We start from the raw sequence: 126,128 nt of genomic DNA on the forward strand, positions 1-126,128 counted from the left end.
TAATGCCAATGTGACAGTGCAAATACCTCTTTGGGGACATTGATATATTTTCTATTCATTCACCACTATTTAATAGAGGGGGAAATTATGGAGCTGTGTGGGGTTTTGCTGCAATTTTGTAGGTTGTGGTTGCATGATAACAGAAGGTAATCAGAAACCATTAGCTACTCGACTGGCTTAAGTCACAAATATGAAACCCTTGTGTGTCATTAAACTTTCATCATGTTCAGTCCTTAATCCATGATATCTCCCAGCCCTCTTCCCCTTCAGGACCCTTCCACTGAAAAATTTCCTCCTGCTGTGGGGCAATCACTTCATCACTGCGGCACATGAAAAGTAAAAGGCACTGCAGTCTGATCTAAGCTTTTTTCCCTTGGGAAGTTTTGAATATGTTTCCAGCTCCCCCTTCTTATGTGGTGCAGACCCTTCCCCAGTTCCCTGCCCTTCTCTGGACACACTCGAGCACCTCAGTGATAGTTTGCAGTGAGGGACCTGAAACTGAACCTGGGGTTTGAGGTGCCACAGCAGTGCTGGCTCCCTGTACATGCCACATGGTGGCACTCAGGATTAGGTGTTACGGGCACAGGGTGTTGTGCTGTGCTGATCTCACAGTAGATCTGGCTGTATTTTTCACTAGCAGAATCAAGATATGCATCTTGAGAAGAGGGATTTTATGGTTCATGTGCTGTGATTAAATAAGAGAGCCTAATATTGCATGGTAGTGTCCTGGGTTGACTATATGATGCTTTTATCCCCAATTGTCTCGTTTTGTTTATGCTGAATAATAAGTTTTGTATCTTTGAGAGTTGTTGCAGAGAGTGAAGGGGGAGAGAAGAAGCGCACAGCCTTTTTTTCAGACACTGCTCTCACTCCTCCACATTTCTGCTCCTGACTGTGTTGTCTGTGGATGGACAGACAGTGGGACAGAGCACTTTTTTGTTTTTAGTTAGTTTAGATAGCTGAGGCAAAGAAGTTCCTTGGACTGTGGGGTTTTTTCCCTTTTCTTTGGAGCTGTTCAAACCTGCTCTGGCCTGAACACCCAGGGGAGCACCGGCAGCTCCACCTGAGGCCCACCGGGCCGGGCCGGGCCTGTGACATTTCCAGCACTGAGGGACTGATCAGAGACTGAGTGAGCTGAGCTGCAACCCGGGGAGGGACTTTCTCAGTTTGTCTCTCTTTTGGAGCAGCAAGGGGTTTTATTGGTTAATATTCTTTAGGTTTTATAGTTTAATAAACAGGTTTTTTCCACTTTTCTCCAAGGAGGTATATTCTCCTGGAGCGGTTAGGGGGAGGGGCCGATTGCATTTGCTTTCCTACTGGAGCTCCTTTGGGGATTCTATCCCAAATTTGCTCTAAACCAGGACAGGTGGCAACATATCTGTGGGTTGTTAAACTTTCCCTGGTCTTTTGGCTTCTTCAATGTTGAGTTAGGTCAAGCCCACCTCTTTTCATGAAGTGAGCCTCCACCAAGGAAAGCCAGACAAGCTTGGATTTTAATCTTGAATCATCAATTATATTACTCAGTAATATAAAATTTCTCAAACCACCGAACTACTCAGACATTGTGACCAGGTGTTTAGCAAGGTTCACATAATCTGGTATGGAATCACTTTCTTCATTTTCTGCTTCAAGAGAAGCCCATCCAGAGTGAGAGCAGTGACTGAGGGGAGCCCTCATCATGGTCTGAAGCTTCTTTGTGAGGGGAAGTGAAGGACAGCACCAACTCTGGTGGCCAGTGACAGGGCTCAGGGGCATGGCCTGAGGTTGTGTCAGGGAAGTTTAGTTGGATTTCAGGGAAAAGTTCTTCCCCAGAGGTGCTGGCACTGCCCAGGCTCCCCAGGGAATGGGCACAGCCCCGAGGCTGCCAGAGCTCCAGGATCCTTTGGACAACAGTTCCAGGGATGCCCAGGGTGGGATTGTTGGGGTGTCTGTGCAGGGACAGGAGCTGCACTCATTGATCCTTGTGGATCCCTTCCAACTCAGGATATTCTATGATTCTATGAACTGCCAGGGGCTGCAGCAAAAATTAAATTATGCTCAGGAAACATCAGATGGAACAGCAGTCGAATTCAGGTTTTCATGAATGACAAATGAATTCAGGTCTGGGAGAGATTAAAAGACTTGGTCATGCTTTATCCCTCATTGTGTTATGTCCCAAACCTTAAAAAATGCTGGAAAATACTGTTCTAGATTAACAGATTTCTTGCACTCTAATACATCCAGACTCAGGTGTATATTAATAGAGCTTGTTTATAGAGCCTAAACTGCAATTTCGACATTCCAGTTTTTTCATTACAAAAGCAAACAACAAACCAAAAGCTTAAAAATCACAAATTTCACTCCCCGCAGAACTGCTGAGGTAGCATTTCTGTTATATGGGGACGACTGATGTGAAGTGGGATTAACAAGCATGAGTCAGAGAGCACATTCCTAACATTTATTCTAGAGCTTCTGGCAACCTTGCAGCATGGTTTCTTACAGAATTCAATTGGCATTTAAAGATGCTATCTGTCAAAGGAGACAGTTTTACTCAGACCCAAGTTCATCCATTATCTCAGGTTTCCAAAGCTGTATTGGGCCAGCAACAACAATCACACTTTCTTTCTCAGAGCTGGCCTCTCTCTTGGACCTTCGAAGACAACCTTGGTAGCACCTGGAGGAATAATCATTGGCCCTGCAGACCACCAGCTCACACTGCAAGTAAACCTCTGGGTTGCTCTGAATGAACTGGAAGGCATTGAATTTAAACCTGAGGGTGTGTCTGAAGGGTGAGTAATAGGTAGCGTAGGTGGGATCTTTGGCACACCTAAAAAGAAACAAAAAAAAAAAGAAACCCTCTCATGAATACACACTGCAGTCAGTCATTTACATGCAATAAAATACACATGAGAAGTGATTTTTAAGCATAGTGAAAACAGTTCAGAAAGCTGCAAGCTGGAAAACCAAAATGCCTTTTTTTTGCATAATTCAAGCACATTGCCTTTCCTCAGCCTGTCGTGTGTCTGATACCTGGTGTTTGTATGATTCTGTGAAGGTAAATTAACCTTACCTGAGGCATTTCACTATTACCTTCTAAAAATTAATATTTATAATAATTAATAATTAGTATATAATAAAATTTAATAATGTAATTTAATAATTAGTAATAAAGTAAAAAATAAAAATAAACTATTATAATTACAAAGAAATAATAATTATAATATCCATCATGAACTGGCCATAGCCATTTATTCTACTTTTTATTTTAAGCTGTGGCGTGTTTGTCATATTTTGGGTCAGTACATCTCCCTTTTCCCAGTAAACCCTGAATGCTCTTGTCCATTAATTAATTAAAAGCTGCCATTATAGTATGCTATATTCACACTATTCCATTAAATTAAAAAATAAAAATTAATAAAAAAAAATAAAAATTAATGCAGAAATTTGAAGGCAGTTTTATCTGTAATTGTAATTCATAAGAACTCACCCATTCTCGATTATAGGATAGGACTTTGTTGTAAGATTGTGGCGAGTGGGAGATGCCACACAAGTGTCCAGAAATAACTCCAGGGATGGATCAGAGATGTGCAGGGAAGCTTCCAGGAACAAATTCTGGTTGATGCCAACACGGTAGGGTGAGTCATACACTGGCCTTGAGAAGCTTGAGGAGTCATAAAATATGAGGCTGACATCGTATCTCTCATACTGAGTTTCGTTCACTTCAAAGTTGTCCTCCGCGATGTACATCGTTTTTGCCCACGTGTTCTGGAGCATCTTGCAGTTGACATGCAAGAGAAGATTTCTATTTCTTGTGATTAATGTACCAGAAGAGGACCCTCTAATAGTGTTGGAATAGCTGATTGTGTCATTGTTCCCCTGTTTGGCACATAAAATATAAAATTAACTCATGTATTCAGGTACCCTACTATACATTCTGAACTTTGCTGTATCCTTACAGCAATGTGCACTGTAAAAACATTATTTCCCAGAAAGTCTGATGTGGAAAAGTCTGAATCTAGTAGTTTCTGTTCTCAAGATAAGAATCTGTAATCTTCATGTGATATTCAGTGCCCACAATTTTGACCTAGAAAACTACTCACAATAAATGCAGACATAACAGAATTAAATACTACCTGTACAACATTAAGTACGTGAAGGTTCAGGTCTGGCATAATATTTACCTGAAATCTGGCTATGACATTATTAGTCACGTTTAGTGAAAGCTTTGAAACTTTTCTAGCTATCACACTCAGCCTGGGACCTTGAAAATGCCAAGTATTTGTATCCTTCCACAGCTTATTCCCTTGGAGATGGATAACGGGCTGTAAGGGAATGCTCTGTTAGCAGAGGCAGGAAATGCAAGGGCAAATATCCTTCAGGAGAGAGGGAGACAACCCACAATCACCAGGACACTTCCACTCCCTGCAGGTCTCAGGTAGCTTTCAATTTGTGCTGGTTTCCAAAGCAAATTCTCCTGTTTGAATTTTTATATCCTCCCATTTTTGCCCACTTTGTTGAAATGTTCAGTCCTACCTCTCTGACAGTGCCACAGCGAGTGTACGGAATGTCGAATGACACGGAATTTGATGTGATGTTGGGTGTGCAAAGGGGGTCGTTCAGGGTCAGGTTCCAAGCAGAGTAGCCGTGGGACTGAAGGAAGTATCTGCTCACAACCACGTGCATGTAGTCTGGCAAACACAGCAGGGCTAGTGGATGGCAAAGAAAATATGTCACAAGCTCAGTAAAGTGACCAAAAAAGGTTGTAAGCAGTGGATTAAATAAACACCACCTTTTGCAGAAGCAGCCGATTTGGCAGAAGGAGCTCAGAATCCAAACCATGGACTTGAACCTCCACAAAACCACTACAGATCTAACTTAAATTTTAAAAATCTAATTAAAAACACTAACAAGATTAACAACCAGCGAACTAGATAATGATTGAAAAGCATGTTTCTGCTTTAAAGATGAACTTACTGGTGCTGTCATCAGCAGGAGTGGAGTGATAGTTGGCCTGGAAGCCTCTGTACGTGTATTGGGAGTTGCTGTGGAAGCGGACGCTCAGCAGGTTGGAGGACGATGTGTAAGTGGGGTAATAACCAGAACAAATCTTCCCAAGGAGAGGAGAGCTGTGCAGGGGCCCATCATAGATTTCCACATAGTCAGAGAGGCATCTGCCACCTTCCATCCTGGCAAGCAAAGTAGCTATTTAGTTTTATGCTTCGTTTTTATGTTCTTTGGTTTTGTTTGCCTGTTGGTTTGGGTTTTAGACAGATTAGCTCTTTATAGCAGAAGAATACATTTGATTGATATGACTGTCAAACCTTTGGAACGGAAAATACAGCCTCCACTTTCTGTCTCAGTAAATGCCAGCCACGTTTTTGACTAAATAAGCAAAAATTAATACATTTTCCCTCTCCAGATATACTAAAAGCTTTGATAAAGATCCTGGAAATCAAGTAGGTTTTTGCTTAGTAAGTCCAAGTTGTCAGTCCCATATGTTCACCTTCCCAAATAATAAATTTCTACTTACTGAATATCTGTAAATGTAAGCGTGACACGGAAGTTGCTTTCTACTTGTATTTCCCACACGCAGTCAGCATTGTTTGGATAATTTCTGGGGTAAAATGGGCTCTGTAAGGTACCAGATGAAGAGGAGAGGAAGCTACCACAAGAATAATCTTCTGCAGAGAAAAATACAAGAAGAAAAATATATGTATGCACCTTGAGGGTTGTGTTTGGAATACATCTATGTGAAGTTTATGTCCAAATGTAGAGACAGTGACTTCTATCAGCTGCAGTGACCTCTCCATTAGATTTATATACATCTGAAAGCAGGTTAGGAGATACTAACCACACTGAATAGTTTTTATAATGCTATCTGCAGTGCCTGCACTAGCAGGACACAAATATTTCCCACAGCACTGGATAGTTTTGAGGCTGGAATTGTGGAAATCAGCTCTTCCTTGAAGGAGGATCCCCTATTACAATTGCTAATGACCAAAAGGAGGAGGAAAAAAAAATTTTGTTTCAAAAGAAAAAAGTGATAAATATCCAATTCATAAACTTACCCAAGTCCTCCAAACCTACCTGAGGTTGGTGATGCAGTAGAAGTATTGGGAGCTGTAGGGAGAGAGCAGCAGGTGATAAGAAATACAAAATACACTCAGCATTTTGCCTAAGAGAAACAGCCCTCTGGGGGTCAGACCTCCCCAGAAGAGCTCCAGAAGGGACACTGCAACACCAGACCCACAATCACTGCCTGGACACACGGTGGGTCCCTGTGTGGCTCCAAGCCCTCCCTCTCCACCCACCAGCCCAGGGTCTTGATCTCCTCTGTTAAAGGTCAGTAGGGTGGGATGGAGTGGACCCTCAGCATGTCTGGGACCCTCAGCATCTCTGGGACCCTCAGCATGTTTGTGGTGACACCAAACTGGAAGGAGGGGATGGTCAAGCAGATGGTGCTGCTGCCATTCAGAGGGAGCCTGGCACTGCAGACAGAGCAGCAGCCAGCCTCAGCTGCCAAAAGGAGTTCTCTGCACTGTGGCTGAACACATCAGCTGCCTTTATTTTGGAAAAACAAGAAGTAGCCTTTGGCCTCTACAGCAATGAATGTGCCAAAGCTGATCAATTCCTCTGCCTACAGCATAGAGCAGGAAAATTGATGATAGCTCAGTGGCAGCACTGGGGGAGTTGGAGAGAGTCCCATTCCTGCCCACCAGGCAAAGAAACAGTGTCGGGCAGCAGCTTCATGGCCATCCTCTCCTGAAAACCACTCTTGAGCCAGGATGCCTCTAAGTGTCCCCTCTAAGAGGGTCTCAATGCCCACAGGGTGCTGAGAGCCACCAGAAGCTCTTTGTGATTGAGCTTGAGCCCCTGCCCTGGCGAGGAGTAGAGGACAGCTCCAGTCTTACCCATGGTGGTAGTGAAGGCAAGAAATGAGGAGTAGTTGGCATGGAAGCCCCTCCTGGTGACGCTGCCGTCGCTGCGGAACAGGACGGTGAGCTGGTTCCCAGAGGAATTGAAGACACGGTGGTCGTTCCTGCAAACACGGCCCAGGAGTCTGCTCTGGGGGGAGCCTCCATCAAACACCTCGATGGCATCGTAGGAGCAGCTGCTGCCCTCCAGCCTGCAGGGAAAAAATGTGGCCTCAGCTCTCCTCACAGAGAGCAGCATGTAGGAAAGGCATCTTGTGCTGTTCTTGTGAGCCAGAGAAGGCCTCCTGAAGATCAGGAAAGCCCCGTGTCTTTCTTGAGGAAGACACCAAGGTTGTCACCTGTTGGAACCCAGGAAAATCCTCTGGCTGCCCTGGAGGACTCAATCCCCTGCCCAGGGGGCACAAGCCCAAGACCCCTGTGCCTTTGATTTAGCCCTTAGAAAAAACTATTACCAACTTTATATGAAGAATTACAAGCCACAAAAGTTTAAGTAGAATGATAGTGAATTCATCACAGGGTGAAAAATAGATTTTATGGGGTTTTTAGAATTGGGATTCAGGGGGCAAGATGGAGGAATCTGGGCATGTCCAGCCTTTCTCCTTCTCCTTCTTGGCCTCCATCTTCTGCTCTGATGTTGATACTTTTGGATTGGTTTAGAGTAGAAGCTAACTGTCTAACATAGGTGATAGGTATTGGAAAGTAATTGTAAATAGTGTACATGTAGTTATTAGTATAAAAAGATAACACCACCTGGGGGCAGGCAGAGTACCTCTCTGTCTGTCTTGCTGAGAGGACCTCATCTGGACAGGAGAAAAAATGTTATAGATAAGGAACAATAAACAACTTTGAGACCAAGAAATTAGGAGTTCTGACTCCTTCTTCCACTGCCAAGCTGGGAAAAGAGACTTTCTAACACGTCTTGGGGTCACTCTGACCAGCTAGAGACCCCGAGAGTCACCATGACAAGGTGATGAAAGGGAGAAAGTTAAAAGATACAGACTCTAGCTGGCACACAGAATGATGTGGCTCCTTGTTCACATATTGAGAACTTTGTTTCTTTCTTATGACCAACGGGCAGCGAATGTGTCTGTTAAGTAAATGTAAATATCTTGAAAAACTACAAAAGCAACATGTTGCTGTAATAAATCTCTCTTATACACGCTTCTGATGGAGTCTTGGTGCTTTGCGTCGTGTCATGCTCTATAGCAACAGCAGCAGGCACAAAATCCCCAAGGAGTTTTCCTAAGGAAAGGCAGTGAGAAACTCAGAGGAGAAGAGGAAACAATTCTTGTCTCTATTTGCTGCTCCTGTTTTTGTACATGTGGAATGTGTTATGGAGATTGTTTACGCAAAGTGATTTGGTTAATTGGACATGGGTGAAAGTTGTTTTGGGTGATTAGCCAGTCACTCAAAGCTGTGTCCTGGCTGTCTCAGACAGTCACGGGTTTTTCTTTAGTATTCTTTCATATAGTATCTCTTTAGTACAGTATTTTTAGTATCTCTTTAGTTATAAAATAGTATTAATGTAATATAATATAGTTTTAATAAAGCAATTTGTTCAGCATTCTGAATCATGGAGTCAGAGCACATTATCCCCTGGCCTGTCTCTACTATAAGAGGAAGATCTGTCTGAGTACAGCTGCAGGGCCCAGCAGCCCCATTGCCACCTCGCCCCAGCGCTCGGGCAGAGGCTGCCAAGGTCCCACAGTGGGGACAAAGCCACCCCAGAGCCTGGCTGGACTCACTCCACATCCGTAAACTGGAGCTGGATCCTGCGGGCCGTGTCCCACGGACGGATGATCCACACGCAGTAGGCGTTGTTGGGGTAGGAGTTGGGGTATCCTGGGCTCTCGAAGGTGCGAGACAATGCATACAGTATGCCACTACAGGGGACGTTCCCTGAGGAAAAGAGCAGAGCCCAGGCATGGGCAGAGAGATTTTATCCCGTTGCCAGAATCCATCAGAGAAGGGCATGGCCCCGCCAAGGAGGCTCTGCCACAGCCCCACAGAGACCCTCCCTGCCAGGCACCCCAAAACATCACCCCTGCATCCCCCTAGCCCAGCTCATACAGAAACCCAGGTCCATGGGGTTGGCTGTCCAGTGGGATGCCTGGGGAAGGAGAAAATCAGACCCCCCAACTCCTCTGGACCTCAATGTGGTCAGTGAGAGGGTAAGTTGAGCTGGAGGCACCCAGTGCTGCAGGGAGGAATCAGCAGGGTTCACTCACAGCATTTTTCCCAAGAGATGCAACCTGCTGGAAGTCAACCCAATGGTAAGCTAGGTGAAATAGGCTGTGGAAACAATCCCACATTGAGTTAGAACGTTTTGTCATAAAAACTTCCCAAGGCAGCATCTGAACCCCAAGAATTGGAAATCCTTAGTTCTTTAGCAATGGATTTTTGCTTTGCCTTCATAGCTAGTGCTTGGCGAAAAGGTGACCCTCCAAAGTACAATGTTACTCCCCATTATTTTGCATACAGAAACTTAAGTTTTTAGTGTAATTTTTCAAACAGTTAGGATGTGCTTTCTGAGGCTGACCAATATCCACGACAATTACCCAAGGGATATTGGTTCATTTGTAGAGACAGGGCTTGGCAAGGCATTCCATCACACCTCGAAGGTGGCCCTTGTAGCATTAAGATGCTCACTGTAATCGCATCCTCAGCTAAAGCAGTCATGAAAAAAAACCAAAGGAGAACAGGAGCTGTTCCTCATTATGAGGAGAACTGTCAGAGTGATTTCAAGCCTTAGAAAGCTGCAAGATGGGTTTCAGCAATTATATTTTTACCCCAACTGGCTTCAACACTGGCATTGAAACAATTAGATCTGGTTAGATGTTAGATGAGCAAACAAGCTAATGCCACATCCTCTGCAATTAGAGATATGTTAACCGATGTTGATAGTGTTAGACATGCTACCCTTCAAAATAGAGCAGCAATTGATTTTCTTTTACTGGCACAAGGGTATAGTTGTAAGGAATTTGAAAGATTGTGTTGTATGATCCTGTCAGATCATTCTGAATCCATTCACAAAAGCATACAAAACTGGAAAGATTTGACAGCCCAAATTAAAGAGGATAGTGGATCCTGGTTAGATGATCTGTTCCAAGAATAGAGCTTTACACCTTAGCTAAAGCAACTTTGCAAGACAGGTCTCTATATATTGGGTGTTTTGGTAATGATATTGACAGTAATCCCCTGCATACTTCAGTGGGTGTGACGAATGATGAACAAAACAGCTAGAGAAGTTTTTGTCCTACAAGAGAGAGAAGTAAGAAGTAAGAAGCACAGAGAATGTTCGAAATCTCACGGAAATGACAGATGAAAGAATAGAAATAGAAGAAAGATTTAAGACCCTAGAATCGACAAGAATTTTTTGAACGACTAGTAACTATTGTCAGACGTGATTCATATCTTTTTCACTGACTGAGCCTTCGCAGCATTAAGTTGCTGTGCTCTAACATAGCAATGCTTAGCGTCAGCAAGAACAGGCCTCAAGCAGATAGTAAGCAACAATACTATAGTAGAGCTCTGAAACGCAAGTAGCAAACAACACAGTTATGAAAGTTTCTTTTTAAGTCACCAGAGAGGGGGAATTGTGGGAATTCATGAAAATCAGAGGGTTTAGAAAAGTGGTAAAAAATACAGGCCTTATACAGCAGAGTTTTGAACAGAGCTAAGGCAGCAGAAATAAGATTTCTAAGCTGTAGCGCAGACATGAGAAATAGAACAGTAGGCCTATGTAATTTGGCTTTCTAAATTGCAAAAAGTATATTTAATTATATCTTTAGAAGGTTAAATATGAATGAAGCTCTGTGCTTTTGCTCTATGTGATTGGCTGAGACTGAGATTGAGACTGTCTTATAGTATGTTGTAACACTAAGTTTCTTTGGCTTTCTGCCAGATCAGAGAGCTGGCGCATCTTTCCTCTCCATTGTCACAACAATGAAATGAGATTGATGCTGGAAAAATAAAAGTTCAATACGCTAGTTCCAGTTGCCCCATCCTATTCGTGTCTGTATAGGAACTGCCGCTGCGCCAAATATGAGCATTTTAATCATACTAATTTCTTCCCAACAATAAATACTGTGACAAAAACATAAATCTATCACTATTACATAAAGTAACAATCTGATAAATTGTACTTACAAGTCGTGGGAGGGGTAGTTGTTGTGGGAGGTGTTGTTGTTACTACAGAAGACAAAGATAAGATAGCATATGTGAAGGTCAACTAAGCAAATTTAACATGAAACATCCTCAAACCCTGTTTCAGTCTCAAGCAATTTGCCGCCAATGAACTTTAAATCCAGGAGATTTCTGCCTATTTTAGTCAAGCTCAGCAGTGTTTTCTCCCATTAACCATCAACATTCTTTGTGAGGCCTCCAGAATCTGCAAGTGGCCCAGAGAATGCCTTGAGGTGGGACCAGTTTTCTCAGGTCCCCCAGTCCCCTGAGCTGGAAGAGAGGGACAGGGAGCAGAATGAATCCTCCATAATCCAGGGGGGAACCTATACACCACTTGGATATTCACAATCCTCTGGGGCTGGATGGGATCCACTCAAGGGCTCCCATCCTTCCTCAGCCTGGAGGAAAGAAGGCTCAGGGGGGACCCAATTGCTCCCCACAGCTACACTGGAAGGAGGTGGCAGCCAGCTGGGGTCAATCCTTTCTCCCCTATAACAGGACATAGCCTGAAGCCAGACTGGAGATAAGGAGAAATCTCCTCCTGGAAAGAACAGGCTGCCCAGGGCAGTGATGGAGTCACCATCCCTTGAGGGGATTTTAAAGGCATGTGAATGTGGCTGTACATGTAGACATGTAAATGTGTGGGGCTGCTGGGTTAATGGTTGAAATGATGATCTTAAAGGTGTTTTTCAGCTGGAACAATTCTTTGATTCTGTCTGCAGGTTTCACCTGATCTGATCAGGTGATGATGGCTCTGCTAGCAATGTGAGAATAGGCTGTGACAAACTGCCTCTTTCTGCAAACCAAGCAAACAAAACCTCCACAGAAATGTTGAGGACATAAAATATCTGGGGAGGTGGTCAGAACAAGGCCAATGACAAGGGAGGCTGCACATCTCATTATTTTCATTGGAACAGCCGCAGGTTGAAAGGGAGTCTCCAACAGCTCCCTGTCCCAGGTTCTGCTGACATTCCCACCACATCCAAGCTCCCTCTCATTCCCTTCCATCCCCAACACCACTGATTCCACCAACACCATGCTGCTGGTTTCACCAACTGGGACAAAGAAAGGTTTCCCTGCCAGGGCTGATGGAAAGCCTCCAGGTGGCACCAAGATGTAGTATATGGTAGAGGAATTTCATGCTTTTAATATATAAAATATTCTAAAATCCAAGCTATGTCTTTTGACAACCCCAGTTTGGAGCAGAGCCTTATTTTTATTCAATTAGTTCCCAGACAACATTAGGATACTATTGAATTGATCAACGCATAAATGGAACGTTCCTGAGGGATGATCACCGCCTTCCCTGGAATGCAGGAGTGATCTGCACCTCGAAGATTGCATCTACTACCCTGAATACCGGCGCCCCCCTGCTACCTGTGAATGCCGAATTCTCCTGAGTGCTCTGACCACATTTAGACACCTGGAACTGGACTTTGCTCTAACCCTGCACATGTACGGCCCCAGTTCTGCACGTGAAGGGACACAAAGGAGCATTCGTTTATCTGTGCCTCAGGCAGAATAAACTGTATAAAAGCTCATTGCACCAAGCAGCCGGTGTGAACCAAGGGGGAGACTCTGACATTTTTGGTGGTCAGATCCAGGTTCACCCACCGCCGATCCCAGGGTTGACGCTGCCCTTGGCTGGGGTGGTTGTTTTTTTATCCTGATTGAAACCCTGTTTCATAGACAATATGAAAAAGCATTGCTAAATTTTCTTATAAGTTTGGCTCCGGATTGGATCATTTATAACAAAGAGATCAGAGGTGTCCTGCAGGACAGGGCTCTGGCACACCCAGAAAGGTGACGGATCTCTTTCAAGCTGCTTTTGGATTGCGTGAATAATCTATCACTCTTATATAAAGTAACAATCTGATAAATTCTACTTACTAGTCGTGGACTCAGTAGTTGTTGTGGGAATTCCTGTAGTCACAAGAGATGAAAAAGAAAAGATTGCATATGTGAAGGTCAACAAGGCTGCAGTGCCAACAGCACCAGCGCTTGCCCAAGGTCATCCCCACTGCAGCACCATGAACACCAGTGCCAAACCTCTTCCACAGAAGAAGCGGCTGCTCAATCCCAAATGATCCCAAGCAATCCCATGTCTCCCTGAATGTTAGGGACATTAGCCAGGGTCTGTAAGTGCAGCCTACACAGAGCATCCCAGAGAAAGAAAACCCCATGGAAAACCCACATATGAACAGAAATCTCTGGTTACCTGTTGTTGGAGTCACTGTCATTCCTGAGTCTGGAAGAAGAAAATCAGAGGGTGTGAGGAACTAGAGCTGCTTGGCTTGCCCTACATGTATTTAATTTCATGGAAAGTTATGGAGGGACCCACAGGGAGGAAGGCCTGACTAAAAACCACCCCTCTCAGTTACTTGTGCGCCAGGGTAAGGGCAGGGACAGGTGAGAGGCAGGATCATAGAAAAGGCAAAGAAGGCTTTATTCAAAAGACCCATGTGTATTTCATAGAGTGGTACAAGAGGTTCTATTCTATTGGCTAACTAACAGAAACATCTTTCTCACTCACTGTCCTTGAGACGAACAGAAAAATAAAGTAGTAAAACAGCTCCTGCAAATTGTTTGTAGTCAACAGGTTATCACATCTTTCCAGCTCCCTAAAATTTCTCACAAGCTGATGTGAGAAACGCTTGCCGTTTCTCTCTCTCTGTCCCGTGGCATCCACCCCTGTCCTCACACCCTGCTCTGTGCAGGAGTGATGCCCAAACCCCACATTTCCCAGCTACAGTGTACAAACATGAGATTGATGCTCCCTCTGCATCAGGCACATGTATCCACAACCTGCTGCTGCCCTGGTGAGCATGGAGCAAGGGCTGGGCAATCTTCATCCCACCTCCATCCAGACTGATTTTCTTCAGGAAAATGGCACCAAAACACAGACACCCACCTGAGCAGATGACAGAAGCAGCTCCATGGTAACAGGCACCGTGCTGGTATTTGTAGGGGCAGTACCACAGGAGCTCCTCATTGCCCGTACAGTTCATCTCGGTGAACACATAGGAGTAGAAGCCGCTTGGAGGGAAGGGGTACATGAAGGCCTCAGGGAAGCCACAGCCCAGCTGCCTGCACACCACCTGGGCATCCTGCATGTCCCACAGGTAGCCACACACCTTCTCCCAGGCTCCAAAGTAGTAGATCTCCACATTGCCTGCACACCCGTTGGGGCCGCCGCTCAGCCTCAGGTCGATCTCTTGGAGAGACACAAACCCCTTGGTCAGCACAGTGGTGCTCTGGCTCCAGGGAATGACATCCCACAGCCTCCCTGGGCATGGCTGCATCCACCTGCAGCACAGCCCAGGGCTGGGACCCTGCTCAGCTCCCATGCTGTGGGATGGAGAGGTTGGGGCAGGCACATCGCATCCCTGTGCCCAGGGCAGGGACAAGAACCATGGCAGACAGACTCACCATCAACTATGATTGGAACTGTGGAGGAGAACAAGCAGAGAAAAAAGAAACACACAGAGAGCAAGAGAATTAGGACAAAATTCTTTGGGAGTTGTGAGCGTTTTCTATCCTTCCTCTAGTGAGTCAAGATCCCACTGAAGGGCACAAGTGACAGAAGACCTTTTTCATTCTATCAAGGAGGCTGGTTGCTGGAGAGCAAAGCCATCCCCAAATTCCTCCATCCCAGATAATTTACTTTTCATGTACATTCCCATCCCCACCCTAAAGAAAATGTGAGCTTCTTAATCATACTGATTTCTTCCCAACCATAAATACTGTGACAAAACCATAAATCTATAACTATGACATAAAGTAACAATCTGATAAATTGTACTTACAAGTCGTGGACTCAGTTGTTGTGGGAGGTCTTGTTGTCACTAGAGAAGAAAAAGATAAGATAGCATATGTGAAGGTCAACAAGGTTAATTGAACATGAATCTGCCTCAAACCCTGTTTTAGTCTTGAGCAATTTGCAGCCATCAAACTTGAGATGCAGGAGATTTCTGTCTATTTTAGTCAACCTCAGTAGTGTTTTCTCCATTAACCATCATCACTTTTGTGAGCCCACCAGAACCTGCAAGTGGCCCAGAGAGTGCTTTGAAGTGGGACCAGTTTTCTCAGGTCCCCCAGCTCGCTGAGCTGGAAGAGAGGGACAGGGAGCAGAATGAATCCCCCATAATCCAGGGGGAAACCTGAATACAAAAGCAGGTTCAACAAGAATCTCTTGGTTCTTGATGGCTCTGCTACCGATATGAGAATAGGCTGTGACAAACTGCCTCTTTCTCCAAATCAAGCAACCAAAACCTCAACATAAATGAAGAGGACATAAAATATCTGGGGAGGTGGTCAGAACAAGGCCAGTGACAAGGGAGGCTGCTCATCTCATTATTTTCATCAGGCACAGCTGCAGGTTGAAAGGGAGTCTCCAAAAGCTCCCTGTCCCAGGTTCTGCTGACATTCCCACCACCTCCAAGCTCCCTCTCATTCCCTTCCACCCCAACATCACTGATTCCACTAACACCATGCTGCTGGTTTCAGCAACTGGGACAAAGAAAGGTTTCCCTGCCAGGGCTGATGGAAAGCCTCCAGGTGGCCCCAAGAGATCAGAGGTGTCCCTCAGGACAGGGCTCTGGCACGCCCAGAAATATGATGGATCTCTGTCCCACTGCTTTTGGATTGGGTCACAAATCTATCACTATTATATAAAGTAACAGTCTGATAAATTCTACTTACTTGTCGTGGTCTCAGTAGTTGTTGTGGGACCTCCTGTTGTCACGAGACAAGAGAAAGATAAGATGGCATATGTGAAGGTCAAAAAGGCAAATTTGACAAGAAATTTCCTCAAAGTCTGTTTCATTCTCGAGCAATTTGCAGGCAACAAACTTGAGATGCAGGAGATTTCTGTCTATTTTAGTCAATCTCAGTAGTGTTTTCTCCCATTAGCCATCAACACACTTTGTGCGCCCACCAGAACCTGCAAGTGGCCCAGAGAGTGCCTTGAGGTGGGACCAGTTTTCTCAGGTCGCCGGCCCCCTGAGCTGGAAGAGAGGGACAGGGAGCAGAATGAATCCTCCATAATCCAGGGGGAAACCTGTAACCACTTGGATATTCACAAATCTATGGGGATCCACTCAAAGGAGCTGGGTTGGGTCAAAGCAGGTTTTCCCTGCCAGGGCTGATGGAAAGTTTCCAGGTGGCACCAAGAGATCAGAGGTGTCCTGCAGGACAGGGCTCTGGCACGCCCAGAAATGTGATGGATCACTGTCCCACTGCTTTTGGCTGGGGTCACAAATCTATCACTGTTATATAAAGTAATAATCTGATAAATTCTACTTACCAGTCATGGACTCAGTAGTTGTTATTTGACGTCTTATTGTCACTAACGAAAAAAAGATAAGATGGCATATGTTAAGTTCAACAAAGCAAATTTAACATGAAATTTCCTCAAACCCTGTTTCCGTCTTGAGTACTTTGCAGCCAACAAACTTGAGATCCAGGAGATTTATGTTGATTTTAGTCAATCTCCACAGTGTTTTCTCCCATTAAGAATCAACACTCTTTCTGAGCCCACCAGAACCTGCAAGTGGCCCAGAGGGTGCCTTGAAGTGGGACCAGGTTTCTCAGTCACCCAGTCCTTGAGCTGGAAGAGAGGGACAGGGAGCAGAATGAATCCCCCATAAACCAGGGTTAAACCTGTAACCACCTGGCTATTCACAGATCTGTGGGGCTGGATGGCTTTTAACACCTTAAAGAGGAAGGGGTGGAAATACAGCAGCTGTGGCAGCACTTTTTGATGTTTTTTGCATCCCTGCATAGAGGACACAGCAGCAGATGCTGAAAAAGTAATGTTTTGTCTCTGCCAGCACCCTGCTCATTCAGGGAGGTCTCACCTGGAAAGGGGGAAAGTGATTTTGGAATAGAAAAAGCCTATTTCACCCTGTTTGAAATATCCTCCCTCCCATCAGACCCACCAATATTTGTATTGGTCGCTAAAGGGGTGGAAGTGGCTGGGCTGATCATTGACTCTGCAACCAAATTAAATTACACTCCTAACAGGAATTAGTCTCTGGGAAATTAGACTAACAAAAATTACCATTATAATTTCCATTATAATCTAATCAAATACAAACCACATGGTTTGTAAACCTCACCCCCTTTAAAATAGACATGTATATATAGTCCAGAAAATACTTTTTAGTCTTTAAAGCCATTATCCCAATATAAATCATAGGAAAATGTTATAATTGGCTTTGCAGTATATTCATTTTAATTTCCTTTACTAGGTTCTTTACAAAAAATGATGGGAAAAAAATGGAATTCATTAAGCAGTTTTGATGACATTGATTTGCTCAGCTCATAGGTTTGCTCTGCTCATGGGTTTCAAGAGAGCTGAGCCATGCTGGTAAATCCTCTTTTACCATTAAATCCCAATGTTAGCCCAAGGTGAAATAAAGCTACAAAGGTGATTGGAAGTCTTTACCTGCATCCACCTGAGTGTGAAGAATTACCATCAGCACCCAGGGCAGCATCCTGGTGGCAGCCATCTCGTTGGAGCTGCTGGAGCAGGAGGACACCACAATTTATAGGCAGAATCCCCAGAGGGTGCAGCTCAGCAGCCCAGCCTCTCCTTTCTGTAGCTCAATATCACATTCCCCTCTGCTCTCACTTCCCTGGCTTCCATCGCCACATGTTTGATTTGTAAACCAATATTTACAGGTTCCTGGTTCCACAGCAGGACAACACCTGGCATCTGATGCAGGGAAAGCAGAGATCAAAAGCGGCCGCAGTAGCTGCTGTTTTTCCAGCCCATCCCTCCTTGGCTGTGTGTTCTCTTGCTGTCACTTATGTAACCTGTCCCTTTACTTGAGCTGTAACTGACCCAAAGCTGCTTTTTAGGCTGTTGCAAAATGTGCTTTTCTTTTTGTGACTGAACACAAAAAGTGGAAGGGTGGGACTACAGTGGGAAACAACCCTTTGCACCCTGTCCTGGAAGATGTCACCAAAAAATGCAGTAAAAGTGAGCGCAATCTTCTTTTTCTGTTCATCCCTCAGTGTGCTCTATCCTCACCAGGGCAGCAAGAGTCAGGATTGTTTAAGCTCTGCAAGTTCATCAAAAGTAATTTTTTGACTTTTGACACAAACCCAAGCCAAACTTCAGTGGTCATACACTGATCATTGTTAAACTGCACAAAACCTTCCCAGAGAGCAAGGGCTCTAAGTCTGGGGATGGGGGCAAATGTAGAAAACAAGTGATAATTCATCCCAAATTCTCTATTTCTGAAGCTCTTAAGAGCTTGGCAGAGCTCTTTACACAGTTGTCCCCCCAAGATTTACGAAAGATTTAAGGTAATAGAAAAGTAAGGGCACCCAATGGAACTTAAAATGGATTTTTACAAAGATAAAGTACCTCAGGTCATGACGAAGTTTCAGTGGATCCGAGTGCTTATCAAGGAACCCACATTTGCACAGCAAATTTGGCAATATTTGAACACTATTAAAACCTGAGAATCACAGAGCTACTTAGCCTGGAAGAGCCCCTGGTCCAAGACTCAATTCAAAGCAAGGTTATATTTAAAGTTCAATCAATCTTTAAAAAGTCTCAGGGTCTTTGTAGCTCAGAATTCTGCATTTTCTTTCCTAGAGAGAATGTGCAGAAACTTCTAGGAGATAAGAATTTGACATCCTGGTTGTTCCTGCTGTTAGTTTTGGATTTATTACTGATTGGCAAACAAATTACTTCTCAGAAACTCAGGAACAGGTTTCTTGTGCCTCCTGAACCATGCAATGCAACTGTCCTGGACAGGAAATGACCAAAGTCAACCTCACACAGCACAGGAGAGCCCAAGGAAGATCAAAAGGAGAAAGGAGGCACAAACTCCATGGTGAGGATGGGGGGAGAAATGAAAGGATTAGTTTGTTAGACATGCAAACAGTTTGTTGGCTCTCTAAACACAGGGATTCTTTTATTCTCATGGCTTGGCTAGGCAGGTGGAGGACGTGGTCTTTGGAGGGACTGGAGGAGGTTGTGGCTTGGTAAACACAGTGGGGCAGCTGCTGCAGACCTGGAGAGATAAAAGAAGAATACAACCAGAGTAAAACCATTCAAAAATCAATGAAAATTGTACTATTTGAACACAAAAAGAGACCATGTGAGACAACCCCACACTCAGGGTGACTGGTGCACACAGATCCCAGTGGCAATCACCACTGCATGGCCATCCCACCCCAGGAGTGGCATTCTCTATGTGAGCCATCACAGTTCCTCAGACAAAAAGGAATTGTGGTGAGTTGCCTTTGCTTGGCTGCAAGACACCCAGCCAGCCCCACTCTCATTCCTCCTGCTCAACAGGGCAGAAGAAAATAGGGTAAAGAAGTTCATGGGTTGAGATAAAGAACGGGGAAATCACTCATATATCACATGGAAAACAGATTCAGCTTATAGAAAAATAACTTGATTGCCAATTAAAATAGACTTGTATAGTGAGAAACACATATAACTTGAACAACACCTTCCCCACTCCCTCTTCTGCCAGGCTCAAGGTCATCTCTTCACTCCACTGCTGTTCTTTCCCCCTCTCTGAGTGGCACAGGGGGCTGTGGTCAGTCCCTGGCAGTTTGTCACTGCTGCTCTGCCCTCCTCGTCCTTTTCTCGTGCTCATTTGTAGGCACTTCCCCTGTGCTACAGTCCTGCAGCATAAACCAACAGCTCATCCTTCAGGATAATCCAGCATCAGCTCTCCATGGCCACAGCTCCTTCAGGAAATGTCCTTTTGATCCAGCGCAGGGGCCTCTGTGGATTGTGGGGATATCTCAGCTCTGGCACAAGGAGAACCTCCTCCATCTCCTCTAACTTTGGTGTTCACAGGGGCTGTTCCTCATGCTTTCCACCCCAAATCCTCATTTCCTGCATGGCATTTCATGCTTTCTTTGATACAGTTTAATAATTAAATACAACTCAGCCATGCCCTGAGGTGGGACAGTTGCAGAGCTGGCTGGAACACACCAAAGCACCAGAGCTGCTGGGTCAGTAGTCAAGACACCAGCTGGCACCTGTTGAACCACCCCCTCCATTTAATTTCATCTGCTTCATTTGCAGTGATCACTAAAAAAAATTCACAGAATTCACAGAATGTACAGAATTCACAGAATGACCAGATTGGAAGAAACCTTCGAGATCATTGAGTCCCACCCAGCCCCAACACCCCAACTCAACCCTGGCCCCCAGTGTCACATCCAGGCTTTGTTAAACACACCCAGGGATGGGGCTGCACCACCTCCCTGGGCAGCCATTCCAGAACTTTATCACCTTTCTGTGAGCAAAAGAGCCAGCAGCAAAATGGTGCTCTGCTACTGACCTGGTTTTTGCACCAAATGACCTTTCTTCCCACCAGCTGGGATGGCTGATGGAGTGGGGGATTTTCTTGACTCTTGGCTTACTTAACCAGAGCTGGAACTTGATGGGAATGTGTGGAAATATTAGTTTCAGTTTGGATCCATGTTTTCTTTAAAAGTCAACTATGCAATGAGATGCTTGTCCTTTGGATAGGAGAAAGGATGGAAATTGTTCACACTTTTAAATTAATTGTTATAAGCAGTCAGCTCCCACTAACTCCTTCAAATTCAATTGTTACCATAACTTCTATTCTAGCATCAGTGTTGCTTCTCCCCTACAATGGGGCATGGCAAGGGCCAGAAAGCAGGTACCAACCACTCATCCCAAGCTGAAACAGCCTCCCTGGCACACAGTTCCCTGCTCCCTGCCCACTCTCCCCATCTGTTAACTTGCCTTGCACCTCTGTGCAAAGCTTTGTTTGCACAAGTGACACCAAAGCAAATTGTGAGGCAGGAATGGTTTCATTGCATCAGGAAATCAAGATTTACGATTGAGCTATGTTTGCTTGGGATGGGGAAGATGAAATGATTTAATCTGGCACTGGACGCAGCCTTGCTGCCTGGCCGTGGGAACACCATTCCCCTCCTGATAGACCTCCTGTCATCCCTCATGATACTCAGGATCTCTTGTTGGGAAGGATGAAAGTTGGACAAGAAAGTCTCACAGATATGTGTGCTTAGCAGAAAGATTTTTAAATGTGGAATCTGACGAAGGAATAGAGATGGAAGCAAGTTTTGATATAGAAGAAAAGAATTGCAGAGCCAGTCTTACTGGATAACCAAGGAGGCAAAGGGTGTGTCAGTTAGAAGGGGTTTTATGGCTTAGAGCAAAGGATAAACCCACCCCAAACAAGAAGATGTTTTTACCAAGCAGAAAGATTTCACAGGAAAACAAGTCAGCAAAGTTGCAAGTAGAAAAAAAGGTCCCAGAATTTTCCACTGCAAGAAAACTTAATAACAACTTCTAGCTGAAACTGTAATGTACTAACTTTTAGTGATTGGAGAACAGTAACATGAATATGGTAATTATAGCAGTTATGGTAGGCTATAGATAAAAGTTGAGGTATAGATTGCTTCTACTGTGTTAAGATGCTCAGCAAAGAAAAGTCTATAATGCATTGTAACCAAAACCAAAGGGTCTGCAGGCCTGCCTGCAGCTGGAGCTGACAGCTGTGGGCACAGCTCTGTCACCCATGACCCTGGACTGCTGTAACCTCTTGGATGGAATAAACTGCATTTTGGAGAGCTGCCTGGAGTCCCACATCCCTCAATTCAGCTCTTACAATCTATGACATTCCAGAGCAATAACCATGCTCCAGCCAGGAGTAGAGTTGAAAAATAGGGAGAAAAAAAGCACAAATCCAGGCTGAATTCAGCAAAGAATTGCATTTGACCAAAATACTAAAGTGTCTAAAATTTCTGTTCTGGAACAGTCATAAAAAGATGTTTCAAGTAAAGTCATAGAAAATTGAACCCATCTATTATTTAAAGCTTGAAGAGCCTGAGACACAGTTCCTTTGAGCCAGTGAAATATTGCAGCTGAAACACTTATTAGGCAACCAGCTCTGCTATTTTTGAGTTGCTCTTCCATGTTTGGAAGAGATGTTGAAGAAATTGGGATTATTTGGGAAAAGCACTAGGCAGATGAAAGGACACTTGTGCCTTGCCTCATTTTGTGCTGCTGTTGGTTGCACCTCATCTTCTTCCAGCACTCCTCCCTCTCCCAGACCTCCAGTGGCTCTAACCCACCCCAGTTAATGAGCACCAACTTCTTGGAACGCAACAAAATTTGTTTACCAAATATGAGATAAGGGAAATCTTTGACCTTACAGTAAAGGGACATGGTGCAGAACAGGAACCCTTGGATCCCTGTTTGCCTTCTGGTAGCAGACCCCAATATTTTACACACCATATCAGAACACAACGTATTCCTCTGCGTGAACATAAAGTCACCACTCCTTAAAACAACACACTCAGGTCTGCAGCTGTTAAAATCAATAAAGGGTCAACAGCAATGAAAAATATAATTTTTGAGAATTTCCTTGTCATCAGGATGTCTTAATACCCAAGATCTACATAAACAGCTACTGCAACAGAGACAATAATGAGACCTAGAGCAGGGACTAGGACTGAAGTTTCCACACTTCCAAACTACCTTTAAAATTGCAAAAAGCTGCTCCTTACCCCGCAATTCTCCATGCCTGGCACTACAGAGGTAGAAGCAGAGACCTCTCTCACCCTGGCCAACTGGCAATCAAGTGTTTAGGTTGCTTTTCTGGGATGAGAGTGATGGATTTGACCTGGGGCATTTCTTTGCTGAACAGAATAACTCTTAAGCCATTTTAAGATGGGAACCACCTCTGCTCAGAGAGAAAATATCTTCTGCTTTCCTCTCTCAAGTACCCTCATCTGGCACTCGCTGATATCCACCACCATTTCTGACCTTTTTGACAGTTGCTAAATGTCCCAGTCTCAATAATTAAATTTAAATACCTCCAAGGTTTGTGGCAACTGATGCCAGCAGGAGATAAGGGAAGGGCAGTTCAGCTCCTATCCATCCCAGATCTCCCCTGGATCTTGCTTTATGTTTGTTGAACAAATTTGATCTGTTACCCAACAAACCGCAGAAACTGAAAAATGCACTGCTGTGATTTCCAGGAGGAGGGTGGGTCTGAAAGATTTTATTGTTTGCTGAACCAAGAAAGGAAAATAATTGGAGGAATGATCCATTAAACCACAATCCCATGAAATTTCACTGAAGAGTAAAAATGTTGCCATAAACTTAAGGATAACCAGAAGCACTTGACAACTATCGCAGCTCAAAAATTCACATTTATTTGTAACTAAGAGCTCCAGACCCAAAGCTGGTGTTCATGCTCACAACCTGCCATGAGTTCCTTTACCCCCAAAATGCTAAAACATTTTGTTTTGTCATTAAATAAAGCTTAATGCTGCTATCAAACAAATATTGACAATCTTCCCACGTAGTCACCCCCTGCATAAAGAAACAGTGCTATGTATTATTAACACATACTTTTGCCTATACATCTTGGCCAGCTTCCTAAACAATCTATCCCACCTGGTTTTGAGTTTAGGACAATGGTTTCATTAATTCAGCTGGGTTGGTTGCTGCTGGTTACAAACCTTGCAGCGCTGCCTCCTATTCCCAATATGGCCTGAAATTGCATCAAACACTTCTGCCACCTTGATAAAATAAATAAGACCACAGCCAGACTAAAAAATGTCAAAGCCAAGGGCATATGTATTAAAAAGGAGACTGTAACCATAAAGTCATTTAAAAGACAAAAAGGAAAGGACAAAAATGCCCTTCATGAGGGGAACGGCTGTTTGACCAGCACAGACACGAGACTGAGTTCTGCAGCTGTATTTGGAGGCAAAACTGACTTCCAACACCAAATGTCAGAAATTCAGACATTTAAGGCAGATTCCTGGGAGCCTCCCACTCAGAGATGCAAGCAAGTCCCTTGGATAGCTGCAGCCTGGCACTGATGCTCCAGTGGAGACAGCCCAGCTCTCCCTGCCCTTCCACAGAGCTTTGGGGTCCCACCAAGGCTCTTTTCTCCCTTAGGTTTCTGTGCCATTTCCCATTCCTTGTTCTTCAGAGACACTGCCCAGTGTCTGGAAGTCATTTTCTGTGGCCATTGTTGAAAATAAAACAATTGTATTTCTTTGCTGAAGCAGATTCTCCGGGAAACACAATTTCCCTGCTGTGGCTGAGGTTTGGCAAGGATCTGATCCAGAAACAGAAAATGCCCTAAAGCAGGTCCCAAACAGATTGCAAGACTGCAAGAATTACAACCTCCACTTTATAAAATACATACAGGCAGCTCATCACAATAATGAAGTGCCAGGCAAAACTTGGAGGCAAAATCCTCTCAGAAAACCACATTTCTTATCCACAGCCGGCCCTGCCACCTTCCCCAGTGCACCAGCCATCTGGTCAGCATGCTGCTGAAATACTTCACTTTCAATGACACCTGAAACAACAGGGAACCTTTTCCACATTCCCATTCAGGATCTGCCACAGAATGGCTCAAACAACAGAAAAAGAAAAAATTCCTTTAATAATAAACACAAGACTGTCTCACTCCTGCAAGCTCAGCACTGACTGTTCATCTTGTTGGCTTTCTGAGCAGTGCCCACTTCCATAGCAGACCCTAAATCGACTTCTCTTGGACATGGGCTAACCTCAGAAATCCTCTATTCACCCTTCTGAGTCTCTGTGGCCCAGGAGAAATGCAGGCAAAGATAACAGATTTAAGGAAATTAATTGTCATAAATCAGATTTTAATGTGGCCATCCTGAAATGCAGAGGCTAACCTCATCTGAAAGACTCCATTTTTGTTCAAAATATTAATAATTTTGTTAAGTGCAAATGTTTGGTAGGTTGCTGTAATTTTTCTCCTCTAATGAGTGCAAGTTTCAGGTTTTAGTAATAACAACATTATTAATGTAATATAATTTGTGTACGTCATTTTGGATCAAGGGGTTTGCACAGGCAATTATTATATTTGAATGTAACAAATCATGGTTGATTCTAATAGCAGGATCTGCAATTACAAAACAGGTGGTTAATAGCATGTTATAATCACTTGAAAGTTATATTAAATTGATGTAAAGATTTGCTTGTTGTAGGTAACACCTGGATAGATGACACCTGGATTGGGGTAAATGAAATAATCAACCCTTTCTATTTTAGGAACAAATCTCCTACCACTTCTGTTTAAACAAGTCTGAAGCACTTCAGTGATGAAGGTGAGAAAGTAAATTATGTCTTAGTCAATCTTCAGGCTGCAATTTCAAACTCTCCCAGCCTGAAACCAGAGCTATAAAATGAATCTAATTCTATATAACATCACTCCATGCTAGTTACACATAAATGAAGTGCTGAATCTCCTGAGTCTCTTCCATCTGCTGCAAGTGATTCTGTGGCCAGGCTGGGCACCTCAAAAAGTACCTGGACCAACGGAAAAGATGTGTCCAGTAATGAGGACAAGGATAGAAAATACAACCTGAAAGAGAATAAAACAATCCCTGAGGACAATTGCCCTCTCTCTTCAGGACAATTGTGCCGAAGTGGAGCTGCAACATCCAGGATTTGGGTAACAAAGAAAGTGTGAACATCTGTGGGTTGGGGGTTGCTCTTATTGTTTCTTTTTCTCCTGGGCAGAGACAGTGATGAGCAGAGCCTTTGGCTTTTAATTGAAAAGGAAGAAAAGTCCTGCTCTGTTCTCCAGGCAATAAAGGCAGCCCTTTGCAGGAGTGAAAAGGTTTGCACCTTTCAGTGCTCACAGGAGCTCACTGCACAGGCTGGAACTGATCCCAGTGCAGCTTTTCCTTTTGCACAGCCCTTCCTTCTCTGTGGAAGTGCTCCTTCATTAAACAAACAAACAAACAAACATTAAAACCCTTTAGCTGAGGATAAATAAAAGCAAAATTATTAGACTGCAAAACAAACCCGAGATGTGTGTCATAGCTTCAGTCTATCATTATCTTTTACCTAGCTGTTCATGCAAATGTGACATTTTCATGGCTGTAAACCCTTACACGAGTAAAATATTGATCTCCCACTAACCACACAGGTGAAATGAAACATTCTTTTGCCAGCTCCTCTTCTAAAGGAAGGTTTCCTTTCAGGATCCTGACCTCCAAGTCAAATGCTGATTGAGATGTGAGGAAATGTAATTTATTCCTGTTAATTACAGCTGGGTTTTATTACAGGTTTGTTTTGCACCAGAGAGTGGCAGCTAGAGCTCCTTTTCTGTTATATTTCCCTGTTTCTCGTTGATTTGCAGGTTGGTGGGTTGATTTCTTTTTCTTACAAGTGCAAAGAACTTTCAAGCAGTCACAGCAGGCAGAAACATTCTGGTTTTCCAAATCAGACAGTCGACTCTCCTTCCTTGCCAGACACATGAACTTACCAGAGATGAGATGCAGACAAAATCTATTTTTCCTTGCCAGAACTACCCAGATCCTTGGAAATTGGAATAAATTTTTATGAGAACAGCTTTCAGCACTTCTTTCTGACCAGACACCAAGTTCAGGCTTCCATGGACATTTTCCTCTCCCCCTGCATCCCCCTCCTCCTGCAGGAGGTCACTCAAATCACAGTGACAGGTCCTGACTCAGCTCCCACAGAGACGGGAATGAGTTTTTAGCTTCAATTCGCCCTCTTGTGGACTTACCTGCCCACAGGTTCCTATGAACAGGTTCTCCTCAGAAGCTGTGGCTGCCCCTGGATCCTTGGCAGTGCCCAAGGCCAGGTTGGATGGGGCTTGGAGCACCCTGGGACAGTGGAAGGTGTCCCTGCCCATGGGACTAGATGGTCTTTAAGGTCTCTTTTAACCCAAGTCATTCTCTAGTTCTATGAAAAATACCTTTTTCCCTGGAGGGCAGCAGCTGAGGGGTCAGGCCTGAGGGCTGCTGATTCTCTCCCAGCTTTCAGGAGCTTTGTTTGGGAAAGGGGTTGTCCAGGCAGACACAGCAAATCCTACAGTCCCTGCATGGACACAGCCCGAATCACCATCAATAACACCCCACAAATGTATTTTCCTCTGTGGAGGGGTGGTCTGCACCACTAGCTCCATTTCAGAGGGGAAAGGCAGATTCCACTGCACTACTGTTACCACAGTTCATCTGCCTCAAATATCCACATGGCAAACTTTCTGAAAATCACTGTGGTCTCTGCATAAACACTGAACAGAAAAGGAATGAGCAGAAAAAATATTTAATTTTCTTCTCCAGCATGTTATGCAGTACTTTCAAGCTCCTAAATTGAATTCTTTACCACATTAAGTAAATTTGACTCGTATGCTTTAGCTCTGACTCATTTTCCTTCTAATCAGTTGCTAATTATTACCCACTTCCTCAGAAAGTTTGTGGGGACAGATGCTGCAGTACCATGACTACTAAACAAAACCCTGAAAATTGGAGGAAAACTTCCCAGCAGATGTAGATAGCTTAAATTGATGTTTCTTTCTTTGCTTTCTCTGCCCAATTAGTCAATTCACATATGCACTGGTTTTAGCAGCAGTTTTATGCAACAAATAATCCTTAACTGATCTAGTTATTGCATATTTACAGAGGAGTGGCACAAAGAGGATGAACTGGCTTAAATCCTGGGGCCAGAGTGTCCAGCTCTGACTTCCCTACCAGCATCTTGCACAAGAGATGGGATTTGGGGATTGAGGGGACCCAAAAGGACTCACACAGCGACCCACCATCACTCAGAACTGAATTCCCACTGCTCTCATCATTCCCTGCTCTGGGTTGGTGACTTCTGCCTTCATCACTTCTGTTTCTCCTGGGTATTTGCAGCTGCAGCTTTAATCGGTTTAATAGATAATCAGTACAGTCAGTTCTGCAGAGCTTTTCTGACATACAGTAAGAACCTGTTCATAATCTAATCATGCCTTACCTAACGTCCCTCTCACCACTTTGGAAAAATGTGGTTTTAAAAACATCCTCAGCTACCTTAGCATGAATACAAAATAGTTCTAGGTAAGGAGGGGAAAAATAAAAGAAAAAAAAGTTCTCTGGCAATGAAATGACAGAATTTTACTTCTTGGCATCTAAGGCACAGAAACCAGACAATTGTTAGTCATGACCATTTTTTATAGCTCAAGACCTTTCCCGTATGGAATAAGTGAACTTGCATTTCAAAACCACTTCCAAGTGTAGTACACATAGCCATCTACTCAGCATCACACACAGCAACTCCAGTTTCCATTTCAGAGGCTCCAAAATACTGAAAATCAAGCCAGAATGTTCAATTTCCCTGATATAGCATCCAACACTTCATAAAACTTCCAGGAAACCGATATTTAAACAAACTGTGCCAAAGCTATTCTGTACAAAGTATTTTCAAGTGCATTTTGGAAAGAACTGTCTGCTGAAGCAACAAAGAATAGAAACCATTCCAGATCTGTAACCCCACAATACATCAAAAATACATGATAATCAATTGTATTTAAAGATAAACTGTGCTTCCACATCTCTGCTAATCAGTAATCATAGTTCAAATATTTAATAATCATTTGGAGAATACTTTGTGAGAAACCATCTGGGTAGCTGCATGGTTGGATACAAGGAATTCAAATTCCAAATATTTTCCATATGATATTCATGTGGTTACCAATATCCACTGCACAGAAATTAATTACAAATTAGGAGAAGGTAAAAGAGAAAACCACTTTCAAAGTGAATGGCTGCAATGAGACCATCACACATCCCACTGGATGGAGCTCAGGGCTAGAATTCTGGTCAAATATTTCACTAATCCCAGTGACCCAGGAAAACCATTTGCAGAATTTCTTTTGCTTCTTTCCTAATGCCCACACAAAGAAAATTAATGAGTTTGCATATTAAGAGACCACAACAACAAGCAACAGCAACAAAGAGAATCAATCAGCTCTGCAAATTGTGCAAGCACTTGTTTTGAAATAAAAAGGCAGATGAAAACTTTGGTTTTACAAACAATTTCCTGGCTTTGGGGCTTTAGTTTAATTTTTACTAGTTGGGTTAGGTGGAGTAGTAGAGAAGGCAGGTGATTTTTAAACTCATTTTTGCTGAGAGCTGTGTGTCACAGGGCACAAACAGACTGCAAAACACACCGGCACTTCAACTGTGAGCTGGAACAATAATCAACATCAGCAAGATGAACAAAGATGCTACAGAACACTTCTGCAAGGTCATCCTTTGCGTTTTTGGGGCTAGAAAGGATTGCAGACTGGCACTGCTTGGGCAGATTTTCACATGTGTAATTTTCCACAGCCATGGCACAAGGTGGCAATGAGATGTTCCATCCTGTCAGGAGACAATACTGCACTGAAAGGCACACTGCAATTAATTAATGCCACACACTGTGTAAAATTACAGTGATCTAGGTGAGTAAGGGCAGGCACTGGCAGCTGGGGATGGGAAGGCTCCTTAAATTGGGATAAACTGAAACAGAACTGAAATACAGCTGGGAGGAGAAGGAGCCCTGTCAGGAATCCAGCTCTCGAGGATTTATTGCTGCATTTGGGTGGAATACAGCCCTTTCTTTAAAAACCATGAACTGCCAGCTACCCAGCTGGAGAGGTTTACTAAAGCATTCTTTTTCTAAAAGAAGAGCCTGTTGAGGAATGACAGTCACCAAAACTTGTCTACAGCCCTTGGATTTATTCTCTGAAATGCATGTTACAACAGAGCAAAGAAAAGGCTGCTTAGCCTATTATTTACCCAATGAGTAATTACCTTGTAATTAGGTGTAGCTGATTGTTCTCCTTCACAGCACGACAAACCCACTCACCACCCCCGAGCTTCAAGGGCATCAATAAACATATGTATGAAGATTAATGCCTGTCAGAGGAATGCCCTATATCCCAGAGCCAAAACCAGGTCCACACACACACACCAGCACTCCAGATTTGGATAAACCAGGCCTATTTAAAAGAGCTTAATGCCAGGTCTAAATGGTTACAGACATCCTGATACCTGAACCAGAATGGTATGAGATCTGTGACGCACCATGTGGCAATTTCTACAGTGGGCAAACAGATTCCAGGCATTGGTGGGGTTGTAATTAAAACAGTAAGGAAAATGCATTAACATCTGGAAGACAAAGGCAACATGACAAATTCATCCCAGCCTTGCTGAGGAGAACAGATTGCACAAAAGCACAAACACAAGGCACATTCTGAAAAATAAGTCATGTAATTAAATGATGATTAAAGGGAGACCACCAGGCAGATGTGCCATGCAAAGAAAACCACTCCATAAGGGGAAGCAAAATGAGTCACTCACAAGAGGTACTGTTGAATTCTTTTAATAACACTAGGAAAATATCATAGTATTAAAGTCCTGCATGGGGTCCTCGGGAGGTTATTTGGGTTGGGATTCCTTTTGTGTTTATAAACCAAACTTTATTTCCCAATTGTGTTTCCTTTTAGGCTGACTACTCCTTTACAATGGCATTTCCAGTTAAAACACAGCTAACCTATAAATACCTGAATGCCACAACACACATTGTGTGCGTGGGTTGTGTTTTGTTTAAGTCTTAGAGGAAATGACAGGAAATCTACTCAACACAGGGAAGCAAATGTTGATCCGTTAAGCAGGGGGATGTAAAAGCCAGTAAAGAATACATTGCATACATAATACAGAAGGAAAAAAAAAATTATCATCAGGAGTATGTGAAATTACGCTGATTTTGCACCTTAAACCTAGTAGAAGTTACTCTGTTGGCCAATACTAATCCACTGAACAAGCAGAATGTTGGTCAGAAGTCTAACGTTTTCCTGTACCAGCACAGAGAGAGTACAAGCAGTCCATTGCTGTTAAAAGAAAACATGAAATCCAGCTCATGTTTCTGGTTAGGGGTCGATTTCCTCGGGAACTACTGTGAGCATCACATCTTCGTTGCCCCTGCGCACCACCATGTGCAAGGTACTGTCCTTTTTAATGATGTCACTGACATCACTGGCTGAGCTTATGGACTGCCCATTGATGCTTATAATCACATCGTTGTCCTTCAGGCCACCACTGAAAACACAAAGCAGCAATGTGTTAGAATTGCAGTTTCATTTTTAGGGGGAAAAAAAAATAATTCTGGATTATTATTATTATTTCCCACCCAACAGCAGACATGGCAGCCGTGAGGAAAGCAATCAGAATTTATGAAGCAGTGAAGGTTACAATGAAGTGCAGAAACCCCAGGATCTGATGGATGTACAAGTTTGATGAACCCCATATTTCACTGCCTTCAAAGGCATTCGCTGTTGCAAATAGCAGTTAATTCTGCAATAAAGGTCTTAGGTGTTGATATCTAAAAATAATTCTAAAAATATCTAAAAATAATTCTAAAATAATTGCAACAAAGCAGATTCATTTTAGAGGGGAGATTGCCCAAGCTTTTGTTCCTGAACACACAGAGAAGCAACCCGAGTGGCACTGTGTGCTACTGAGGGATTTCAGCCCCTGTTCTCCATACAGAGCTTGCTGGCAGCCACTTCACCCACCCTTCATGGTTTAAACCTGAGCAGGGTAACACATGTAGCTATCTAGTTTGGTCAAAAAACTAAAAAATCAGATGTCTCCTTCCTCTGCTGCCCATAGCAGCCAAAATCCCTTTTTCTGACCTCCAAATCTGAACCTTCCTGACTCAAAGCAAGCCAGGGCAGAAGCAGGGCTGTGTCTCTCCCCAGGCTTGGCTGGAGCTGCTGCCAGCACCAAGAAATGGCTGGTGAGGGATGCCACAGACCACAACATCTTGCCCAGTCTTGCACAACGATCTGGCTGCAAGGGATGGAAAAATCAACCAAGACAGATCAGACATGATTCAACCCTTCAGAAGCATAATCCTTCACAAAACCACAGACCACTCATCGGCCTCTTCCACCCACAGAAGGCGCCTGACACGAGTGTCTCCTGAAAGCAGGGTGCCCTTGGCCAATGGTTGCAACAAATCTGGTTGCCTACAGGAGGAATGGCTGAAAACATGTCCCTGGAGGAGGTCATTGCATGGTTTTTCATGCAGCCTCTCCATGTGACTCACAGCCAGAACGGGTCACTGCAGCTCTGCTCCCGTGGTCCACCAGGACATCTGTGACACTGGGATATTTCCTGAAAAATCCCTTTGCCAGATTTCTTCTCCTGGGAAGATGAGAAGCCTCAGCTCCTCCACGATTTGCTCCTCTGGAATGTGGTCTGGAGGTTGTTTATCCAAACACATGAATTGTTTTTACAATTCATCATCAGCTGCATCGGACTCTGAGGTGTCAGTCATAAGCCTTCATTATCATTCTTGTTTAGCCTTCTGATGTATCCTTTCTCTTTCTTTAGTATAGTAACATAATATAGTACAGTATAATATAATATAATATAATATAATATAATATAATATAATATATATAATAATAATTCAGCCTTCTGAAAACATGGAGTCAAATTCTCATCCCTCATATCGTCCTGGGGACCTCACAACACCACACATCTACTCAACACATGCTGGACAGATCAGCATAAGAAGGAAACCTCTGGGCCAGGGACTGGGAATGGGAGGACAGAGCCAATATGGGCTGCCTTTGGATGGAGCACCTTGATTTGTGTCTCCCCTCACATTGGGTTCACCCTCTCCAAAGCCCCTCTCCCACTCTCTGCTATCATCCCCACTCCCAAAATGACTTTTCTGCACCTTCAGGCCGAACCTGAACACCAACCAGCAACTCCAGCCCCACACTGGAGCAGCCAAATCATTCCTACACATTCCTTCACACTGCAGACACTGACAAGGATCATCTACAAACACAGCAGAAGTTCAGAGAGCACACTGGACAGCTAGCACTGTTATCTTACACCCAAACTGTCCCAAAAAACACCACCCAGCCATGCTTACAGTCTTCCTAAAAGGCAATGTATGCCTGCCCCAAGCAGCTTTCTGCCTCCATGCCTTTGGTGCCACATAAGGCTCTTTGCTGCCACAAAGAGTTACTCCTCTCTCAAATGATCCCTAGTTTCAGAAAATGAATAAGGTTTCCCATTTCCTGCCCTGGATTACTGAGCAGTTTCCTATCAGGCAAACCCTGAGAGAAAAGTGTCTCCAGCAGAAGCCAGCCAGAGCAGTGCCAGTGACCACAGCCCGGCTGCCAGGCAGGGGCACCAACCAGCAGGGCCAGCTTCTGAGCAAATCCTGAGTAACAGCAACAGAAAAAGTCACTTCTCCAAACCCAAAAGCTCTTCCAGTAATGCGGCTGCTGACAAAGCTCTCACATGGAAGAATGCCTGCTGCCAAGAGAGGATTTCAGCCCCAAGGTGTGCCAGGGGAGATGGTGGGTTTGGCCAGCACTGAGGTGGACATTTCTTCCAAAGTGGATCCAAAACCTCCTCATTTGCTGTCCTGCAGTGACCAGCAGGGCCATGGAGAGTGTGCAGGAACAAAAGTCTCTATTCAGCACTGGCACTGGTACAGCAGATGCCTTGGAAGCAACTGCTGAGAAAAAGGAAAAAGGAGTTTTCACACCCCCTGAATGCCTTCCCTTGGGCCTGGAAGGCTGACAGGGCTTCCCTGCAATGCCCTGAGATACAGTTACAGGATTGCCCATCAGGGACCAGAATGAAACCACAAACCCATTTCCAGCAGACAAGCTAACAGCAATCAGATGGCCACAGCCCTGTTAATTGAGCATAATGAAGAAAGCCAGTGAAGCAGGGAACAGCCTCCACCGTTACCCCCTCGAGTCAGTGGCAGTGGTTTGGAGAAAAAAGCACTTCAACCTACGCTTCAGCTGGTGTTTCTGGAATGACTTCAATGACATAGGCCCCAGAGACAACATCAGGGAAGTCTTTATGGCGATCCTTCAGCTCTCTAGCTTTGCTGAAAAATGAAGAAATAGCAAAAAAAATATTTTGTCAAGACAGGAAAAAACCCCCCCACGCATTTTGCTGAAGTCACTTAACAGGAGTTGAGATGTTTTGCACACATTGGTCTGCCACTTCAGCATTCATTTTAACCCTCAGATGCACATATCAGTAATTATTACAGTTTTTTGCATGCATGCAGCTTTTTAATGTCTATTTCTGGTAAATGCAACTATTTCAATAGATACAGACAATCAGAGTTCAAACATTTCAAAGCTTTAGAAACTGCAGATTGTAGAATCACAAACTGGTTTGGGCTGGAAGGGACCTTAAATCCCATCCAGTCCTCACCCCTGCCATGGGCAGGGATAACTTCTGCTAACCCAGGGTGCTCCAAGCCCTGTCCAGCCTGGCCTTGCGCATATCCAGGGATCCAGGGGCAGCCACAGCTGCTCTGGGCACCCTGTGCCAGGGCCTCCCACCCTCACAGGCAAGATTTTTTTTCCTAATATCCCATCTAAACCCACTCTCTGTCAGTTTGAAGCCATTCCTCCTCATCCTGTCACTCCAGGCCTTTTGTAAATAGTCCCTCTCCATCTTCCTGTCAGGCTCCCTTCAGGTCACAAAACTCCTCTGCTCCAGGCTGAACAATCCCAATTCTCCCAGCCTTTCCTCATGGCAGAGCTGCTCCACCCCTCTGATCATCTGTGGGGCCTCCTCTGGACTGGCTCCAGCAGGTCCAGGACCTTCCTGTGCTGGGGACCCCAGAGCTGGATGCAGAGCCCCAGCTGGGGTCTCCTCAGAGCAGATCAGAGGGACAGAATCACCTCCTGCAATCCTGAACATCTAAAACAACCCCAACCCCACGTGTTTCAATGCTTTGTTCTACCTGTGGATCCTGCACAAGGGAAAACCTCTGGTTATCTTTACAGGGCATGGCACTACCTGCTCCTGAGTAGCCAGAGCATGAATAAGCAAGTCCACACAAAAGCTTCATTTGACATTAAGTGAAGAGTTTAATGGAAATAACTTTATAGAAATGTAGGAACGCACGTGGCTGACGTAGGCCATGAAAACATACAACAACATGGATGCAACCCCAGGACAGAGCCACAGTCACCAGCTACTCTCTTCTGAAGCATTAAGGAGAAGGAAAAGCCAGGAGTTGTTTAAGAGCTAGCTCACAGGAGAGTCTAGAGGAGAGTCCCACCAGGTGGCAGCCGCAGAGGAGGAGGTGGCCAGGGCTGGCTGGGTTTGTCACCAGCACACATCCAAATCCACGTCCCCAGCTGGATCCAAATGCATGCAGAGACCACGCTGGGAAAGGTGAGGAGCCACCCTGGGTACTTACCTGGGGGTTAGGGACATCATTCGTATGCCAATGTATTTCTTTTTGGTTACAGCTTTTCCTGCAAAAAGGAAAACGGGTCGTGATCAGTGCCCTGACACAAAGAGCCTCTGGCTTTCAAAACTTTATCTTCCACTTTTTCAGACTGTCACTATGTGAAACAACATGAGCTCACACGCTGCTGCTCTCAAGGTGAAAAAAGGGAATTTTTTTTCCTGACTCCAACATTTATAGATTTCCAAGAGTGACAGTGGATTGGAGGGTGACAGTGCCACCTCTCCCATGGCACTGGATAAACTAACAGTCCAGCAAATTTCTCTTCTTCCATAAAAGAATGCAAAACAATAAGTTATTTACAGAAAGTGTGTGAGAAAGTTTGTTACAAGAATGTAAATATCAGAAGGCTTAGAGAATCTTAAAAAAAATCAAAGTGACAGCTCAGACTTTCAAGATTTATACCTTTTTTTTCTATTTTTTACTTGCTTGGCTTGCTTGATGGCAGCACACGTTTTATAGTTATGGATAACTTGAGAAATACTGTTTATGGTTAAATTTACTTTTTGGTTTTATAGCTGGCATTTTTATTTTGATGGTCTGAGATATTGAGTTTATTGAGTTAGGAATAATTTTTTGTGTGTGTGTTTTTAATTTAGGTCTATTTTTGACACTTTTGCAGTTTGGTTAAATTGCTTATTGTTTTGGTGCTTTTTATTAGCTTTATTTTTGTGGATATGAGCATTTATATGGCAGACTTTTACAAGTAGTTTTTTTATTTTGCTAGCGATATCTTTTTACTCTTCAGCAGCTTAACTTTTTTTTTTTTCCACTGCTATTTAGCTTTTTTTTACTTTTTTAGCCATTCTTACAGAGTGTTGGCTACTATTTATGAATTAGTGTAGAAATAGAGTTTTGGCTACTTTTTTTTTTAATCTTAATGCCAGCCAGGCTGCTGGCTTTCTGGTTTATCACTGTTTTCACAGAATGGTTTGGGTTGGAAGGGACCTTTAAGGTCACTTATTTCCAACCCCCTGCCATGGGCAGTGATGCCACCCACTAGAGCAGGTTATTTTCTGGTTTTCCTCTTCCCAAGTACTGTACCTTTAGCTTGTCTGTCATGGGATTCAGTTAGGAACTTCTTTATTTTATCAGATGGGATAGCAAATGAGATTCCTGCTGTAACTTTTAATGTGTTAATTCCAATGACTTCACCATCCTGGAGGAAAAAAAAAAAAAAGCCATTATTGGCAAATATGGAATACCTCAAAGAGAAATGAGAGAAATGGATTTTCTCATCCGAGCAGTCACAAAGACAAATTCACATTTTGTAGCTGGTCTTCAATTTTCTTTAAGTTTTAAGTGTAATTTTTTGAGTCTATTGATAAAACACTACTTAGGAATTTTGGAAAATCAATGTGATTATTCATCTTGCTGCAGAAGAGATAAAACTGGGCAATTCTTATGCTTGCAGCAGATGAGCAACACATTCTGCAGCTATTCTGTGTATATTTCAGCAAGCATCATATAATGCCTGGCACCAACTGCTCCTGAGACACTTACATAATAACTTAAAGAAAAATGCAGTTTGCCAAAATCAAACTGTAAACTCCAAGAGCTTTGGATGAAACATCTCTGATGTCATCTCTTTTGAAACCTCAGCAGTTTCATTCTCTGGTTCATCCCAGACAAAAACTCTCTAACTACAGGTGGTTTTAAGTGAATGTGTGCTGTTAATTGGGTGGGGAAAAAAATTGCCAAATCTCCTCCAAGGCAGAAACTCTGAGTATTTCTGAGTTTCAGTCTGTGCCATGCCTCATGAGGACTCAACCCCATGCACCCTCAGGAGACCTGAGAGCTCTCACTCAGTTTTGCAACTGCTTCAGTTCATTCTACAGTATTGGCAAATAAACCCTAATATCCTGAAAATATGTGGATTTTTTGGTGGATCCAAAATGAAAGGGTAGATACATTTTGGAAATATTTAGCTGAGTTTCTGTGTGAAAAGAAAATAATTGCCAGCTGCAGGGTAAACAGCAAGGGCAAACACCTCACTGTAAAATGTGTTTTTTTCCTTTTTGCAGGGCTTGAGCAAAAACAACATTACACTTGTTTGAAACTATGCAAACCATAAACATCCTAAATATTGAAATCCAAATGTAGCTTTTTGCCAACATAAACACAGACAACTGATTAGTAAGAACCATGTGAATTTTGTGTAGTCAGCCAAATATTGAAAACTGCAAATCCCACATCTGGTGGGGGGAGTTTGCTTTTTTTTGTTGGTTTGGGTGGGGTATATTGTTTGGTTTTATTTTTTAAAATAAACAGAAATAAGCTTGACACTAAGCAAACTTAGGGAAACTCTTACCAGATTTACTAGGGGTCCTCCAGAATTCCCATACTGAAAATAAACATAAGGACATATTTTAGTATTTACCTCCTCATTTGTTGTAAGCAAAATATAAAATAAATTTTTGCAATATTTCTGTAGTACTGCTTCCATTATCTATTAAATTCATGCAATAGAACATTTTTAAATAAACCATAAACCACAGTTTAACATCACTCTTTTAGCTGAGCTTTGCAAATACTTTCGTTTTCTTTCTCCTGCCAGAGTAAGTTAAGAAAGCCATGGTTTTCCTTTTGTTTTTTTAGAGCCACTCTAGAAACTGAGAGGATTTTAGGCCAGCTCTGGGAGCTGTTAGTGAAGATAAGTACAAGGCCAAGATCTGAAGTACAAAAACTATTATTTTGCCTTAATGCAGAAACAAACTTGAACCCTTCAACGAAGCTTGGCTTCTTCTTCAGAAAACAAGATGGATTTCCAAAAGATAGCTATTTGCCAGAGAATATTGCCTCCTCCCTTGCAATCTGCAAGGATTTTGAAGTGGAGGCAGATACTGTGCCTGGTGTGGCTCCTTGGGGGGATTTCTCCGTAACACCACGCGCTGCTGCGGTGCAGATGTCCACATTTACAGGGACAGGAACGCTCCCTGCTCCTCAGAAGGGCATCCCAGGAGGGATTTCTGTGGGGAAAGGCCAGGGCTGAGGGCAGCAGCCCGGAGGGGACGTACATTGATGATGGCATCTGTCTGGATGTAGTCCATGTCGGAGTTGCGCAGCCCCAGCTCCTTGCCCCCGCGCTGCGTGGTGCTCACGATGCCCGTGGTCACCGTGTTCTGCAGGGAAAAGGGGCTGCCAATGGCCACCACAAACTCCCCTGGCCTCAGGTCTGCAGACTGGCCCAGCAGAAGAACTGGCAATTTACCCTGAAAAATAAAAAAGAAGAAAAAAAAGAAAATTCGAATGTTAAGGCACTGCTCCGCTGGCAGAACAAATGTTACGGAAGGCTGAATGCATTCACAGGGTAGAGGAAAAGAGGGAGAGAGGCTTTCATCCCTCAGGGATCTTGTTCTGTTTTCTTTGAGAATTTTGTGTGTGGGTTGGTACAGAAACATCCAGAGTGGGCTCTTTACACTGCAGAACTTTTTCCACAACAGGTACCCATTAAATCGAGAACAATTCAAAGACCAAAGGAATATTTATGCTCTGCTGTACAAAGCAAACATCTGATGATACTAGAAAGGAGCCACATCCAGCACTTCTTGAAATAATTAGCAAACAGCTGCTGAAATAGAAATGATATTGTTTGAGAGTGAACACATGAAAGCAACAGCCCAAGAGTTTTAAGCATGCATGTGTACAGTTAAAAGCATTTTATGTTCTGACAAGACACCAGCTAATGATTCATCTAAATTTCTTTTAATAAAGTATCTCTTCTAAATAATTATATTCCCTCCTACATACAGAGATGTCCTCCTCTGAAGATGTTAGGATTGAAGGACCTGATGTGATTTTTCTGTTATGACGGTGCAGGATACCATTATACTTTCCTTTCAAGATCTTATCACTAAACACAATAAATATTACATAGTTGAAGACATTCCCACTAAAACATTCTTAAAATCCAACAAACACTGCATTGTACAGCAATTAAAAATAAAAAAAGGGGGGGGAGGTTGGATCCACACATTTGTTAATGAATCAAGGGTGTTCTGAAACAGGCCATGCTTCAAATAAACACTTTTTTTATTCATCACCTGCCTGTAAAATACACATTGAGTGCCATTTCTTCCTTTCTTCACACTTTTAAAAGTCAATCTCTACACTAACAGTGATGTGACATGTTTTTAAATATTTTTATCTGTTGTCTAAATGATCCTGGCCCTCCCCAGGTAATTTAACCACATATTTAACCCATGGTTTTTAACCATGTCACTAGACTATTTCTATTAGCAGCAATGAACACGTATAAGTTTAGACTTAAGGATTTGGAGGATTAGGTTACTGAACCCAAAAATCAAACCAGAATTCTGGAGGCATTTATCTTTTGCTTGGCAAAGCTAACTTGAACCTAGCTTTCCTCTAAGCTTGACCTACTTCAAGTTTTGGCAAAAAGGGAAAATACTGAATGTTTAATTTGGAAACTCATTGCTGGCTCTGGTTTTGTTACCAGCAGTTTGAAAGCCTGACTCAATAATTCATCCATAGGGACAAATTCCCATCACTTTGTGTTTTTCACCTACAGTTTATTTCAAATATCCTAAGAGACAGACAATGCCTGCAAAGTAGAAAGCAAAAAATAATGGCATCAGTTATCACTATATGCTGCTGCAAATACAGGAGTCATGGTTTTAATGTTTAACAAGACTGGTCTTGTGTATCCTTTATCCAGCTTTGTTACAACCCCACCAGGGAAGTTTTATTCAGATGAGCAGATTGTTTCAATAAAATTCATTGCCAGCTCCCAGACAGGGTAAGATGCTTTATGCAAATTTATCTTTCAGTCTCCAGACAGCAAGAAAATAATTAAACCAACAGAGTGAGCTGGGAGAGCAACAGAATAGGCAGCACAGAAAGCAGAAGGCATTTCCATGTCTGTTTGCATTCAGAGGAAAGTTATCACAACCAGCAATGCCCTACTGATGAATAATAATAATAATGATAAAACGCAGCCCTTATCAGTGCCACAGCCACAGATAAATCCAGCTGTGGCTTACCTCTGGGAAGGATCCAGCAGCTCTGCCCCGTTTCCCCATCACTTCTGCAGCAGAAAATCAGCAGCAGCATCCCAGGGCACAGCTCCAGGATGATTCCAGGGCAGGGGAATCAGGCAGTTGTGCTCAGCTCACACAAACAGCCCCATCTGGGTCATGTTTGGACACAGGGAGCACCCTGGCCCTTCCTCCTCCCACCAGATGCTATTGAGCTTACACAGCACATGTTTGCAAGATGTCATTGGTCAAAGCCAGCATCTTCTTTTGGCACTTCTCTTCCTTCTTAAAAAAAAACAACAACCAAAACAACAAAAAAAACCAACAAAAAAAACCAAACAAAAAAAACACATACAAAAGACAAAAAGTGGCTTTTGTTTGTGTCCCAGTGCACTGAACACAGATACTTCGCAGAAAAAGGGGACATTTATCAGCAAATGAAACAGAGACAAGCAAAAGAAAACAGAACAGTTTTTCTGTTTCATTACCAGGAAAAAAAAAAAATAAAGGCCGGTCGTGTACAAAGTTAAAATATTTATACAAAGTTCCTGAGTTGTAACAACAGTCACAAAGCCAAAATTCCATCTGGCAGCAGAGAGAAAGTACAGGAACGGCCTGTGACTAATACAATTGTGATTGTGCTGAGTTTTCAGGGCTGTGCCTATACTAGCCAGGTTTCAGTTCAAGCTCTGATGCTGTATGGATTGGCTGCAGGTCACCCCTGTGACTCAACATGCCTTCTGGAAAGTCTGGCTAACCTTTCCCTTGCTAGAAACAAAAATCCGTGCAAAAACCTCCTGGTCCTGCAGACATTATGAAACACAGCTTTGGAAAACGTGTCCTGTATTCCCTGTGATCTCCTGGTGTGGGGCAGGACTGACACAGTGACAGCAGTGTTATGGATATGTGTTACTATATAAGTGCCCCTAAAAAACAATGCCATGAAGAATTGGTTATGGTGAATATATGTGCTGTCATGGCTGTAAATTTGAGGAATTCTCTCTAAAATAGCTTAAAACATTGCCACACTCACTATTAAATTTTGAGTATTAAAAAAACCAAAACAAACTCAAGTATTTATTTACATTGTGCACGTGGTTTTGAAATTAAATCAGTATAAAACCTATGAAAATCCCGTGATGGAGTGGGACAAACATCCTTTAGCAGCCCAGAAGGAGCCCTGGCAGTGCCAGGCAGGCAGTGCTGTACCAGGATCATGTCAGAACACCCCCTCTGTGCCCTCACACCCTGCCCCTGGCAGGCTCATCCCAGGGAAGTTCAGAAATCCTGGTGAAATGAGTGTGAGTTCAGGGCTCTTAATAACTATACTTAAGAAATGTGCATTCTTCAATCTTTACATAATGTCTGATGGCCCTCAGGATGACATAAGCACCGCTCTAAATCGTGATTCTCCTGCTTTGACTGCAGATTTGCCAGTGCAGTTAATTAAAAGTGCCAGGCAAAGGACCATGCCTTGCAGCACAGGCAGCAGGGAGCCAGGAACACCCAAACCCAGCTCTCCCAGTGACTCACTGCATGGCTTTGGGCAACATATAATACCTTTTCTACCCCTGTCTTTTCTAACTCTTGCTTTGATGAAGCCTTGGGGCTCTGCTGGATCCCTGTTTACTCAATAAAACAAATCTGCAGGCAGGCATTCTGCAAGCACACAGAAATAGGACCAAACATGCAAACCCCTAAGTGGCACATGACTCACTGTTTACACCCAGGCAGAGAAGGAGCCATTAATTAGGGTTAATATTTTAAGACATTCACATCCCAAAGGGCTTCAGACATTTTTATATATGGATTTGAGTCCAACCCTGGATAAACACAACTCCCACGACATGGAGAGCTGCACACCACCACAAGAAATGGCTCCAGCCAACAATAGGACACAGCTATTGTGGCACAAGAGGAGAGGTAGAGATCAGCATCATCAGCCAGAGGGACTCGGAGAAACATGGAATCATTTAGGGTGGAAAATGTCACAGACATCTTTTATGAAAAATCCTTTCCTTAGGATTTTTCCTCCTGAGAAGCTGGGAGGCCTCAGGAAAAAAATGTAAACAATGATTATCTGCTGCTGTGAAATGCAACAGGTGCATCTGTGATTGCTCTCATGTGGTTGTTTCTAATTAATGGCCAATCACAGTCAGCTGTTATCATTCATATCAATCACAAGCCTTTGTTATCATTCTTTCTTTGTCTATTCTTAGCTAGCCTTCGGATGAAATCCTTTCTTCTATTCTTTTAGTATAGTTTTAATATAATATATATCATAAAATAATAAATCAAGCCTTCTGAAACATGGAGTCAGATCCTCGTCTCTTCCTTCATCCTAAGACCCCTGTGAACACGGTCACAGGAAAAAACCTCTGAGATTATGGAGCCCAACCCCTAACCCAGCACTGCCAAGGCCACACCACTGCCCCGTGTCCCCAGGTGCTGCCTCCACTTGGCTTTTAGATCCCCCCAGGAATGGGGATTCCAACACTGCCCTTCTATGAGGAAATTTATCCCAAAATCCACCCTGGGCCTGCCATGGCCCAGCCTGAGGCCGTTCCCTCTGCTCCTGTCCCTGTTCCCTGGCAGGAGCTGTGCAGAGCCAAGGGCCCCCAATCCTTCTTTTCTCCAGGCTGAGCCCCTTCCCAGCTCCTCAGGGATTCTGCAGCCCCTTCCCAGCTCCTCAGGGATTCTCCAGGCCCTTCCCAGCTCCGTTCCCTTCCCTGAACACCCTCCAGCCCCTCCATGTCCTCCTTGCAACGACGGGCCCAAAACCACCCCAGGATTTAAGGTGCAGCCCCAGCAGGGCCAGCACTGACGTTCCCCTGGTGTCCTTTAACAGCACAACTTGAGTCAGATAAAATAAGTGAAATCTGGACAAAACAGCTCCAAAACTAAGAGAGGAGGAGGCAGAAAACCACCACCAGGCACTGCCACAGAGAAATGGAAACCAGGAGACACACAGCCATAAGCAGGAGGTGTTTTGGTTTGAGCTTTTTCATCCATGAAATAAGTGAATGTGTCTCCATGCTGGCACAGAAAACAAGTAAATCCCTCCTCTGTTCTGTAATCCCCTTCATTTGTGGATGGAAAGTCAGGAATTTGCAGGAAGCACTTTGCAGTTCAATAAAGGGATGAAGAAGAGACAAAAGTTCTGAGTTCAATTTGTGTTAACCAGCGACAGATCTCCTTCATGCTTCTTATTTTTAGGTGGGAAAGGCACAGATGAACACTAACTCAGCTGTGAGTGTAACTCTGGCAAAACATGTAACTGTCCTGGGAATTGCATTTCTGTTCTGACTAATTCAACTTTCAGAATACGTTATGGCAAAACAAAACCACCAGTCATGAGCACATAAAAATATAGAATATCATCTACAATCTAGAAACTGCTTGACAGAGAGTCAAAGAAAACAAAAAACCCAGGCTGAACACATTACAAGCCTCCAAAAGTATTTCATCTATAGTTAGAAAAGCAAAACTGAGTCTCCTTATCTAAATATGGAGCATGGGAAGCTTGTAGGAAAAAAAAAGAAGAAAAGGATGAAGTCTTGTTTTGATATGTCACCAGCTTTTCAATTGCCTGGCAAGAGATTGCTGTTCTCCCTTAAAAATAAAATGCAAATGAAATTACAATTAAATAAAATAAAAATAGCAATTAAAAATATGCTGGTGCTGGCAGACCCACCCTGGAGATGTGAATATTTTGATGCATGGGAAGCTGGACCGGCATATTGTCCTCACAGTGAGGGCTACTAGAAGCTGAAGATGGCAGGAAACCGCTGCTGCCTAAACTGATGAATACACTGGAGTTAAGATCCAAGCTTTTAACAAGATATTTCATTCCTATGGGTCCTGAACACTTCTGGAAGCAATATGTGGGCTCAGGCTCCTGAGAGGAAGCAGTGTATTACCCAGCCACAGATTTCGAAGTGAAATAGCATTTCAGAAAAGCCACTTACATCTGGTGTCCAAGTAGTTTGTTTCTTCAAAATGTGGGCTATTAAAATATTGATGCATAAACAGGGAAGTTTGCTTTCCTGCCTCCTCCAGTTTGTACACACAGGGGAAAATCAAATCCCCTCTGACCACAAAGATACAGACACTCATTGCCTCAGGAAACCACCAGGGCAACGAGGGCAGGAGGTCTTGTTGATTCAACAGTGTCAAACAGAGTGTTTATTAGTCAGATGCAGGAGAAACCTTAAGCTGAAGGTTTCAGCCGAAGGGCTGAAACGTCACCACAAATTAGAGACGGGTCACAGCCCCACAGCTGCTGCACCATGCAGATGCCAAATCCTGTCTGGGGTAAAGAGACAGGAACTGGCCACAATGAGGAGCAAAAATCTTCAGGACCTGGTTTGTGTTCCCTGTGATTTCAGGGTCAGCGTCTCATGGCTGGGTTTTGAGCATGTAGAAAGACGAAACATCTCAAAATAAAGCCATTCACCCTGCTCCCCCCATCATTTTTGCGGACAGAGCTCTATTTCCAGGGCTGAAAAGGGTCTCCAGAAAAAGCCACCTCCACCTTCCACTACTTTGGGCTTCCAGTTTCCATTTGGGTTGGGTTCTTTTATAATTCTGCCTCCCATTAACCCTGATACTGACCATTAAACCACCCTGAAATTTCCTCCCCTCCTGCTGGTGTTTATTTGTCAGCAGCTGTATCACACATTCTGATTTAACAAGGTAGTTATTTGCCTCGAGATGGATCCCACAATGCAGCTCTGCCAGCAAAAAAGCATCTGCTCCCTTTGGGGTGTTGTGCAACAGTTCTGATGGGTTTCACACTTGCTGCAGTATCACACGTGCCACGCAGGACACATTATTTATTTCACCAGTCCCTGCCTCTGCTGCCAAAATCCAGCTTTTTCTAGGGAAATCTTATGAATTTAGCATGTTCATGTCCAAATTGTCTGCAACTGCACTGCTCCTTTCTAGTGATGTGCTCTCCTCATTGCATTTGGAAGGATATTTAGATTGGATTCATGGCTACCACATCGATTCCAATCTTACTTCCTGCTTTCAACACTCCAGCCAACTGCTCAGTGTCACCACAGACACGAGAAACACTGGTGCTCTCTTTTATAGACTGTAAAAACAAGCACATTTTAGGACTGGAACAACTGCTCCAAGGTTTCTGTTCCTCATTGACTGCAAGATGTTTTTCCACGGAGAAGAATTTAATCAGGGAAACGGTTCATCCTCAGTGCTGCCCAGATTTTACCACCCTTTTCATTTCCTACTGCACTCAGCAAAGCCAAATTAGTTCTGGTAATGTCTCTGACCAGATGTTCACACCTTAGAGGGAAAACAGCATCCAGGCTGCTGCAAAATCTGAGCAGCTGTAGGAATACCAGCTGAGAGCCTGATCCCAGCTCTGTTCCTAATCACAGAGCATTCTTCACCCTTCAGATCCTGCCTTAGCAAGCCACACATAAAAAAGAAGAAAAAACCCTTCTGCATCTTTGATGTCACCTTTAAATAATTTATTCCAATTCAAGAACTTCGCCTCTTACTTCAGAAAAATTCTTAAGGATGGTTTCCATGCCGTTTCCAGATTTTTAAGGGGTCATTTGTACCAGGCCATTGAAGTCTCTGGCCAGCAAATGCATTTCAAATTCAACAAATTATTACCCCTGTGATTTTAAAAAAGTCTTTCATGCATCTGAATGACTGCAAGGCATTCCAGCACAAAAATGAAAGCTCAAACTGAACTTGAAAGGGTAGATAAAAATGCCCTATAAAAGTTCAATCTGAGAATCAATTTCTCAGCTGACCACGTTTCTATTTTAACTTTTTTTTTTTTTTTGTGAACACATAAAGCACTGTTTTTAATTCTCAAATGCAAAGCAACACCTGTCCTGTGAACAGAGGTGCCTCAGGCCTCACCTTGAACTGGGATTGCCCAGTGGCAGGTTACCAGAGCTGGCTGGAAATCTGGGTCTCCCATCCCTTTAAATTTCCTCCCCAATAATTTTGATAATTCTCAAAATCATCCTGAGCTGCAATGGGGGAGGCCAGGAGGAGAGCATCACCCAAGGTACTGCCTTGTACAGCTGATAAGGTGCTTCCAAAGGCAGCTCAGACCAATTCCAGCCCTGTTGAGCAGTGCTTTCCACCACAAGCCCATCTGGATGAATTATCTTTTCCCCAAGCTGCTTCCAGGTTCTCCCTTCCCACAAGCAGCTTCCCAGGACAACTAGGAGCCATTTCCTCAAGGTATCAACATTCAAGCCCATGCCTGCTCTTTTCCTGAGTCCTCAAACTGCCCATCACACCAGTTCAGTGTCTCCTCTCTGTCCCCTCTCTCCTCTGGAGTTCAGGTTCCTGCTGCTCCAAGTCCTCTCCTCACCACGTCTGCTCTCCCCTCCACCTTGTACTTCCAATTTTAAAGCATTTTTCCAGCTGCCCTTCACTCCCTGCCCCATCCTGCTCACCCCAATGCTGCCAGTGCTCGTGCTGGGGGATCTTTCCCTTTGTTTCTTACTGCTTTTTCTTATTTTAAGATAAAAATGAGAAAACAAGCGACGACACGAAAACAGAGAAAAAAAAACCAGAAATATTATTGGTTCTGTTTGGTTTTTCTGCCTGGTTGCTGTTCAGAAGCTTTTAAAAAAGAAGAAGATTTGAAGTTATAGAGGTGGCAAGGGAGCAGCAGGAGCACTCCATCCCTCAGGTCATCCAAGAGCTCTGCGTTAGGCGCTGGCTTAGTCATGAACTCTGGCACAAACACTTCTGACCTCGCTGGGGAATAGCCCTGAACTAAAACAACGCTGCAAGATCTACACATTTCTGAGTCATGTGTTTCAAATGAAGCATTCCTGCCCCTCAAACTTGGAGGTCATCAACTGACAGAGCAAACGAGGGGAGCCAACGTGAGCAGCACCCCAAAGAGCCACGTCCAGCTGATGGCAGCTCCATTACACAGCATTTCCACACAATATTCTCCTTGCTACGTGTGCAGAATCTCCTGACAGCTTTTCTGCTGTGGCAGGAGGCACAGCAATGCTGACAGAGGAGCATTTGATATGGAGGGGGATCATAGATGGGAAGCTGCTCAGAAAACCTCTTGCAGTGTAAGAACATCTTTCCAAGCTGGCTTTAATTTCCATGCTCAAGATGCTCCCCAAGGTATTTTCCACTTTAGAATCTGCATCAGCAAGGGAAAAATGTGTCCTCTAAAAGCCATTTGTGACTTCAATATAAAACAGAGTAGCACAAGCAAAACACCCCTATTTCTCCTCTGAGACAGTCATATCAGATAAAGTGTGTGCAAACCAGCCAGCAAAATGAGGGGCTGTTTTTTATTTTGAGGATAGATGAGAAAGTGCATTTGTAATACTTTCACTACACTGAGAGGTGACAAAATTACCACTGCCACCCACAAACTTGGCTTTTAAAAAGGTGTATCCACCTAGTTCATACATTCTCAACAACCCAGCCCAGTAAACAACTTGTTTTTCCTTCCAACCTGAAAATCAGCAACACGTTTTGGAAAGGAGGACGTTAAATTAGAGGAACAAAAAGCCTCTTGCTTTAACGACTCACCTGAGAATCTATTTTAATTAGTGCAATGTCTGATTTTTCATCAACATCTTTAATTTTGGCTTCGTAGGTCTCCCCGTTCTTGAGCTCCACCTTCACCCTGTTCTTGTTGGTGACCACGTGGGCGTTGGTGACGATCAGCCCATCCTCAGAGACAATGAACCCCGAGCCACTGGCTACAGGAACCTCCCTCTTGGAAAATGGAAGTCTAAAAGACAAGGGAAATAAAACATTTATTGCTGCAAAAAGGATGAAAGGTCACAAATAATTCCAAATAGCACACAGCCAAAAGGAGTTTGGTGAGTTCTTAATGTTTTAAGATATCTGCTGTTACTCTCATTAAGAAGATAAAGCACATCCATTACTTTAGCTAATTATTTTTCCATGACTCTTAAATTATCTTTAATTCTTAAGCATGACAAATATTTATTATCTCAAAACCTCTTTGCTATTTCATGCCATCCATCAACATTTCTGTCACACTGGCAGCTGTTTTCAAGAATTAAATAAAAAAGAAAAAAAAAAAGAAATAAAACCAAGGCTGGGCATCTTGTTTACTTGCGAAATAATTCAATGTGAACCACAGCAGGGGCGATCTTCTCCACCACATCTGCAATAAAGTTGTATTTGTGCCTCAGGCTGTTGGGATGTTCTTGGCCTGGAATAGAAACACAGGACGTGTCATGAGTTCCTCAAGTGACTGCAGGAGGGCCATTGCAAAACACCTGAATTAAAAAAAGCTCTGAGTGGGCATCTTTCCCTTCCTTAAAAGTCGTCTGCAGCATGACCCTCGGCCCTAGATTCCCTCCCTGCTTCTCTGCACAGAGGTGGAGTGCTTTGTCCTTAGGGGAAATGAGCCAGGAGCCTCCTGGTGTGGGGTGCACCCCACTGGGCCATGGGGCTCATCCCCTGTCTGTGAAAGGGATTTTTGTACTCAGACGCCTCCCTTGCTGCCCTCCTTTTCTGGATGGTCTACTTAGCCTGGTCTTCCCAGATTAAACAAGCCAGCTCTGTTCCTCTGCCAAAATACGCCTTCTTGGAGGGTTCTGCAGTCTCAGGCTGCTGCTTTTGTAAAATGCCGAGGACACAGAGGTCCTGACCCCAATGTGAGCCCTCAGCAGCTGCTGAGAAAGTTTAAATTGGGTACGGGGTTGGGCTTCCTTTCCCACCAGTGTCCCCACACAGCCTGACCCAGCAGCCCCTGCCTGGCACCTACGTGTGGAAGAACCTTCCACGCATTCACAAAACCCCACTCGAGGCATCCTTCCCACCCTGAGCTCCATCAGCTCCACGGATCCCACCCTGGGCTCCACCAGCTCCACGGATCCCACCCTGAGCTCCACCAGCTCCATGGATCCCACCCTGGGCTCCACCAGCTCCATGGATCCCACCCTGAGCTCCATCAGCTCCACGGATCCCACCCTGGGCTCCATCAGCTCCATGGATCCCACCCTGGGCTCCACCAGCTCCACGGATCCCACCCTGGGCTCCACCAGCTCCACGGATCCCACCCTGGGCTCCACCAGCTCCATGGATCCCACCCTGAGTGAGCTCCACCAGCTCCAGGGATCCCACCCTGGGCTCCATCAGCTCCAGGGATCCCACCCTGCTCTGGAGCCGCCCCCAGGGCTGTGAAATGGATAGGACAACACAATGGTTCCACAAAGCTCTGCATTCCTGGGCAGTGCTGCAACAAAAGCTCGTGGTCACCGGGCATTCAGCAGGGGCCAGCGGGGTTTTCAAATGCCTCTGGATACCCAGCTCACATTGTGGCCAACAGAAAACCTGTCTGCACCAAGGGAAGTATAAAAATCTCTGGGGAAAACTACAGTTCTGACACAGCTCCTCCTTCTCAAGCAGTTCAGGGGCAAAACATTGCTGTTTAAACTTGGGAGCAGCTATGCAAATTGGGAACACCCCAAAGAGTTATTTTGTGTTCCTTCAGAGGCGAGAAACACCCTTTGTTTTCATTTCAGCTTTATCTGGTGCATCCATCTCCTGCTATACATGCACAAGCCAAGCCTGTAACAGGCTTTCTGAAGAGTATTAATGGGCTGTGCTGCTCCCATCCATCTTTGCCATTTGGCTCCTAAATCCATGCAGAGATTAAAGCAATAAGCAGCTTGTGGATGCTGTAAGTGCCTTTGACGGTGTAAGAGGACGATTTATTTGCAGAATCATAGAAGGACTATCCCATAAACCTATCCCAATACCAAAACCCCGAATGCCCTTTGCTGTTGGAAAAACCAGAGAGAGGAAAGCCATGCAAATTTTCAAGCACACACTGGAGGCAATAATGATTTGCGAACAAAGTGCCCCTGCTTTTAACACTAACCAGACACTGGTTTGGTTCAGGGGTGAGCATGTTCCAGGTGAGCTCCCAATGCCAACAGCACACGCTGACCCTCAGGAGAGGGGTGCATGCTCCTCCCAAACACCATCTGTCACTCAGGGACAGGTTTTTTCCTTATTTATACCCTGTGAAACATCTCAAGGGCTTTTAAATGCAGCCAGTCACAAGCAGCAGCCACATAACCCGCTGTGCTGTTTCAGAAATGTTTATCTGCTTTATGAAGCAACAACATCAATCAGGAAACTTTTGTCCTCACCTCACTGTTTTCCTCAAGAGAATTCAGTGCTTTCTGATTTACACAAGAGCTGCTGCCCTTGAGCTTTTGTCCCACAGAGGACATTTATCTGATTGAGAAATATCAATTTCCTAAACGATTTATATTCCTTACTAGAAATATTCAATATCAAGCAAATCGTGTCATTGCTGTAAAGCTGACAATTATCACAGGGACAGTTCTGGGAAGCTGTTACAATAAGAAATGCAGCCTGGAATTATCCACTTGCATTAAATAGGTGCTTGGACAGATTATCAGGTGGGATTAAACGTGGTGCTGGGCTAAAACTCCACAGGGCACTGCTGCAGCCATGGATCTGCTTTTTGATCACTGCTTACAAAATGATTTCATCTCAGCTGCAATGCTGTAGACATCCAAAGGTCACATCCTGCCCTTGGGAAAAAAAACAAAAAAAGCTCCACGGATGAGGGAACTACACAGGCAAAGCACAGCTTTTTTTCCATGCCTTCAATCTTTTTTGCTTTTAGCCATTGAAGAAGAAAAAGGATGCCCAGGCTGTACATGGTGAGACTGCTAATACCTCATCTCAGAGCTGCCTTCCCTTGGAACTGGGGCCTACAAAAGCCAGGATTTCAGAGGCAACAGTATTTTGTCCATGATCCACCCCGTCATGCAGTCCCAAACTAAACTGCAGAGTGAAAAAAAAAGTTCAGAATTTCCTACCTTTGAAAAAGTTAGATAATAAATACTAATTCATGGCATACTGACCCAAAAAGCTCCCAGCAGCTGGCCACGCCTGCCTGTTGCTTATGCATTAGGAATTCCTGCATTGTGTAACACGGTTTTGCAACTGCTCTTGAACCACTGCCCATTTAAATGGAAAACATACCATTTTAAAGCAAAAAAACAACAGTCAAAGCTCTGATCTTGATGGATTCATCGATGAATGTCAACAAAAAAATTCCTGTAAACTGGTCTTTACCATCAACATAAAATCTGAATGCTGTAGTAAAAGTATTGATACATTGAAAATTCTTTTATCACTGAGATAAAGAAAATGGAGGGGAAAAAAAAGCTGATTTCTCTTTGGGATTACTGAGCTGCACATGGGGAGCTGAGAGCTGCACTGATCTTTCCTACAAGAAACCACCTTTGTGTGTGCAATTTACCTAACATTTGAACCTAGGCAAAAAGGAGCACATGGAAGCTTAAATGGCCATAAAAATACCAACACTACAAATGTAATATGGGCAGATGCTCATTTCTCAACCACCACAGGGCAGTTTCCAGCAGTGAAACTGAGAACATCACCAGGTATACTTCCCACTTCTCTCTTACACATCTATTTTCCAGCTGCACCAATAGCTCAGGGCCTTTTGGTAACAAATATGTTTTGGGTTTTGGTTTGGGGGGAATTTTTTTTGTAGGGGTGGTGTTGTTTTGGTTTGCTTCTAAATCATTGAGAACTGGGCTTGAATAAAGCTCAAGTTCCTAAATACCTTCAGGCTCTGATGCTCAAATCTTCCCAGACTGCTCCTCTTTCTATTTATATGCTGTGATTATTGTGTTTTGTAATGTTTTTATTGAACTATTGCACAATGCCCTAAAATGCCCACGAGCACGGCTAAGAAACCTTTATTAATTACATTATAAAGATGATTATTGTGAATTCAGTTAATGACAAAAAAAAAAAAAAACCAAAACAAACCCCAAATATAAATAGGTTATAGCATGAAAAATTCCCAAGGCAACTAAATTCTTCAAGGACTTCAAAGGTGTGCTGGCTGCCAGCCCTGAAATGAGAAGGCAAATCTCTGCCAACTGGCATTAACAGGGCTAATAATCAGTAAACAGACTGCTAGGAGAGCAAGACAGAGTACCAAGCCATGAAAAAAAGCACACCCAGCTGTAAACAACTGAAGTAATTTGGTTTCATGAAGAGGAGCCAAAAAGCAAATTAAGATCTGGGTTCTGGTTAGGTCATTACTCAAAGCGGCATCGATGCAATGATGCTCACAGCTCACACATGCTGCTTTTGGTGGTTATTTTGAGCTGAACTGAGGAGAGGCTTTGGAGATTGAAATCTCACCAAAGTAACCTCTCCCCTTCTGCTGGGAGAGCTGTCTGCTGCCCTGGAAGGGCTGGTCTTGGCATAGAGAAGGGAGCAGGTCTTCAAACAAAGCTTTGGGCACATCTCAGTCAGACATGGGGCTTTTCCCCCAATCACTTTTCACTCATTTTCCCTTTTTAAAAAAGGGGGTTCAGCTCTCCCCACTGACTGAGGTGAGGAGCAAAATAATTATCCCATTTAACAGGATTCTTTGTCTTAGACATGGTGAAAGGGGAAAAAAGGCACATCCCAGAAATTCTGCGCCACCCTCGCTGAAGGGCTGCAGTTCCTGGATTAACTAAAGATATCAAACTGCCCAGGCTGCTGAAAAATAGGTGAGATTATTTCCTCCTGCACTCACCCCTTGTTCAGACACACACAGGGGTTTGAAAGCATGGCTTGGGATTCTGTGCAGAACGAAACCAAAAGAGCTGCAAGAGCTGCAGCACTCACGAAAGCTCCGGGCTGCCAGAACCGGTGACTACTGACACAAACCACAAACCAAGTTTTGCTTGGAGAACTTCCACCCTTCCCAAATAAAACTCCAGCCACTGGTGTTTGTACAAACTTCCATTCATGCCATAAAAACCTCCAAACCTTTGACTATGGAGGCAAAAAACTCCAGCAAAGGTGCTCAGCTCACTGAAAACAGGGGGATCAGCAAGCCCTGCTGGAGAGAGACAGGGGAAAAAAATGTGGGAACCTGCTGCCACACTTTCTTTTTTTTAAATTACAGAAAGCTGCAAGCCTAAATATTCCGCTTCCTATTCAAGGATAAGTTGTGTAATTCCCCAAAAAAGGGTATTACGCAATGAAAACACTAAGAAAATAAGGAACAACACTCGACGTGTCACAGGCAATTTGCTCAAGAGCAGCTCTTAGGTCATTGGAGGGAATTTTGAGGTTTAAACCACAGCACCTTGTTAACACAGATGCCATTGCATCAGTTATTTTTCCCCTGTATAATCCATGCAGGAACTCAAGACACCTCACAGATTTCTGGGAGGAAAGTCTGCATTACTGTGATGTCCCTAAAAGCAAAAATACTTTCATAGCCTTAAATAATGGTAGAATAAAATGCTTGAAACCTCTCCAAACAGTAAACTGCCCAAATCTGGTCTTCATTTAAAATATTTCCTGCAGCAAGAACCACTGCAAGATTAAAGTGAGGGCTTTAAGTGAAATTGCTATTTGGCATTAATGCACACGTGCAAAAGGAAACTAAAGTCCATTTTCATCACCATAATATTTAGATGATCAATTCCTTCTTGGCAGTGTTCAACAAGGACTTTGTATTTTCCTTGCTAATCCAAAAGAAGAAACTCATTCATTTTAATCACTGATTTTAAACAAACCCAAAAGAACTGCCAAGCTAAACAAAACAGGGAATCTACACAAAGTTCATAGAACAGAGCAGCTCCCAAATTAATGGTAACACAGGACAGATTTCAGAGCAATGTGTGGTCACTCACAGAACAAAAGAACGTTTGAGTAACAAAATAAAGGTGAAAAATTTCACTTTTTAATTGATATTCTACTCATTCACTACTGGCCACAAATTAATGCTTGCCCTGAGAAGAGCTTGGAAGGGAAACATATTGAAGGAATAGTAAAGTTGTAGGAATAAACTGTAGGAGCAAGCAAAAGCAGATGTTGGCAACACAAGAATGTTACCAATATCTGATGTCCCATCCCTGGCAGTGTCCAAAAACAGGTTGAACAGGGCTTGGAGCATCCTGGGATAGTGGGAGGTGTCCCTGCCCATGGGGGGAATGGAATGGGATGAGCTTTAAGGTTCCTTCCAAGCCAGACTACTCTGTGATAGTAAGAATTATCAAGTTACATGAAAAGAATGACAAAAAGAGCTCTTGTGTATTTATAAAGCAACAACAAAAAGTATTTGAAGATCATGAAATTGCAAAGCAAGGCCTTCAGAGAACTTTGGTCCAACCTTTTAGTCCAGCTTCGTTCTTAGTGGGAATCTGACCTCTTTGGCATCCAGCACCAAGGCTGTTCAGGATGTTCTTGCCACTGAAAATGGTCAAGGGGCAAATTTCTTATGTAATATGCCCACAGCTTTCCTCTAGGAAGTTCCAAAATAATTTCAGATTTACACTTTCATTTTTAGCCAAACAGGGACTTTTCCTACCACCTATCTACAAGGCAGAGTAAGTGGGAAGTTAATCAGACACAGAACATCTTTGTTACAGCTCAGCTGCTGAATTACCGTGGATCACAGGACTGGAAGGCTCTGCAGAGAAGGAATGCCCTGGATGGGTGCATCCCGGTCCAAGCTGTGTTACTCAGTCTCCGTGCAACTTGCAAAAAGCAATTTATGCTTTAGTGCCTTAGATTTAGCTCTAAAATGGGCATAACCCTATTTTATCTGACTGGAACAATCTCAGCCCTTAGCAACCCTTGCAGAACCTCACAGGGAGAAAATATGTATATAAAAACTCTCAGGAATGCCAGAAATTCCTTTATAAACCAAGTGCACTGGCTTGAGTGCAAAACAGACTCAGAATTATAGCAGCAAGGAACAAAAACCACCAGACTTTTGAGCTGATGAGGCTCAAAGGCAACTGGGTGTCAGGCAGGAATCCAGGGAGGAGAGACAGCTCCATCTAAAACAACAGGAAACTGCAATTCCTTCTGTAAACAGCAGCGGTGAGGTGGGAAGGAAACCCAGCCTGGGCATAAACAGGGAAGGGAAGGAAAAAGGAAAACAAAAAAGGAAAGGAAAAGGGGGAAAGGGGGAAGGAAAAAAAAGGGGGGGAAGGGAAAAAAAAGGGGGGGAAGGGAAAAGAAAAAAGGAAAAGGAAAGAAAGGGAAGGGGAAAGGGAAGGGGAAAGGGAAGGGAAGGGAAGGGAAGGGAAGGGAAGGGAAAGGAAAGGAAAGGAAAGGAAAGGAAAGGAAAGGAAAGGAAAGGAAAGGAAAGGAAAGGAAAAGGGGAAGGAGGAGAAGGAGGAGAAGGAGGAGAAGGAGGAGAAGGAGAAGTAGGAGCCCTGGGAGCAGGAGCTGCCATTCCTGCAGCAGCATTGCCATATTAACACAATGCTGAGGGGACCTCAGCCAGGATGACCCATTAATTAATCAATCCCAATTACTTGGGAGCCAGAAGCCCTCTGACAATGGCACAGAGCTCTGGTGGCCGTGCCAGCAGTGCCCTGCACAGGCAGCAGGAGCAGCATGAGCAGGGAGATGCTCAGACACACAGAATGAAGGTGAAGAACAATTCAGGGCAAGGGCAAAGAGTGCTGAGCTGGAAAATGTCATTAAAAAAATGTGATTCCAGCAGCCCTGTCTGAGCTGGAGGCACTAAGAAATGTAAGTCAGGTAGTTATGGAAAAGAGTCTGCCTCATTTCCTGCAGACAGAGGAACAGAGTATTTCAGCCAACAGGTGAAAGCAGACAATTCTCTTCTCTGCAGAAGGCTGAAAATACAACAGATGAGTCAGGAATAATTTCTCCTCTCCTTTTTTTCCAGCCCTGCTCAGTTTGTGTTCCTTCCAAGCTGGGTCATCACCCTGTTTTACCTCCCAGCTCCAACTGACTACAGGCAGAGAACCAGCAAAATAACCTCAAAACTCCCATTAAGCACCAACGACGTGGTAATTCCTATATCCCACAAGTAACCAGCAGCTGCCTGATCTTGAGAGCTCCTCCTGAAATTATAAACCCATTAGGATCTCATTTTAAGTATGTGAGAAACTTTCACACTGCATCTTCAGAAGAAATCCCTGCTTAAGAGATTCTTAGCTTAAACTTCCAGGAACCCTGGTAGGAAGACATCAGGGAATAAAAACAAGTTCTTGTTTTCATGCTTCTTGAACTTCTCTCTGGCCTAAAAACAACCCTCTTAAGGGGAAAGCCTATAAAAAGCTTCCCAAGATGCTGCTTTTCTGCAGCTGGAGGAGGCATTGCTTTCACCACTTTGCTGTGGCAGGACTTAGGAGTGACAAGGAGTTGATACAAATAAGGGTCAAATCTATAGGAAAAAATAGATGGAAAGCCCTCAGAACAGTAATAAAACAGACAGCACTCCTCCTCTGGGGTGTTGTAATTGCACAGTACTTGATCCCAGCATAATTGCACTGCAAAGCCTCAACAGACTGAAAAATCTGTCAGCCTTTGGCAGTATTTTCTACATCTGTGTCAAGAATCACTCCAGGACTACCCAGATTTGTTGTAATGTGGACATGAGAAATCAGTGAGTGGCTGGGAAACGAAGCTGGAGTGATGAGGATGTTCCTTCTGCATCCCTACCTGGGATGGGGAGCTGCAGTGAGGGGGTGGCACTGCCACTGTCACACAGCCCTGCTGCTCCTGCTGCTCCCCATGAAAGGTTTAAAGGACAGCAGGGCTCCATTTCACTCTCAAATATTCCTTTTTAAAAGATATTTAGAGTCCTAATTATTATATTCACTGCTCCCCTATCAACAGCAGCTATTTAAATATTGATATTCTTATCCCCACACCTAAAGGTTCTGAGGACAGCAGGGCTCAATTTCACTCTCAAAAATGCATTTTTAAAAGATATTTAGAGTCCTGATTATTATATTCACTGCTCCCCTATCAACAGCAGCTATTTAAATATTGATAATCTTATCCTCACACTTGTCCTGCTTTATTTTATGGACCATGTGAGTATCTTTCATATTTATTATATTTCTATATCATTATATTTATATATTTATATATTATCTATATATTCATATATTTACATACAAATATAATATTATTTATAAATAATGAATAAAATATTTGTAAAATTCTAGTTCATAAAGAAAAATATTTCATATTTACAAGTGGCTTCTGCTTGCCCACTTTCAGTGTCTGAATACAAAGGAAAACCAGGGTTAGCCAAGCTTTACCTTCATAGATTGAGGTCTACACAGAGATAGAGAAAGGGCAGACACTCCAAACAGTGCCTGTGGTGTCCTGGGAAAAGGAGTGAATCATCCCTGCCCCACCACAAATGTTGAAGCAGGAGATTCCTGGGGGTTGTGTTTATTTTGGGGGGTTGTGTTTATTTGGTGGGAGGGGAGAGACTTGTTTGGGTTCCTCTTCCTTCCTGGTGCCTGGGGCACCCACTCCTTCCCTCCTTCAAGAGAACTTTCTGCAGAGCAGATCGACAGATCATCGATGCTGTTGGCAGGGCAAAGCCAAAGCTGCAGCCTGAGAGTTTGAGAAATAGAGCAATGGAAAAGAAAAGTAATGGAAAATGGAGCAGCAATGCTGGCAAGGTGCAGAACACTGAGCAGGGACTCGTGAAAGCTCAGTTTGCTCTCAGCTCTGCTGCTGGCTGACCTTGAGCAAAGCTCTTTATCTTTCCCTGCCCCAGATTCACTGTCTGCGAAATGGGGCAATGACAGCGGCCTCTGGAAAAATATTGAGAGCTCTCTTAAGTTACCCTCTGCTACAGAAAATATTTCAAATTTTAGACCACTGGGTAACTTCTGTGCATGGCTGCCAGATTTACTAAGCATTATTTTATCCATCAGTTGTCTGGCAACAAAAGTCCCAGGGCTACCAGAAGCATTTCAAGCACCATAGCTCAGCCTCACTGGGGTTTCCAGCAGCAATTCTGCAAAAAGGGATGTAGGAATTATTCACTGCACATCCCTCTCCGTGTCTCACCAAAAAAAGGCTTTGCAACAGCGAGGAGATGGAAAGACTGAGAAACCCTGATGGGGAAAAAGTGACAGAGACAAGAATGAGGTTTGGTTGACCAACACCACACAGAGTTTTAGTGGCACTGCCCTCATTGACAGGGCCAGGTACCAGCCTGCGGGAAAGGCAGAGGAAAATGCATCTGCTCACACATGGAACATGTATTCGCTTTGTTTTCCCAATTTTTTCCTCCAGAAACAGAGCCCTTGTAACAAATTGCACAGGCCAGCTGACCTCCAACCTTGTGCTTCCCCTATCAGGGGACCAGGGTGTCTGATATTCTGATATTAACCCAGAAATTCAAGAGCTGCTCTGCCTGTCTGCATAATTCACCTCCCGCTGCTAAAATGTGGTGGCAATGACCTTCTCAGTTCATTAAACTTTAAAATAACTACTCACCTGTGTCCTGTCTCACAAGCTTAAGGTATTATAACTCTCCTGTTACCTACAGATATAAGGTCAACATCCATTAGTAAAAGATCAATTATTTTACAGCCCTTTGATATAAGGGAGTGGAGGCTTATTTTTTAGTTATAGTCTTCTCTTTGAAACAGGATAAATAATTTGGGAATCACAATGACCTGCATCCAGAAGGCAAAATAAAATATTTTATTCTACATCCTGAACACAGGCTCCAAAATAATGTCAGGTATTCACTTGGGCCCAGTTACAAAGGCAGTGGGACTCGGTGCCAAGTCCAGCCAGGGATCCTGGAGGCCCCAGCAGCCTCTGGGAGTGAGGAGTGGCTGCACTTACAGCACAAGTTCCACAGAGCCCCAGCTTCTATTTCTGACGTTGCTTCCTTTCACTCCAAGCGCACGTAAACTCACATTTGAAAAATATTTTCCAGCTTCTCCTATTTCTTGGACGGCAGAGCCGGAGAGCTGCTCAGGATCTGCTGCCTCCCTCACATCCTAACAACACTCCTGCTGCTTACTCATGGCCTCAAGCATTCCTGCCCAGTCCACAGGTACCTTTAAATATCAAAGCCCAGAAGATGAAAGGATTGAATCTTTCCTTGTTCCCAATCTGTGTTTACTGACTTGACTGTTTGAAGTCTGGAGACTGCGAAATTACTGCCTGCTGCCCAGGAAGGAAATCTGGATGTGGAGAGCAGAAAAGGTGAGCTGCTTCTGGCAAACCACTTCTTACAGTGGCCTCCTCTCCGAGCTGAATACTTGGCTTTGGAAAAGCTTTTTAATTCCACACTTGGGAATTGGTGCTCTTCTGGAAAGATGTTGCTATTTATTTCCATTGCCTTCAGCTGCCTCTTCATTCCCTCCCTCCCTGCCTTCTCCTGCTGCTGCAAAATAGACTGAGGAGAAGCTGGGAAAGAATGATGTTCAGACCACCCAAACAGCAGCTGAGGGAGGAGATGACATTTAGCAGCACTGGAATGGCCATTTGTGCACTCAGACCCCAAAATCCTGCTCCTCCTGGGTCATTCTTAATAGACTTGGCACGTGCAAAGTAACCTGCCAGAGTCTCCCAACACTTCTTCAGCACACAAATAACAATAATAAAACCACCACCGTGTGCCTGTTATTATCTTCAGGGAAGCCGCTGAAAGCCTCGTTCATAACAACAGTATCAGCTTCCCTCTTGATAAATATCTGGCTGAGCTCCCAACTGTCACAGACACATTTTCTGAAAAATCCTTTCCTTAAGATTTTTTCTCCTGAGAAGCTGGGAGGCCTCAGGAACAAAATGTAAACATTGGTTATCTGCTGCTGTGGAATGCAACAGGTGGATCTGTGATTGGTCTCATGTGGTTGTTTGTAATTAATGGCCAATCACAGTCAGCTGGCTTGGACTCTGTCTGAGACACAAGCCTTTGTTATCATTCTTTCTTTTTCTATTTTTAACTAACCTTCTGATGAAATCCTTTCTTCTATTCTTTTAGTATAGCTTTAATATATGTCATAAAATAATAAATCAGCCTTCTGAAACATGGAGTCAGATCCTCGTCTCTTCCCTCATCCTCAGACCCCTGCGAACACCATCACACCCAACATTCACAGGTTTCCCAGCTGAGTTTCTCTCCCTGCCCTGGTCCATCCCTTCCTGCCAGACCTGCAGCACTGTCAGGCACAGGAATTCAGGCAGGTTCCTCTCCTGCCCATCCCCTGTGCCCTCAGCTCACTCCTAGGCTGCTCTGGAAGGACTCAGTTAATGACAAATGGGTTATTGACCACAGAGGTCCCTTTCTCCTGCCAGATAATGACACTGAGACACTTAGATGCCTGGTGCATTTCAAAACACAAAGTGGGCCACTTTGCAAGCAATTGAGTGATTTTTCATTTTTTTTGCTTCCCCCTCGCTGTGTGTAGAGCTGTGATGGAGCAGCAAACCTGTATCTCAGTGGTACACAGCTTTCTAGACTGAGCTACTCCTCACCTCTGCGTCCTCCCCAGGCAGTCCAGCTGTGATGTCCTGCTTAATCCAAGCCATGAGAGCTCCCAGCAAACCCCAGATGTGACATCATGGTGAGAGCACGCCTGGGACAGATGTCAGAGCCACCTGTGACAGATGCTAGCGAGCTGAGGGCTGCTGAGCTCACTGAGATACCACATTAGACATGGTAAACCCAACAAAAACATGAAAACATATAAAACCAGGCAGAAAGTAGTTAGAAATTGAGAACCACCACAAGGAATGTTTTCCTTCCTCAGGTTAATGAGGAAAGGACAAATCCAGGTCAGTTTATGTTTTACAGTGTGCAGAGGAGGGCACAGTGTCCCAAAACGCCTGCCAGCACTTGTGGGAAAAACGAGGAAGGGAATCAAGCCTGGTTGAAGCTGTGTGCTGAACCCTCTTTCCTTGGTCAGCAGGAGGGATTTAAGGCCACCAAAAACATATTTGCAGAAGAAAAAGAAAACATCCTCCCAGCATGCTGAACCTCACCACTGAACATCGAGGTCTCGTGGCAGTGACCTCGCTCCTGGGCGTGGGATGCTCTGACACAGCCACAGATCCTGCCCAGGGCACATTCACCTCTCTCTGTGCCTCTGGGTTTGGTACTAGCACACACAGAGCTGCAGCATGGGCTCTGCAGGCCTGAGCATCCTCTGATGGAAGGGGAAGATTTCTTCAGTGGCAGCTGCAGCTCAGGGCTGGGGCACAGCAGCAGGGGTGGCACTGGTTATGCTGGCACAGCACAGCTGGACACTGCTGGAGTTTTTTAAGGCTCATTTTGCAAAGGGAATCATCCCCCTTCTGCACTCAGACCCACAGCAACCTGCTCCTGCCTCTGCTGCTTCCCTTTAAACACTGCTGGTATTTGAAGAGATTCCCTGGGAATCACTGATCAGCACTGGGAGCAGACTGTAGAAGAAAATTGAAAACGACAGAAAATTTTTACTTTACCTTAAACAATATACACAGCATTGTGTACATACAATATACACAATGTATACACACTTGACCATCTACTGAAATAGTGTGAAGTTTAAAAACATCAACAAAAAGCGCTTTCCAAACACTTTCTCTGTGTTCCCATTCCTTCGTTTCCCAAGGCTGTTGCATTGTACTGACTGAATTATTTACATGGGTGTGTTACTATGAATAAAACAGCTAGAGATAACTCAATCTTTAAGAAGAAAAAGCACTCCTGATGATGAACTCAAAATAAAATTAAAAATTAACTGCATTAAGGAGCCAAATATTAGGCAATGCTTTTTCAAAACATCGATTCAAGCACTTTACAGCCTACCCTCCATCCCTTTTTAGTTCAGGTTCTCTACATATGAAAAAAAAGCTTTGCTGGTAGCAATGTTTGCTCTCACCCAAAGATAAACATGTGGTGCTGGTTGGCTTCTCCAGCACTTTCTTTTTGTTCCAGAGGTGCAACAGGGCAAAATGATTGTGTGGAATTACTCCTGATGGATCCACAACAGCAGCAGAGCTTTCCCAGACAGGGACTCTGTGCAGCCCGTGCATTTTCTGTCCCCCCCACCAGAGGCACGCATTGCTCCCAGCTCAAACACAGCCCCAATTCTGCAAACGCTCGGCAGAAAAGGCTGAGAAAACAACATCGGTTTCACGAATCGAGAATAAAAATCACAAGGCATTGTCTTACACGGGGCATCAGGAAACTGCGGGGTGAAAAGTTTGATTGTCTCCAGTGACAGCAAATGCCAGCAACGTGCCACGGAGCACAACGCAGCTCTGACACCGAGGGGACAGCCAGGGGTACAAAAAATTGATTGTGTTGACACCAGGGCTGTGAGCTTGATCTGTAGGCTGAACACACAGCCACTACACATTAGAATGTTTTTCTGCTGGAGAGATGATGGCTAAGTATAGAAGAAGATGTGTTTTTTTAAAAAAGGGAAGTCCAGAAATGATACAACTTATACAAAAATAATCAATCCTCACTAAAACAGCGCTGACTTACTAAAAAGTGACTACTACTCTAGATATAAAGGTTTAATTCATGCTAATTTTTACCCCCTAATGGTGCTGAACGGCTCGGAAGGGATAGAGAGCCTCGGCTTACGGGGTTTAATCCAGCCCGCATTAGGGGCTGCATCTTGTGACGATCATCCCCTGCTTATCCCAGCTCGGCTTTGCCCGCTCGGTGTCACATCCTGCACCCACCGCTCCCACCACACCGAACGCTTCTCCGGGCTGCTCAGCCACGTTTCGTAACCCAGCAATGCCTTTTTACACCTTTTTAAAATAATTTACATCCGTCCTGCACTGAGTACTCGCATTACATTGGGTCTGACTACGCTGACAACTAAAGAATGCCGAAGGAGAAACGCCACGCGTTGTTACTTATCGGCGTCCATCTCCATCCTAAAAAAACCCCAACAAAAACAAACGCAAAACTCTAGGCTGAGCTTAACACGCTGTTAACAGGCTTCTCCCCTTCCAGCAAGTATTTTATTAATCAGAGCGCATTTACTAAGCCGGGCCAAGGCAGGCAGCAGCCTGCTCTGCTCTGCCCACCCCTTTGCTCCATCACATCCGAGCGGCTCCTGCATTCCTGCCTTTATTCCCCGGGGCATTTCCCTGTGACAAAGAGCCGGGACGGGAGCGCGCTGGAGTTATTCCTCCAAACTTTGCTGCGCTCCGCAGCCGCACCCGCTGCTCAGGCTTTGCACCAGATTCCCCCAGTTTCGAACCGCGCATCACCCCTCGGTTGGGTGGGACATAAGTGTAAATCGAGTACAGGGTTTTTCACCCCCCTGCACTTGGCAGCTGCTGCCAAACCGGTTTCTGGCTGAGCCGGAGCGGCCGGGCTGAGCCGCGGCCAAGCCCCGTGTCCGGCTCCTCCCGGGGAAGCGCATCCCGAGCGGGCATGGGGATGCAGGGGCCGAACCTCCGCGCATCCCCCGCGCCCCGCGCGTCCCCCCGCGCATCCTCACCCTGCCCGCAGGCTCCGCGCTGGATGGCGATGATGGGCGGCTGCCGGAGGAGCTCCGCGCGGCGGCTGGCGGCCCGCAGCTGGCAGTGGCTGGCGTAGGTGACCGCATCGCTGCCGCACACGGGCTCGCTGCTGGTGCACTGGCAGCGCCCCGCGGCCGCCCGCTTGCGCACGGTGGCCGAGGCGGGCACGGCTCCGGGCGGCAGCACGCACTGCAGCCCCTCTCCGCAGGGCGGCCCCGCGCCCCCGCACGCCTCGCCCTCCTCGGCCCCGCACACCCGGCAGCAGCCGCAGGCGTCGGGCACGGGCCCGCCGGGACACGCCGCGGGCAGAGCCGGGCAGCGGGAGCGATCGCAGCGCTCGGGGCAGGCGGGCGGCGGCGCGGCCAGCAGCGACGGCAGCGCCGAGGGCAGCAGGGCCGCCAGCAGCAGCGTCCAGCCCCGCAGCAGCGGCATCGCGGCGGCTCCGGGGCGGCGAGAGCGGGGACAGCGCGGTGAGAGCGCCGGGGGCCGGGCGGCCGCTTTAAGGGAGACGCGGCGGGGCGGGACCGGAGCGCGGGCACGGCCCCCACCCCGGGATGGGGCTGGGACACCCCCACACCGCCCCCCCGGGACAGAGACATCGCCCGGGACAAGAGATATCCCCCTCGGGACAGAGCTATTCCCCCGGCACAGAGAAATCCCCCCCGGCACAGAGATATCCCCCCCGGCACAGAGATATCCCCCCCCCCGGGACAGCGACAGCCCTCCGGGATAAAGACATCCCCTAGGACAGAGATATCCCCTAGGGACAGCGACAGCCGCCCCGGGATAGAGGCACCCCCCGGGACAGCGGCATCTCCCCTGGGACAGAGACACTCCGAGGGGAAAAACTACCCACAGTGGGAAAGCTCCAGGTTCTGTCATTCTGTCATCCTCTCTCCATGGAAGGCTGTGTCTCTTTGTAACTCCACCTTAGATAGTGGTTGTTCTAGAGAGGAAAGGTGTGGAATTGTTTTTTTAACATGTCAGACAGCGATATGGCCCCCGGGACAGCGACATATTCCCCGGGACAGAGATATCCCCCCCCCCCCCCCCCCCGGGACAGCGACATCCCCCCGGGACAGCCGGAGGTCCGGCTGATACTCGGCGGGGAAACTCGGCGCCGAAAGCCCCGAAACCGCGGCCGGCAATGATTAAGATCGGGGGAAAGGCTGATAAGGCGCTCCTGCGAACCAGGGCAGGGGGATGTGGACGCTTCCCCACCTCGGGAATTACGGGGAAACAATCCAAAGTAAGCGCCGATAAAGCTTCCGGCTGATAAGGGGATGGGGTGGAAGGAGTGAAGGATACATCCATTCTGTGGAAATGTGCGCAAATATCAGATAATTTATACCAATATCAACTCCCCGCTGGGAATGGGCGGAATTCCCGTGAGATCCCCGGCTGGGAAGGGCGCGGGAGGCGCTGGCCGGTACCCCAGGGATGGGAGGAAGGATGCTCCCGAGCCTGCTGCTCGGCTTCGCCCGACACGCTCAGAGCCGCAGGGCGAGGTGGATACCAGCAATTAGCAGAAGGTTAATCAACCGGAATAATAATAGGGGGGGGGAAAAAAAGGAAGAAAAAAGGAGTTTTCCACCATCTCAGGCAGGATGATCCCATTTACCCGGCAGCTGGGCACCGGCCAGAACCTATGGACAGCGGCCTCTCTGCCATCTGCTCTTCGGGCACTTACAAGGAGGTTTAATTACAACCAAGCGCCCTCCGAGGGACAGGGCATCCCTGCCAAAGCTGAGAGGGAGCGGTTTAACAGAGCTGGAAACTCAGCAAAGCCAATTTTTTTTAAATTACAAGCCGATTAAACTTTTGAACTGACTCCCAATCTATAATTATTTCAGTGTACCTTTATCAGGCGCCGATAACCTAATCAAGCAGCTAATGAACTTTACAACCCATTAGGCAAGAGGAAATGCTGTTAACTGTTCCATGAGCTGCGACCAAGGAGTTGAACTTGTCAGCAACTACATTGACACAAAATAATTCAAAATATTTTCCCCTAAGAAAAGTTTAACAACGAGCTATTTGAGCTTCCCAAGCACCAGAATTCCAATTGTCCCAGGGAACACCATAAAAACTTATTAAACTGTGTGCAAAACTTACTAAACTGTTGGTTAGTACCTGAAGCTTGGAAACCAAGTATATTCCAGTGTTCCCAGTTAAAGTTTCAGTGTGAACTCCTTAAATCTGTAGTTTTCCAGTAACTTCTGTGCTCTGCAAGAAAAGAGATTTCAGGAGAATCCCCTGATTTCAGAAGTGACCCAAGAAGTAAAATTGAACAATTCACAGAAAATTGTCTTAATATTAAAATAATTTGTGTTAACAAGTCTAAGAAAAAGCTCAAAAATATTAAAAGTAAAAAAAATTTTTAAACGTAGGTACATATGTATACATTTATATACCCCCTTATATATATATATGGGGGATATATATATCTATATATATCCATGTATGTATAAATGGATAGATATCACGGCAAAATGTTTCCAAGTAATTAATTATCTATTGCTTATCGACGGCTTTGTGGGCTTTTTGTTTGGTTTGGGTTTTGCCCCTTTTAAAGACAAGTCTTTACCAAAAGCTGATGAGCTTTAGCAAGAAAGAAAGCAACAAGCAACGACCCCCACCAAACAAAAAACCCCCAAATCCATTTAAATAAAAAGAAAAACAAACAAACAAACAAATCCAGCAAAAAAATTCAAACCAAAGGAAAAAAAACAAACAAACAAACAAAAAACCCCCAAAAACCCAAACGGGTTCAGGAAAGATCTCATCAACTCCTATTTGGAAGCAGGAACAAAATACTCAAAGATAAATGAATTATTGTGAGGTTTCATCCTCCCCAGCCCAGAAAGGCTCTCTGCTCTCCTCTCACATTGCTGTGGTCAGATAATTTACTGCCCAAAGCCACTGCAGCCTTATCTCCACAGGCAGGAAAAAATTACCCACAGTGGGAAAGCTCCAGGTTCTGCCATCCTCTGTCCATGGATGGTTGTGTCTCTTTTTATCCTCACCTTTGATAGTGGTTGTTCTAGAGAGGAAAAAAACGTATTTTTAACACATCAGCCAGCACTATCAGCTCCAAACTCTTCTTGGTAAGAATGTAAATCTTCTACTGAATATTAAAAATATAATAATTTATGATATTGATTTTGTAGTTGTAGGTGCGCAAAATCTGATTATAAACGTCTTGCTTTCCAGAATAACCGAGCTAAGTCTTTGGGGAGGTTAATGAATTAGCTCACTGAAAAATAATTTGTTAATTGACTATCTGATCTGTGCAGAAGTGCCTTAGACCTGAGAGGTGCTGCACCAACAGCAATTATTATTTCTCCTCCACCTGACATAGAACAGCAGACATTAACACCAGAAAGGCCAGAAACGTGGTCTGAAAAACATATCCGGAGTCTCAGAGGTAAAACATCTCCTACTTTTCACGGGGAACTGGGTGATAGCAGGCTCCACCTAGAGATCACACTGCAGAAATTCCCCATGAGGGATGGAAGTGTGGGCACTGCTGCCAGGGCTCCAGGGATGCTGTGCCAGCCTGCCCTGCCCTGCCATGTGAGCCTGGGACACACACGGAAAGGGGGAGCAAGAAAAGGATGAAAAAGGGCACATTTGGGCAGAGAAAAAAGAGTAAAATCTGAGTCGAGAAGGGTTCTGGCCAGAAAAGAGGATGAAGGAGCTTTGGGGAGTTTGGAATGCTGATAGTGCGAGCAAACTCCAACTTTGCAGAAAGCTTTTCCAGCTTTATTCTGTTCGCTTCATTATTATCATTATTTTGCTGTATGCCTTAACGGCTTCCTCTCAGATTTTCGAGGGGAAAAGTGTAACAACCCTACTCTCACCTCCCAAAACCCCAGGACTTCTCCACTTAAACATAACAAGAGAAATCTTATAAAAACTGAAAGAAAAAACCGAACCTTTATAAAAACCACATTCATTGCTACATAGAGAAAAAAATGCCACTGCTTTGCAGGAGAATGGCTTCAAACCAGGGAATTTAAAACTCCACGTTCTTCCCCTGATATAATCTAACCCTGGTGCTCGACAGGCATTACTGCTGGCACAATTTACAAACGAAACGAGCCATCAGGGTGTCTTTTGTAAAGCCTGACAGGGAGCCAAGCGTGCCCCAAGGAACAATTGCTGATCTGCAGCGAGCGTGTCTCTGTGGCCAGGTGGCATTTCCTGCCTGCAGGAGCGCACGTAGGACACTGCAGGCTGTGAAACAACCTGAAACTTGGTCATTTATAGCAAAATAAACCACTGCCCCACGAACTGCCACGGCTCTGGAGGGGCACAGTGCAATCTGGGTCATTGGGGCCAGGCTGGATTTCAGAGAACCCTTCTGATCCGTCCCTGTAAAGACAGAAAAATCTATATCACATTTTCTTCCCCTGGGATTTTTTTATCAGTATCCCTTGAGAGCAGAGGTGACTCAAGTGTCCCGAATGCAGAGTGGTTTAAATTCTTGCAGGATGCGTTCACTGCGCATCCTGATAGGCAAAATTCCCCTCGTTTGAAATGCAAATCTCTAATTACAGTGTCAAAAGTGACACTTTGAAGGGCAGCGTTCAACAGCTGCTAGCTAGGTCATTAGTCGTGCCTTCACAAATGAGCACCAGCTTCTTCTCCTCAGAGGTTGCACCGAAAATCTCAAGTGAAAAAATCCAGGCAGACACAACTCCCGGGGCAGGATTCAGGTTTCAGTTGTCCAGAGAGCTGCATTCAGTATTTCACTATTTCACTTCACCTCAGAAGGGCTTTAACAGCTCACTGGCTTGAAGCATCAAATAATTTGTAGGCTGTTCTGCAGAGTTCAGAAGACTATTAAGACATTAAAGTGTTAAAAGGTAAAGTTATACATGGCTTCACTGTTTTAATTTCAAGTTTTAGACTTAAATTCCCTATCCAATATTTCCCCATCTTTAATTTCTTACCTCTCTCACCATTATTTAAAATGGAATTGTTAAAAAGACAGTAATATGTGTTCCACACCTTCAGAGTGTCCAAATTAGGTACACTCTGTAATTTCTCCATCCATTATAATACTTATTATTAAACCTAAAAAAAAAAAAAGCAAAAATAAAAATACCAAAAAAAAACCAAAAAAAACCCAAACCACAAAAACCAACCAAAAAAAAAAAAAAAAAACAAAAAAAAACAAAAAAACCCACCCAACCTGGAACAGCCCAGTGACTTAACAACCGGAGTCTCCAGATCAGTTTTTAAGTATGAAATACACTTTAAAAGTAGATTAGTACTAGACTTGACTGATTTTTAAAGCTGGAGTGTGACCCCTAGGTGGTGCTGACATCCTGATATTCCACGAGGTTAAGGAATATTCCACTTTATTAAACTGTATCCTAACACATCACCCCCCAGCAGTTGCCCCCAGTCAGCACTGCAGTCAGCAGTTCCATTTTCTGTAAGTATTTTATTTTAACACAGTGAGTTTAAAATCTGCGGCCATACAGAATAATTTGATTTCCTCTTCAGTGCAGGGGCAGAGTGCACAGCCAGGTGGGGGCAGTGGAATCTGGGTAACTGGGGCCAGTCTGGATTTCAGGGAAGCATCTCTGAGAGGAAACCTTTCTGATCCATCCGTGTAAAGACAGAAAAATCCATGTTACAATGGTTTTTAATCAATATCCCTTGCATGACATGTAAAACTTCCACAGAAGAAACTGAGATTAGCACAAGAAAATCAGCTCAGTCTGTTAAATTTCATTCTTAGGCTACACAACCTGATTAGATTCGAAGAATTAGAGATGCTATGGTTGGATAAAGGAGAATCTGATCTCTTACATGCTGAAAGAATGTATTGCTCTGATCAAATACTTGTCATGGTGCAAAGAAACTCAACCAGATGTTATTTTAAGTTACCCAAACTGATTTATTGACAATTTAAATGTGACATATTTACAGCACTGTTTCTAAAATAATTTAACAATTTTCATAGATTTATAAAAGTACTGATAAATAGGAGACCCTGACAGTGACCAACCACAAATATTTCCCTATGCTACTGAACTACAACAGTAGTTCATTTCTTTTTTCATTTTTCTCTTTTTCCCCTCTTTTTGTAAGTCCCATAATGGAGCTGCTTTACCTCCACCCAATGTGTAAAATTGCCAATACCAAAATACAATAAAATGACCATGCAGTGTGAAAGCTGTACCAGAGCAAGTGATTTCAGATGTTAGACTACAGTAAAAATATTACAATGCAAAGTGTCTTCCACGCAGAATGTACTTGTGAAAAAATAAGCTTTTAAAGAGCTAATGGTTTCTTTTAATAGAAATTAAAACCTACAATACTAGTACAGACATTTACAGTAATTTCCAATTCTGTGCTAGTTTTCACATATATCTAAAGTCAAACAAAACCAGTAATTTACAGACACCACTGCCTTGAGACAGTGGTTAGTTAGCTTATGGATTAAAAAAAAAATAAACCAAAACCAAAAGAAGGTGCTGATATAATTTAAGGTTTTGAATTTCATTATATTCCATTCTAATATGACACCAATTATTCTGTCCTGGGATCAACAAATTGCTGTGGTAAAGCCATCCATATCTCTCAAGCAGGAAGTCAGTTTGGAAGTTGGAGAGAAGATGGACTTGCCTGATATGTATCTTAGGTTCCAGCAGACAAAGAAAATCTCACAGAGCTGGACAACTGGGATCACAGTAAGCAGCAGCATGAGATATTTGTGGGGTTGGGATTAAAGCAAATGGGTTTTTTATCCAAAAATGATGAAAAGTACACACCACCTAATCCAACACTTGAAATGTAAATGTTCTCCTCGCTGGCATCACTGATGCCCCATAACACAATGCACACAAACAACAAATACTCACTTTTTTAAGAACACATATTGCACAGCAGTGGGTGCAACACCAGAACACTGGTACCCCTGGCATAAATCTTGTTTTAAAGAGCTGTTTCAAGCTATGCTATCCAGAGCAACTCCAAGCCAACGCTCAAACCCAGTAAGAATGGTCTGTGTACATCACTAACCCCAAAGTGTTTCAACAATGTGAGAGAAAACACAGGCACTTCAGATTCTTAGTGCACCAAAAGTTATAGGCCACGATTGCAGGACTAGGAACAGTTCAGTACCAAGAACAACACAACTAAAGGAGCTCTTCCACTGATCAATACAGAAACAAGAACTGCTCACAAAGCACTGGGAAGGAAATCATTCTCAAAACAGTAACCAAACAATACATTTAAACATTTAAGAAAACATAATTGCTGCAAAGCCTAATGTAACACAACATAAACCCTACTTAGTTAAAAAGATCTAAAGTGTCCAAATTATTCCAAAGTCCAAATTCTCTTCTCCCCCCCTCCAAAACACCAATACATGCAGTCTGTGGAAATCCAAATGTGCAAAAAGTTATAACCCACCTTTAGGAGTGCATCAAAAATAGGCTGACTATTCAAAATATTATTTTAGTGGAAATTTTACAGCACCATAACTAGAATTCCAAGGGAGTTCAGAATTCTTGTTCTGATAACAAATCAGTTGACACCGTTGATCTTAAAGAACAGAAGAAACATTTTGTGCATTTCCTGGTATCTGGAAGTCACGGAGAGAAAAAATTCTCATATATACCTAAAATCTTACTGTAGTTTAAGATGAAATTAAATAATCACATTTGTTGGCAACAAGTTCTCCAAAACAGAGCGTTAGTTGCAAATTTAGTAAACCTGCCAGATTAGGAATTAGCAGTTGCTGGTACCTTGCTTACTTGCACAAGTACTTTTTGTTTGTTTGTTTAATGCATTTTGGGTTGGTTTTTTTTTCCTAAACTGTGCAGTTTGGCCCCTCCCTAGTAAGTGATTTACTATCAGGCTTTGAGAAAATGCCTAAGGTCCATCTCTGACCCTCAGCTGAAAGGCAACACACACACACATTATATATACCCATGTGTGCACAGAACACACACACACATATATATAACAGCAGTGCTCCGGTTTCTATTTTTTTGTTTTGTTCTCATTTCCTGGAATTTTCTTTGGTTCAAAGTCCGAGCAAGGAAATTAAAGGACCGAACAAATGGATCATTCTCCAAACTCTTCCATCCCTACACATCACTAACTGGAAGGCTTGCATCATCCAGATCCACAAGGCCAGGATCCTGTTCCTGAGTGCCATTTTTGCTCCGGGGTTCCCAGGGACCCCGGTCAGTCACTTTGGAAGTTGATTCTCTTGGAGCGACAGCCTGGATCTTGTAGCTCCTTGGCTTGGCCTTGGTAAAAGACTCGTGAAATCCTCGTTTCTCCAAGGCAGGGGGTTTGGGGTGAGGGGCTGGGGCCACAGGGCTGCAGTGAGGGGCTGTGGAATGTGAGCTGGCTGCACGGACAGCATGGCCGGGCTCGGCAGAAGACTCGGGATGCTCCTGGAAAAAGAAGGGGATGTGTCAGGTGAAGTGGCTGATGGCACGTTGGAAAGATGCAGGTTCAGATTTCACACTCATGAAAACAAAATAAATACAAATATGGAGACAGAAAATACACAAAGCGAAGCATCAGCCACGGCAGCAGGAGGCAGGTGCTTTGTGAGGCTCTGCTTTACTGAGTGTGAGCTCACAGCAACATCAGCTGCTGCATTCAATGAGATGAAATCCTTAAATCAAGCACAGCAGCTCTGTAGACTTTAGTCCAGCAATTTAGGCTCCTCATTTTACTAAGATGTTAAATAACCGCTTGAAGATGCACACTTTAAAGGTCATTGAAAGTCACATCTTTCCAAAAGAAAATGTCTTCAGATCTATTCATATAAATCAAACACTCATATCCTGGATCCTGAAGTAGTGCACATTTTACTGTTCCCTGTTCTTGGAGCACCAAATCTTCCTAATTTCTCCCAAGAACCAAACAAAAATTTTAAGCTATCACGAGTATATAAAAATTTCCAAAGTTAATGACCTAAAAAAGAAACTGATACTTAAGCTACTCCTTCCATGCAAGTTATTGTTTTGTGTTTATTATCATCATTCTGCTGACCTTTACATAGCTATTAAAATATCTTCCACCATTTACTTACTGACAAAAACAAGTCCCCAGACTACCCAGGGATGATTTAGTTGTCTGAAGAGCAGGCATGGAATGCCATTTGGATGTCCTGGGATAGCCTGACCTCCTGAACAAGAACAAGAAGTTCCCTGGGCTCTGCACTGCATCCATCAGTTCTGTCAGGGTGTCTCAAATCCCTGAGCAGTGCTGGGTTTGAAATGCTCTGATGCAAATGCTGTGTAATGTTGCAGTGAACTGTGTGTGCATTGGGAGCTGCAGCTGCTGCCAGTTCTGCCATCACCAGTGTTAGTCCAGGAGCTAAAGGAATCTGCCAGCCCATGTGCACACACAAATCAAGGCATTTCTCAAGCACATTTGTTAGCAAAAAAAATAAACCCCAAACCCATCACAGATGTGTGTCCAAGATGCAAATATAAATCCTAAATACTTTTTTTTTCCACTGTAGTTTTTCAAGTTTCTTTTAGAATGTTATGACATTCTCATGACGTATGAATTAATAAATTTAATGAAAATGGATTTTGCCAAGTACTACCATATTTCTTTTTATAAATGAGCTTAATGTTATTGGATGAACCTGTAAAACTTTTTTTTGGACTTGAGTTTGGTGTTCAATTTCACTGAAGTATTTCACATCATTTACATTGCCTTATTTCATACCTGACTTGATATTCCAATTAAGGAAAAAAGTTTGCTTTAGAAGAACTTATGAGTCACTGCTTTACCTATTGTTCTTACTATTAATAATTTTACTTGACCAAATAGGACAAAAGGGATATTAGGACAAGACCTCTGAATTTTTACTAAGCTGCCCTGAGGGATATCCAAATTTTACTACCCACACTGGCTGTAAATTCACAGTTAAGAGACTGAGCTGCTGCACTACTCCTAAGGTGCCCTGCTTTGAACAGGGCATTGATTATACATTATTATATAATGCTTCTATGTTTGAACTAATCATTTCATGCAGAGATCTCATAAGCCATGCAGATCAGGCTACTTTAGGGCCTTCCAAATCCTAGAGTTACAACGTGCATGTTCTGTGTGCACTCATCTGTATTAGTTTGTGGGCAGCTTCCATTTAATCTCACTTTGGCGCAGTTTCAAAACAAATGTAAAGTAAAATGGAAATATGAACTCTCATGCAAATTAGCTTTAGTGCTTTCCTATTAAAGTGACATCACTTATGGTTAAATATTTACTGTGCTTTGATGTATAAGCAGCGGTTTTGGTGTTTTTCATTTCCAATCATTTTAAAAGCAAGAAAAAACAGTGCAAACCTGTGAGTGAACGATATTATTGATGAGTTAGTTTTCAGTAATGGTAATGACAACAGGTAGCATTATTTTTTAGTTTGTTTTATAGTGCAAATTAGTGTCTAGTCCTAGCCCTCTGTTAAGAAGGCGAGTTTCCATGAGAGCCCACATACGTGCTGCATTCACCAGTTCTTGATGTATACCTCTGTATACAAGGATTCGACAGCCTTCTGGCCTGCCGCATCTGGAACACAGTGCAAAGCTAAGATTAGAGTCACCTGGACTTGGGAGAGAGGACAACACAGGGAACAAGAAGTGATGCAGACAGTCATAGCTACACTGCTCAGTTAGCCCCACACAAAAAGAAAACCACAGGAAAAAAAGCATACGGAAAGAAAGGTTACCTGCGGGACTTCATTGCCCCCACAAAGAGAAAATTTGTATCAGGAAGTTTTAAATAAAAGCATGAAGCAGCTACCAAAAATTGGTTGGGAGTTTAAGCTAAAGGGAGCTTAGCTTACCAGACACATGGTATCAATGCAAATCTGTAGCCAAAAAATAGGTTTGAATTACTAGATTTCAGATTATGGGGGTAATGATGCATCCAGTTTATTACAAAACATCCCAGAGACAGAAAATGAAAAACACAGCATGCAATACCTGAACTGTGAAGTATTCCTGGTGCTACATCTGGGCATACTTGGAGACACTGTGACACCAGGGTAACTCCCACTACTTTCCACAAGTTAATGACCTTTGTGCTAAACAACTAATACAGTTGATATGCTAGTAGATATGAAATGCTGGCACCCACGTGGCTTCAGAAATATTAACACTTGTCACAGTGCCCCAGTTCGGAACTACAAGATGCTGTTCTCACTGCATTTCCAACAGCAAGAACTAATTCGTGTGAGCACAGATCTCTTAGCTTAAATTTATATACAATAAACTATCAGCAATAGAGAATGACAATTTAGCAGTGAGAGTTGTTACAAGGAAATTAGGATATTGTCATTGGATTGCAAAACACAGCAATTAGCAGAAACACCTCACAGGAATTAGAAAGTTTTAATTTAACTCCCAAAGTAGTAATAGTGACAGATCATACTGGACTTGTCCAGGTTAGCACTACATTATCTACGTGTTCAAGACAAACAGTGCACAGAAAGTCACAGGTAGGACTAAAGAAAGTGCTCCATTAAAACCACAAAGTATTTGATGTTTGAAAGTTCATGCAAAGAGGCCACGTTACTACAGGACAGGAGAGAGGGAAGGCAGAAGGAAGAGGCAGGAGTGAGTGGCACAAGTGAACAGGAGCTCGTGGCAGCCCCTCTGAGGTGCAGGGTGACGTACGGAAGCCGCCGATCTGCCCGGTCCCCGCTGCGCCACGATGGCCCCAGAAATGGCCTTGATCCAGCTGTGCATGTCCTCGGGGCTGTCTGCCTGCAGCCAACAACAGCAGCACGGTCAACAGCAGCCCCAGCCTGCCCACTGCCCCACCACCTGCAGCACAAGCTAACCCTGCTGCTCAGTGTGCCACTGAAACACAGGGGGACCTCATTTCTTACAGGCAGACTGTCACAGACATCTTTTCTGAAAAATCCTTTCCTTAGGACTTTTTCCTCCTGAGAAGCTGGGAGGCCTCAAAACCAAAATGTAAACAATGATTATCTGCTGCTGTGGGATGCAACAGGTGCATCTGTGATTGGTCTCATGTGGTTGTTTCTAATTAATGGCCAATCACAGCCCAGCTGTCTTGGACACTCTGTCCGAGTCACAAGCCTTTGTTATTAATTATTTCTTTTTCTATTCTTAGCCAGCCTTCTGATGAAATCCTTTCTTCTATTCTTTTAGTATAGCTTTAGTATAATATATATAATATATAATAAATCAAGCCTCCTGAAACATGGAGTCAGATCCTCATCTGTTCCCTCATCCTCAGATCCCTGTGAACGTGGTCATAGCAGACTTTATTTCTTAACCCAGACATTTCTTACTCTGAACTTATAAAATGCATACCACTATATAAAGCAGTAAAAATAACCTGAAGATCACACTCCCCCTGAAAATCATGCCATGGTTAAAGTGAAGAAGTGCTGCTATTTCATTTTTAAAGTGTATTTAACTCTGGCAGTCTCTTGGATTTGCCCGAAGTTTAAAAAAAGAAATTACCTGCACATAAAAGGTTCGAGAAGTTGTTACAATTTCAAAGAGATTGTCTCTCATCATTATATCACTGCAAATGAAATACAAAAATAGTTCAAAAGCAAGTACAACTTTCCCACTGTATTTTAACAAGACTGTAGGACTGGCAGAGAATCAGAGCATTTGCTGTCTGACTTTTGCATTTCTTTATCACTCTACTATTTTTCTTACTGATTTTTTTACTAATTTTAGCCCCAAGACTTCAGTTTACCAGTGACACATGTGCTACTATATGTATTTTTAATTGGAACATTTAAAATCATATAACATTAAGTCTAAATATATTTATCATACATTTTTAATCTGAACATTCTAAATCATATGTTAAAAATATCATTCTAGTCAAATTTATGTAAGTAGTCTGCTAAAGAAGAAACAGAAAAATCAGTATCTCTCAAGTGCTACAAAAGCAATTATTCTTTAGTATATTGCCATTTGGTAGGAGGGTGAAGAGTGCTCTCAGCCAGATTCATCCACCCAACATGAGTTAATGTCCTCTAAAGGTTTAGAGATTGTGTAAGCAGAGTAGGGACTCCTGAAATTGCTGCCTCAGACCAGACAGCACCCACACATCTCTAACTCTTGGTTCCATGACAGTCTCTTGTTCTGCCCTTGTGCCAAGTTTGCAAGTTTGAAACACACATTAATATAGAATCCTCAAAAAACCCATTTAATGCACAAAACAATGTGCTGTCCCATAAAGAAAGAACACCCCACACGCACACATCAAGTGAAGTTATTGAACAGTTCTCCAAGGAGCAGCCTGGCCATGCCAAGCAGGGAATTCCATCCCTTGTAATGATATCAGTGCTTCCCTCCTCACCTCTGTTTGCATTCCTGAACTTTATGGACCTCCTTAAGTGGTATAACCCTGAGAGGTTCCTTTTCCTGAAAAAAAAAATATGTTTTAGTACAGTATATCTAAAAAGTAGAACAGAAATCCAGAGGTCAAGACAGCAGCAAAATAAGACTTACAAAAGTAAGACTTTCAAGGCAGTCACTATGAAAAAAGTGGAGTCAACCAAAATTTCCCTTGCTTTTGTAAGTATTAAACCAACCACGGCACTTGCAATGAAGAGGAGGACAAATCAAGAAGCAAAACCTCCCAAAACATTAATTCCAGACTATAATGAAGACAACCATGCTGTCCTCTCCCCCTAAGCAGATCAGACAACTGACCCTGGCCTCAAGCAGCTCACTTCATTAAAATTTTGATTGCATTAATCTGCTATGAAATGCTACCATAGAAGATGCTATGTTAATTGGACTGCATGACATGGCTTTAAGTAAGATTAACTGTACCCTATACTAAATACAATTAAAAGTGCTACAAAGAAACCAGTCCTTAACACCTGTAAAAGAACAAGTACTCTCAAAGCATTCAGAAATTCTGTTAACCACAGCAAAAATAAGTGTTAAACTTTCACACAATAGGAAAAAAGTGAGTACATTCAAAGAGAAACACTTTCACTTCTCCCATGACAACATAATATCACACACACTATTATTTTCCAGTGGCTGTTGCAGTAAACTACAAACAAACAACAACTTATTTTACCTCCTACTGTGATTTCTTTAAGCCAAGTTACAATGGATTGCTTCACTTGGCCACAACTTCCACATAAAACAAAAGCTTTCAGCCCTGGAATGACTTCCCCTACAATTTCTGTAACAGACACGAGATTTATGCTGAGCAAGCAGCAAATGTCACCCAAATGTAACCATGCTCCAAGAGCAGTTCCCATTAATCATTTTGCTCTTTAGCAGATCAAATGTAGGAAGTTTTAAACCCAATGTTTTCAGTTATTGTGCTCCTTGTATCTCTTCTCTGCTGTTCTTAGAGTCAATCATCCATTAAAATACATTTTCAAATACATCAACTGTGAAGACCATCTCTTGGAGGGAAAAGCCCAGCTCAGAAATTATCATTTTCTGAATCTCATATTGCTTGTATTCCACTCTGCTCCTGTGGACTGGCACAGGCTCAATGAACACAATGAAACACTAAAAGTCAGAGTATTTCTACCATCCTTCTATTCCACTCTCCCACAGCACAATTCTTCACTGGGTTAGAGCTTGTTTGTGAGCAATCTGAGCTCACATTTGTTTTTTAAATAAAAATAGAGGGTTTCTTACCGGCAGTGAGTCAGAATTGTTCTGCTGACAGCTTAACAAAGATAATGATGCAAGATCAAACCCCTGCTACTGCTGCAGACGCCCTCATTAGAAATGAAATCAAAGTTAACTTCAGAAACAGTCTGAAATTTGGGTTCTTGACATTTTACATCTTATGTTTGGCCTGTAAACTCAATTCTCCTTAATTTATAATACTCTACAACTCAGGTTTCATTCCTTAGGTACAGATTTTCTTACATTTGGACTGTTTTCCCTAAAAAGGAATCCCAACTTTACTGTCTTCAGAACCAGCCATTTCTCTTTATATATATCTATATATATATATAATCTTTAAATGAAGCCTGAAGGCACTTAACATCTGGTCAAAAACAGCCAAAAACTTAAGAGTGACAGGGGAAGAAGAAAGGTCATGAAGCTAAAAGAAACTCTGCAAATGTTGCTGTTGAACAGAAAATCAAGAGGTTTTTGTCCATCTTGGCTGCCCTGGTGAAACAAATGTGTGGGAGAAGATCCCACCATCTGGATGATAAAGCATAATTCTAAATTTAAATGAAGAATTGCACGATTAGTTTTGTCTTTCTCACAGTGATCAGCTATTTCAACAACACAATTAATTTTATAAGAGTGTAAAATGGCAAAGTACTAATACAAGAATCAGGGTGACTGCAGAGTAGATTTTATTACTGCTCTTCAGTGCCCTACAGGAAGGTTCCCAAACAGATTGAACAGTTGCCCCATTAATTTTTTTTTGGTTCTTCCCAGTCATTAAAAGGTTTTACAGTACAGACTCAAGAGCTGCAGGAGCAGCAGAGCACATTTCTCAAACACAAGCATATTCCTTGCAACTCTCACTGTAAAATAACACAGAATTGGAAACTTACCAGTTCAGACTTGAAATATCCTATTGTGTTTTCATCTAATTGAAAGTATCTTCTCTTCCAGTTCTTCATCTGTTAAGGGAAAATAAATAAATATTTATATATTTTACATATAAAATAAAATAGGCTTACAGGTAATGTATTATGAATATATGAAATTATATTTAGCATTCTAGTTGTTATTTATAGTACATGATATTTTGTAATTCCTATTTATTCATAACTATTAATTTTGAATAATGTTTTCATTATAGTTTATTATAATAACAACTTCTGCATCTTTAGTGTCCCCAAGATAATTATGGATGACTTTGCCCAATTAGTAATTTTTTTGGAAAAAATTTAAAATTCTTAAAGCTACTATTTTCTAAGATTTATTCAAACTGTAGAAACTCAGCAGGAGAACTATTCTATAGGAAAATTTGGAAGACAATACATCACAGGTTTCTAGTTTATTTTTAGCTAAAAAAGGGATGTCACAAAAGGAAGCTTCATAATCCAAGATAAAAAGAGTGTGAGAACTCAAAGATGTGTATCTTGCTTAATCTGAACTATCTGTTCCTTCTTCTAGCAAGACATCACATGAACAGCTCCACTTGTGTTAATCAGTCTGATAAGATGCACAATTCTTCCTCTGAACTGAAAAATCAGCTTTTTTTGACTGATTTAAAAAGCAGGCACTGAACTTCTGTCCCAATTTAGATGTTTTTAGTAAGCAAAACAAGGATCTCTACAGAATGCAGAAGAGAATTCCCAGCTGCATGCACCAACCATCACATGGAAGTCTGGGCACACACTGCCTCTCTAAAATATCCTCAACAACACAACACTAAAGAAAGTCATGAAAAGAAGAAACTCAGATAAAAATTAAGTGCTACTAGAGGATAAATTTTATCTTTAATTAATCCTTATTACTCTCAGTAGTAATAAAATCTCTGTCAATTTTATTTTGTTTTAATAATACTTACCACTGCTCCTTGTTTGACACAGTAACCAGCTTTGATAATGGCATTATCTGGGGGATGCTTAGCAGCAAAATAAGGAAGGTGACTTTGTGACCTCTTCAAATAATTCCTGTCAGCCCCTTCACTGCCCTCACTGACTTCTTCTTTCTAGAAAAAACACAGGAAAGTTCAGAATACTCTCAAGTTTTTTTACTTTTCTAAAGGTGAAGGAATAGCTATAGTAGTTACAATAGGAAATAACTTCGTCATCCCATGCTCATAAATCTCATTTCCAATTTGAAAGAACAAACTATTTTAACTGATTTCCAGAGACAAATGGGATTCCCCAAGGGCTGAGTCCTTGTAAGCTGCTCTTAGAAACTAAACCAAGAATGTGCTGAGTACTTTCAAATAATATTGACAAATCTCAGTTTAAAAAATGGTACAGATTTAAACTAATGCATGTATTTTGTAACATGGGCAAAACACTACAGGTGGCTACAGCAAACAATAAGCTATTTCTAGGACTACAAGACATCAGAATTCACCACCTTTTTTAATGCATTTTGGGAGTATACATGTAATTTACATGATATTCATCTAATCTGTAACTATTTTCATCTCAGAAAACTTTCAGCAACAGATTCAGTTCTATCTTTAGCACTGCACAGATTCTACTTCCATAAGCTTGTTCAGCCTCTCAACCTTTTTTCCCCCACTTTTCCTTACAACTTTTTTCCCCTTTTTTCTGTTAAAGGGGCAGAACTTCATCACTGTTAACACCATCTATTAATTTTATGCCGACAAAAATATTATTATTATACTAGCAAATATGTAAAAAAAAAATCAGTACTCAAGCAAATCTTTAAAATCTTATATAAAGGGAATAAAATCCTCACACATAAAAGTACAGCTTTGTGTGTAAAATATTGACCCACTTGTCTGGAGGGTATTACCTGGGTGGGTGTAATGATGGGAACACCACCAACAATTTCTGTCCTGTAAGAGACTTGTTTCTTCCCACCTGGGCTTTCAGCTTGACGATTTGCATTTTCCATTTGGCAGAGAGGATCAGACTGCTTTGGTACCTGCAGTTGGAATGTGAAAATTGACATTAGTTTCATGGAAAAAAAAAAAAAGCCCTGAGCATTACTCAAGAATTTTGAGGCATTTTCAGCAGGATTTAACAAATGGTCACTAACTGTAAAAGGCTAAAAATGGCTTACACAAAAATTTGTTGTAATGACTGTGCTTTAGTGCTCCAGAGGAAAGTGGTGCCAATAAAGACATTTCAGGGGATGAAATCAGTTGCAAGCTTTGCCATAAAGTGCATCACTTAATCTTCACAACGCACTGAGAACTGGTTCTTTATTTTTCAGCTGCTTTCAGTTTTAGTGAGAAAGTGGAGACGCCCCAGTGGCTGCAGAGGCAGCGCAGCAAGGCCATAAACACTGGGACTTTGGTCACACAGGGTGTCTGACCAGGGTGACATCTGTCCTCACATGTACTTGGCATGAAGATTGTGTTACTGCCCCCATTAATCACAGATATATTGCTAAATTCTGGCCAGTGACCCTGCCTACCTAACTATCAGTAACTATGAGATAATTCTCTCAAATGTGCAACTTAAGCCATCAAAACTCCACAGGAATTTGATTTCCCTCTAAGTGTTTTGATCTAAAAAGTTTACTCAGTTTTCTGAGTAAACTTGTTTAACCTACGAAATGCAGTGACTACAAGACATTTTTCATTTCTAATGAAAAAGAAATTTCTCCTTCAATTCTTCTCCTTCTCCTTCAATCTCTCCTTCACCTCTAATGTTAATATAACACATCTGAAGTGACTTCAACAAGAAGAGATCAAGTCTCGCACCCAAATACCCCACCCAGCAACCTACTGGGTATTTACAGAGGACATCCAAACTCCTTCAGAAAGGACACACAAATTGTCCATCCAAGACTGTGACACATTCAAAACTTGGAACTGAACTGATCTAGACAAGAAAGCAAAGCCACTTTATAGTCTGTGATTCAAGTTCCTGTGCCCAGGAGTGCTCATTTTACAAAATGCAGCCTGCAGGGAAGTACAGACAGTGCTGAGAGCAGATGTCAGCCTAGGACAGTGTCCTGCTGGCCAGCCCTCTGCCAGGGACTCCATCCCCAGCCAAGCCCTGCACTGAAGGATAGCTCACTCATGAGCCTCAGCCTTTGAAAAGCAGGGTTTGTAGCTACAGCTTTGTGGGGAAGTGCTTCAGCTGTCACAAACTCCTACTGAAAATGCTGCAGCCCAAGCCCACAGCCACCTCCTCACACAAAGGCATTTTCAAACAGCACTCAAAAATGGGTACACAGTGTGCTAGGCTGCAGAGGTTCACAGCCATTCTGACATTATCAGCACTCAAGAGGACTAAAACATGCAATGAATCTTGGAGGATTGCAATCTGCAGCAAGTAATGCTCATATTAAAATAATTGAGTGATCTTAATTATTTGATTCAATAACTGGATGTACTTAATACTGTACTCGAGCTGTTCAAAGGCTTGTTCCTTCAAAGACAAAATCATACTAATGATTTCACCAGCCATTTCAAATGCAAGATAAACAGATGATAAACAGCATTCACTCTAAATTGATGCAATCATTTATTTATTTATTCATTTAATTTCTTCAACCGGGAACAGCTCAGGCCTGGCTGTGGCGCATCCTCTTTATGAAAAGCCAAAGTGAGAAGGCTTTGTGCTTCTGGCTTTTTAACACTTATTATTAGCAGTAGCATTTCTTTAACTCCAAAGAATGGGCTGTATTAAAACAGTGCAAAGAACTCATGTTAACATCCCTAGATAACCCAAAAATGAGAAAGTCATTGACAACAGACACAAAAGTGTGCACCCATGCTCAGAACCCCTTCTTTGTCAGGGTGTGCTCTCAGAAGTGTTCATGGTCATCACTTCCCCAAAACTGGAAAAAATAAAACCATAACTTCTGCCTCCTGAAAAGACTGAGATAACACGTGGGGGTTTCTATCACGAGATAAAAACTTGTGCTGGTACAACCCAGAGAAGTAATTTAACATTTACCAGAAGAACCATCAAGGTTTCGTTGCATGGATGTTACTCAAAATCAGGAGAGAGCCTTTGGAGCTTGATCAAATATTTTAGTGATACTTTAAGAAATGACAACTTTTGACAGCAGGTAAAAGTATGTGTGTCTTTTCATTGCTTGCTAGTGTCTTCTGGATATTTCAAATAATATTAATGCACAGTTAATTTTAAATTATTAGAAAAAATATTAAGCTATAATTAAAAAGATTATCTTTTGTCCAATTTCCAAAAAGAAAGTTAAACTCAAATTTAGGGGGAGTTCTCTACAGTTTCTCCAAGTACTGCAAAGTCAAGCCAAGACTTGTTTGTGGTGGTAGAAACTGGAGGCAAAAGTTACATTTGAGCACCTTGAGACAATCATAATTTGAAAGCACTGCTAAAGATCAACTCAACCACTTACTGTGATTTTGGTAGCTTTGTTCAGAACATTTACCCATTCAACTAGGTCCTGCTGATCATTGGCTTGTAGAAAGTATTTTCTCATCCCTGCATTCATAACTGTTGAAAACCATCATGAAAAGTTAACAACACTGAAATTTAAGAGCAAACTTAATATCATTATGAAAATATTTGATTTCAGATGAAAATTCCATTTAAAGCATTTAAGTGCTCTGTTGTGCTTCATTTTAGAAAGTCATCTTAAAGCACATAAATCTACTTGATTGCTTTATTCTAAAAAATAGTAATTTAAGCTCTCCACTTAAATGGCATGATACAAACTTTGAAAATGGATTTTTCTGTCTTGAATTTTATCTAAATATTCTACAGTTCCATTTCCTCGTTCTCAATTTCCCCATGTAACAAGTCTTCTACCTGGGGACTTCTACAATTCCTCCTTTTAATCCTCTGGCCAGAATCTGTTATCCTTTGTGACATTATGAACATGACTATGGTCACTGATTTACTTTTTTAAAAAAAAATTTAATTGCTGGGAAAATCAGTATTAATTACTAAGTATATGATGCACAAGACCAAACAACTTTAAGACAACTACAACACAAACATTATTTTATTTTAGTGACTTGGCAGAGAAACATATTTTAATGAGTTTATATCTCTACCTCACAACCCCTGGCATCCTTCATCAAAAAAGGACAAACACATTTCAGTGTAACAGCAAAAAAAAAAAATCATGGCTAATTCTTGAAATAGGTTTTACGGTGATTAAAATCTGAATATAAAGACAGTGAATTTGTATTTTTCCTCTACAAAGTATGAAAACTCTTTAATAAATTAGAGATATTTAAGCCAGCATCTTGGATCTTTAAGGTGTTTTAGAGCTGGCCCACTGACAGGAGAAACTTTCCAAGTGCTGAGGACAAAGCCCTCCATAGATGTGCAGAGGAATCTGTAATCTGTAGAAGGCACTGAACTGACACACCAGGTACTTGCCTAAAACCAGGAGGAGCTTTAGGATTATCTAAAGCTTCAGTAAATTTTAAACAAATTTAAATCTAGAAGGCACCCCAAGAATTATTTTTTTTGTGCAGCACCAGAAGCTGAAATTTCACTTAAGAGCATTGGCTGAGAGTATTTTTAGATCAATGAAATCAAGTCTTTCATCAGGAAACCGATTTCAATAGTTAAATTTCTTGTCTTCCCAGCTGACAGGCAGGCCACATTTCTCAAAACAACTGTCATTACTTATTAATGCCTCAAAAATTTCAGACATCTGAAAAAACAGCTCTCACCTACTCCTCATTAAGCTGCAATACGAAAAAACACAAAAACACCTTATGAGGAAGCCAACATTTCCATCATACTAAAGAAGAAAGTGAACACAAGCTATTTTTTAACCACTCCCAGCTGTAGCTGGTACCAGAACGGCAGAACATTCTCCTTGTTCCAAATGTCTCAAGAAGACGCTTGATGCACAGAGCACAAGCCAAACTCACCAAAACAGAACTCTGCCTTTGGCCTCAGCTTAGTTGCATCGCTAACCTAGAAGGGAAATTCAGATTATAAATGTCACAAAATACACACATCAGATACCACAAAGTCTTATTCCATTTCAAGGGGGTAAATTCAAAGATTAGAAGCACTGCAAGGTGGTTAGGCATAATGATAAAGAGAACTATAAAAGAACGAAAATGAAAGACAAACAAGGAAGGTGGGAAGATGCAGTATTGACAACAAAAATGCAAAGGAAGAACGAGAAATGAGCAGACAGACAAGAAAAGGTCAAGTATTTTTCTCCACTTATTTGTTAATGCACTATCTGCTACAAATTTAACCACAGAAACATTCTTAGTTCACAGTTCCCTTTCAGACATATTTAGAACTAACTGTATACACAGTATAAAGGACTAGGTATTTTTTAGAAATTTTTCTGTTCTGTCTATTAAAAGTCACTATTACTTGCAAGGTATCACACCCAAAGTCATCTTCCCATTCATAAATGACCTGTCTTTTTTCCAAGACTAATGGGACTTCAAATACTCCTTAAGAACTGAAATTTCAATTTTATGAGCACAAACAGCTGCTGTTTGAAATCACTACACAAACTTAGACAACACAGTAATTTATCTGTTCTTATTTTAACCTGAACCTATTGAAGTGTTTTAACACTTCTCTAATTCAGGAGTATCACAGAAGCAAAAGGAGTAAGTGTCATTTAAATTTGTCTGAAGTTGAGGCCCTTGGTAGTTACCATCAAGTATTTAATGTGTCTCACATATTAATTAGCTTACCTTTGAAATATAGGTAAGTTTAATGGCCCCAACAGGTGGAGATCCAGAGGGAAGATTCTGAAACAAATCACATATGTTGCAAAGTGAAACTACTTTATTCTCATGCCACAATCAGTGTTTATGCATAAAAAGCAAGTAATCCCACAAACAAAAAGAAAATCCTACATATTTTTATAGACAATGCACAATGTATGCTTGAAACAGGATCTAAACTACTTGTTTATTATACACACATCTGTTAACTAAAAACAGAAAGACTGCTAGAAACAATACAAATAGTAATTGTTTCAGAGGTTTATGTATTTTACTAGAGGAAAAAGGATTCTTGTGGCTCTGCATCCAGGAAATCCGGAAAGAATTTCTGTTTTCCTTAACAGATGTTGGAGTCTCTTGTACTTTGACCAGGGCAGGAGGAAGGGACAAGAAGTGACATTCATCTATTATGTCAGATACTTCAAAGGCCATCTCACATATTTTCCAATCACTTCAGGGATTTAGGAAGGCCTTCACATATTTACCAGAACTCTGCAGTTCTTCAAAATTACAGCAGTGGGAGAAAATCAAGAAGTTTCAATTCTTGTCTTGCAAGAAATCCTTTCATTTGTGCATGTAAAATAAAAGGCCTAACCTAGGCCTGGGTGTGCACTGCAAATATCATTAAGTCTTAAAACTTCTGAGAAACTGCAATTTCTACAGCATTGAAGATTTTGTCCACATGCCCTGAATTGCTTCTTTTCACTCAGATCAAATGTCTGAAGTCTGCGTTACTTGCAGAAATTCTTCTTCTCCTCAGTGAAACTGCTAAATGCTTCAGTCACAAGTCACATCCATGGAGCTGCACCTCATTTACATTTTGTTTTTGCTGGTTCCTTTGAACAGCAGACTGATGCTTTTTAACTCTGCTGCTCCTGGCACAAGGGTACATGGATATTCCTCTGCAGGAGCTGTCAGCTGACCTGGATCCTGTGCTCTCACTGTCTCTGTGCCCAAACCTTCAGCAATTATCTGCTCTTCCCTCTGCTAGGAAGCACAGGGATGCAGACACATTGTAAAAGCAGCTTTTATCTAAAGGCTGCTCTCCATGCCAATGGATACAAGCTGTCCTCACTCATACACCATCCACGCTGGACTGCTATTGCAGGGTCCATTAAAAATTGCTTTTCAATGACTGATTCTGTTGAGGGAAAGCAATATGTAATGCAAGGAAAACCATACATAAGGTTAAAGGTGAATTAAACACCAGAGTGGGTGATTTGGCTCATCTGGTTATTTTACCCCGATTTACAATTATTTCATTTACACAATGATTTTTTCCCCTAGCTTCCAGGTCCATAATACCAAACCCCACTTTTCTTTTGTGAATTCATTAGCAAACCCAAAAATTGAGTCAAACCAGGAAATCCCTGGCAGGAGCAGCTCACCTGTGGGTTATCCATGTACCACACCAGGTTGTCCTCCTGCGTGTCCAGGATGAAGTACCGCCGCAGGAATTTCCCACTATTCTCATTTTCCTCAATGTCTAAGAAACCACAGATGCGATTCTGGCGATCCACATAAGGCATTTCTGACCCTGGACATCACACTGCACAACAAAAAGCACAGGAGGTAAGCAAAGTTCCTTGCTGCTAATTTTAAGGCTGCTCAGTGCACGACATTTTGAGCAGTTTCAATCAGCAGCTTCAAGAAGTTTCTACGTAAGGGTAAGTGAAGCGTAGCTGCTCCCCACACCACCACCGCTGCATTTTCAGACAGGACTTTCAGACTTTAAAGAGTTTATTTAGCAGGTCCAACAGCCTAAGTGTAAAGTTACAAGTGGGAAGCAGCAGATGAGCATCAAGGCTTTGACAAGATCACTGAAAAATCCTTCACAACGTGCACAAAATTGAGACAGCAGTGGGGTTACACTTCCTCCTTTGACGTTGCTTCTCACGGCCAAGAAAGAATCTTTAGGAGCTCCACTGCCCACTGCAATTTTTCATATCTAGCTTATGCAAATGCAGTAAAAAAGCCTTTAGAAACATTGTTCTCGTTTTTCTTCCCTCCTACAAAAAGCATTTCACATCTAGCTGTGTCTAAGAAGACATCTTTTCATTCTTATACATTAAATAGGAAAAATGAGGCTGTATGTGCGCCAACAGAGATGTGAACACCCTCTGCTCATGGTACTGAGGTCTGAGAGCACCAGGCTTTTAATTTGGCTTTTGGGGTCTTCTTTTTTCTTTTTAAATTTGTTCTGCATTAAAAAATTAAATAACATCTGCTTTGTGCCCACCTATTACCCTCTTACCATTCACCTTTTACGGATCTGCCTTTTGCATCACGGGTTTTGCTTCCTTTTATTTTATGGGACAGTCATTTTACTTTAAGAGGCAGCCTTGTAAGAGCAAAGATAAATTTGCATACTCATCTAAAAATGATAAAAATCAGGTTGATGCCAATCTTTCCCAGGGCAGGGAAAAAATGATTCAGTCTTCACATTTTGTTACAAAATTCAGAAATAGTACAGATCCAAAAATACTAATGTAAGACACAGAAGGTTGAAGCACATCACATTTTTCATAATTTTCCAGCTTTAACTGTAATATGGAAGCTTCATTTTAGTATTTCTTTAAACTCTTTACCTTTAATATTTGAGGTCACTTGATTTAAATACACTTACATACACATACAATGAGACAGACACCTGATAATTATTTGTAGTTAGCTACTGATACATCACACCAAAACATGAGACAGTTTTTCAAGTGTTGTTTTGGGTAAAGAATCAGTGTTTATTTTAGGGACTCAGATATTTACATTTTTGGGGTGGGGAGTTATCAATATACAAACATGTACATTTATAATTGTATTTACAGCTGTCATTTTATAACTAATTAGGACACAAACAAATTTTTGACTCAATCACTTTGAGAAACATTTTTTAAAAGTCACCAGCAACAATGGTTTAAATATGCAAAGGTTTATTTTTCAATAAAGTAAGAAAATTTATGAAGGTAATCTAAATTTTCTTGGTGTGTTCCTCATAATTTAAATATCACAGATCTAAGTCAAGCTCTGTAACCATGTTATATTTATAAGGACCACAAAAATAAACACTTGAGCACTCAGGACAGTATCATTATTTTAACAAACATTCATCAGTAACTCAATTGAGGCTCTTGGGATCACTTCACACTGAAGCAACATCTCCTATAAACACAGGGCAAGCTCAAGGGTAGCTGTTCTCTAAATTACACCTCTAATCCAGCAGAACTTGGCATCACACCTTGTTTGCATTTAAATGAATATAAAAATTGCCATTTGTCAGTATTGCCCTAATTTGTACCAGGTGGTTCTTCAACAAAATCCTCCAGCATTTCCAGGACACTTTTAGGCTTCATATCAACAGTTTATGAAGCCCAGAAAAGGCTGTCCCTGAAAAAAAGCAAATATTGGTGGCTGGTTTCCTGTCTGAGCAGACTTAAAGCTGTGTTCTCCACAGATGTGAAGAAAACGAAACAAGGAAAACTTGTTTTTCAAACAAGATCCGGATTGATTAAAAATCCTTGAATAAAACCAACTGAATTTTAAAAGCACTTTCCCCCCATAAGAGAATCTATGTTTCAGAAAACCTTTCAAGGAAAATGAAAGGAGGATGCTCATAATGCTCCATTATGAACACACAATTAGCTAAAGCTGAACTACCCCAATAATTGAATTTTTTTTTCCAGGGCAAAAAACAAAACTCAGAAGCTTTTTCTTATTTGTCAGTAAACTAATTATCACAGAAGAAAAAATACCCAAACATAAATTAATAAAGATTCTCTACTTCAAAGTACTACCAGCTAATTTTTAGCCTACAAAATGATACTATTTGCACCTACTCTATGCTCTAATGAAAATACAGCATAAAGTAACACTAAAGTTAAAATGTAAATTCTATAACTGCTGTTTTCTTCAAATTAGTTTAAAATTCCTCATGGGATTACAGCCCTCTACAAGACGGATGGTCTTAAAGAAGAGACAAAAAAGCCCCCACCTTTAACTTTATAATAAATTGAAATCTAACACAATGTCATATAACTAATTTCCATTTTTAAAAGCCTGCTTCCACCCATTACACCTTGGCAAGATTCCCCTGTAAATTAATAGCAATTCTATTCAACCTTCATTAATGAACCATAATTTGCAGTGCACATTTAAAAAAAAAATCAATCTGTGCCTTTCTTCCAGTTACTAAAGGGACTGAACACATGACAAAGCCACCACCATGATCCCCCTCCTAACAACTCTGGACAGAGCCAAAAGGCATTGATGGAATTGCCATGATTCACACAAGGAACTGCAGAACTCGAATTCAGCATAGGAAATCTGGCTGGAAGACCACCAGCCTAAGAATTCATCAGAACTTCAACTCAAAAATGTCTTCAGAACACACATCATGTCTTGCAGAGATGAGACTTTCCATTAAATTATTTGAAGCAATTAGGAAACAAAAAGCTCCAAGTCTGTACATTTTACAGCATTATTACATGCACCCTTAGTTATTTTCTGCAGCAGAACCTGCAGCACAGAACAGTGCATTCAATCTTCTAGAATCAAGCATTATAAAAAGATTATGAGTTCTTAGTAAGGCTGAAGGCACCAAACCTGTTACAGAACACATACAACTCCATTTTATTTTGCCTTCCCTCCCTGCAGTGGAGATGTGGCTCAATGACACTGTGCTACTTCAGGAAAAACATCCCAGCGGCCCATTTCCTCCTGCTTCTTGCCACAATCCTCCAAAAACAAAGATGTTCTTGAAAACCCATTTTGTGGTGTATAGTAACACTCTGTAACAACTCCCAGCTCCTTGAAATTCTTTCCTGGAGGGCTGTGTTACAATGCAAAGAGGAGGTGTCACTTATTTTTGAAGCCTTACATCCCTCTTTCCAGCAGCAGGGTACTAATTTAGGAGGTCCATACCTCACCAGCCCAGCTTCTCTCAGATTTCCCCTCTCCCTGCTCTTTTCCTCGGAGGTACAACACACACTGACATTCCCCAACATTTATATCCCACACTGAGGACTGCCTGGCCTCCTGGGCACCACTATAAATAAAAATCCCACATCACCTTCCCCAGCCTCACTGGAAATGCATGACTGCACAAGCAGGACCTGCAGAGGCACACGAGCATCTCCTCTGCACCATTTATAACACACAGCTCCAACTCTCCCACATTAATTCCTATTTTTAGCTTCCCACCAGCACCTGTTCTTGAGTTCACCTCCATTCCAGATTGCTTGCAGCCTTCCTATCTTCAAGTGCAAAGTCTAGACAAGACTGAGGTGAGGTGCCAGATAACATTTCTGTGGCCCAGTCTTTCCTTTGACTTGATTTCCACAGGTAGGTACAAACCATGGACCACTGGCTGACTAAAGCAAGTGGAATTCTGTCTTCATAAAAAAATCAGGTCATTGCATTATGACAGGACAGCTTGATTAAAAAATAAAAGAAAAGCATTTAATACCTCTTTATTTTACATGCCTTTTCCCCAAGCTTTGGGTAATATTTTATTACTTTTATGTCATTATTTTGGGTAATAATTTATTACTTCCATTTCTTTAATTTAGATGAACAGTTCTACTTCCTGCTCTTTAACGTTTGGAACTTTGGATTTAACCCACCCCAAGAGATGACTTTGGGGTTCTTTTTCTATCAGCTAGGAAGATTAAGAACCATCCATTACCTACTTACTCATCCCTATGAAATGAAGAACAACATTCATACACCTCCACTTGATAAATATAAAATGATGCCATGAGTCATGCCCACCCCTCCTCCCCAGCTCCCTTTTTAAGCTCTGCTGTTTACAGCAGCTCCAGCAGCACAAAGGGAAGGTGAAGCAGCATCCCCAGCCATCTCCAGTCTTTCCTGCAGTTCCAGGGGCAGCTTCATTAGTGAGGGCTCCTGGCTTTTGCCTAGGCAATTACTCTCAGCTTCCTGCTGTAAATCAGCTGCTCTCCAGCTGGTCATCTCTTTTACTGACCATTTAGTGCCTCCCCAGGGGAAGGATGAGTTCAGACTGTGCTGCTTATCCCCTGAAGAACACTGCAGTGAAAGCTTTCCTTCTTGTGTACACCCAGGGCAAGCGAAGGGAGCAGGGAGGGGGAAATTGCAGCCCTGAGACAAGCAGCTCAGAGTAGCCTCTGACAATAAGTCACATAAATCTTCCAGAAACAGTAGTTCAAACCTCTTTTTATTTCCTTGAAAACCTTCCAGCACAGGCAGGCCATCAGAGAGATACTATGAGACAATATTGTAAATCCCTGCTCACCTTTCATACAGCTTCCAAAGTACCAACAACATAACAAAAACCCCACAAACAACTAATCCAGGAGCTGGACAGGCAACTTGGCTGCAATTCTTTTGACAACAAAAATAATTCAGGATTGATGGATTCAAAATTACAAGCCCAGTGTTTCAATTTCCCAAAGATCCTCCACTGCCTCATTTCTGTCCTGGAGGGCATAGCAGACATTGGATACTTCTGTTAACAGAATTTGCCAGCAGCCTCTGACACTGTGATCAACTTTTTAACTACATCTAAAAACGAGATGTGGAAGTCTCCACGATACACTGCCCCCTAAATTCAGATTCCCGTTCTAAAGCAGTCAAAAAGAAGGAAAAACCAGCTGCAAAAGGCCAGTATTCAACTGGAAAACAATTTCTAAGCATAAATCAATTTTCCAAATAAAAAAATATTTAGTACAAGTGGCATTGACCTCTCCCATCCCTGCCCAAACTATGAGGAATGTCAAAAGATACATCCCTCCCCAGCACTTAATCCAACTTCCAAGCAGACCACAAAACAGAAAAATCATGGCTGCAGTGATGAATCATCCAACAAAACCAGCAGCCTTATCTTGAACTTCAGTCTTATCCAGTGGTGATTCTGTGTTCAAAATGCTGAGCTGCTGTTTTCCAGGAACACTTGTTAAATCAGGGCAAGCCAACCACTCCCCTCTCTTCCAGTGCACCTCAGCAAGTCAAATGATTCATTTTATTCAATACCATCCTCTAATGTTACTTTCATCTCAGGAAAAATAAATCAGTATGTTCTAGGGAAATCTGGAGTTCTATGGAAAACCTTCTGCAGTTATCTGAATCCATCATCCCCTGGCCTATTTCAAATACTGACCTCCAAGTTCATGATGGAACAGGCTGGTACTTCCTCAAAAATTTCCGCAGAAATTTCTCTAAGTGATGTTTCCTGTTCTGAACTGAACTGTTTTCCTCCATTTTAAGGAATTTGCAATAGCAGCCAAAGGCTTTGGGATACGATGGAATGAGGAAATGCACTGCACAGGATGCAAAACTCCTCTCTGTCACTGATCTTTTAAGTCAGAACAACAACAAAAAACCAACCTCACCTACTAATGGTTTTTGCCCAGGTAAAACAATTATTTTAATTGTCCCTCTAAATGCACTGAGCTAACAGAAATAAAGGGAAGCATCCTGTGCAACAAGGCCATTATAGAAAACACTCTTGAAATTAATCCATTAATAACTTATGAGTGATGACCAGCTTACAAGGCAATGAAGTAAAATAACAAAGCTGAGAGACAGTGACAGAATATGCTCAATAACACAAAGTCTTTACAACAGTTAGATGTAATTTTCATCACTTTATATTAAGCCTCTGGATAATATAGTTACTCAAAATGAGATATAACCAGAGATAAATACAATAAAAGAAAACAAAATATAGTTACTCTAATTCACTTTGACTTGTATCTCACACAAGCCTCAAAACAAGTTTTAAATGCTAATTAATTTCAGTTGCCTGCTAGTTAAAAACCTTAAAAATGCATGTTCAGAGTTGATTCATATTTACAATTTTTTTTACCAGCCTTTTCAAAATTTTAAATAAGTGCCACCTACAAAACTCCAAATATGAAAATTAGGTCCTTGTTCTCAAAATGCTTACATGCTTATTTTGATAGAAAGTGTCCATTCATGACAACCAAAACAAATTAAAAATTAAGCAGGAAATAACCACATTACTTATTAGGATTACTTATTATTACTAGTTAGTCATTAGAAAAAACCCTGTGTAATTTCAATAATAAACTAATAACAGTTTCATCCAGGCCAACCACTCCAAGCACTTGAATTCCACACACTCACAGCTATTTCAAATTCCCATCTGAATCAAACTACAAATCCTGGTGAAGCTTATTTGACTTTGGGAAGTTCAATACAAAAAGAAAGTGAGGCTGATTGAATAATGAATTTTGCCATTTGTGAGCCAGTCTTGCTGATTTTCACTGAGAATCCTTGGTATAAACTCAGCAGTACAAATAAACACAGATCTTCCTGGGAAGTATGTAAGAAATGGAAAAGCCAGATGCTTAGGAAATTAGCAATATCTTCAGTTTTCACAGACTACTCTTAGGCTGTTAAAGAAAGGGCTGAAAAAACCTCCTTTTTCAGTTCATTTCAATATCAAATAATGAAAAGAACATTATCAGGTAAATATTTGATTTGACCTCTTTTACAGATATAAAAGGATTTAATGAAATCAAAGCACACAAAGCGAGTAACTGTTTATCAATTTTGATTTTGTAGATCTAATTTAGCAAATTCAATGCAAAATAAAGAAAAATGCAATGGATTAACCTACATTAAAACTTTGGTAAAGAAAAAACCATTGCTGTTTAAATTTCACCTGACTTATTTTAATATTTACAGTACAGACCATGTTCATTTCATTGTATAATCCACCATGTGGGTCAAAATTCCCTCTACTGCAAAGATTTGCTATTTCCTCCAGAATCCAGCTCACTTGTCAGTTATATCAGAACTACACAAGGATTTCCAGAGATTAGCACTAATCTCAGAGCTCTCCAGTAAGTGCAAGTGCAGTGAAAGCTCTTTAGGAAGAACAGGGCTTTGCCTGGCTCACGTAACAAACGGACAAATGTGCATTTACAGATGCACAGCTCCTGTTCACCAAGGCGGGAGGGGAAAATCAAGCTCATCAAATGGCAAAGTTCTTGGGACATTACCCTCCTCCTCTCTTTTTTATACACCTTAAATTAAGAAAATCAAATTCCACTCTGGCATATGTAACAGAAGTCTCACCCAACACGCAGATAAACCCCACACAGTGAAAGTTGCTCTGTTTGTAGCACAGTGTAGCTCACTTGAATCACATCACTCACTGTGACTGCTCACAGAATTCATTTCCAGCAGCATTCCTCCTTGGAACCAAGCCCTGAGCACAGGGAATTGTCCCCATGGCAGGTACAGCCCTGGATGTGGCCTTCTGCCTCACCTTCCTCCTCATTTGTGGCACGACACAAACACCAGTTACTGCCCAGCTGCTGCTCTGCACTGACAAAGGCGTTCTCAAAACCTCACTTATGGTGTGCAGGGAGAATAACAGCCCTCCGCCCACAGAATAATCCCAAAAGTACCAGGTATTGCTGTCTGACCCACACACAGCAAGGCAGAAACACCCCAGAAGAGTCCCAAGTCCATCCTGGAAATCCTGGATGTACCATGAGCATACATCAGGCTGGTTTTCAGCCTCCCACAAAAAGGCAGCAAATGGGCCTCCTGAAGGAATCATGCTCCTCCACCCAAAAATCAGGGCACCAGCACAAAGCAGGAAGAAAATTACATAATAGATAAATTACAGCATCTCAATAAATAGATAAATTACATAAATAGATAAATTACAGCATCTACAGTGTACATGATTTAAGGAAGAAACACAAGAAAAAGGTTAATGATAAAAAAATCAAGATAACCAAACCCCGAAGTCCTGAATCAGCAGACACATTTTTAACATCCTTTAAGTGACCCAACCTTCCAGCACTGCTGCACACACAGCCATGGTCTGTCAGACAAAGCAATAATTGCCAGCTGAATTATTAGCCCAGCCTCAGTTCCCATTTGTCATTTTCAGCCTCCCTGAAGAGTTAACCAACATATTGAACAACATCTTTTGAAGTGCAGTTTTAAGAGGACTGCTCACTCTTCCAACAAACCTGGCATGTAACTGTTTTAGTGCTTAACACAAGAACACTTAATTAAGTCACTAGTCTGAAACAAGTTCCAGCACATTTTCTTGGACATGGGATGTAAATGTGGTGGGTACCAAAGCACCCAGGGAGAGCATACACATCAAAACAATTACATATTAAATGCATTAATTTATCACCTATCTGTCAGTATACAGAGACTGTTCCTGGGAGTGTTGACTCTCAACAACAAAAACATGTTTGCAAAGCTTGGTAATTGCTGTCTAGTCTACATTTTCAATTTATAGCAATGACAGTGCCCTATTTTCTCCAGAATGATTTTAAATTCAAAATACTTTTAACTCTGTAACATGAATAAAGACACAGCTCACTAGAGGTGGCAGCAAATTCTTTTTCCCTTTGGGAGAGTGGAGAGGCAGAAAAGCTCAACCTCTTTCACATGAAAAATCAGTAAATCAGGCCAAATTTAAGAGATTCTGCTTACAATGCCAGCAGAAAAAATGAGCTAAATTGATATCCAAAACATCTGGATGCAATGGCTAGCTAGAATTAAAAGCATCTTCAAGAAGAGAACAGCCAACAAAGCAACAGAGAGAGCTTTGCTACTGTCCCCTGTGTGGCAGAACCATAACATAAAAGATTTACATGTTTGTGTGGGTATTTTAAGCATTGTTTTAAAATTCTGTTAAACAAACAAGGCCATGCAACGCTCCTTAAAGTTTTAAAGACTTGCTTTCTCTAAGTGACACCAGAGATTTCCAGTCACAACCTTTTTTCCGCTGTATTTTTCTGGTTTTGCTCCTCCTGCCTGGAGCTCGCCCCTTGTTTTTTACCTTGGGCTGTGTCTTCAGGCTCTGCCTCCCCTGGCCACATCCAGCCTGACGTGCCCTGACCACTCCTGGGATGCAGAGCTGCTGCTCAGCACTCTCACATGAGGATGGAGGGACACAGCAGCAGCCTGTCCCAGGCCACACAGGAAGCTTTTTGGCAAAACAGTGAGCTGAACCTGTTTCCCAAGTCCCAGAGCAGCAACCTCACTATTGAACCACCTTTCTTCTACGTAAAATACCTGAAACTATTCAGATTTTAAGGCAAAGGCATATGTTCAAACCTGAAAACTGTTTAAACTGTTGAATGCCACAAATGTCTACCAGACCTGCAGCTCCCTGCTTGTGCAGATAACATCTGCTAAGAGTAAGTGGCTCATACAGTTCTGCACCAGAAAGCTTAATAAGTTCCTTCTCCAAGATTAAAGAAACACCTACACATTCTAGATGCTTCTGCAAGTCCCTGGAGGGAGAAAATGCTGCTTAGCGCTGAGACAATGAACCAGCTTCCTTCCTCAACAGCAACAAAACCCTGCTGCTTTACCTAGCACTGAGAGGAAAGTGATATTTATAGAACTGAGCCCTATACCAATACGTACCTAAATACACTGTTAGGGTACAGCATGCATCAAAATAACCTTAGACCTATATATTTTCAAAGTCCTAATTTGAAAGATTTCAAGAGCAGGGAAAAAATTTGAAGCAGCTCAGCCACATCCCTCCATTCCAATTCATTTCAGTGATTCTCTGCATTGAAGTGTAACTTCAAAACCTGAACCATTCTTGTCACTCACAGCTCTTCAGCAGGTGACTTTTCTGAAGCTGTTACATTATTTTCATATGTCAAGTAAGCTCACTAGGATTATGATATTTAGGTTTCTTATGTAATTTTATAAATTACTGACAGCAATGCTTCTAGCCACGTCTCATTGCCTTTAGTTTCAAAACCAAAAGAATACATGCACTGACTGTTGTGTTTCTTTATATATAATTTCCTGATGAATTCTTAAGCACTTGTTCCACGCTGTAAAAATGTTTTATGCTAAAGCCAGTTACCTAAATTCCCATTTTGGCACTGAAGTAACTTACTATTCTGTATTTTCATGCAATTATACAACTGCACAAAGGTTCACTTGGCTGCAAACCCCAGTAAGTATTTTCTGAGACTGTTCCTATTCTTCATAATTATCAGTGAAAAAGAAAACCCAGCCAAAACCCATCTTGCAAGACAGATAAATGCTCTCATATCACAAGCTATTGTTTGTCTAAACACTGATGCAGAGCTGGATACATGCAAAAGCACAGCACAGCATGCAAGGAGAATTCTCATTAGAACATGTACTCACTCCCCAACACTGCTGCTTTGCTGCACTTTGGAGAAACTGCATTTACCATGATAACTGTCAGCTTAAATAACCAGGAATAGTCAGTAATAAAGACATCGATGGAATTCTAAATCTACTAAAATAGATTAAGAATTTTGCAGGCCTGGCAGCTTGGGCTACATCCAACCCTGCACTGGAGAGTGTGTTACAAGCAGAGACCTGTTCTCATTTCAGTAATGTCCTCAAGTTCTTTCTAATCTGTTACAGTCAATAAAAACTGACTTCTGCACTTCCTCTCTTCTACACCAACTCTCTGACATGCTGTCAGCCCTTATTTGAGCTGAGATAGCTCTGCTGCCTTCTGGAACAAGCCCCAGCTACCTGCAAAAAATGTCTTTTCCTCCTGCACATGCCTTCTGTATTCCCCATGTGTGTTTCTGTCTGTCTTCTGTCACTCAGCTACTACTCCTGAGGAAAAATAAATACAGGAGGAGAGGAGGAGGAGGAGGAGGAGGGAAAGCATGAAGATGCTGCCTGCCTATTTTCTTTATAATTTTCACACTATTTTCTTTATATATAATATATATATCTTCTTTATATATAATATATATATCTTCTTTTCTGTTCTCTGATTTGTATGAAAGCATCTGCCCCCCTGAAACATCTCAGCACTGCACTACACCTGCCAGTGACCCACTGAGCATCTTCTGCTTTAATTTCACCCCTGAAATGCAGAGCTATGCAATGGAACATGAGGCCAAATGTAGCTTTAAAGCAGAGAAATAGCTCAAGGAAATAGATGCCTTTAGAATTTATGAATTTGGAATTAAATCTTCTACACTCACAAAATCAAATCACAACGTGATAAATGCAGGTAGAACTCAGTGAGTCACACAAAGGTTTGTATTTTATGCAAAGCTGACTCCAGCAGTGCAGCACCCAGTGATACCCAGGACACATCAAACCCCCAGGTATTATTTCTTGAATTATCAATTTCTGCATCAGTGCTTATCTATCCCTGAATTAAAAGACTCTCCTCTAAATATCAGCCAGGCCCAGCATCTCTCCCCACCACAAAGAGATTTCAGCCCACTTTGAACACTTCCTCATGTGACAAAGGGGAAAATTGCATTTCTACACTTCTGTGCTTCACAAACCTGACAGCTCCATGCATTGTTACTGCTCTGACTATCTCAACTAAAAATAACAAGTAGGAGGAAACAAGACTGAATGGACCTAAAATGCAAGTTCACTGTTCCATAAGGCAGAGTAACTCATGAGAGAGCAACCACTCCAAGTAATCACACACATTTTCAGCTCCTGCATCAAAATGAATAAATATAAAGCCCAAATATAAAAAATAAAAACAAAATAACAAAACAAAAGCAAAAAAATCCTGTTGCTTTGGTTTCAACAGTGAGAAGCCACTCCTCACATATCACAGGCCCCAAAACTGTAGGAGCAAATATGGCTCTGTCCTGCAGGGTCATGTATGGGATTGGGCAAGGAGAAGAGAAAATTTATCTTTATAGACATTACAGCCTCTGTCAGGAAAGCAAGGAATTTGTCAGAAGGCATCAAAGAAATTGATGCTGTTCAGCTTGCTCTATGCCTAGTAGTCTCTTTAAAAATACTCTGCTTTGAGAAGAAGGTGAAGCATGGAGAAATGGAGCTTTTAAGAATCTAAAAAGAATTTTTAAAAGATTCTACCTCTCAGCTTTACTCAGGTAACACCACTCTACTGATGCCTAATTCAGGTGCCCAGTGTAACAAGTAACTGTTCTGCTCCATTATAAGCACAACACACTGCTTAGTGAAAATCAGACATTTTTCCTACAGAAGGCCCCAAAGCAGCAGCCTGCCAGAGAGAAAACTGCTGTCCTCTCCATGCCACTTTGCAAACATTTGATGCAACAACACAATGCCTTTTACGAAGGTCAGGCATTAGTTCCTCCCAAGGGAGCTGCACAACACGCATAGAATTTAAGTGTGCACAACACACACATACAGAATTCCAGTCTGCACAACACATACAGAATTTAAGCCCGTGTTAAATTCAGCAGCATGTCAAATGCCTATCTGGAATTTTACAGGTGATAAAAACCGCGCATATACCAACAGTGGTTACAGTTTAACATTCATTTATAGTCAAGTTATCCATTTAGAGACACTTTGGCACAGCAAATAATCAGCCCCGGTTGCAGCTAACCCGGACCACGGCTCGGAGCGTGCCAGGAGCCTCCCCGCACATCCCTCTCCAAAGGCAAAGCCAAAACCCAACCGGGCACTGCCGCAGCCCTCCGAGCTCTGCCGGGCACACCGGGGCTGTCGGAACCCCCCGAGCTCTGCCGGGCACACCGGGCACTGCCCGCTGGCTGCCCCAGCCCCTCTGGGCACACCGGGCACTGCCCGCTGCCTGCCGCAGCCCCCCGAGCTCTGCCGGGGCTCCGGAGCTGCAGCGAGCCGCGCGGGCGGCCCGGAGCCCTCCCGCACCCGGCTGCGGGCTGTGCCCGGTACCACCGCTGCTGCCCGGCGTGCCCGCAGAGCCGAGCAGAACCGTGACGAGCAATGAGATCACCGCTCCTCTCACCTCCGGGGCCGTGCCAGCGCCCTGCCCGCGCCACCGGGGCAGCCCGCACCGCGGCGGAGCCCCCGCGCCGCCGAGCGCCTTCCAGGGAAAGCGGAAAGGAAAAAAGGAGGGAGAGGCGGCAGGACAGTGCCCTGCGCGGTCACACACCGGGCAGGCGCGGAAGGAAGGGCATCACCCGGGGCGGGACGAGCCCCACCCCGGGCCCAGGCACTTACTGGAGTGGTGGCAGTGCGGGAGCCCCGTGAGGAGAGCCGGGCGCTCCCCGGGCCCGCTCCCGGCCCCGCGCCCGCGCCCCGCACCGGGAACGGGCTGATCCCGCCGCCTCCGTCCGCGCCGCCTGCACCGCACTGCGCATGCGCCGCCGTGCTACCACCCGTGCCGCCCGCGGCCTGCTGGGACATGTAGTGCGGCGTGGGCAGGGGCGGGGCGGGGCGCGGGGCATGATGGGAATTGTAGTTCAATTACTGAGGGTTTAATCGCGTGTTTAATGGGGAGGCCGCAGCAGGGAGGGAAATGTTGTATACTGTGGATAAAGTCTTCCCTCTGAGAGTGGGCAGGCTTTGGCCCAGAGAAGCTGTGGCTGCTCCATCCTTGGAAGTATCCAAGGGCAGGTTGGACAAGGCCCTTGGACAAGGCTTGGAGCAGTCTGGGATAGTGGAAGGTGTCCCTGGCCATGGATGGGCTTTGAGCCTCTTCCTACCCAAACTGATTTGTGATCTATGATTCTATGAACTGCCATTCACCAGCCACAGCCACAGGATATCTAGCAGGCCAAGTGCCAGATTCTGCGCCTGGGATAGACCAGCCCTGGATGTCTGGACAGATTGTGGAATGACGCTGGAGAGCAAGGCCCTGGCAAAGGACTGGGGGGTCCTGGCTGGTGGCAAATTGAATATGAGGCAGCAGCACCCCTAGAACACTGTACAGTTGGCTTCCCTTACTCAAGGACATCCTGGAGCTAACAAGATTTAAGGATGTAGTAAATCAAGATGTTGATATATGTCTGTGTATACTTTGCTAACGTGGCAAAAAACTCAAGGTCTGTGTACCCCACAGCTGAACTATCTTCACCTCAGGTGCTGCCTCCCAGCCTTTTGCCATCATTCTTAGCAGCAAATGACAATTTCCCCAAATGACGCTTAACCAGTTTTACCAGAAAGTTACTTCTTTTCTAAGCAGATAATAAATTTATACTGAAAAACTTTGTGTTTTCTGAAATAGCAACGCAGATTATTTTTTTTTCCTTGCTTAAAGCAGTGATATCTCTAATTATGGAAATCATTTGAACTCTGCCGCTGCCTGTAAATGCATCTTTGTTTCAAGCTGGCATGTAACAACCCCACTTCACAGCGAGACAAAAGCTGTAATCAGAGCACAACAATAAAAGCTCAAGTCAGCCACAAACAATGCTGCACCATCCCCATGGCAACTTTTCCCTATCAAACCCCGGGGAGGTCACACACTCTGCAGCTGCACCAGCCAGAAGCTGTTCAGTTTGGACTTCATTCACGATTATTCCTACATTTTTTGGGTCGTTTTTCACTTAACAGTGTTTTACTGGAGTTAATACAAGACAGTTAGCAGTGGGCAGCACCATGTCTCTCCCCCACTAGAGTTCCAAAATGACATTTCTCATCCTGACAGAGCTGTGGCAGCTATTAAATGACTGCAGGATCTGTCCTGCCATCACACTGCACGTGGAAGAGCCTTTTACAAAATTGTACACAATTTCTGGACTCAAAAATCCATGCAGTCAAAAGCCATTCCACAGCACATGGAAACTACAGCAGCCTGCAGTCTGATATGCCTTAACTTGCAAATATTTTCTCCAGCCTCCCACACAAGGTTTGAATAACCATGGATTCTGACATGAGCACCCAGGAAAGGCTAAAAAGATGGTTGCATTTAAAAGAAGGAATGTATTTTATTGGAGTTTGGTAGCAAACCTCATATTGTACTGTACCATAGATTCTATCATGGAATACTGCTGTAACTTTGCTTTTAGGATGGCCTAATTCTCCCAATTAGTTGAGGAGACAATCAGGTATATAAAGAACTATTTTTACTTAAGCTGAGACACAAACACTTTAAAATCGCCACATTCTGTCAGCTGTGCTGTTCACACAAGTATTTTCCTGAAATTCACATGTGGAAAACCCAAAGATGAAACGTTGTGAATCTTTGATGTCCAAGACATAAATACAGTTATCCCTAATGCCCCAACTTAAAGCAAAACTTGCTTTCAGTAGAAAGCTTCTAATAGTTCTGGTGTTATGAACTGTAGTGGTGCAGAGGCCACTTAAAGCTCAGCTGAGCTCCCTGGCTTTGAAACAACTCAATATTTTTGTATTCCTCTCTGTGGAATGTGCAAATGCAACAGTTGAAAGTGGTTGTGATGACAAACTGGTAAACTTTGGGTGAGAGGTGACTAGGTGGGCCCAGGGACTCTCCTGCTCTGCACTGCAAAGTCAGCACACACAGATTACAAAGGACAGAATCTATATTTTACCCCCTGTCTAAAAATATTCAAGCACAAGGTCTGCACTGGCTTCTTCTCCATGCAATGCCACTTGACTTCAGTGTAGAAGTTGGTTCAGAGCCCAGGATATTCCAGCAGAACTATGAGACAGACACTTATTTCCTCTCCAGTTGTCTCTATTCATAGTTTTCAAATGCTGGCAGGTATCCCCACAAAAGTCTTCATGGCTGGCAAAAAAATGTTGGCAGAACCCTGCTGTGCCAGTCCTTTACTCAGAACCGGCTTGTGATTCTCCTCACTGAAACTGGTTTGGACATCAATTCCTGCTGGGATTTCAGTTACTCAGAATACAGATTATAATAAATAACATTTGGTGAGTGACCTGCAGCAATATGCACCATCAAGAGCAAGTGTTTATTTCACAAGGTGTAGAAACTCCCAGAGGAACAGCAGTACCTGGGGAGCAGCATGTATCTATCCATATAAATGCAAACACACAAATAGAAATATGCAGATCACATACATATCTTGTAAATATAAATACACAACTTGCAGGTCTTGACAAAGAGGCAGAAATATCCAAAAATTCCAAAATACAACTTTCTAATTGTACTTTCATGATGGATAATTTTACCCAGCAGAGGAAGTTCAGCAACTTCATAGATATGCAGAAATAAAGAGCTATGAACAAAACCTCACTTCATTGCTCTAAAGAAATGAATTCGGCCTGGGACAAAAAGGTTTTGTGAAAACTAACAGTTATGTTGCCGTGGAAAACAGGAAAAAAGCCTGGCCAGTGAATTACTGAGTGCAGAGCAAAATGCTGTCACTATATTCTGTTTTTATGGGTTCAATATTGCAAATTCCATCCACATGCAGTATGCCTCCTGTACACTATTTTAAGAGGGGTGTTGCTGACCTCAATGGGGCTGCTTTTCATAGAGGCTGTGGCCAGGCAAGGTCATTACTCTGCTGACACCTTCAGTGTTAGCATCCAAGGAAAGCTTTCCAGTCATTAAACTCCATCCCAGAGGATGAATGTCTGAGTTTACTGCAGTGGCATGGGGCTAATTAGGTGGTATTTATTATCTAATTAAATTATTTGCCATAATGGAGGGAGAGAGGCCAAAAATTCTCCAAGGCTGTAGCCAGAGTGACCTGGGGAAGAACAACCCTTGCTCTTTCAGGGTTTCAAGTTCTGAGCAAGGCAATCTCTGAGAAATGAGGTTGTCCTGTCCACCTCAGGAGTAAACCCTTGTTTATGGCCAATTTCTGAATCTGGAGAAGGTGCCACTGATTCCTGAGGCAGCCTAACAGGTGATGAAGGAAAACCATCCTCTCCAGGCCTGCAGGTAACCAGCTGAAGCCCTGCAGAAGGTTTCCCTGCAGTCAGAGCCTTTCAGCAGAGCTCTGCATGTCGTGGGCACCTCGAGGGCAGCGCAGACAAAACCTCCCCGTGCCTCCCATGGGAGGAAAGGAGCAGCAGCTTCAAAATCCCTGCACGTAGGAGCAGATAGTCTCATTCAAAAGCTGCTTTAAAGCATATCTGCAATATGCATTTTAAGGCTAAAACTTCATCTCTTCTGATGAAATGATGTTGGCAGAGCTTGGGAATTTAATCTCACGTGGAGGTTGAATTCGTTCAGCTGCCAGTTGCTGGGTCTTGTTATTAATTTGATGTTGAAGTAGAAAAGCATCCTGATGTAGCTGCTGTGGATAAGCACTGGTACACAGTGATGAAGTAATTTCCCAGCCTTTTAAATACTCTGTTTCCCTGAAAGCCATATTTAAACACTTGGAGTTCGTTAGGAGTTTAATATTCTTATGTTGCAGTTGTTTTCCTCATTCCTATGTGCATAGCATTACACTAAAATACATATGGTGATTCCTCATTTTCCACCAAAGAGTGAATTTTTATTTTGCTTCCATCTATCCAGATATAAAATTTATTAGCAAAAAAAAAAAAAAAACAACAAAACCCTTCTTTCCTCTTTTGTCTATTTTAACCTAAAACCATTCCACATTAAAAAAAAAAGGTGAATTGTCTTTAAAATACTGTGTTTCTGCAATAAAAAGATTGAAAGGCTTTCATTTCGTTTCAAAGCTTAAAAGATGAGAGCTTAATCTTCTTCAGCAAAGGGCGTATTCTGCTCTGCAATGTATGCAAAGCGCCCGGGGGGCTTTCAGCTCACCCTGCTGCTGCAGTCAGGTCAGGACAGTGCCTTGCTGCTGTCATGGGGCAGGGTGGGAGGCAGAGGCTCCCTATTTTCTGTGTTTTATTTGTTTAATATTTCACTATGCACCGTGTTACAGAGGTAATTTACATTTATATTAGCCGCTACAGTGCAGAGTAAAGCTGGGGGTTGAAGCTGCTCTCATTTGTGCTTTTACCAGGAGCTATAATGTTATACTTTGCTGCAAGTCCCAGCCCTCAAAGGGCTGGAGATGGTACTGGCTGTGCCTTTTAAATTATTATAAGCCATGATTTGAGTTGTATTTCACAGGAGCTACTACAGCAGGAACAAGCTGAAGCAGGGGAGGGGAGGCAGTTGCAGGGCAGCAGTGACCTGGCCTGAGCTGGCTTTGGGGGATAGGAGCTCCCTGCAGCCTCTGCTGTCCTCAGAAGGGATGGAGCCCAAAGTCCTGCCCTAAATCAATTCAACAGACATGTTTTTACCCTTTGGATTCCTTCCCCTGTCTCTCTGGTGGGGAGTGAGCTGTGTGAGGCTTGGTTGGTGGCAGGGGTTAAACCACGACAGAGTGAAAGGAAGAAAAATTTTATTGAGTTATAGCAAGATCCCAGATATCCCAAAGATCCCTGCCCTTGGCACACCCTTCTGGCTTAGCTGTGGCTGGCATTGCCCAGGCTGGGGAATCCCTTGGTGATGGCACTCTGGGCTTCCCCCCGGGTCACAGCAGTGTCCACTGCTGGTGCCACCAGCCCTCAACCCCTCCCTGGTACCCACTGTGGATGTTCCCCATGGGGATGCCCACACAGGTGGCCTAGACCAGGGTTATTCACAGGAGGAACAGCTCTGCAGGTGGAGATCCAAGCAGAAGCAGAAATGTCGAGTTTTACATCAGAGGAGGAATAGGTGCAAGGTAAAAACTGCCACAGGCCTGTAACATACAGGACAGCCCCAGCACAACCTCAGCTGATAATTTCAGATGTGGTTAACATTTTTCCCAGCCCACTCTTGCCCTGGTAGGTGCTGTGCCAGTTCAGGTATCACCTGGAACTCTGAGCTGGCACAGAGGCAGCGTTCAAGCCCAAAACTGGCACAAGCCACAGAGAAAACACCTTGGCTCATCCACTGGCATGTGATTGTGTCACCCACACAGCCATTAAAAAATGTTCAAGAGCTGGAGTGTATGGAGGCTCTGGTTAACAGCTAGCATTGTAAGTTTTAAGTTCATAAAATAAAGTAAGCTATTAATAAAGATTTATTAAAAAGATACGTCTGTCTCTATAAAATCCACCATATTACATTATCCAACTTGAAGGAGATAGCCAAAAAAAAAACAACCCAAACCCCAAACACAACTCTGTGCCTACATTTAAAAAGGAAAATATAAATACTTGTTATAATTTCAGAGTATGTAGAAGGAATGCAAAAACCTTTGAATGTTTAGATTTAGGAAATCTGTGAAACAATGAGGCTCTGGAGACATTCCCAAATGGCTTTTTAGCCTGTTGGTGTCCCCTTCCCAGGTGCTTGAGTGCTGTTCTACATGTCCTTCAGAGAAATTATTTTGTGATCTCTTAGATTGGTTTCTGTTCAGAAAAACTGAGCTCCCTTCAGCCCTAAGAATTCCTGTTTCTTGTGTGTAATGCCTGTCACACTTTTTGGGCAATCTCCATTTATCCTTTCTCATGGTTTTTGAAGAGCTCCCAGGAACTCCCAGCATGATTTTCTTTTTATACCTCCCTTTGTGCCATCCCAAAACCTCTGCTGCCTTCAGAAATGTTCCTTTTCATTTACATTGGAGGAAAGATTAAAACTGACCATTGGAATTAAAGCAGCTCAAAATTTGATCCCACACTTGACCAAATTTTGATGTTTGTATCTTCCAACTGCTCTGGTTTTTAGTGTGGGAAGCCAGAGCCTTTGCACATGGTGCCCATTACCCAGTGGGTTACTGCTTGTAAATCCATTGAGAATATTTTGTCATCAAAAGCTACCCAAATTGGGTCTTAACAATTTACAAACTTTTGTCTTTATTAAATTTTGTCTTGTATTTATACATTTTTTAGTCAGTGTAAGAATAAGGCTCTCAGTATGTTCTTATGGTAATAGATGCAGTCATGACATGATCTATAAAATCCCCTGCTGCCAACAGTTCCTATCCATAATCCACCCTGGATTTATCACTGATGGGGACAAACCTGGACCCAGAACCAGGAAATTCCCAGGAAAACACAGAACCAGCTCCAGGCCTGCTGAGGTGAGGAGATGGATTTCACATGGAGAAAGCAGCCCCTCTGCCTGGGGCACAGCCAGGGCCTGCCGAGGGCATCCAGGCAATCCTGGCCTCTCCTTTTGGTCCCCAAGGATGCTTTAGGACACAAGTTTCCTCTGGAGCCCTTTTTCCAAGCCCTGTTGCCATCAAGGAGCACACTCAGGGCTGCCCATGGCTGAAATTGAACTGCTGCTGAAAATTATTTCACTGACAATGCGCTGCAGATATTGCTCCAGCTTGTCTGGCTTTTCAGCATTTCCTTGCTCTCTGCAGAGTTTCCACTGCTGCTAAAACCAGCTCCACAGGTTGTGGCAGTAGCTTGGAGGGGTTGTGTAAACAGCAGCGCTGCCAGGTCAGCTGCACCTCTGCTCAGCCGGTGACAGCGCTGGCCCTGCTCCCTGCCACCTGGCATCCCCAGGGACACAGATGTTGGCAGCTGCTCTCCTGCCAAACGCTGCCTTTGCCATCCAGCTGCTGTGCTCATCCAGACATAAAATTTATCTCTGTTAGCCTGGTGGATTTATGTTTCAAAGGTAGAGGTATATGTTATATCCATGTGTTTCCATGGTAAGGGGGTTGGATTTTTGTTTCTCCTGATACTTGGAATGACAGCATTTCTGGAAGGTGCATTAGGGTCTTCTGTGGCATTTCAGAATTTTTTATTGTTATTATTCTGTAGATAGCTCAGCTATGAAATGCATAGTTTTTCTTTTTTAGTGCAATTCTGATATTAATGATGAAAAGATTACTGCTGCTGTCAATCCTGCTTTGTCTTGGGGGAAAAAGTCCTACAGAACTGACTTTTCCTTTAGATCATTCTGTGGGTTCATCACACCTTGGAAACCTTTACAGGTGTCTATAGTGGCATGAGGCATGTGCCTGACTGGGAATGACTTCACTTCTAGGAAAAATACCTCTGCAGATGTTAAATAATGTCTTATGGACCGCTAACACAAGGATTAATTAAGTTTAGAAAGGACAGACATAGAGCTGATGCAATGTGAAAAAAATGAAATAAATATTTTATGGCAATTAAGAGGCATAGTTTCCTTTTTACAGGGATTAATTGAGCTACAGTTTTGTTAAAAGCATCCTTCAGTTTTGTTAAAAGCAATACAAACTCAATATAAGTATCCCATGGTCCTGTTTTAATTAATTATTAACCAGCAAGAGTAATCAAAATCATCAAATAAATTTGTCTCTCTCCATTAAAAGCATATCAGGGTGGTTTGCAGTGGCAAACCACAGCCAGATCTGACGCTTCTAAGGAAAAAAAGAGTGGCCAAAAAAAAGGACAAAAAAACCCAGATATTTTTTGTGGCTGGGAGAGAACAGAGGAGAACCTTTGCTGGGGAAAACCCCAAGCTGTGCTGGGCACAAATCTGCCCTTTGGGGAAGAGCCCTGCAGGGTTCCCTCATGTAGCTGCAAGTTTATCTCTGGGTGCATACATTGTTTTACAGCTTTAGGGGTATATTTTGTTTTATTTGTAGGATACAGGTTTTGGGATTAAAAAAATGCCCAAATCTTAACAGCAAATGGTTCCCTTGTTTGGAGTTAAACTATTTTTTTTTTTCCTTTTGCACATTTTTCCTTTGAGAAGTCAGGAACTGTATTTTCTGGAATTTCAGCATTGCTTCTCCTGGATCTGCAGGAGTGGTGGAACCCACAGTGAGGGGAACCCCCTGGAGCAGTGCCTGTCTGCTGGGGAAGCATCCTTCTCCCATGGGGTTATGGAGCCATCCAAGCAGTTCCTGACTCCTGTGTCCTTAATTTGAGTTCTTTAAATGAAGAGGCTCCTGTGAACGCTATAAAACTGCAGTTTGAGAAATCAAAGATCAGTGGGCCATGAGAGGAAGCCAATTCAGTCCACAAAACATGAGAGCCACGATAAGGAAGAACAAAGGACAAAAGGAAAAAAGGCAGAAATCATGGCTAGCAATTCTATGAGTAACCCACTCACTCCTCTGCAATGATTAAACATTAAACTCCCACAAGCTAAGCAAACAGAAAAAAAATCCTCTAAATTCCCCCAAGGCTTTTGTCTTTGTAGCGAGGTTTGAACTTGAGGGTAAGTGCAGCTGCATCCTGAGCTGGGTTGAGCTGTCTTTGCCCTGGAGGTGCTCTCTGGGTGAGGTGTCTGCACAGGGGTGTCTGCACAGGGGTGTCTTTGTTGGGGTGTCTGTTTTGGGGTGTTCCTGGCCAGGCTGGCCTCAGGTTGGGATGATGAGCACTCTGTGCATAAAGCTCCTACACCAGTCCTACAGATGCAGCAGTGTCAGACTTTCTGTCCCCCTGCTCCACCTTACCTGCATGAGTTCAACTCCAAGGAGGCAGAACTGCACCTCTTCACTTTCCCTACAGAGGAATAATCTGGTTTTGCCTCTCCTTAGCTGTTATAACCCCACAGCTTGTCCTCCTTTAGCTTCACTTCAGTCACCAGGCAGATCCCAGGCACATGCAGACTGCCTGTAGCCCCAAATTTGCCATTTGCTACTTATCACCTCTCTGCAACTTCAGTTGTCCCAACTCACTTGAAAAAGCAGAAGGAGATTTTAAAATCATCCCATCTTACAAAGCAGGGAACTCAATTTACTTTTGCAGAGCCGCCTTGCCAAAACAAAGACCGCAAAATCTGCGCTCTCCTAGGTGGACTCAACCACTCAACCACTCAACTTTATCAAAGACAGCAACGGAGCAGCAGCTTCCCACACGGCTCCCTGGAGCCCAGCTTCCCTGGGGAATGCAGCACAAGCCTGCACAGGCACGCCAGGGCGAGCAGCACACAAACAAATCTTCCTTTGCGGGGTCCCACAGCGCTCTTGCTTAACACAAAGCCTGGCTTTCCACCTCCACTCTGCTCCAGGTTTGCCTTGCTGGAGGTAAACAGGGTCAGCAGCATCTGCTGGGGTTGGGATTCAGGGAGTTTTTTAGCCTGTGGACAGCACAGGATGGTAGGGGGTGAATTTGAGGTGGTGTTATACCAGGGGCAGCTGGAGAAAGGGGATTGAAATCCCCAGTTGCTGACAATGGGACTTTCCCACTGGAGTGTCTCCCCCAGTGTCTGGGCAGCAGTGAATGCCAGGAGGGTCTCTGAAGGAGCTATGATATGATTCCAAGAGCTGCAATATGATTTTGGGTATGTAAAGCAGGCAAACAGAGGTGCCCTGGCTGCACACTTGTTTGCAAACACACCAGCTTTGTGAAAACACCAAGATTCATCCAGACGCACCAAAGGTCAGATGTGCAAAAAGGATTCCTGTTTGCTAAATTTGAAAACAGCCCTCTCCTGCAGCTCAACTCTGTACACCATCTCTTGGAAGGGAGTGAGGCATCTGAAATCAAAATTGGAAGTATGTTATCCTGGATGATTATTTATTCAAAGCTCTGGCCAAAACAATGAGACACTCACAGTCTATGCCTGGCTGAAATAAATAGGGCTTTATCCTGGTGGGGCTGTTCCTCAGCAGAACCGAAGGTAGGGCTGGGAAATTGCATCTGGTTTTGTTATCATGTCTAATAAGTTAATTCAGCCATGTGAGAGGCTGAAAGACTTAAAATACATGTTAGGGGATTTTTTAATATTTGCAATAGGCTATGTTTGTAGCTGGGGAATATGATGCAGTGAATGAGAGGTGACATGTTAAACTCAGCTGCCTCAACAAATGCACATGTAAATAACACTGGTGGATTAAGGACTTTGTTTTGAGGAGTACAAATGTAGAGCTCTAAGGGAGTTAAAGAGTTTAACAGAGGAAAATGAAATGAAAATGGTAAAGTTGGAGAGGAAAGGAGAAAGGAGAAGGAAAAACAAAACAAAAAAAATAAAAAGAAAGGAAGTGATGGAGTAGACATAAAAACAGAGGAGATCACAAGGAAGAAAACAAAAACAGAGACTGGCCTGTCCCTTTTCAGAGGGTGATTGTGAAATGAAAAAGCTTCAGTGGAACCCAAAGCGGTCACTCGGGTTCATCTCCCCTGGAGAAGGCTGCAAAGGCAGCACAGCGTACCCAGAGATATGAAAATGGTGAGGGCTGCTGCTGCTGCTGGGTAATCTGTTTTCTTTCATCTGATGAAGGTCATGACTTTGATATTTTCCACCAGACTGGCCCGATTTGGGTGTCGGGCTGTTTGTTTGTTTACAGATGGAGAAATGTTTCCGACATCTGTCTGCATTCTCCCAGCAGCTACCTCATGTTCCTTGCAACTTCCCAGCCTTGCCCATGGCCTGTTCTTGGAAGGTTAGTTTAGTTTGTGTTGGTTAAAACACTCTTTAGCTGAACTCACTTAACACAACACCACACTGAGGACTGTCTTAGCCTTTATGTAATGTTTTGCTAATTTTAACAAACAGGCTGAGAGGTTGGAGACGCTGGGGTTGCTGAAGAGCCATGAAGAGATTACTCAGTCAGATATTTCTGGAAACGTCTAGATTTCTAGAAATACAGATGAAATCATACCGAGATCAGAGCACAGCTGTGCAGAGAAGAGGCAACTCATTTATCACCCCCATTGTCAAGCTCAAATTAGTTCAACACTGGTTGGAGAAGTGGTGTGGTCACTTGGTTTTACAGCAGCTTGAGCAGAGAGCTGTGAAATGGGCACAAGCTGAAATCCCCTGGAGCTGGAGGTTAACGAGTCCCCTGAGCCCTTGGAGCAGCTCCTGTCTCACCCCTGTGTGCATCACACAGCAGGGTCAACCTGCATTTCCTGGGACATCCCTTGCGCTTACCTGGTGCAGGAAACCAAAACAAGTTTGGGAAATACACAGAAACCACAAAGCCAATGCCTCGAGTGGAAATCTTGTGAGAAGCCAAGCTGTTCTCTGCGCAGCCAAGTAATCAGGCTCACAGAGTTGTGTCTGGCCCTTATTCCCACCCCCTGTGGGGCTCCCAGCTCCTTCCCACGCCCTCCTGGCCATCCCCTGGGGCGAGCCAGGGCCGGGGGTCAGCTGCCCAGTGGGCAGGACGGCAGCCAAGGACCACGTGTCCTCTCCTCCAGTGTCCCCACACATGTCCCTCCTTCCCTGCCCCCGCTGATTTTTATCATATGGGCAGCCACATCCTTGGGTTTCTTAGGCTCTTTCAGATTTTATTTTAATTATCCAGCAGGCTCTGAATTCTGGCAAAATGTACTTTAGCCTTAACTCTGCTTCAAAACTGGCTTCTGTGTAAGAAGATGTGAAAATCAATGTCTGTGAACTTGGAGCTTATTACCTGTGCAGTTTATCTACTAATGGCTATGCCTAAATGTTTTACACTCCCTACAGTATATCACTGTTACAATTGTGCAACTAATTGAACAGGGCTTTCATTGAATTATCCCTGGGAACAGCTTACAGTTAAACACTCAACCAACCATTACCTAAAGCTTTTACAGAAATGATTACCATAAATTTCTTTCAAAATGGTGATTTAGTGCAAGCCTACTGCCATTTTTTTTAGCAAGAAAAAATAAACTTTATGTTGTAGAAATAAGCACATGGTCGTTGGCAGACTGGCTCCTGACCTCAGAATTACTATGAAACATGTATTTTAAATACTGAGAAACTAGAGAGTAAATGTATATACAGGAATGAAAGGCTGACCAGAATGATAAATGAATCAGGCTTAATCAGAAACAAACAGTGACCTATTCATAGCTCTTTCAAAAAGGCAAGAATTTTGCAGATGTTGTTGGGTCAGGTTATATAAAAAGACAGTTTATAACGAGCAGAATGTGTGTGCTGAAGTCAAGGGAAGTCTTCACAGACACATGTTTTTCCCATAGCTACGTGACTTTATTCCCCAGTGGCGTGGTTTCATTTTGATACATGCTCCTTTTCATCTCTGACCAGGGCTCCATCCCCGTGGTGGAGGGATTGCTGGAGAGTACAGTGAGAGCTTGGAGAGACATGAGAAAGTGGAGTTTTAGGCTTAATTCCCTTGAGACATCCCAATCCATGTTGGTGGGAGCCGTGCTGAGTGAAACCTGTGCCGTGGGCAGCACGGGGGTGGTGCTGCAGTGCCCAGACCTTGGGCAAGGTCAGACATTGCTGGGACACATCCATCAGTGCCCCTGGGGTGCTCACAAGTGTGTGGGAAACACTTTCTTGGACAGCAGCTCGGGCTCCCATGGGCAAGGCTTCTCCTGGCTGCGAGCGAGGCTTTGAGAGCCTTGTGTTTAGAGTCCAGCAGGACTGAGGAGCTCATCAAGAGCTGGAGACTGTTTTTCTCCCATCTCAAGTGGTAGGAGAGTCAAGCAAAGGGCTGCAATTCAGCCAGCAGAGGAACTGGGGAAGAGCCAAGATGAGCTTTTAAAGGGCTCATGAGTTGACACTGATTTGCCTTTGAAAACCTTGAGCATCTGCACTGAAGCTCAGAAGACCAGAACCCATTCACTGGCCTGGAGCCCAACACACACTCCATTAAACCATATTTCATTTCTTCTAAATAAATAATCAGCCTCCTTCATGGCAGCATAATATATCTGAGGTAGTGTCTCTGCTGCTATTGAAGTAGAAGAAGAGGGGAAGGAGATTGATAGCCAATGTTTCATGTGATGAAAGGCAGAATTAATCATAACCCAAGTACAGGATGGCTCTGCTGCATCAGTTCTGGCCTGAGCCTGCCTCTCTGTGTATCACCTTGTTGCACAATATTTCATGAAACACAGAAATGTTGAAATGGAGTCGTTCTGGAAAGAACTGTTTTTACCCAAATTGTGGATCTGGTGGCATTAAACAAGATCCCTTGCCGTGAATCAGGCTGTGTTTTGTCCCCTCTGTGGCTGCAGGAAAAGTCAGACCTGCTGGGTCCAGAGGCTGCCAAGAGTTGTGCACTGAAATTTAAAGTGCAGAAGTGGGGTAGGACGAAGGAACATAGGCTGGAGGGTCAGAAAGGGCACTGTCTGTAAACCCAGAAGGATTTAAAAAAACATTTGCACAACTGATCTAAAATAAGCTCATTCATGGTTCATGTAAAATTAGAACCCTCTTGGAAAATATTATTCAATTGAACAGAAATTAGAAAACATGTGTGGATCTGCAGGAAATTTGAGAGGTGAACACCCCCAAACTTTCTCTTCCTATAATCTAGAGCCAGGTTTTGCCATCTAAGCCCATGCCTTAATACAGTGGAAATTGCCAATTTTCAACAAGAACCTGTGGGTAATGGAAACGAACTGCTGATTGAATTTACCCTTCCAATGAGCATGACAGGAGGAGAGGCTGCAGTTGCTTATTTTCATTCTGTGACAAACATGATTAATGGGCTAAATGCATAAGTCCTGGTCCAGTTTCACCACCTCCACCAGGTGCTAAAATCACTTAATCAAGAGAGGAAACAGCAGGACTGACACAAGGAAGAAGAAGAGCATGTGTGACATGGCTTGGAAGGAGTCCTAGCCATGTTTCACCATCTACACCCAGACCTGAACCAGGATCCATATTGGAGGAGTCAATCTGATTTTCAGTAATTTAAGATTCTCGGATGACTTCTGGCTGAGCATTTGGCTTGGAGAAACATCTGCAATTCTATGGCTGTGAACCTTTAGCAAAAAGACATTTTCTTTTTAAATGAGGAAGGGGTAACTCTAAGCACTTTGTTTTCCTGCTGTGAAGCAGACAGTTTTTATCTCTACCTGCAATCTAAGCTTTGCAGACGGGGTGAAAAGAGACTCCTGTAACTATTCAAAAGTCCCAGACGCACAGAGAACCACAGACATCTTCTCTTAAATAACTTTGTGCAAAAGTTGTGCAGGCGATTCGCAGGTCTTCACAGGAACTCGGTGTTTTGCTGGGGAGCATAATCTTTTCTAATACTGTTAATTTTAATAAGCCCTTTCTTGTCTGGTGGTTAAACCACAGGTCTACAAGTCACAACACAGGCGTGTCGTTCCTGCTCTTCCTTGGCCTCGTGTCTCACCTCCAGCGAGACACAATTGCATTGTTACATTTTTCTGAACCTTGAGCTCTAAAATGGTGAGATATTTGCCCCATCCATGTTGCATTGCTGAAATAACATTTGCAGAGCACTTTAGGTTGTCAGAGGACAGACTTTATTTATTAGTGTAATTTCTGATTTGGGCTACGCCCACGCAACCTGCTCGTTCATGTGGAACGGCGTCATTTCTCTGACTTCCTTTCTGTGCAAAGGCTCAGTGTTATCTGCGTTAGGAAGTGTGATTAAGGAAAGAACTATGCTTCTTTTTAAAGGTCATTTTTTTAGATAGATCAACTTAACATGTGCTTTTCCCTTCACAGAAGTGATTTTAGTTTTTGTTCTCTCAGCTGAAAGCGCTGCAACAGTGAGCTACGATCCTGAGATAACAATGAGAATTTTCTATGATGGCTTGAGTCCACGTGCCACCAACATTTTCCTTGAGGTGCTAAGCCTCTCCTTTCAACACCAACATCAGTAAAATTCAAGGGAACTCCAGTAGTTCAGCACTGAACCTTGGCTGGAACAATTCTTGTGGAGGCTGTACATGCTCAGGTATCACTTATAGGAAGGACTGGCACTGTTGTACGAATATTTTGTTTACAGAATCTGTGCTAATGAACTCTCTAGCTTGCTGTGACCCTGAAAACACTCTGCAGCTTCTAGAAAGTGCAAACTGAGTTAATGCTCATGTGTGGACGTGAGGATCAAGGGGTAAAGGCTGAAGAAATCCAGCAAAACCCCATGTCAGCAGCCTGTTGAATCAGCTCTTTAAACAAGCTGCTGGATGTTGATGTAGGGTTTTGAAGTCTTATGTGCTGACAGGCCCTTGTATTTGCCTACTGATGGCAAAGGCATTATATTTCTCATCAGCTGCACAGCAATAATTGGAGACAGCATTTTTGTCACAGGCTCGATAAGTGTTGCAACAAGCCTGGTGTGTTGCCTCTGTGTCTGTCACCACATTTCAAAATTCACGGACTATGCCTAATTTTTTTTTTTTTTTGTTCCTGATATGTCATATCAGAGTCCAAGCTGTTTTATGAGCAGTAAGCATTTACTTACCAGAAATACCACATCAGCATCCAGACATAGCAGGAATAACTGTGGTTGAGCTCATCCTTTCCCAAATGCCTGTTGCAGGAGGACTGTGTCACTCTGGATTTTGGGTGAGCTGGTCAGCACCCATCTGTGTTCCTGATTCTCTGAAGAGTTAACTAATCAAATTCAGGCAAAACCCTGTGATGTGTGTGGGAAAACCAATGGCCAGATATTGCTTGGGTCAACTGGTAATTGCAATTCAGCTTGGGAGTCTGTAGCCCCTGGTTATGTGCAGCCTTTTTTGAGTATAAACAGAGATAAAGTTCTCTGAGATTTTCAGGAGGAGTGAAAATACTGAGTCTCATGTCAAGGTTTGCACAACACGTTTGATTTCCCTCCCATTTTTGCTGTTAGTTGAAATAAATGGGATGCTCTGGAGTTTTGACCCAGAATAATGGAGCTCTGTGGAATTGCTTGATGCAGGTTAAAGCAGGATGTGTTTCTGTGAAAGTAAAAGATCCCATGTAGGGGTGGCCATCCCTGCAGCAGCAGTGGAACACAGGCTGGAGAGGACCAGGCAAACACTTTCTCTGACATCCCAAATGAGAGATGCCCACTCCAAAGCTGGACCTGGTGGTTCCAGTGCTCACACCCCACCCAGACTTGGCCCTGAAAATGCAAATGATTAAATGTTTGGGTGAGAAGGAAGATCAATTCTTCTGCAAATTCTCCTCCACACTGCCTTGCTGTTTAGTTCTGAGGGCACTTTCCAAGCTTCTCCTGGGCCAGCCCAGCCCTGGAAGCACAGCTTTTGTCTGAGGGAGAGCTGAGGCTGAGCCTGGTGAAGCACCAGCAGTTCTGGAAACCCCCAAGCAGCAGCAGCAGCAGCAGCAGCAGCAGCAGCAGCTAGGCAGCACAACCTGTGTGCTGCAAAAAAACCCCTATTCACCACCATCCCAAATATTATTAATCAGCCCACAGTTTGCTCAGACAGGAAATTGTTACCGACCACTTTAATTTTACTAAACAAATGAAACCACCCCATTACTCATTCAAATCTAATAAACCGCAGCACACAGAGGAGGAAGTGAGCACTTCAAAATGGCTTGGAGAAAAGTTCTCACTTTGTTTTGCCATTTAATTAAAGCCAGGCTCTTTACAGGAAAGGGCATAATTAAATGGCAGCATGTGTACCATGATAATCTCCTCCATTGGCATCTCAACATGCAGCTGGCTACTGGAGGCAGACAGACTCTTTGTGCTGCTCTCTACACTCCCAGAGCCTCACCTGCTCCTCAGGAAGAAAATACACCGGGTACCAGCACAGCTCTCCTCTTCACACCATGCTGGATGATGCAGGGCTTCATTAGGAAGGTGCCAATGAAATAAATTTCCTTGTTGCTTAATGCCTGCAGATGTTCAGAGAGCAGCTTCCTGAAGATGGGCCCTGCAAATCACCTGGCAGCCATCAATTTATCAATGCCTTGGCATTTCCTGATCATCAGGTCTTTAAAACATAAACAAAATAGTCCAGCTTTAATATTTGCAGTCCCAGCACTAGTTCAATATGTGATGTGATTTGTGTGCATATGTAAACATTGTCTTTGCAGGCAGAAGGCAGACAAAGCATGAATGTACTTGTACCACAGAGAGGGATTGCTGTAATTGTTTGCCTTTCTTCTCGACATCAAATTACTGCTTAAAATGAAGGGAATTTCACAAACAGGCAGAAATGCCATTTTTGCTATGGGAATTCTACTTACTCCAGCTGCATGATGAAGTTTCACCTCAGAGAAGAGCTCATAAATGGGAATTATCCTTTGTGGTGCTTTGGCTCCCAAAAGATGATTAAAGACAAAAAACACAGATAATCTCAATAAAGGGCAAATATCACAAAGAAACCTAACACCCAACGTGTTTTTGTAGCACTGCAAAGGCCATGAAGGCGTTTTCAAGCACACACGAGTTTGTTCCTGTCTGTACAACACCCCCTCCTTGGTACTGTTGGCATTTGGCACCTCCACACTCAGGGGATGGACAGAGTTTGCTGGAAGGTCCTTGCCAATTTCTTTGGCATTTCACCTGCTTTGCCCTAGACAATCCTTAATCCAATGCAAACAGGACTAAAGTCAACAGGAAGATGTATTAAAGAAGCCTGCATACTTAATAAATCCCCTATTAGTCACCATCAGAATGAACTGGTGTGTGATAAATCCTTTTTGTTACCGTGCTCCAGTCCTGAGCATGGACCATGTTATCCACATGAAGCCAGCCCCTCTTCCCTTCCCCATCACAGATGTGCTGCAAAATCTGCAGCACTCAATCTGCTCTCCTTCCCATTCTTCAAAATGTTCTCCCTACCACTCTCATTAGTCTTACTTAATTTGTTTTGCTCTGTGGAAGGAATTACAGATTTGCCATCCTAGAGAACAGCTGACATTTTTACAGGAAAAGAAGTACGTGATTCATAATTTTCCAGAAATCTGCACATTACAGATGAAGCACACTAGGACCTTCTGAGAAGCAGGAAAAATCCTGAGACTTGTACTTGTATTGTTCCTGTTTGTCTGCTTTATGTACCTGTGCAAACAGCACAACAAATCCCACAGGCAGCAAGGAAAAATTGCTGTGCCCTCTCGTGCATCATCATTCAGATGAGAGTGGCTGCACCTTGAGGAGAAAATGATTTTAAACAGTGCCATTTTGCAATGGCATTTTCCTGTGGTGCAGAGGGCTGTGGAAGATCCAAGGAGGTGGAATTTTGGGAGCTGTAGGATAGGCCTTTTTTCTAAGCCAGAACATGCACAAGAAATTCATAATGCAATTCTGATTCAGGGTTCAATTTCTGTCATCCCTTTCTGCTTGTTGGTTTGGTTTTGTGGGATTTTTTTTCTCTTTCCTTTTTAAAAGCAGCATCCTCAGTTTCTCTTATCAGGAGCCATGGGGGGAAATGCTGTGATGAAACCAGGCTGTCCAACAAGGGTCCTGAGGAAAGCTGGCAAGAAATGCTATGGAAAGGTGCCATGGTCAAGGGGACATTCAGCTCCATCTTCTTGTCATTTTGAGAGGTGAACTTGAACATGTTGTGCAGAGCAGAAAAAACCTCTGAGGTACTGGAAAAAATATTAATAATTCAATCCAGTGAGCGTTTTATGTCAGTGAACACAGTCTCAGGAGGAAGAGCTGGATGTTTTTAATAATGTACTCCTCAGAAATCTTCAAGAAATTATTTATGAAGTGCATGTGAGGACAACAGTGGTCTATCTACTAAGCTAAAAATGTCTTTACTTCTGTCCTCTACTTTTTAGCATCACTCACAGGTACCTTAAATCCCAAAAGATGTACCACAAAAACTACTTTATATGTGCAGCAGGGAAGCAGAAGCTTTGCAGGGCAGAGGTTGTTTCTCACACCCCTCTGGCCTTAATCAGAGTAGGACTTCAAGGCACTTTTTAGGATGCAATACCCTGCCTGGAGTGCTGCATCCAGCTCTGGGCCCTCACCCAGGCAGGTCCTGGACCTGCTGGAGCCAGCCCAGAGGAGGCCATGGAGGTGATCAGAGGATGGAGCAGCTCTGCTGGGAGGAAAGGATGAGGGAATTGGGATTGTTCAGCCTGGAGAAGAGGAGGCTCCAGGGAGGTCTTAGAGCCTCAAGTGTCTAGAGGGACTCCAGGACAGCTGGAGAGGGACTTGGGACAAGGGTGTGGAATGACAGGACAATGGGAATGGCTTCCCAGTGCCAGAGGGCAAGGTTAGATGGGATTTTGTGAAGGAATTGTTCCCTGTGAGGGTGGGAGGCCCTGGCACAGGGTGCCCAGAGCAGCTGTGGCTGCCCCTGGATCCCTGGCAGTGCCCAAGGCCAGGTTGGACAGGGCTTGGAGCAGCCTGGGACAGTGGAAGGTGTCCCTGCCCATGGCAGGGGTGACACCTTAACTAAAGTCCCTTCCAACCCAAACCATTCTGTGGTTCCGTGATTACAAAAAGCAGCAATCTGAGATTGAAGGAACAACCTCCTACATTTTCTGTGTTGTTCTGGAAGTGACCCCTCCATCCCCTGCAGGCTGAGGCACTGGAAGGATCCATCCTTCAGGCCCCTCCAGCTGCAGGAGCTCCTCAGGAGCTGCCGGTCCCGCCCGATGCCACCCTCAGCCCTGTCCCTACCCACAGCACTGCTGGGACAGCGGCATTTCCTGCTCTGGAGCTGCACATTCCCATTGCTTCCTTTGGAAGAACAATCCAGGGTGAGTAAACAGCAGCTCTGTGAGGGAGGCCGCTCTCAGGGCCCTGTCCCTTGGCTCAGCACAGCTCTGGAAGTCCCCGGCTCGCGGTGCCACCGGGGCGGCTCCTCGCTGGTTTTTCCCTACAGGTCCCACTCCAGAGAGGTGGGACACGACCAGCCCTCCTCTCCAGGGGTAAATTCCCTCCATGCAGGGTTTTGTGGCATCCCTGGGCTGCAGGAGGCTCTGGAATGACAAATTCCCAGCAGCACATGTAGCCACTTGCCAGTAAAAAACCTCTCTCATACAAGGGCTGCGGTTCCTCTTTCTCCCCCAGCACCTTCCCAGAAGTTATATGAAATGATGGTATAGCTTTGTTAAACAAAAAAACCAAACAAACAAAAAAAAACAACAACAAAAAAAAACAAACCCAAAACACCAAGCCCTAACTTTCAGAGCATTTTTAGAATCCTTTCCAGTGTACCTCATCCTTCATGTTTGCTCCAGCCACTGTTTAAACAGTTTGTGTTTGCCCAGGCAAGGAGATTTATATCCCAGATCAGTAAATAAACTTGTCCCTGTGTGCTTTCCTACAGATACTCCTACCTGATGATTGCAAAACACAGCGGGCAGGAGAGAATGATATGTGCAGAAAGAAAACTGGTGTCTTTAAGGAAAAAGAGCAGGAATTACAGCTCTGGTTTGGTGTGTGGAGGCAGACACACAGGCAGTCGTGGATTTAGCCCAGGATTTAGGTTTAGAAGTGTCTCTCTGAGCAAAAATGATGTCCAAGCTGGATGATAAAATATGAATCCAGAAAGTCTGTGGGTTAGATTTCACTGAGCTTTGGCTGGAGTTGCTGGATTGAGGAGCTCTGTCTCCTCTGGCTTAGACATTACATAGCAAAGCTTGTAATTTTTCATCTCCTCTGGAATGCAATTTTGCAAGAAATGCCGATTCTAACTACTAGGTGCAAAGGAATTTTTTTTAAAAAAAACTTTTACCTTGTCCACCTGTGTTCAGAGTAGGTCAGAGAGTAGAAGGAAGGTGCCCCCCTATCCATGAGAGGTACTGAGGGGAGCTGGGCTGCACACAGACCCAGCACTGATATTTCAAATCCTTCCATCTGAAAATAGGGGCTATTGAGGTTTAAATCACAAACACACAATAAAACTCACTTGAAATGAGTCCATGTAAACGAAGGGATTGAAAAACAGCTCTGTATCTCTGTCCTATTTCCCTTTCCAGGAAGGAACATCTCTTGGGTAACCTAAAAACAAAACAAAGTAGCAGAAAACTTTATTTAACCTCCAGCTAATTTCCTATCCGGACTAAATTTAGCAGGTTGGATTTTGTTTGGGGGATGTGCCTCCAGCTCAGTAAATTCGGAGGGATGTTGCCATTCCCCTAAAGCAACTCATGCAGTGCTCTGGTTAAAACTGGCTGAGTTAATTCCACATCACAGCATAAATTTTTAACATGAAATGTCACTTTCGGTTTAAACAGGGCAGCACAGGGGTCTGGTGGAGCTGTGGCTGAATTCTGCTCCCTGGAAAAGCCCAGCAGCAAACACACAGCAGAAAACCCGCAGAGCAAACAGCTGCTGGAGCTGCCTTGCAGCCACCTCTGCCTCTCAGAGAGCACGGGAGGACAAAAACTTTGCCATGAAAGCTCCTCCACGCGTGTTTTGAAACAGACAGTCCTTAATTGAAGGAAGATCAAGTCAGGGACCAGCCCAAAACACTTAGATTATTTTTCCATGAGTCAAGGGTTATACTCAAAACAAAAATTAGCCTACAAATACCAAGGCCAGGCTGGTGCACTGAGCATTTCCCAGCACAGGTCACTGCTGCCAGCCTCCTGCTACAGAGAAAAAACCATCTGACAAACTACTTGGAAAGTTTCTGAAACTTTATTCACTCTGTCTGTCTTTGCCTTGCTAAAACCTTTCATTTCAGGGCCTGCAATTATTTGCACTGCTGTCAGCTTGAGGTGTAGAAATTGTGGAAGGAGCATAAAAGGACAACAAATACATTTAGAAACTCTCTGAAACTGGCAGCAAGTGTTTCTGCTGTGTGTTTGGGGAAGCTGGAGACCTGGACAAGGTGGTTCTCTTACCTAACAGAGAATTGCATCTTCTTTGTGGGGAGAACCTTTCCAGGGTAAGGAGATACCAGGTTACCAAACTGTCACAAAAACCCTGACTGAGAGTGTCTGCTGCTCACATCATTCCTGAGATGCTGGAGGAAGAAGAGGAAGGGAAGAAATAATTTTTAAGCAAGTGAATTAAAAAAAACACCACATACAAGAACTTGTACAAATAAAAAGCAACACCTTTATTAAAGTAGTGCTTGAAGTTAATGTTTGAGCAGACAGTGTCTTTGATCCCATCAAAGTGAAATGATTGAAAGGGAATGGCAAATGCACTGGCAGGCTGGCTGGAAAAGGTGATTTCAGGACACTTCCCTGCACCACATCCCCCCAGACCCACCAGAGCCCCTGCTCCAGCCCCTGCCCAGCCTCAGCCCTGTGCATGCAGAGCTCCTGAGGCTGGTTGGTTTCCAGCCTGGCATTCATGGTCCCTGTTTTGCTACAGGGCAGAATCTGAATGCTTGAAATGACATAAAAAACCTTTTTATGCTCATAAATGCAGGGGCAGAGGCTGCAGCCGTGTTTTCCTGCTGTGCTGGGAGCAGCAGCACCTGGCACAGCACTGGGAAGGGGCATCTTGCTCCTGACAGGTCTGTGGTTCTTTATTTTCTTTTTTTTTCCTTGTTTGTGAGCAGAAAATAAAATTAAACTGCATAAACCACCCTTGTTAAACTGGACCCTTATTTTTGCCATGAACTAAAAGGTGCATTTGAGATTTTACCACTCACACTAATGAACTGGATGTAAATGAAAAGAAAGCTGTCTTACACATAATTTAGCATTCTGTAATCATTAACACTCTTTCATAAGTTGATGGTTGATTCATTTTGACATTTTTTGTGGGATTTACAAACCCATTTAGCCTCTGTTGGACAAATGAGACTGTGCCAGATGCAAGCCAGGGCTGAAGATGATTTAAGATTGTTTCCACTCTTTCAGCAGCAGTTTCTCCTTCTGTCTCTAGCATTAACAAACAAACACAATTACAGGCAGAGGAAGAACAAAAAGTTGCTTACTAGCATGAAAGAAACTTTTAGGAAGAAAAAAGGAAAAAATAGTTTTGCAGTAAGGGTTGTATTTTTCATCTGGTGACACTCAGCTCTGTCAGAGATCTGGGAAAGCTGATTCAGGGCTGGTTTGCAGAGCTCAGTGCAGGTGGTGTCAATGCCTTTAAAAAAAACCCCTATGAATAATGAATAATACATAACCAAGCTTTTGTTGAGTAATTATTAATAGGAAACACAGCATTTGAGATAAAGGAGACTCTTTGCTGGCAGAAGGTGGTAGGGATCACCATAACACTGAAGTTGGCCATCCGTGGGGTTTACTTGGCACTCAGTAGAAAAGGAAATGTATTTTCCCTGCTATTTCCCTGAATAGTTGAGAGTGGAGCAAATCACCATCAGCAGAAGGCAGGAGAAAAAAAAAAAAAAAAATCTGTTCCTGATGCAACTTCCCATGTTTTCAATCAGCATTTTCCATAAGCTGCCTTTTGGTGATGCATTTAAAAGTGATGTAAATGCTTGGATTGCAAAGAGTATACATATATTAAAGAGGCACAGTAATAACATAAATAATAATAAACAGAAAAACATTATATATGTCTATACATATATAGACATATGCATATACATATTTTTAAATATAGATATACATATATATATATATATATATATATATATATATATAGAGATATATAAATGTATATACATATTTATGGGCTGGCTGAAGAGAGCCACTTCCAGGGCTTCTGGAGGAAATGGGAGAGAAAAACTAATTATTTGCTTTTTCAAGTAGCTGTGCCTTTGTGGGCCCTGGAAGTACAGGTACTGTTTTGCAAAGGGCTCATTGCAAATGAGAAATGAGCTCCAACTCCATCACATCTCCTCCCCCATGCTGTGAAAGGTCACAGTTGGCTGAGCTCCATTGTAGCTCCCCTCAGAAAGTGGGGAAGGAGTTCAGAAGTTGTTTTTCCCACCAGAAATAAAAAAGAAAAAGAAAAGAAAAGAACAATTGTACACCATTTCCATTTTCTGAAGAGGAAATGGTGATTTGTCTCAGCCATGCTATTGCCTGGGAATTCAGCAGCCTTTGGTATTAAAGGAGTTAAGCAGCAGGTTTGCCTTAAATCTTGAGGAAAACATGTTGTTTGAATTGCTTTTTTTTCCATGGTAAATAAGCATGAGTCCTTCCTAGCACCTTCTCTCTTTCAGAGAGAAGCCCCTGGCTTGGCTGGTTTTTGCTGAATCCCACCTCAGCCCTCACCCAAATAATGTGCCACACCTGAGAGGTGCACCCACGCTGGAAAATCTCAGCCTAAGGAAAACAAGCGAGAAATGCACTGAAATGCTCTGAAATTCCATCTCCTGAGCAGGCCCGAGTTCCAAGGCACCAATTAATTGTGTTCTGTGGGCTCCCTCATCCTCTGGGTCAGGGTGGAAAGCCAGATGAGGATCCAGCAAATGGATTTTTCACTGTGACCTTTAAAGTCATCCCAGCAGCATGGGTGCCACTGGAAAAGCCCCAGATCCTCTTTTGTTGTGAACCAAACCCTACTGCAAAATTTCCCTCTGGGTCTCGTGTCCAAACACGAACCTTTTCTGTCCCCTCAGCACGAAATTCTGTGTCCCAGCTGTGCTTTGGGGGAATCTTTCCCATATTTTCTATTTTTTCATATGTCAGACCTGCTGATTTCCCTCCCTGCAGAGGATGGAGCTTGTCTGGGCACGACCCAGGCAGATTAGGGAATGAGGCTGGGCTGCCTGTGACACTTGGATGGTTTGAGATGATCAATTCCTCACACAGGCACCAGCTATTAATGGGCTGCTTTCTGGAAACTTCTGATTCAGAGCTCCAGAGCTGTCAATAACTCATTCTGATCATTTATTTGCATGTCAAATAAATAAAATGCTGAAAGAACCCCAAGTGGAGCAGCATCTGAGCAGAACTGGGGAGCACTTTGGAACTTTTGATGTTCATTTCCCTCTGTCCTTCTTCCCCATGGGCGTAATTCAGAGGAGCTGAATCTTCACACCTCCAGTTCAAATAAAATCAGATTATTAATAAATTATGCTCACTGGGTGAAAGTGAGATGAGAATCATGGCAAACCTGATGGTGACATTTAGTATCCCAGCTTTGAAAAGCTGTTTTCAACAGCACATTGCAGGGTGCAGTTGCCAACAAGAAGACAGAACATGCAGACACCTCATTTTTGCAGGGTTTTCCACTCTGCATCAGCCATGTGATGACAGAAGTGGTTCTTATAACTATTTATTTAAGGCTTTATTATAATGCTCAT

General features: G+C 43.1%; 3 protein-coding genes across 7 annotated transcripts; all 3 read right to left on the minus strand.

The window, feature by feature from the left end:
• Positions 1-2,526: 2,526 nt before the first annotated feature.
• On the minus strand, positions 2,527-17,611 carry LOC128937522 (deleted in malignant brain tumors 1 protein-like). Its single transcript, XM_054277257.1, has 11 exons — positions 17,548-17,611; positions 14,529-14,546; positions 14,011-14,313; positions 8,660-8,813; positions 6,891-7,105; positions 6,067-6,099; positions 5,510-5,660; positions 4,954-5,165; positions 4,513-4,685; positions 3,467-3,855; positions 2,527-2,806 (listed from the first exon to the last, which is right to left on the minus strand). The coding sequence occupies exons 1-11, from the start codon at positions 17,609-17,611 to the stop codon at positions 2,527-2,529; spliced, it is 1,992 nt and encodes a 663-aa protein (XP_054133232.1).
• A 10,869-nt stretch (positions 17,612-28,480) lies between these two features.
• HTRA1 (HtrA serine peptidase 1) lies at positions 28,481-63,968 on the minus strand. Its single transcript, XM_054276621.1, has 9 exons — positions 63,515-63,968; positions 48,330-48,429; positions 47,775-47,979; positions 38,238-38,432; positions 37,532-37,564; positions 36,265-36,379; positions 35,170-35,227; positions 33,739-33,834; positions 28,481-31,004 (listed from the first exon to the last, which is right to left on the minus strand). The coding sequence occupies exons 1-9, from the start codon at positions 63,966-63,968 to the stop codon at positions 30,836-30,838; spliced, it is 1,425 nt and encodes a 474-aa protein (XP_054132596.1). The 3' UTR covers positions 28,481-30,835.
• A 7,572-nt stretch (positions 63,969-71,540) lies between these two features.
• Positions 71,541-100,894, minus strand: PLEKHA1 (pleckstrin homology domain containing A1). 5 transcript variants are annotated; one of them, XM_054276626.1, is made up of 13 exons: positions 100,779-100,894; positions 87,230-87,390; positions 85,809-85,865; positions 85,014-85,059; positions 83,519-83,616; positions 80,975-81,106; positions 80,043-80,186; positions 79,078-79,146; positions 76,884-76,948; positions 76,028-76,091; positions 75,209-75,298; positions 74,059-74,133; positions 71,541-71,965 (listed from the first exon to the last, which is right to left on the minus strand). In XM_054276626.1, the coding sequence occupies exons 2-13, from the start codon at positions 87,368-87,370 to the stop codon at positions 71,651-71,653; spliced, it is 1,296 nt and encodes a 431-aa protein (XP_054132601.1). In that variant the 5' UTR covers positions 87,371-87,390; positions 100,779-100,894; the 3' UTR covers positions 71,541-71,650. The 5 variants fall into 5 exon arrangements, with proteins under 5 accessions (XP_054132601.1, XP_054132597.1, XP_054132598.1 ...); XM_054276625.1 differs by having other exon boundaries at positions 71,653-71,965; positions 74,059-74,099; XM_054276624.1 differs by having other exon boundaries at positions 71,653-71,965; positions 74,029-74,099.
• Positions 100,895-126,128: the final 25,234 nt, after the last annotated feature.

The sequence above is a fragment of the Melozone crissalis genome, unplaced genomic scaffold, assembly GCF_028551555.1.
Source record: "Melozone crissalis strain CALT ecotype California unplaced genomic scaffold, PUWL_Pcris_2 ptg000019l_1, whole genome shotgun sequence".
NCBI classification, from domain to species: Eukaryota; Metazoa; Chordata; class Aves; order Passeriformes; family Passerellidae; genus Melozone; species Melozone crissalis.

Bases quoted from the DNA above. Each gene is read 5' to 3' on its own strand.
- LOC128937522 (XM_054277257.1), bottom strand. From the start codon at position 17,611: ATGGCTGCCACCAGGATGCTGCCCTGGGTGCTGATGGTAATTCTTCAC. The intron at 5,661-6,066 runs GTAGGTTTGGAG...TTTTCTCTGCAG, and splicing joins TACTGCATCACCAACCTCAG to AAGATTATTCTTGTGGTAGC. The intron at 3,856-4,512 runs GTAGGACTGAAC...TGTGCCAAACAG, and splicing joins GCTGTGGCACTGTCAGAGAG to GGGAACAATGACACAATCAG.
- HTRA1 (XM_054276621.1), bottom strand. From the start codon at position 63,968: ATGCCGCTGCTGCGGGGCTGGACGCTGCTGCTGGCGGCCCTGCTGCCC. The intron at 47,980-48,329 runs GTAAACAAGATG...CTTGTCTTTTAG, and splicing joins CACATTGAATTATTTCGCAA to ACTTCCATTTTCCAAGAGGG. The intron at 37,565-38,237 runs GTACGTCCCCTC...GTTTATTTTCAG, and splicing joins AGACAGATGCCATCATCAAT to TATGGGAATTCTGGAGGACC.
- PLEKHA1 (XM_054276626.1), bottom strand. From the start codon at position 87,370: ATGCCTTATGTGGATCGCCAGAATCGCATCTGTGGTTTCTTAGACATT. The intron at 80,187-80,974 runs GTAATACCCTCC...TGTTTTTTCTAG, and splicing joins CCATCATTACACCCACCCAG to AAAGAAGAAGTCAGTGAGGG. The intron at 76,949-79,077 runs GTAAGTTTCCAA...TTTTTTTTTCAG, and splicing joins GATATTTCAAGTCTGAACTG to GAAAAGGAACCTCTCAGGGT.